This window comes from Monodelphis domestica, chromosome 1 (genome assembly GCF_027887165.1).
Source record: "Monodelphis domestica isolate mMonDom1 chromosome 1, mMonDom1.pri, whole genome shotgun sequence".
Lineage (NCBI taxonomy): Eukaryota > Metazoa > Chordata > Mammalia > Didelphimorphia > Didelphidae > Monodelphis > Monodelphis domestica.
Genome location: NC_077227.1, coordinates 636,424,827 through 636,569,005, shown reverse-complemented (window position 1 = coordinate 636,569,005; position 144,179 = coordinate 636,424,827). Strand labels below are relative to the sequence as shown.

General features: G+C 40.2%; 1 protein-coding gene and 1 long non-coding RNA gene across 3 annotated transcripts in view; one reads left to right on the top strand and one right to left on the bottom strand.

Annotated features, from left to right (window-relative positions):
- Positions 1-75,279: 75,279 nt before the first annotated feature.
- Positions 75,280-113,205, top strand: SLC1A4 (solute carrier family 1 member 4). Its single transcript, XM_007476745.3, has 8 exons — positions 75,280-76,852; positions 91,923-91,965; positions 93,608-93,670; positions 97,030-97,205; positions 100,001-100,234; positions 102,793-102,987; positions 104,722-104,856; positions 106,856-113,205. Exons 1-8 carry the CDS (start codon positions 76,329-76,331, stop codon positions 107,088-107,090), a joined length of 1,605 nt encoding a protein of 534 aa, XP_007476807.1. The 5' UTR covers positions 75,280-76,328; the 3' UTR covers positions 107,091-113,205.
- A 29,225-nt stretch (positions 113,206-142,430) lies between these two features.
- LOC130456565 (uncharacterized) overlaps positions 142,431-144,179 on the bottom strand; it is a 19,368-nt gene continuing 17,619 nt past the window's right edge. For both annotated transcript variants that reach the window (XR_008915622.1, XR_008915621.1), the window contains exon 2: positions 142,431-143,205. This is a non-coding gene — a long non-coding RNA (uncharacterized LOC130456565). The remainder of the gene's footprint in view (positions 143,206-144,179) is intronic.

The window sequence follows — 144,179 nt, the reverse complement described above, 5'->3', positions numbered from 1 at the left end:
ACTTAGAAAGGGCAATGGAATTTGGCTCTTATAGTAGTATAGCATTGTGGTAGTCTCTCAGTGACAAGAATGACAATTGTCTTTGTGCATTATCATCTATTGATGTAGTAATCATTTGAATGATGAGATTAGCATCTGCCTTCAAGGTTTTCTGTAATGAATAAGGCTAAACAAAGAGGAAACAAGAAGTGTAGACAGCTTTTTAGGGAATTTGACTTGGAAAAGGATATAGGATGATGTATAGCCTGGTCATCAAATGAGGTGTTTTTGCTTTTGTTTTCCCATTTTACAATGGAAAACTCAGACTTCTTTGGGCATGCCCAGTTCTTCTAACATGGGGATGCCCTCAGGAAGCCTTTTGAGTATACCCAGATGTGTTGAAGTAGTTTCCTTTGACTGGCTACCTTTGGTTTAAAACCAGCAGGATGGAACCATTTATTCTCTACATCACAAGTAAAATGCTGCATGTCCTTACATTACATATTTAGGTGCATGTTCCAGGTGCTTCCATATCTTTGTGTATATGTCACATACTTCAGGAGAATGAAAGCTGCTTGAGAGCAGGAACTGTTAAGATTTTTTTAACCTTTTTAACTCCACTCTCCAATACAAAGCTTTACAAATATCCAAGGTTTCATGAATGCTTATTAAATTGAATTGAGTTGAATTTAACTGAAAATCAAGCTGGCTTCTAATTATTTTCCCCCTAAGTAAAGTACTAGAATTTAGATTCATTCAAATTCATATCCATTCTCTGCTTCTCTGCCTCTTTTCTTAGAACAACGAATTAGAAATTAAATACTGCTTTTCCTACATTCCATACTTTTTCCTCTAACTCTTAGTCCCACAGGAACAATCATTCCTTAACCTAGTAGGCTCTTCTCATGCAGGGAGTTCATGTAAAACATTTGACCCAATTTTTATTAATCATCATCATGCTCCAGTGAAATAAATGGGTGCCTGGCATTTTACAGGGGAGGAGGAGGAGGGGGAAGCTGAGAAGTGAGGGAGGAGATATGAATGCTTCACCAAGATAAATCTTAGTTAAATTTGGCCCTGAGTTTTGCCACATTTTAGCCATTATGCTACAGAAACCCATTTTCTATTTTAATCTGCTCAATAAAAAACTGGATCCTCTTTCAAAATTGCATTGATTTTCCTTCATTGTTTTAAAGCAAACTCCCACCTATACTAAGGATGCTATGATTCTTCAGTAGGGAAGGGCTAGCCTAGTAGGCACTAGTCTGGTGGTCTGCCAGAGTAATAGGTTCTTGTTAAATTTCAGGGAGGATGATCAGGCAGAATCAATGGCCTGTCCGCCACTTCTGAAGGGAGAGTTTGTGTTATGAGAATTTGATTAGCCTGTTTTAAAGAAGTCATCCCACTGTGATTTGATTGGAGAGAAATGACAGAAAACTAACAGAATCTAACACTAGGCAGGTCAATTCGTATGGAAACCATCCAGCCTTAAAACTTGTCATAGTAAGAGAGGAATAATCTATTTCATAAGAAAGCCAACAGACTGTGTAAATAAGTTTGAGTCAAGCTGGGGCCAGTTATGACCCCATTTCCACTTGGGGAAAGATAATTAGAATGTCAATATATTCAAACAACTCTACCACAGGACCAGCCCTGGGACCTGGGTTTCTTACTTATGATGTTCCCACATGCAAGTCTCACTGTCTCCATGAAACCTTCCCTTACAGCTCTGGCCCTCGTTGATCTCTATCTCCTCTGAACTCTAATATCACTCACAGTTCAGTATCACAAAGTTCAGGACTTAATTTGTTATTTTTACCACTTGCTACTATTTTATTAGTATGGGTTGGCCTAACTAGAGTATAAAGAAATGCCTTTCGGGGCAGGGCAGGGATTCTATAATCTCCTCAGCTCACAGAAAGCATAAAGGAAGCACTTAATAAATATTTTAGTGGATCTGATAGCTCACTAATTCAAGAGTTCTTTCCAATGGGATTTAATCCTGACACATTCATGTCTACCCACCATGTGCAGCTCCTGTCCATGTTCTCCCAAGAATTCACCACTGAAGATACCACCAATGTGTTGGAGGCTTTCCTCAGTTTCTTCCAACATTGTTGAGACATCATTGATGACTATTATTAATAATAATTCTCATTTCTACAGTATTCTAATGTTTACAAAGTACATTTCACACAATGGTCCATTTTTATCTATCACTCGTTCAGTTGGCAAGCATTTATGAAACACCGACTATATGCAAGGCCCTGGGATACAAAAAAGAAAGAGTCCTTGCTCTTAAGCAGTTTGTTCTATTGAGAGAGAGAACATGTGCCCACATAGAAATATATGTATACATACATGTATATGTTTTTAATTTATGTGCATATGTATAAAATAGAAAATATATAATATATAGAAAATAAAATATTAAATATGTAGAACACATATAATATATGGAAAATATAATAAATATAATATATAGGAAATAAACTATAAATATATAGAAGTAATTTTGTTAGTTAGCAAGCATTTTATTCTGCTTCAACCATATTTTAGTGGATCTGATAGCTCACTAATTTAAGAGTTCCTTCCAATGGGATTTAAGCTTGACCCATTCATGTCTACCCACCATGTGCAACTCCTGTCCATGTTCTCCCAAGAATTCACCACAGAAGACTAACTGCTGAATGTACAAAGAAAGAAAAAAAGGCAGACAGTAACAATAACAAAAGCCTTAATTTCTTTGACAGTAAATTAGGGATAAAAAATAGCACTTCCCTTCCATTGTTATTGTGAGGATCAAATGATATTATGTTTGTAAAGCGCTTAGCACAGTGCCTGGCATGTAATAGGTGCTATCTAACTGGTTATTCCCTCTCTTTCCACCCTGTCCCCCATCAGCAAGTGACAACACACAGAAGCAAAACCTCATCTAGGGCATGCAAATGCCCTAAATGGGTCTATTACTAAGCCTATTCCATCTGTAAAAAAAAAAAAAGAGTTACACTGCAAAGGCAACATAATAGCATAGAAAAAGTACTAAATTTAGAGCCAGAGATCTTGGTTCAGTACTCAGCTGTGCCACTTGCTCTGTGTTGTCTTGGATAAGTCATTTAACTTCTCTGAGAAGCATTTTCCTTATCTATAAAATGAGAAGCTCAGTAATTTCTACAATCCCTTCCAACTCCAAATCTAGGACTGATAAAATCCTTTGAACGTCAGCATCCATGATTGGCCCTTTGCTAGAGTTGAAGGGGTCCTCCAGACCATTGTGAATAGTTAACTATCAAAACTTCCCTTGCAACTGTCCGGTATTTTGTCAAATGGGCATATTTTTCTCATAGTCCAAAGATGACGATGAAATATGGGTGGATTGACTAGGAGGGTGGGGCCTGAGTCTAAGAGCCTATTGGGGAGAGGAAGAAGAAATTTAGAGGACAAAAGAACAAGGGCCAATAATCATCCGTTGAGCAAGAGAAGCCTTTCTCCTTAGGCAAGCAGCCTCAAATATTGATTGGGAAGTTGGTCCTATGGGCCTGCTGTCAAAGTGAGAGAAGCAGGATTCACTAGGGGTGCTGGGCTTCTGGGAGAAGAAAGCGTGCACATCATCTGGCAGCTTCCCTTTTTAACTAATTATCTTACTAATGAGCAGTTAAGTGCTAAGGCTTTTTATGTTGCTGAAGGGTTCTACATTTTGGCACTCTGGGGCAAAACCCTGATTGCTCCATCCTAGTTATGGCTCCAGGGAGAAGTGAGGAGAAAGTGAAATAGAGCACCATTCCTACAATACCTGAAAAAAGAGAAATGTTAGCTGTGAGAACCAGAGAAAACATGAAAATGAAAGGGAGTCAGGGAAATTCAAATACAAAAGGGTTGGTTGCTATACAAACCAATAGTTGGAAACCATTTTATGAAGCCTTGCTTTCCCAGGTCTCCATCAGCAAATAGACACTGCCACCATGGCCACTGCTCCCCGTTTCCATTCTCATTTTTCCAACTTCCAGGAATTATGTGTCTGGTTTTTATTTTATATGAACAAAAACATAGCTTCCATTAATCACCTTTTTATACCACTTTGTATTTTCCTCTGAAGCTTCTCTCACTGATTGGCACAAGTCAGTTATATTCACATTGTAAACAAGAGAATAGATAAAACTTCCATGAATTTGATTGTCTTTCTCATGGACCCAGAAGGGAAAGGTTCTCCAAAGGATTCCTTTGTTTCTCAGGTCTCTGCATTTCTTATTGAAGCTCTGAAGTCCTTTATTCTAAGTTAACCTCTCTATGGGAGAAATCTCAACAGCCAGATGTGGCATCTCAGGTTGGGTAGGTTAAAGTTTCTGGTTCTGTTGAACTCAGAAGTTCGGAGTTGCAGGAGGGCTAAAGGTGCTCAGGTGTCCTAGCTAATTCCAGTACTAATATGGTGAGCCCCTGGGAATTGGGTGGGTAAGGGGAGAGCACCAGGCTGTCTAAGGAGGGGTGAATCTGGTCTGATTCAGAGCAGGTCAGAGCTTCCATGTAGTTCAAGAATGGGATGTGATTACCTGTGAGTGGCTGAGAAAGAAAGAAAGAAAGAAGAAAGAAAGAAAGAAAAGAAAGAAAGAAAGAAAGAAAGAAAGAAAGAAAGAAAGAAAGAAAGAAAGAAAGAAAGAAAGAAAGAAAGAAAGAAAGAAAGAAAGAAAGAAAGAAAGAAAGAAAGAAAGAAAGAAAGAAAGAAAGAAAGAAAGAAAGAAAGAAAGAAAGAAAGAAAGAAAGAAAGGAAGGAAGGAAGGAAGGAAGGAAGGAAGGAAGGAAGGAAGGAAGGAAGGAAGGAAGGAAGAAAGAAAGAAAGAAAGAAAGAAAGAAAGAAAGAAAGAAAGAAAGAAAGAAAGAAAGAAAGAAAGAAAGAAAGAAAGAAAGAAAGAAAGAAAGAAAGAAAGAAAGAAAGAAAGAAAGGAAGGAAGGAAGGAAGGAAGGAAGGAAGGAAGGAAGGAAGGAAGGAAGGAAGGAAGGAAGGAAGGAAGAAAGAAAGAAAGAAAGAAAGAAAGAAAGAAAGAAAGAAAGAAAGGGAGGAAGGGAGGGAGGGAGGGAGGGAGGGAGGGAGGGAGGAAGGAAGGAAGGAAGGAAGGAAGGAAGGAAGGAAGGAAGGAAGGAAGGAAGGAAGGAAGGAAGGAAGGAAGGAAGGAAGGGAGGGAGGGAGGAAGGAAGGGAGGGAGGAAGGAAGGAAGGGAGGGAGGGAGGGAGGGAGGGAGGGAGGGAGGGAGGAAGGAAGGAAGGAAGGGAGGAAGGAAGGAAGGAAGGAAGGAAGGAAGGAAGGAAGGAAGGAAGGAAGGAAGGAAGGAAGGAAGGAAGGAAGTTAGGAAGGAAGGAAGGAAGTTAGGAAGGAAGAGAAAGGAGAGAGAGAGAAAGAGAGAGAGAGAGAGAAAGAAAGAGAGATAGAAAGAGAGAGAAGAACGGAGAGAGGAAGGAAGGATTTAGATGTTTAAAGAAAGGTACATGAACTAGTTTGGGGGTTCTTAACCTAGACTTCATATGTCCTTTAAATGGTCCATAAATGGATTCCAAGGAGATCCATGCATTTGGATAGAAGAAAAAAAATTGCTCCCCTATCTTCACTAGCCTATAACTGAAATTTAACGTTCCCCCAATAGTGAATGAAGACCAAAAAATATTAACCTGAGAATTAGTCCATAGTTTCACCAGAATGTCACCAAAGGGGTTCCTAACTTAAAAAGAAAAAAAAGGAAAAGGAAAAGGCTTAAACCCCGCTAAACTAGATGAACTTTAAGATCCTGACTCTGGGAGCCTTGAACTCCTGGCTCTTTTCCCAACACATTCTACCCCTGGAGGAGAAAGCTGGGCCAAACCTCTCACAAAGGGGGAAAGCATTTCTCCTGGTAGAGAAACAGGCCCAAGGCACACACAGAATTGTAGCTGGGAGATGAACATAGCAAGCTGGGCAGGTTGCCAGACAAATCTGGGCACTACATGCCCTATATTATGGACTGGAGGTTAACCTAGTTTGCTGTTCATTTTGACTTTTTTTTACTCTATGAAAATGCAAGTCTGAACCTATACCCAAAGAACAGATCAGCTTTTATTCTGTTTTCTGCTCTCAGCAAATATAGTAAAATACTTTAGGGGAATGGAGTGAACACCATCCCGGAGGTCAGGAGAGAGAGACCTGTGAATGAATGCTTATCTCCTGGCTTTTGGGGACCCTACACAAGTCACTTAGCTTTTCTTAGCCTCAATTTCTTTCATCTGTAAAATAGTTTTAATAGTAGTGCAGGACCTATTTGATTTGTTGTGGATCTCAGCTAGTCTAATGGATGTTTGCAAACCTTAAAGATAGGCTCATAGAGGTGGAGCTGGAAGAGATCTTAGAGGCCATCTCATCCAATCTCCTTCATTTCACAGATGAAGGAATGGAAGCCAAGAGAGATTCAAATGTACAAATTGGGCTGCCAGTCTCAGTGCTCTTTCCTTTATACCATATTTTCTTTCTAGATATTTGCCAAAGCAACTAGGTAGCACAGAGGATAGAACACTGGGCAAGGAATCAGGAAGACTTCTCTTCATAAGTTCAAATCCAGCCTCAGATACTTACTAGCTGTGTGACCCTGGGCAAGTCACCTCACCCTGTTTATTTCAGTTTCCTCATCTGTAGAAATGAGCTGGAGAAGGAAATGGCAAACCACTTCAGTTTCTTTTCCAGGAAACCCAAACTGAGTCTCAGAGTTGGATGGAGTGAAAATAACTGAAGGACAGCAGACAAATACCAGTGAATTATCTATTCATCAAGATGCTTCTAAAGTAGCTGTTGCTGAGCAAGGACCACCCGGACTCCAAATTTTAGTCCAAAGGCATTGCATTAATCTATTAGCAAACTAAAACTAGAATTAGGACAGGATCCTCAACTGTCAAATGTATAAGTAAACCCAATTTAGGGAAAGGATTAGGGCTTTGATTTGTTTGTGTGCATTTAACCTTAAAAGGGAGACATATAACATATTACTTATTTGGCCAGAGAAGTTCTGGAAAAGATTTATTTAATAGAATTAGATGTCAGGGGAAAAAATCATTCACTTAATTATTTATTGGGTGATATTAATAAAAGAGGCCAAATGGTAGAGAGAAAAGCAGGCTAGATTTAGAGTCAAAGGTTCTGGTGCATTTTGATGCCAGAAACATTTATTAAGCACTTACTACTATATGCAGGGATCTCTGCTAAGTACTACAGATACAAAGACAAAACCAAAAAACTGTCCCTGCTTATAGGGATCATACAGGCTAAGCCCAGATCTTTACCATTTCATGATTAATGGAAAGATATAGAAATCACTATATAAATGGAGATTTTGAACCCCAGACTTCAATCCCCAGAAGTCCTTAGTGTTTCCCAGAATTCCCTATAATCTCACCTAAGTCCCCAGGTTGGTGAGATCACAATTGGTATTTAACTGACATTAACTCCTCCCTCTCTGTCTCCCATTCCATTGCAATGATGTAGTAAGCTAAGGGCGGAGATTCTGAATTGCCTAATCAACCACACGTGGTTTTTATTTGTATCTTCTTTATTCCTTTATTTCTAATAATCCTTAATAAACCTCAAAAATATAATATTTTTATTAGTAGAAATGTAATTTAATTTTTACATCACTTAACCTCTGTCTGCCTCAATTTCCTCATCTGTAAGATAGAGCTAATAATAGCACCTTCCTCCCAAGGCTTTTGTGAGGACCAAGTGAAAACATGTTTGCATGCCTTAAAGTGCTATGAAACTCTCTATTAATAATATAATTAATTTATAATAACATAAGTAATCAGAATTTTATTTATTGTTTGTTAATTCAAAAAAATTTGAGAGTTAAATAAAACAGCACTTATAGGCTCTCTTAATAATAATGATGACGATGCTGAAAGCTAACATATACAGATGCCAGTTACTCTACTAAGTATTTTACAAAGTACTGATCTGGGGACAGGTGGGTGGCTCAGTGGTCCAGAGATGAAGGTCCTAGGTTCACATATGGCCTCAGACATTTCCTGGCTGTGTCACTTAATCCCCCATTTCCTAGCCCTTATGACTTGTTGGTTCTAAGACAGAAGGTAAAGGGTTTAAAAAAATACTCATTTGTTCTCATTTGATGCTCAAAACAACCCTGGGAGGTAGGGGCTGTTATTATCCTCATTTTACAGATAAGGAAACTAAGTCAAACAGTAATTAAGTTACTTGCCCCAAGCCACACAGCAAGTGTCTGGCTGAATTTACAACAAAAAATAGCTCCTATCTATAAATATCAAGATCATCTAAGATTCCTTGGACAAGGCAATGGAAATAATTCTTCTCAATAATTCTCTGATAACAAACACCAGGCAAAGCCTAAAACTGGGAGCTCTGTGGCATTCCAGTGGAGGAGGTTCTGAGTGGAGCCCAGGTTGAAGGTGGATTCCCTGATGGATGCTGAGGTCCTCCACATGACCGTGCTTGTCCACATTGCTGATTTCATCAAGCCCAGAACACTGCACAACCGCCTGGAAGAAATCTGTAATCACTTAGGAGTTTAGGCTGCCTGTTCACACAGGAATGCAGAGCATCTACTGCCCTTATTTCAACATGCATTTGGAGGGACACCCTCCAGAGCTTGTCTGACAGGACGGACTGTGCAGAGAGACAAGGAGCTGGGTCAAGATTTGAGAAGGGAGGGATGGCATCGTCAGCCCTGTCGGGCTCTAAGAATGAGCAGCAGTGTAGTAGAGAGCTTGCCTCTGAGCCAAGGAGTCCCGCGTTCAAGTTCTGCTTCTAATACAGACCGGCACTGGGCAAGTTTCTTAACTTCTCAGCCAAGCGACTCTCTAAGACTAAAAAGAGACAGCTTTCCCTGGTAGAGGGCATTTCGTCATCAGGAAAATCCCAGGACCAACGAAATTAAAAGCTTAGTCCCTATCCCTTCTATCATGGAGAAAGCAATGGTGAGGGCCAGAGAGGGTGGGAGCAGCCTGCAACATATAATTGGTGAGAAACTCTGAAGAATAAGAATAAAGGACATCATGCGATGGATGCATGAAAGGATGAGAAGGTGGGCTAGTTGCATAGCAAGAACAAGGGGTTCAGTGCCATTCAACAATCATATTAGGTGCTGGGGCTATGAAGATTTAATAAAAGATAGCTGTTCCTGCCTTCAGTGAGCTTGCTCTAATACTAGGGGAAGATTCAACTCAATGCAATAAGCATTTATTAAGCACTTAGAATGTGCTTATGTTATACGAAAGGCTAGGAATAAAAAAAGAGGCAAAAAATGTAGTCCCTGCTCTCAAGGAGCTTATAGACTAATGGGGGAGACAATACACAAACATAAAAAAAAAAGCAAGCTCTATACAGAATAAATAAGAAATAACTTAAAGAAGGAAAGCCCTAGAATGAAGAGGAGTTAGGGGAGGCTTCCTAGAGAAGGTGGGATTTTATTTGGCACTTAAGGGAAGCCTCATAGGCTTCCAATCCATCCATGAGTTAGGGCAGTGTCCACCCCAAGCATAGGAAGACACCTCCCTGATGAATGGGAGGATTAGAATAATTTGTCCCAAGGGCCATGAAGCTGGCTATGGAGTCCTCAGGCGTTGGTCAGACACAGAATATACTAGGGTCATCCACTGCATCTTGGGCCATCACTAGTCATCCTGACTTTTGTCTTGCCATTGGACTTGGAAGACTCTGGAAGAGAGAGTAAGGCTGATGACTTGGTGCAACTCTGCCTCACTTAAATCCAATTCACCCCCTGACGCCACTGGTGCTCTTCCAAAGCAAAGGACAAACAACAAAGGAAGCCAGAGCTGTCAGAGTTCAGAGCAGAGAAGGAAGAAGAAATACAAATGTACACACACTGGTATTTGTAAAATATGGACAGAGTAAATAAAAAGTAAATTTCAGGAAAAGAGAGAAGAGGAGTAACAAGCAGTAATCTCCTGGGGAGATTAGGAGACATCTCAAGTGGGAGGGGGACAATGAATGACCCATGCCTTCAAGGAAGCAGGGAGAGGGACTACATGCTGACAGCCAGAATGCCCCACTGGCCCCTTCTCTTTGGCAGGAGAAAGCTAGAAGGCCCCATGGAATTTGAATAGGCCCCCAGTGGTGAACTTTTAGGAAGTGGTGGGCAAGAATCACAGAAGTCAGGCAAACTTGGAGAGTTTTTCATCGGCATGGTTGGTGGGCACTTCCTAATCAAATCAGATGCATTTGAGTAATTGAGTAATGAAGTGCTAATGGGGGCATTTCCAAACAACTTTCATAGGACATTGGTGGAGATAATTGGGAGCAGACCTTCTTAGTTTCTCTCCCACTCCCCAACTGGGTCAGATAAGCAGCCATCTATTCTGTGGCCCTTAGACTGGCTCTAACAAGACTCAGCACCAGCTCCCTTCTCCTTGCTATGGATCATTTGCTGGGCCTTTCTTTATTTTTTATAGGAACAACAATCTACTTCCTTTCCTTCGTCCTTTGTTCTCCAGATTCTGGGAACTTGAGACTTACTGGCTTTCTCTGTTTGACATATGCACTCATAAGGTTCAGAGAATGTTAGCCATGTTTCATGACTTAGTTCTCTGGTTGAAAGTCTGCCTGATGCCTTGGGGACATAGTTCCAGGTCATTAAATTTTCTTTGTCTTCCTTCTACTCCTTGGCGCCTCCCAGGTTTCCTTTAATTATTTCTTCCTTGAAGCTCTGCACAGCTTTTGTCAAGTTTCACACAATATGCCATTGATTCTTGAAGTGAGATTCCCAGGACCCTTCCTTATTTGTTTCTCTTCCCCTCTCCTCATCAGTGGGCTCTCAGTGAGTCTATCTGTGGGGTCCTCAGAATAGAATAATTGCCTTTTTACAAAAGAAAAAGACATAATTCCTCATTTGGGACTAGCTAAATCTATCCCATAAAATATAGAATCACAAAATTACTGAATCCAAGACTCAGAAGAAACCTCAGAAACCATCAAGTCCAACAAGCGTCTCACTTTCTACAGGAAGCTTTCCCTAACCCCTCTTAATTCCAGGTTTTCCTTTTGACTTATTTCTTATTTATCCTATATATAGCTTGTTTTGCACCTTTCTGTTTGCTTATTCTCACCCATTAGATTGTAATCTCCTTAAGGTCAGGGATGTCTTTTGCCTCTTTGTATCTGCAGGTCTTAGCACAAAGCCTAGCATATTAAGCAAATGATTAATAGATGTTTATTGAATTGCATTTCCCTTAATATAATGCAATAAGAATAAGAATCCTATCTACAACATAGCAGGAAACCTCCAGCAAGAGGGAACCCATTGTTTTCCCCAATAGCATTCTGCTTTTTGCTGAAATCAACCCTAAATCCGCCTCTCTGTATCTTCTGCCCATAACTCCTCATTCTATCCTCTTAGGCCAACCAGTACACGTCTAATCTCTCTTCTTGAGATATTATTGGCAGGAATGGACAATTAGTTCTATCCTCAGATACTTGAATACCCATATCAGTCCTCCTCCCCCATTTATTTAGTCATTTCAGTCATGTCTGACTCTTCATGATGCTATTTGAGATTTTCTTGGCAAAGATATTGGAGTGGTTTGCCATTTCCTTGTCTAGCTCATTTTACAGATGAGAAAACTGAGGCAAACAGTGACTTGCCTAGGGCCACCTAGCTAGTAAGTATCTGAGGCTGGATTTAAACTCCTTACTACAGACCCACTGTTCTATCCACTAATCAGCACTATTTGTTTATTATCATTCACGCTATTCTGAATCAATTGATAGGCTAGCATTTAATGGCTAACATGTATATGGTGTTTTACAAATATGATTTCATTTAATCCTCATAACAACCCTGCAAGGTAGGTGCTATCATTATCCCCATTTTACAGATGAGGAAACTGAGCCTTGCCCAGGGACTCATAGCTAGTTAGTGTTTGAGACAAAATTTAAACTCTTAAAGTACTCTATAAAGGCTAACTTTATTGATGATGGGGAAAACTAGGTAACTCAGTGGGGACACCTAGGTGGCACCTTGGATAGAATGCCAGACCTGAAGTCAGAAAGACTTGAATTCAAATCCAGTCTCAGACACTTACTAGCTGTGTGACCCTAAGCAAGTTGTTTAACCCTGTTTGCCTCAGTTTCCTCATCTGTAAAAGGTGCTAGAGAAGAAGATGGCAAACCATTCCAGTAGCTTCCCCTTGCCAAAAAAAAAAGGTGTCACAAGGAGTCAGACACCACTGAAAATGACTAAACAACAATAAAATGAGGTTGATGATGATGATGATGATATAGTATGCAAGGCTGCTCAGCCCCTCTTTGATTGTCCTTGTTGGAGTTCTCTTAGAGCTCCCAGCATTGGATGGTATTCAGATTTCCAACCCACAGGAAAGTGACAATGAACCATAGACACAGAATTTCAGAACTAATTTCATTGGAACATAATTCAGAAGCAAAAGGGATCTTTGAGGTAATTTAGTCCAAACTCCTCATGTAACAGGGTAGGAAATTAAGGTCTTTGGAGGTTAAATGAGTTACCCAAAGTCACACAGAGAATAAGTGCCAGAGATAGGATTTGCACCCAGGTTCTCTGAACTCGATTCTTTTGACTCTACCAAAAAACCTTAAAAATCACCCAGTCCAATCCTCTCATTTTACAGTAAAGAAACTGCTCATAGAGGTTGCATGTTCAATCCTCTCATTTTACAGCTAAAAGAACTGAGGTTCATAGAGGTTGAATGACTTGTCCACAGAAGCTGACTTTGAACCTGGTACTAATTAGTGGCAGAGCCAGAAGCCACTATTATTATTGGCAGGAATGGACAATTAGCTCTATCCTCAGGACTTAGGGAGGTCACAATGCCTTTGGGAGTCTGTTCCCTTATATCAATGACCTTTAGAGTAAAATCAGGTCCTGGGCTCTTTCTGGACATTCTTCATGCATTCAAGGGGCATTTGAATTTCTAGTCTAACTCTGCAGAAGGATATAGTGAATGCAGAGCAGTACTACCCAAGTTCAGCTGGTTCCCACAAACTGATTTTAAATTTTCTTTTTTTTTAGGTGCCAGAAAAAGCCATGGTTCAAATGAAGGGAACTCATCTAACAGTTGCCTAAATGGTTCAAGGGCTGACAGAGTCCAAAGATGGGTAGGTGGGATAAGATTAGCCAGGAAAGGCTAATTGCTATGCCATTGGATGGGTGAGAGAAGCAGGGAGGAAATAGGTTATACTTGTGCTTCCTTCCCTTTGGATCAGGCTCTTCCTCTTAGCTAACTCATTAAGACAATCAGGCAATAAGCACCTACTATGTGTCAGGCACTATGCCAAGCACTAAATATACAAAGGGAGGCAAAAAACAGTCCCTTCTCTTAAGGAACTCACAGGCTAATGTCTCATTTTCTGCAGCTGGAAATCATGAAGATTCAGAATCAAATGAGATCCCAAACACCTTTGTTTTCTCTGACCAACCACAAATGTTACTTCCAAGACATTTGCATCATGCTCTTTACTGAAACTACTTGGGAGAGGACAATACATACAAAGTCAATGACACTGAGTGCCATACTTTGATGTTTAGTTTAGTTGTTTAGTTGTATTCAGTCATGTCTGACTTTTCATGACCCCATTTGAGGTTTTCTTGGTAATGATTCTGGAATGGCTTGCCATTTCCTTCTCTGGTTCATTTTACAGATGAGGAAACTGAGGCAAACAGGGTTAAATGACTTCTCCACAACTAGGAAGTGCCTTAGGCTGGATTTGATCTCTTCCTGACTCCAGGTCTAGCACTCTATCCACTGCATAACCTAGCTTCCCTGCCATACTACAGTGAGCAAAGAGGAAAAGTCAGAGGAAAAGATCCAACTTCTTTTGTAAACTAAAACTTGACCAATTCCTTACAACCACACTGCATTACAAAATCTATTCTCTTGTGATTTGGAGAGTTAATTCCTCTACATTCTCCACCAGCCTGCTTCTTACGCCTTTACCTTAGCTGAAATATGGCTTCCAAGAACTGATGAACTCTGAATACAGACTGAAGCATACTTTTTCCACTTGCAACATAGCTAATATGGAAATATGTGTTGCATGACTTCACATGTATAATTGATATATTGTTTGACTTCTCAATGGGTGGGGAAGGTGATAAAGGAAGAGAGAGAATTTGGAACTCAAAAAAATTTAGATGAATTTTTAAATAAATCAACAAAGTATATATATATATACATATATATATTTAATGAAATATGACTTTTCCCTGGTTATATTTCCCTTCCAATCTGATCTTCTCCCAAAACTTTCCAACTCACAGTCAAGGAAAAGAGGTCAGCACATGCTTTGTTCTCCATAATCACTTCCAGGCCATAGTTTCAACAGTCTTATCTCTATTACCTCCAGGATCTTCTCTCATCTTCCCCAAAAACTTCAACACCTGACTCAAAGTTCTTCTCTGCACTCCATTCCTGCTATCATCTTCAATTACCTTAATATTTACCCTTAATAGTCCCTCTAATATCCTTTTCCTCGAGTTCCTTTACTTGATTTCAGTCAAAAAACCTAAGGCCACACCTTGTATCTCATTATTATATCTCCAAAATTTCAAGCTTTAAAATTCCTCTAACTACCCATAATCTCCTATCCTTCTGCCCTTCTCATTCCTTCATTCTCACTAAACTCTCTCTTGATTTGCATTAGGAGCTAAAGATTTTTGACTCCTTCAGTCTCCCAGCCAATCAATATTTTTCTGATTCTTTCCCTATCTCCATTCACAGTTTAGATCCTGAGGCATCCATCTCAATCATATGGTCATTACTATCCCTGATTCCTTCACTCCTTGACCTCCACCATATTGATGTGTCAATGCCAAACCCTGAGTTAACTTCACTTTTTTTTTCTCTCTATCCCTGTTCCCAGAGTAACAAATATAATTGGAGAAAGTCACAAAATCAAGCTGATTGGCTATAATACAAATTCACGTTATCTAATCTTTGCTGGGCTCACTCCTGCTAAATAATCCATTTATCTATTATTGACTTTCTTCTTGTTGTATTCCCCCGGTCACTAATTCAAACCCTTCTTACTCACATTAGGCCCCCATACTTCATCCCTCTGTATCTCCTCAGAGTCAATTCAATTCAACTTTAAAAAGAATTTTTGGTGTGCTTTTTTATGTGCAAAGAAAAAAATAATTAGCCCCATCCTTAAGGAGCTTTTAGTTATCTAGAAGGATATGCTGGAGAGATCCAGAGCCAGTAGGCAAAAAATGTAGTCCAGAAAAGGATCTATTTGTACAAAAAAATATTTATTACAGCTCTTTTTTTGTGGTAGCAAAGAATTGGAAATTGAGGAGTTGTCCATCAATTGAGGAATGGCTGAACAAGTTTGGTATATAATTATGATGGAATACTATTGTGCTATAAGAAATGACAAGCAAGATAATTTTGGAAAAAACTGAAAGATGTATATGAACTGATACAAAGTGAAGTGAGCAGAACCAGAAGAGCATTGTACAGAGAGGCAGCAATATTTTTTTGACAAATAACTTTGAATGGCATAGTTATTCTCAGCAATGCATTGATCTAAGACATAATGAAAAATGTCATCTGCCCTCTGAGAAAGAACTGATGAAATCTGAATGCAGACTGAAACATTCTAGATTTCACTTTCTTCTTTTTTTTTTTGTTTGAGATCTCTTCCACAAAATGATTACTATTAAAAAAGTTTTACATGATTGCACATGTAAAATCTATATCAGATTGCTTACCATCTTAGGGAGGGGGAGCAGAGGGAAGGTCTATGGGAAGGAAATAGGGAATTTAGAACTCAAAACTTTTAAAAAATGTAAAAAATATTTTTACATATAATTGGGAAAAATTATATATTATTTATTAAAAAGAATATCCTAGGCCTGGAGAGCCATTTGTACAAAACATGAAGGCAAGAGATATAAAGTCATGAATGGGGAAGAGTTTGACTGGAGTGGAAGCTGTAAATATAGAAAGTAGAGTAAGGAGCCAGTCGACAAAGAAAAAACTTCAAGATGATAGAAAGGAAGAATGACTGAAGGGACAAGTCCCTGGAAGCACTAGAAGGGAGTCACCAAAGGAGGGCAGGGAGCAGAGTCAACTTTTCAGTACAGACTAAAACAAAAGAGGAAGCAAATAAAAGATAATGAAAAGGAGTTTGGGGGTGAGAAGGGGAGAAAAGGGGACTCATAATAGATGGCTTCTATTTTTCAGTAAGGTATGGTGCCTTCTGCTGAGATAGAAGACAGAGGAGGTGATATAGGAGGTCTGAGAAGAGAAGAGGTTTGGAATAAGCACTCTGAAGAATGTAACAGAGAAACAGTCAGGATTCCCTAGAATTGTAAAGGTCCACGTAAAATTAGAAAACACAAAGATGATCAAGATTCCTAATTCAGTCATTAAATAAAGCCATCCACTGTGAACTTTCTCAATTTCTCTCCTTTCCACCACCACCCCATCCCACAATATCTCTATGCTTTCACTCATTCTCTCTTATTTCAGCCCTATTCCAGAAAGATATTTTCTCTCTCTTTTTGGTCAAGATTAACACTCTATTTGTGTTCTCCATCCCATCCCATCCCACTTCCTTCAGGACCTTGCTCCTGAAGGAATTTTTATTTTCTTTCTTATACCTTCAATATTCTACTCAATGTTGAACCCCTGCCTTTCTCTGTATAAGATGCTCTATGGTTTCCTCTATTCTAAAAAATATTTAGTCTAACTCTACTGCGTTCTCAAGCTACCATCTTATTTTTCTCTTACTTCCCTTCTCCGCCAAACATCTAGAAGGGATAGTCTCACTCTGGCTACCTCTAATTCCATACCAGTCACTCCTTCCCCTTTGCATTCTGAGGTCTAACTCTATAATGCTTCTGAAATTATTCCTTTACAAATCACCAATGATCTCATAGTCACTCAGACCAATAGCCTTTTTACAATCCTCATTTTTGTCTTCTCTCCAGCATTTGATATCATTGGCTACTCCTTCATTGAAATTCTTTCCTTTGGCTTCCCAAATCTTTCTACTTTCCAGTATTTGGTCTCTGGTATCTGGTATCTCTTCTTTCTCCTTTAATGGATCTTCTTCCTCCTTTTGTCCCTAAATGTAGCCATTCCCCAGGGCTTTGTCCTTAGATTCCAAAGTCTTATTCTATCTTCTCTGGACATTCACTGCCTTGGTTCCAAATATGAACTCTTCATAGGACTCCCCAAACTATTGTTTTTGACAGGTCTCTTAGCATCTTCAGACCTTTATTTCCAAATACCTGGCAGAAATCTCCACCTTGATATCCCATAGGTATCTCAAACCCAATATGTTCAAATCTTTCCCCACAAAACATTTTCTCTTCCTCATTTACTCTTCATCACCAGTCATTCTGACTTTTGTCTTGCTTCTGGACTTGTGCTTATGAAGACCTAGGCTCCAGTTCTACCTCTAACACATACTGACCTTAGGACCCAATTAAGTTGGTTAACCTCTAAAGATCCCACCCAACTCTCTAAGATTATGAGTTGCATAATAGTCACTGATGTACATTGATAGGGGAGCTTCTTTACCAGGTATATATAATAATACCACCTACCTCCTAGGTTTTTTGGGAGAATCAAATGATCCCTTCTCTTCTGGTCCTACTATTGTGGTATGACTCTAATCTGTCCTTTATTCTTTTCACGATCACCTCCATCAAACAGATTCTCTTAAATAAGTCACTTTTCCACTATAAAAACGAGAGGCCAGACCTAGAGCTAAGATCCTTTCCATCTTTAAATTTTTATGACAATCTATTTCAATAAGCCTCAGTATTGTTCTAACAACAAAGCGGAGTTGACTCTTAAGATCCAGAAAGCAGGTGACTCCCACTAACTAGTCCCCTTCCAATGAAATAGTGGGTCCAGGAGACCCCAATCAGGTATATAATCTGCCAGTATAAAGAGGGGAAGAGAATAAGCATTTATAGAGCACCTAGTATGTGTCAGGCACTGTGCTAAGTATTTACAAGTATTATCTTATTTGATCTTCACATCATCCTATTATTGTCTCCATTTTACAGTTGAGGAAAATAAGACAAACTAAGGTTAAATTATTTATCCAGTGTTACATAGCTAGTATCTGAGGCTGGATTTGAACTCAGGTCTTCATGACTCCAGGTCTGGTGCTCTATCCACTGAGCTGCCAAATGTCCCTAGAGGCACAGAATCCCCTCTGTTTCCTCTGATGCTAACAATACGTAGACCTCAAATGCACAATTCCTAGCTACTACAATTTAATGGAAGACACCATAGGGGAGAGTACACACAATAGCACATTCTCCCTGATTTTTCCTAGAAAAAGGTCCCTATCCAATAAATTACATGACACCTCCAGTGTGAGGGAGGTACCCAGGGATCCTGATCCACTACTGCCATATTGATTCTCTGAAAAGAATGTTGCTGGCTTCACTTCCTTTCCTTCTGCTGGAATATGCAAGGCAATCCATAAGGGGAAGGCTAGGCTCCACTCCTCCTCTCTAAATACTCTGGCTTCCCACCATCCCAGCATGAGTAAATAATCTGGTGCCTCTCATTCATGCAGATGGCCACCCTTTCTTCACACTAGCCCCTGATGTTCTTCACTGAGAGTGATAGGATGAAAAGGAAGGCTGAACATAGGTTCAGAGTTCTTGGGTCTTCATCTTGTCCCTGTCCCTTATCAGCTGTGTGACCCCAAGCAAATCTTTGAACCCCTCTGAGTCCTGGAATTTTCTTACCAGAAAAATATGGATAAAAAGACCTTCCCTCCTAACTTCACAGAGTTGTTGTGAGACTGAAATGAGAGGATGCATTCAAGGCTATGCAATCATAAATGTTAGCTCTTGTTAAGAGGCATATAGGGAGAACTAGACTTGCTCCTGAGCCCCTTGTTTTGTCCTATGAAATTGTGCAGATTCAAACTCCTGTCAGTCTGATTTTATACCAGTCAACAGATGATTTGGACCAAAAAAGGAGAAAACAGCTGGTGTTTCCCAACAGAAACATGAAATTGGGATGAAAATCAAGAACAGTGCATAGTTTTCCCTGCAAAGCTTTCATATTTTTTATTTTTTTTCAACATGAAATCAAATCAGACGTGCAGTACTTAGCTCCTCATGTACTAGGACTGTACTGGAATGTTGGTTTGGGTTTTGTTTTCCTTGCCAACTAAGTTGAATCAATAATCAGAGCTTCAGACTTTTTTGGGATGGTTTCCAAGATATGGCACTGCAGTATAAAAAACCAAATGTGAGTTTCAAATGAGTGCCCAGAGGGTCCTGCTTGAAAAACTGCCTGAACTCTGTGACTCTTTTGGATGCTTCTGTGTGAAAGAGAGCATGAAACCACCTGTGCACTCTTGGGCAAATCAATAGGCCACTCTGGGCTCTGTAAAAAGAGAAGGTTCAATGAGATGATTCCTACAGCTTTCTCTAGCCATTTTCATTCTAGAACCCTTCTCCTCTTACTTCTTTTTTCACTTTAGAACCCAGAGATTATGAGATTGAGAGTTAGGGATACAGAGGGCATGGTCTAAGGGGCAAGTTCCTGGAGGGAACAGAAAGATACTCTCTGGGACACACTCCTAGAGGAGACAGGAGAGAGTAGAACTAAAGGTTGGAATTTGTTATATAGCCTTAATTTTTTCAGTGAAATATTGGTGAGATCTTCTGCTGAGAGGGAAGTAAGGGCATAGGGGTGTTCCTATCCCAGACTCTGGGATAGATATTTAATCAGGGAAGAGTAAAAGGATTATTAGGATGAAGAATGAGAACCCCAATTGAGGTTATATGGTATAAGATTGGTTGAAACAATGGTTTGGATATTTACAAGTTTAAAAAAATCTTACCTTCTGTTTTCATATCAATTCTGTAAATTTGTGGTGTTTGGTATTGGTTATAGATTGAAATCTATTGTGTTGTGGATTACTAAAGACTCAGTCAAAGCAAATGGTTATAATTATGAAGGACAAGATTGAGGCAATGGAGACACACATGAAAGAAAGAATGATTGTAGCAAATGATTTTTGAAATGATTTAAAGAGTAATGATGGGAAATTAAGAATTTAACTAGATTACAATGGGAAGAGGCAGAATGCAATAAAAATCAGTCATCACTATTTCCATTAAGGGATATCCCTTTTGTAACTGATGATGAGATATACAAAGTAAAAACACCCAAATTATTTACACCAGAGAATTTAGAATTGATTAAACATAGAACTCCATCCTCTACTGAAGAACCAAACAAGATTGTAAGGGAATTTCAAAGGGCTATAGGTATCTTTGTCCCTGATTGTGTTGATTTTTATTTACTGGAGCCAGTAAGTCAGTTTTGCAAAAGTCTTCCTAAGAATTGTAGAGATGTTCTGGAGAAGTAAAAGGAGCTACTGGAAAACCACAGAGAGTAGCAAAATTACAACCAAAAATGATTACTTTAGGTCCCTTATCTGTGGAACATGCATTTCTTTGTATGCCAGAATGTCCAATTAATAACTTAGGTAGAGATTTATTATGCAAGTTAATAGCAACAATCCAATGAACTGATACTGGTGATATTTCATTATATCTACCAGAAGAATCTCTGAAAGTTTTTCCATTGCTGTTCTTAGATTCAGACAGTGCAGGGGGTGACTTAGATTCGATCTATCCTATACCTGAGGATATCTCTGAAGATATTTGGTCATAGTCTTCTATAGATGCAGGTCTATTGAAACCATCTACTCCTGAAAGGGTGAGGACTAAGAAAAGACCAGTTCCTTGTGTGCCTCAATATCCCTTAACTAAAGAAGCAATTGAGGTTATAAGACCAATCATTGAATCCCTAATCCAACAAGGGATCGTAATACCTTGCTTCTCAGAATTTAATACCCTATTCTTCCAATCAAAAAGCCAAAGTTAGATCAAAATAGCAAAGTGATATATCATTTTATACAGGATTTAAGAGCAGTCAATGATTATGTAATCAAAACACATCCTGTTGTACCAAGTCCAGCTGCTATAATTTCTTCCATACCAAGTCAGGCAAGATATTTCACTGTGGTATATTTATGCTCAGCTTTTTTCTCAATTCCAATTCATGAAGATTCTCAAAAGATCTTTACTTTTACCTGGGGGAAAATAGATTACCTGGACTTGTTTGCCCCAGGGATTCACTGATTTGCCAAGCCAATTTTCACAAATTCTAAATAGAGATCTAAAAACAATAACATTCAAAGAAAGTAAATTGGTGCATTTTGTAGATAATATTCTCCTTGCATCCCCAAATGCTAAAGTGTGTCTCAGAGCTAGGAAGATTCTTTTGTTAGAATTATATAAGCATTGACATAAAATCTCCAAGGCAAAATTACAGTGGATTTTGCCTCAAGTGCAATATCGTAGTTTGGGGTTATCAGAGGGTTCCAGAAATATCACGTAGAAAAGAATAGCAGATATCCAGAAACTGAGTGCTCCTAAGACCAAAAAGCAACTCAGAGCTGTTCTTGGAATAACTGTTTTCTATAGACAATGGATACCTGGATATAGTGAATTAACAAAATGTCTAACATATTTAACCAGGAATACAGAACCAGAACCTCTGATATTAAAGTCTGAATATCTTCAAGCCTTAAGTAAGCTTAAAGAAGCCATTTTATCTGCTCCAGCTTTGGGTATCCCAGACTATACAAAATCATTCCAACTGTTTGTCAATGAAACTAAAGGTATTGCTTCTGGTGTACTGACACAGACTTTAGGACAAAGTTATCGTCCAATTGGATATTATAGTTGTCAGCTTGATCCAATAGCTACTGGTACAGTTCCTTGTCTAAGGGATGTAGCAGCTGCAGCTATGTTAGTCCAGAAGTCAGCAGATTTAGTTTTGGGATATCCATTGATTGTGTATTGTTCACATCAAATAGAAGCACTAATGAGAAAATTTTGTACTAAAGCTTATTCAGATCAAAGAATTTCTAAGTATGAAATTATTCTCCTGGGTAGTGAGAACATACAGTTGAGGAGGTGCCATGTATTAAATCCAGCTACACTTCTTCCTGATTTGCCAAAGAATGGTGAACCATTACATGAGTGTGTGGAAGTAGTAGATCTAGTGGCCATGCCTAGGATGGATTTGAAAGACACTCATATTGAAAATCCAGACTTTGTATTATTCACAGATGGTTCTTCATATTTGTGAAATGGAATTAGATGTACAGGTGCTGCAGTGGTCACTGAATTTGAGACACATGGTATGATGGCTCATTACCTAGTAACCTTAGTGCTCAAGGGGAAGAGTTGGTGGCTTTGAAGCCAGCATGTCTTCTAGCTGAGGGTAAAAGTACAAATATTTTTACAGACTCGCGTTATGCATTTTCTGTATGTCATGCTACAGGGAAGATGTGTAATCAATGAGGTTTTATTACTGCATCAGGAAAACCAATTGTTCACGCAGAAATAATAATTGAGTTGCTGGATTCTATCCAAAAACCTAAACAGCTAGTGGTGATCCATTGTAGAAGTTATACTTGTGGCAGAGATTCAATTTTTAAAGGAAATCATACTGCCTATATAACTGCAAAATTTACTTCCATGAATGCTCCAGTGTATGTAATGAATTTGTCAACTATTGAATCTGATGATTTGGAGAAAACTTATGTAGACTCAGAAAGTCAAAAGCAGAAGGAGAAATTGGGAGCAAAGAAAGAACATTGAATTTGGGTTGCAGACACTGGAAAATCACTGTTACCAATTTGAATACCCATTTGTGTCAAGTCATTCACACAAAAGGTCATTTTGGTGCTCAAACTGTAGTAGACTCTGGTAAAAAGGCAATGGGTAGCACCAGGAATAAGTACTTTTGCAAAATAAGATCTATGCAAGTTGTTCTGTTTGCCAAAAATTCAACCAAGGTGCATTCAGAAAGAAAGGTTTGGGTGGCAGACCTTTAGCATATTGTCCATTTGAGAGTTTGCAAATTTATTACATCAGCATGCCAAAAGCTAGAAGATACAAGTTTTGTCTGGTAATTGTGGACAGGTTAACAAAATGGCCTGAAGCTTTTCCATCTAATAATAATACAGCTAGCTTTGTGGTGAAAGGTTTTAAGAAATTGTTCCTAGATTTTATGTACCACTTACCATAGATTCTGATAAAGGATCTCATTTCACACAAGATATCATTTCACACAAGAAAAGAGTCTATGAGAATCTAGGAATAACACCTAAATATCATGTTCCTCATTACCCACAAAGTTCAGGTCAAGTAGAGTGTGTGAATAGAGAACTCAAGGATACGGTGAGGAAAATTTGTGCTGAAACTCATCTAAAATGACTATATATTCTTCCCATAGCTTTGTTTTACCTACATAGAAGACCAAGAACAGAATTGTATATATCATCTTATGAAATGCTCTTTGGACATTCTCCATTAGAGGTAAAAACTTGTAAGACAGTCTATCCATCTCTTTAGGAAGAGATTGTCAACTTGATTCATTTTTTTTAAACCCTTACCTTCTGTCTTGAAACCAATACTATTGGTTCCTAGGCAGAAGAGTGGTAAGAGCTAGGCAATAGGGGTTAAGTGGCTTGTCCAGGGTCACACAGCTGGGAAGTGTCTGAGACCAGAATTGAACTGAGGACCTCCCATTTCTAGGCCTGGCTCTCAATCCACTGAGCTACCCAGCTGCCCCCTTGATTCATTTTTAAGTGCATTATAACAATGCTTAGATAAATGCATGGTATGGGAGTATTGATCCAATCTGGTCCACTGGATTATTCGTGTCATAATTTTCAATCAAAAAAAAATTTTGCAAAAATATCAGCAACTCGAGAGAATTGGGTAGGTCCTTATACAATTGTGTTAGTTTCACCATCTTCAATAAAAGTATTAGGAAGAGATTCATGGTTTCATTTCTCACATATTAAATTAGCTCATGGAATTGACAATGAAAGTGTATAAATCATTGAAGAAGAAAATGAAAAAGAATAAATCATGGAAAGCTGAGATTCATTAGTCAAATAGAGTCTGCAGTCAGAAAGATCAGTAAGGAGAGGACCATTCCAGTGGAAGAGGACTTTTGGATTGAAAAGGACATTGCAGAGGAAGAGGAGGATTCAGAAAATTGATGGACATTGTAAAAAGACTGAAAGGCTTATAAATAACAAGCAGATAAAGACTTTGAAGGAAATTTTCAATGAAGAGGATCAAGTGATTAATGGACTAATGGTTTTAAGGAATTTGGGTATTGTAAAGTAATGTAACATAACATAACATAACATAACATAAAACATATATTCACATAAGCATTCATAAATACATTTTACTACCATGAATTCTGGAGAGGAAGAATTCTTCAAAAAAGTTGAGAAGAGAAGAAATAATCTGAAGTTTTGGTAAGTATATTACATACAATGGTAACACAATACTAACATAACAGTAACACTGAAATAACTAACAAAACAACATAACAGCATAAATAACAACATAACAAACATATATACACAAAAACATAAACATTGTTAGGATGCATTGAATCACTAGTTGAATGAGTGAAGCAATGTATAGCTAGATTCTAACAATGTTATAGGTAGCTATAAAGTAGTTAGTCACTAACAAAAATAATTAGCTACTTTGTTTAGTATAGGAATCTAGGAAGATAGGAGATTTTATGAAGATAGGGCTACAGATTAATAGATTAGAATTTAAGATAGATAATATAAAGTAAGATACTGAACTACACTATAAAATACATTGCAACATACATAACAACATGTTACATAGTATATATGACATATAACATCACATATCACACAAAAATTATAAATATGTGTAAATAGTGTGTACAATAGTAACCTGTATAAATATGGCATGTATATATGTGCATATGAATAGCATATGTGTATATATTATATGTATGTGTTATATGTATATGTGTAAATTTTATGTAAATAGATCACTTATGTATGTTTAATTTTATCTATTGTTAAATGTATTTTGCATAAGTGAGTTTGATGGTTTGTTTTAATATTTTTGTAAAACTTATGCAATGTTGTGTTTATTGTGTTTTTCAAAAAAAATTTTGTCTGAGTTTGATGTTTATGTTTTGCAATAATAGATTTTCTGTATTAGTTGATAAGAGTAGTATTTTATTATTTTAATGTTTTGCATGTATTTCTGTTTATCTTTCGATTTTGGTGTTATTTTCTTGTTTTGCTTTTGCATATGTTGGATATGTATTTTGAACTTTATAATTGTTCATTGTATACTTTCCCCTTTTTACTTTCCTTGATTAAATCCCTAGAATAGGAGAGTATTTGATAGGATAAGATAGTTGAGTGTAGGTTGTTTATTATTTTGGGTAGATATTTTAGTTTAAGGAATATGTAAGTAAGTTAGTGGACAAATGCCAAAATAGTGTTTTCAACACAAGTTTGGCTTTGTGCAAAGTGGGGACTGTAGCAAGGGAATTTGAAAGGCTGACTGACAGCCTTCAAACCAAGATTCTACAGAGCTGGCTGGGTCAGCATGCTAAGACAGTTGGGAACTGGCAACTATCTCTCTCAAGTTGGGTGGCAGACAGAGAGGCTGTGTGTCAAAGTGTCTCCCTGAAGAAACCAACTGTGGAGCTGACAAGGACTTGGATCATCTTTTCAAAGGTTGAGTGAGTGTTCCCCTACACACTGGTGGATTGTGTGAACAGGTGTGAACCTCCTTCCTTCATGGACCTTGTGAGGACCCTACATCTTGATGCTGCAGTTTGACTCAACCAAGGACTCTGGAGTTGTAAGAATCTGGCCCTGTGGGCATTACTAATACCTTGTATCTTTTATTAGTTCATTTAGTTAGGTTAAGGTTTATTTAGAAAGTCTAAGATTTAATATCTCGGTGGGTTAATAGTAGTAAGTAATCTCCTATTCCCCTTTCATTCCCATACCCCTTTAGATAATAAACCTGTTTTTAAAAATTGATTAGGGTGATCCCGTTTGTTAAGCTTCCCTTCCCTAAAACCTCCCTATTACAATTCTAGGGAAAAAGAACAGCAAGAGCTAGGCAATTAGGGTTAAGTGACCTTGTCAGGGTTCAATATTGAGTGTCATTTCTATTTTTCATATGGTTTCTTTTCTTTTTCTTTTTAAATCCTTACCTTCCATCTTAGAATCAATACTATATATTGGTTCCAGGGCAGAAGAATAGTAATGGCTAGGCAATGGTGGTTAAATGACTTGCCCAGAGTCACACAGCTAGGAAGTGTCTGAGGCCAGATTTGAACCCTACTCTGGGCCTGGTGGTTTCTCCACTGTGTTACCTAGCTGGCCCAGTATTTACAATTCTTGCAGGGAATTTTAGTTTCCAAGCCTGATTCAAAAAAGGACAAGTGAAAACAACAAAAGAAAAACAAAGAAAAAAAGGATTCTTAACTTTTTATTTATGAAGATGATTCAAAATTGGTTCTATTTTTACAGCAGTCTGGTCCATAGTTGATATTCTAAGTCCAGAGGGTATTCAGCAACTTCCCTTACTGTGCTGCCTGGCATTCTGCTGAATTAGTCACCCACCTAGAGCTTCTAGAAAAAGTTAAGGATCTTCCCCAACTCCCCAGAGACCCACCAGCCCATTTGGCCTTTTGTGTCTCATGGAGACTATTACAATAGGTGACTTTGGGGCTCTTCCAAATGACCCCAGCCCCTTCTCGGGGAGAGAGGCCTTTCCAAGAGACTCGATAATTTTCACATTGCTTCAGTTTCCCAAGCTCCAGGCAGATGTCCAACATTCTTTTAACTGTTTTCCTTAGCAATGAAAGAGCTTTTTAGTGACCCAGTATAATAGCGGGACTTTCCCCCCACCCCCCCCATCTTCTTTTCTCTGCAGCCCTCTGAAATCTCTTTCAGTCTGCTCCAGCTGTTCTTCGCCCACCCATCAGTAAGTGGCAGGCTCCAAAGTTCAGGCCATGCTTAGCATCGAACCGACTCCTATGAGGGCATTCTCTTCTCTCACTTTAAGATGGGCCTTGGAAGTTGGGCTGGTGCTCCAAACCTCCCAGACCAGCCTCAAGATTGGAAGTGTTTGGAAGAGATTGTTTTTCTTTCTTTTCACAGACATCACTTGTTTGGGAAGAGGCTCCTTCTTCAATTCTGGAAATCTGAAAGGGGGTAGGATGTGATGAGGGCATTAGCTCGGTGCTCTGGGGAGCTGGCTGTGAATTGGTTACGGCTAACCCGTGTGGCCTATGGCACATCCTCACCTCTTTAGGCTTCTCTTTTCTCCTACGCAAAAGGAGGGAATTCAGCCAATGGATGACTCACACTGCTCTATAGAGAAAGGGGAAGAAGTACCTCCTAGGGGCTCCCTGAGGAGTCCTCCCCAAGGAGAGGCAAGTGAAAAGGCAAACTGAAAACTATGAGGGGTGATCTCATTTGCCTTGAAAGATGGTGGCAGGGGCAGCTAGGTAACTCAGTGGATTGAGAGTCAGGCCTAAAGATGGGAGGTCCTACGATCAAATCTGGCCTCAGACACTTCCCAGCTGTCCGGGCAAGTCACTTAACCCCCATTGCCTAGCCCTTACCACTCTTCTGCCTTGGAATCAATACACAGTACTGATTTCAAAATGGAAGGTAAGGGTTTAAAAAAAGAAGAAGAAAGATGATGGCAGCAAAAGTGGCATCTTGATGGCATTATGACCATGGACAGCGTGGAGGTAGAGCTCAATCCAAATCGTGGGCTACACGTATGGCCTAAGGCTGGGCTCTATAACTTAAAAGCACCCCCGGCCCCCACACCTAGAGCCTGGGAGATCTAACACTACAAGAACACATTTTTCTTACCAGTTACAACAGATGGTATCACAGAATTTGAGATTTGGAAAGATCCTCAATTGCTCTCTAGCCCAGCTCATACACAAAACCTCTCAAGGCAGCCCATTCCTTTTGTGGGTGGCTCTTTACTTACTAGTTGTATGACCCTGGGCAAGTCATTTAACCCTGTTTGCCTCAGTTTCCTCATTCATGAAATGATCTGGAGAAGGAAATGGCAAACCACTCCAGTATCTTTGCCAAGAAAATTCCAAAAAGGGTCATAAAGAGTTAGACACAACTGCAATGACTGAAAGACTACTAATTATTAGGAAGTGGAATGAAACTTTTCTAATTGGCAGAATAGGAGCCTTGAAATGATGGTGGCAGCAAAATGGCATCTTGTTGGAATTATGGCAAAAGACAGCATGGAGGTAGAGCTTAATCCAAGATCAGGGATTGGCAGAGAGCTGCCAGGGGAGCTATTTTGTTATTGTTATTATTATGAACTTCACACACACTTATTTGAATATTTCCATATACAAAAAAAACAGGAAAGGGTAGATTATATAGGAAACTGAATTTATTATGTAGTTTGGGTTTTTTAAATACATATAAACTCAACATGTTCATTTCAACTTGTCCAGCTTCTCTGTCTTTCTCTCTGAAATGCTTTCTCTTATCTTCTGCGTCATCATTTTTTTTTGGTTTTTAATTTTTTTTAAATATATTTTATTTGATCATTTCCAAGCATTATTCGTTAAAGACATAGATCATTTTCTTTTCCTCCCCCCACCCCCCATAGCCGACGCGTAAGTCCACTGGGCATTAGATGTTTTCTTGATTTGAACCCATTGCTTTGTTGATAGTATTTGCATTAGAGTGTTCATTTAGAGTCTATCCTCTGTCATGTCCCCTCAACCTCTGTATTCAGGCAGTTGCTTTTTCTCGGTGTTTCTACTCCCATAGTTTATCCTTTGCTTATGAATGGTGTTTTTTTTTTTCTCCTGGATCCCTGCAAGTTGTTCAGGGACATTACACCGCCACTAATGGAGAAGTCCATTACGTTCGATTATACCACAGTGTATTAGTCTCTGTGTACAATGTTCTCCTAGTTCTGCTCCTCTCGCTCTGCATCACTTCCTGGAGGTTGTTCCAGTCTCCATGGAACTTCTCCACTTTATTATTCCTTTTAGCACAATAGTACTCCATCACCAACATATACCACAGTTTGTTCAGCCATTCCCCAATTGATGGGCATCCCCTCATTTCCCAGTTTTGGGCCACCACAAAGAGCGCAGCTATGAATATTTTTGTATGAGTCTTTGTGTCCATTATCTCTTTGGGGTACAGACCCAGCAGTGCTATGGCTGGGTCAAAGGGTAGATATTCTTTTGTCGCCCTTTGGGCATAGTTCCAAATTGCCCTCCAGAATGGTTGGATCAATTCACAACTCCACCAGCAATGAATTAATGTCCCTACTTTGCCACATCCCCTCCAGCATTCATTACTTTCCTTTGCTGTTATGTTAGCCAATCTGCTAGGTGTGAGGTGATACCTCAGAGTTGTTTTGATTTGCATCTCTCTGATTATAAGAGATGTAGAACACTTCTTCATGTGCTTGTTAATAGTTTTGATTTCTTTATCTGAGAACTGCCTATCCATTTCCCTTGCCCATTTATCAATTGGAGACTGCGTCATCATTTTTAGCATCACTATCACTACCACCCTCCTCCATGCCAAATTCTTCCCCACTCCAAGAAGTTTTTAAACCTTTGGGACAGAGAAAGAGGAAAAAGGCTCATATGTACAAAATATTTATGGAAACTCTTTTTGTGGTATCAACAAAATAGCAATGAAGAAAGTTACCATCAACTGGGGAATGGCTTAACAAATTATTGTAGTATGTGAATATAATGAAATTTGATGATGCTTCAAGAAAGGTGAAAGGGTCAGTTTCAGAGAAAACTTGGAAGATTTGTATTATCTGATATAAACTGAAGTGAGCAGAACCAGAACAATTTATATAATAACAGCATCATTATAAAGGCCAAAAAAAAATGTTGAAAGACTCAGGAACTCTGTACAACATAATAACCAATCACTCATCATGAAGCATGCCAACTGCCTTCCAGCAAAGAGGTAATGGACTATAAGTACAGACTGAGACAAAAATGTTTTTGGACATGGCCAACATGGAAAAATAGTGCATATTTGTTCTATGCATATTTGTTTTAGGAGTTTTATTTTTCTTTTCTTTTTAAATGTAGAAAAGCAGGTAAGAGATAGAGGTAAACAGAATATTATTAATTGAAAAAATTGAAATTAATAATAATTATAACTAATATTTATATAGCACTTACTATGTGCCAGATACTATACTTACTCCTTTACTATTATCTCATTCAATCCTCATGACAACCTTGAAAAATAGATATTATTCTCGTCCCCATTTTACAGATAAAAAGGAACTGAGGCAAACAGGTTAAGTGACTTGTCCAAGAATAACCAATTAGTAAGTGTGTGAGGCTGAATTTAAACTCAGGTCTTCCTGATTCCAGGTCCAATGTTCTATCCTCTGGACCACTGTGCTGCCTCTAATTTTTTCAATTTAAATTTTTTAAATTATTTTTTTAAAAGAACTGTTGGGGGCACTATTGAAGCAGGAATACAATGTAGTATCTTCAGGAAGAAGAGTTTCTACCCAAGATCTCCAGCATGCACTGAAGTGTCCATATGTTTCTATGGAGTCAAGAAAGCTTTTGTGGCATGAGTTTTCCTACTTTTACATTTCACTAGTATTGTTTAATTAAATTGTTCCTCTTGGATATCCAGTTCTTTTTTTTTCTATTTGAATTAGTTTATTTAGTAAACTTAGAACATTATTCCTTGGTTACAATAATTACATTATTTCCCTCCCTCCCTTCCACCCACCCTTCCCATAGGGCAATTTCATTGGGTATTACTTGTGTCCTTGATCAGAACCTATTTCCATGTTGTTGTTTGCACTAGAATGTTCATTTAGTCTAAATCCCCAATCATATCCCTTCGATACATATATTCAAGGAATTGTTTTCCTTCAGTGTTTTTACTCCCACAGTGTTTCCTCTGAATATGGATAGTGGTTTTTCTCATAGATTCCTCCTAGTTGTTCAGGATCACTGCATTGCCACTAATGGAGAAGTCCATTACATTTGATTGTACCACAGTGTATCAGTCTCTGTGTATAATGTTTTCCTGGTTCTACTCCTCTCACTCTGCATCAATTCCTGGAGGTTGTTCCATTCCCCATGGAATTCCTCCACTTTATTATTCCTTTGAACACAATAGTATTCCATCACCAACATGTACCACAATTTGTTCAGTCATTCCCCAATTGAAGGGCATCCCCTCATTTTCCAATTCTTTGCCACCACAAAGAGCGCAGCTATGAATATTTTTGTACATGTCTTTTTCCTTATTATCTCTTTGGGGTATAAACGCAGCAGTGCTATGGCTGGATCAAAGAGCAGACAGTCTTTTAGTGCCCCTTGGGCATAGTTCTAAATTGCCCTCCAGAATGACTGGATCAATTCACAACTCCACCAGTAATTCATTAATGTCCCAACTTTGCCACATCCCCTCCAACATTCATTACTTTCCTTTGCTGTCATGTTAACCGATCTGCTAGGTGTGAGGTGATACCTCAGAGTTGTTTTGATTTGCATTTCTCTGATTATAAGAGGTTTAGAGGACTTTTTTCATGTGCTTTTTAATAGTTTTGTTTTCTTTAGCTAAAAATTGTCTATTCATGTCACTTGCCCATTTTTCAATTGGAGAATGGCTTGATTTTTTGTACAATTGGCTTAGCTCTTTATAAATTTGAGTAATTAGACCTTTGTCAGAAGTTTTTGTAATGAAGATTGTTTCCCAAATTGTTGCTTCCCTTGTAATTTTGGATGCATTAGTTTTGTTTGTACAAAAACTTTTTAATTTGATGTAATCAAAATTATTGATTTTATATTTTGTGATTTTTTCTAGCTCTTGCTTGGTTTTAAAGTCTTTCCTTTCTCAAAGATCTGACAAGTATACTATTCTGTGTTCACCTAATTTGCTTATAGTTTCCTTCTTTATATTCAGGTCATTCACCCATTCTGAGTTTATCTTGGTGTAGGGTGTGAGATGTTGATGCAAACCTAATCTCTCCCATACTGTCTTCTAATTTTCCTAGCAATTTTTATCAAATAGTGGGTTTTGGTCCCAAAAAGTGGGACCTTTGGGCTTATCATAGACTGTCTTGCTGAGGTCATTTACCCTAAGTCTATTCCACTGATCCTCCTTTCTGTCTCTTAGCCAGTACCAAATTGTTTTGATGACCACTGCTTTATAGTATAGTTTGAGATCTGGGACTGCAAGTCCTCCTTCCTTTGCATTTTTTTTCATGATTTCCCTAGATATCTTTGATCTTTTGTTCTTCCAAATGAACTTTGTTGTTTTTTTTCTAATTCAGTAAAAAAGTTTTTTGGAAGTTCAATGGGTATGGCACTAAATAAGTAAATTAATTTGGGTAGGATTGTCAATTTTATTATATTGGCTCAACCCACCCATGAGCAATCAATGTTTCTCCAATTGTCTAGATCTAATTTTAATTGTGTGGAGAGTGTTTTGTAGTTGTGTTCATATAGTTCCTGTGTTTGTCTTGGCAGATAGATTCCTAAGTATTTTATATTTTCTAGGGTAATTTTAAATGGAATTTCTCTTTCTAATTCTTGCTGCTGAAATGGGTTGGAGATATATAGAAATGCTGATGACTTATGCGGGTTTATTTTGTATCCTGCAACTTTGCTAAAGTTGTTGATTATTTCAATTAGCTTTTTGGTTGATTCCCTGGGATTCTTTAAGTAGACCATCATATCATCTGCAAAGAGTTATAGCTTGGTCTCCTCATTTCCAATTTTAATACCTTCAATTTCTTTTACTTCTCTAATTGCTACTGCTAGTGTTTCTAGTACAATGTCAATTAATAGAGGTGATAATGGGCATCCTTGTTTGACTCCTGATCTTATTGGGAATGCTTTGAGTTTTTCCCCATTGCAGATGATGTTTGCTGATGGTTTTAGGCATATACTGTTTATTATTTTTAGGAAAGGCCATTCTATTACTATACTTTCTAATGTTTTCAATAGGTATGGATTCATGGAGATTTTAATTAATATAAAATAAATAATTAATATAAATGAAGGGATATAAATGAAGGAAAGGAAAGAGAGAGAGAGAGAAAGAGAGAGAGAGAGAGAATAGCCAAACAGAAGAAAAGGGCCTAGGCCAAAATGGCCTAGGCCTGAGCCTAAGGGAGAGCGAGTCAGTCTTTATCACTCACCACAAGATCGTCTCCAAGCAAGCTCCAGTCATCCACTGAATCTCCTGATCTGAGTTCAGAGTCTAACTCCACACTGAATTCAATTGCGAACTCCATTCCAAATGTCTTCACTTCAACTCTGAATTCCAACCACCAAATTACCTTTTACCCCTTCCTTTTAAAGAAATTTTCTCTTATGTCACCTCCCCTAAATTTTCACGGCTACCAATCACAGTAGATGCTTTTTCCCAGGACTGCCCATTCTTGGTTCTCATCTTCTTTGGTTCTCACTTTCTCTGGTTAAATTAAAACCTCTGAGTACTTCACACTTCTTTTGTTAAGCTTGCCGTTTGTAAGTTGCTTGACCTTTTAGTGATTAATTTAAACTTTATAGGTACTTAGCAACTTTTTTGTATTAGATCTAAAAATAGACCTAGCTTAAGGTTCTAGCTTTACTATAAGGTATGAGTTGGGGACTTTTCGTTGTTTAATCAGGAGTTTTCAACTTTATCTTCCCCTAAGGCACTTTCTGAGTAGGGTGGAGTGATTTTAAAAGTTCCCAAAACATTCCTGATTAAGTATCTTCACTGTTAAAAATGGGGAATAGCTTAATCAAATCTTCTAAAGTAGAGTCTGAGTAGTTTTAAGATTCACAATGCCCAATAGATTTGGCTCCATCCTCTTACTTTCACCCTATGCATATCTACCTTCCTCATGTGTGTTTCTTATAGACAGCATATAGTAGGGTTTGGGATTCTAATCCACTCTGCTTGCGTTTTATGAGTGAGTTCATTCCATTCACATTCAGAGTTATGATTACCAGCTGTGTATTTCCCAGCATTTTGATTTCTACTCCTGGTCCTGCCTTTTCTTCTTTCACTATTTCCTTCTACACCAATGTTTGTTTTTAGTCAATCCCCCTAGTTCCCACCCTTATTTTACTTCCTTTTCTACCCCCTCCCTTCTTATTCCCTCCCTTATTTGCCTTGCAGTCTTTCTAAAGCTACCCCCCCACCCTCTCCCTCCCTTGTACTGCTTCCCTCCAAACCAGTCTGTTTGTTACCCTTCTACTCCCCTATAGAGCGCAAATCTATTCTCTGCCCCAATGGATTATATTGTTCTTCCCTCTTTGGGTCAGTTTCAGTGCACATAAGAGTTGAGTATTTCCTATCTCTAACCTCTTTACCCTTCCAGTGTATTGATGTTCTCCCCCCTCCCACCATGAGCTTGTGACATATAAATTTACCCCCTTTTTGTTTCTTTTCCCATTTCTTTTAGTATTAACCTCTTTTTTAGCTCTAGTATATATATATATATATATATACACACACGTGTGTATATGCATTTATGCATACATATATCTATATAGCTATTTATATCTTGTCATTTCATCCTATACAGTTTGTCACTGTTCACTCGAAGTGTAATTCTTCTAGCTGCCCAGTTGAAAATAATAATTTTTAAGAATTACCAATGACCTCTTTTCTTATAGGGATACATATCATTTTAACTTATTGAGTCTCTTTTTAAAAAAAAGGTTGTTTTGTTTTGTTTTGTTTTTCTTTTTTTCCCTCTTTTTAAATTAACTTTTGATTGGATTAAAGTCCAGCAGTCAATAAGGGAGGGGTGTTGGAGCTTGGGTTTCCCTGAGCTCTGAAGACTTTTGATGGGATTAAGCTCAGCTGGGTTGGGCTGGATATGCTCTGAGGCCAAAACCTCTTGTGGAAGGCTGGAGCAATATGGAGGGTCTCCGCCTTTCTGACCAGGCTGCCAGCTCTGTGCCCCCTCTCCAGCTCCTTCCCTGCCACCTGTGTTCGATGCTCTGGGTCTGGCACAGCTCTGCCCACAAGGTACACCCTCCAGACCAGCACCTTTGCCTGCCCAGAGGTTCCTGCTGCCGCTGGAGGCTTAGCACTCTAGGTGGGGGGGAGGGGTCCTGGGGCATTCCTTCTTCCTTCCCCTTAAACCTGAGTGTTCTTGGATTCCAGCTTTTGGGGGGGGCGTACCTTTTGAATTGAGTCCAGCAGGAGGGTTACTTGGCTCTGTATTGTTGTTCAGTTTGATTTTCAGTCCCCTAGGAGCATTTAGTTTGTGATTGGTAAGGAAGGGTTTTCAGAGGTTTAAACTATTGCTGCTTCTAAGCCACCATTTTTAATCCCTCCAGCTCTTCTTTTTGGAATAAAGATGACCCTAAATTCTTTAAGGCTATACCACTGGAGCATTACACCTGACCTGACTTGCCAACTGAAAAAACTTTGAGAACAGGCTTGGTGGATCAGTCTTCCCTGTAGGGATGAACCTTCCTAATTTCAGAGAGGCTCATTACCAGGTTGACCACAGGGTGATGAATTCTAAAGCCATAGCGCTTCCCAAACACTATCCACGAAGCAGAGGGGAGGCCCAACACTGGTAAAACAAAAGATCTTTGAAGTATTAAATTTTAAAAACATGGTACAATTATCCCTTCCACATCTCGACCTTCCCCATCAAGGTTTCAATATATCCTAGGTTATCTTGCAAAATGTTTTTCTATTCAAAGATTTTTTTTGTTACCAATTGCATGTAATAACAATTTTCAATATAGGTTTTCCAAAATTATAGGGTCCAAATTGTCTCCCTCCTCCTTCCCTAAGATGGTAAGCAATTTGATCTGGATTATATATGTATTATCATGTAAAATGTACTGTCATATTGGTCATTTTTGTAAGAGAATGCTCATATAAAACCAAAACCCCAAAATAAAACCATAAATAAACTACATATATATACATATAAATAAACTAAAGATAATATGCTCTGATCTGCATCTAACTCCAACAATCCTTTCTCTACAGGTGGATAGCATTTTTTATCATAAATCCTTCAGAATTATTCCAGATCATTGTATTGCTGAGAGTAGCAAAGTCTCTCACAGTTGATCACAATATTGCTGTTCCTGTATACAATGTTCTCCTATTTCTGCTTATTTCACTCTGCATCAGTTCCTGCAGATCTTTCCAACTTTTTCTGAAATCATCTTGTTTATCATTTCTTATAGCACAATAGTATTCCATCACCAACATATACTACAATTTGTTCAGCCATTCTCCAATTGATGGACATCCCTTCAGTTTCCAATTTTTTGCTACTCAAAAAAGAGCTGCTATAAATATTTTTGTACAAGTAGGTAGGTCCTTTCTCCTTTTTTATGATCTCCTTGGTATAGAGACTCAGTATTGGTATTACCAAAACAAAGGATATGCATTCTTTTATAGCCCTTTGAGTATAGTTCCAAATTGCCTTCCAGAATGGCTGGACCAGTTCACAACTCCACCAGTAATGCATTGGTGTCCCAGTTTTGCCACATTCCCTCCACCATTTATCACTTTTCTTTACTGTCATATTGGCCAATCTGATAGTTATGAGGAGGTATATCAGAGCTGTTTTGTTTGTTTGTTTGTTTGTTTGTTTGTTTTAAACCCTTACCTTCCGTCTTGGAGTCAGTACTGTGTATTGGCTCCAAGGCAGAAGAGTGGTAAGGGCTAGGCAATGGGGGTCAAGGGACTTGCCCGGGATCACACAGCTGGGAAGTGTTTGAGGCCAGATTTGAACCTAGGACCTATCAGAGCTGTTTTAATTTAATTTCTCTAATCAAGAGTGACAGAATGCTTTTTCATATTATTATTGATAGCCTTGATTTCTCTCATCTGAAAATTGCTTGTCTATATCCTTTGACCATTTGTCAATTGAGAAACATCAAATAGGAATTTTTTTCAGAGTTTTGTGGAAGCCACAGACAACACAGAAAAAAAAATTAGAAACTCAGAAATGCATATTTAATCTAAGATTTACAATAAGGTACTATTAACATCCCATACAAGAACAAGAAAAAATTCAGATTTCTTCTCTGGTACAAAGAAAGGGCCAAAAATTTTTATACAACCTCTGACCCCAGCAATATGGAAAGGATAACTGGATAATAAATTCTTTAGAAAGCATCCTACTAAAAGAAAATTAAGGGTAAATACTTCTGCCTTTGTAAGGTGAATTGTCATCCCTTAATCCATTCGTTTTGTAAATTCAGGCCTTCATAAACAACATTTTCTTAAAATGTGAAATAATAAAAACATTTGTATAGCATTTTTACACACATTACCATACATTATTCTATCTGATGAAAAAAGGGACTCTCCTCCTGGAGGTCAGGTGAATTCTCCATGGTTATATAGCTAGCAAGTGGTGGGGATATCATTTAAGTACAGGTCACCTGACCTTAGATCTTTAGGTCTTTCTAGCCCATCACTTTTGGAGAATAAGCCTTATCTTGTCTTAGAATTGCAGAGCCTTAGAACTAGAGGCCTCTTTAGATGTTCTAGGCCTGAGATGTTTAACCTTCTTTGAGCCATGGACTCCTTTAACATTTTGGTGGAGTTTATGGATAGCTTCTCAGAATAATATTTTTCTTTTCTTATTTTTTTAATTTTTTAAACTTTTAATAACAAATTTCCACATGAGTTTTCTGAAGTTATATAATCCAAATTGCCTCTGTCCCTTCTTCCCTCACCACTCCCACAATTGGCAAGGAATTCAATCTGGGTTATACATATATTATCATGCAAGACATGTTTCTATATTATTCATTTTTGTAAGTGAATAATTTTATGAAATCAAAATCTTAAAACACATACCCAAATAAAAAGTGATAAATCATATGCTTCTACCTGCATTCAGAATGTTTTTAAATGCATAAAATACATAGGATTAACAAAACTAATTGCATTGACATACAATTTTATGAATTTATTTTTTAAAAGTGTTAAAAACTCAGCTTAAAAGTCCTTGATCTAAGCCAATCCATTTTGCAGAGGAGGAAATTAGGAAGACCCAAAGATGTTAATTATATCAACAAGGTCAAACAACAAAGCTAGGACTAGAATCCCAGACTTCAGACTCCTACTCTCCTCTTTCCTCACACTTTCCTCAACCCTACGATTTGTTTTATGAAGTTAGTGCGTAAAATGTGATGAGATTTCATATGATGAAAGAACACAGGGAAGTTTCTGTTCGTCACTAAATGACATTCTGCACCCTAACCTACCTCCAGCCAACTTACTCCATAGGGATAAACTCTGGGCATACAATTAGATCAATTGTACCTCCTGTTCAGCTATGACAAACAGAAGGCAAGATGTGTAGCCTATTCAAAAGATAACGTGTGACCTTTGCAGTGGCATTGGCAAGCACTGGCAGCTGAGCTGGCCAAGTGATCTGCCTGTCCCTTCCTGCACCCCTTCTATCAGAAGGGAAAGAGAGGCTAGCTGCCAAGCCAGTCCTGTCTTCTTCGATGCTCCTACCCACTCCTGAAAGCCAATAGCTAAATTTTCCATGTATTTACACCTCAGAAATCAGCAAATGCAAGGATCCATATTTGAGTTAATGTTTTATCAATTATCTGGACTTAAGAAAGTGATGGAGAAAATGTTAATAACTTAAAAGTGGGTTGTATTCTATGTGCTTTTTCCCCTCAGAGAGCTGGTTATTACACATTTGCCAGCACACCACTGCCTGAATCCTTCAAAAGTGCCATTTCTGTATTTTTCCATGGCGCTCTCTCTCTCTCTCTCTGTCTCTCTCTCTCTGTCTCTCTCTCTCTCTCTCTCTCTCTCTGTCTCTCTCTCTGTCTCTCTCTGTCTCTCTCTCTCTCTGTCTCTCTGTCTCTCTGTCTCTCTCTCTCTCTGTCTCTCTCTGTCTCTCTCTGTCTCTCTCCCTCACTTTCTCCTACTCCCTCTCTCTGTCTCTCTTTCTCTGGTCTGTCTGTCTCTGTCTCTCTCTGCCTCTCTCTCTTTCTGACTATCTCTGTCTCTCCCTCCCTCCCTGCTTTCTCCCATTCCCTCTTTCTATCTCTCTTTCTCTGAGTCTTTCTGTCTCTGTTTCTCTCTCTCTCTTTGTGTCTGTTTCTGTCTCTCCCTCCCTCCCTTGCTTACTCCTTCTTTCTTTCTCTCCCTTGCTCCCTTTCTCTCTATCTCTCTCTAGTTCTCTCTGTGTGTCCCTCTCCCTTTCTCTGTCTCTCTTTCAATTTCAATTTTCCATTGAAAGTGACTCTTTTCTTAGGGCTATTCAGCTAGAGGCAACTTCAAACAAAACAACAGCTATATCAATATGTCAAGGAGCTGAAATGTTGTTAGTGGAGGACCTACATAGATCATAACCAGTCTCTACCTTAAAAGAGAAGACTTAGAGAAATGTTCAAGGTTTAATGACCTTGTCATGGTCACACAGTTAGGGAGAGGACTTACTTAAAGTGCCAAATTCAAGATAACTGTCAAGCTTTTACACTTCTTTACCTAACTAGTGGCTCATACTGTTGTGAGAGCTGCTTTTTGGGATCATTTTTCTCCTTTATTATTGTAAGACTGTTTGGATTCACATATCTTGGAAGGAAAGAATAACAATCAGAGTTTGCTTGTTTGTTTTTTCCCTGTGTGTTTGATCATTCTTGTTCACTGACTATTTTAGGCAGTTTTACTTTGCTATAAAGGAGGCAGCTAGATGGCTTAGTGGACAGAGTGCTGGGCCCAGACAAGAAGACCAGAGTTAAAATCTGGCCTCAGATACTCACTAGCAGTGTGACCCTGGGCCAGTCACTTAACCTCTGTTTATCTTAATCCATTGGAGAAGAAAATAGCAAACCATTCCAAGATCTTTGCCAAGATAATCCCATAAATCCCATAGTCCACAGGGCTATGAAGAGTTGGACACAACAGAACAACAATAACTTTGCTGTAAATGCTTACTGGAAAGCAGCATGATACAGTGAGAGCATGCTAATTCTGGAGTACAAAATATGAGTAAAAACTCAACTCCATAACTCTGCCAACCAAAAAGCATTTATTAAGCAGTTATTATGTGCCTCACTCACTACATGTGGAACTTTCAGCAGCTCAATTAACTTCTCAGGGTCTCAGTTTCCCCATCAGAAAAATGGGGAGATTGGACAAGCTGACATTTAAGGAAGCTTCCAGCTTTATACCTTAATCAATGGCACAGCAACCATCCCGGTCTTTATTCCTCTGCTGTCAAACTGATCTACCTAAAGTGGATTTCTCATATTGACACCTTCCCTGACCCCATTCAATCAATAGACTCCAGAAACTCTTTATTACATCCAGGATCAAATATAAAATCCTCTTTTAAAGCCCTTGATAAGGAGGTGCAGCTATATAGCTCCCTGGATAGAGCTCCAGTCCTAGAGATGGGAGGTCCTGGCTTCAAATCTGGTCTCAGACACTTCCAATTGGGTGACCCTGGAAAGGGTCTTATCCCCAGTTGCCCAGCCCTTACCTCTCTTCTGCCTTGAAACTGATGGTCTCAATTCTGAGACAGAACTGAAGGGTTAGGGGTTCTTTTTTTAAGCCTTTCATCTGCTTGATTTTCCTGCTTTTCCAGGCTTCCTACACTTTACTCCCCTCTACATATTCTAGAATTCATCAATATTGTCACTGCTGGGGGGCAGTTGGGTTGCTCAGTAGATTGAAAGCCAGGCCTAGAGACAGGGAGGTCCTAGGTTCAAATCAGGCCTCAGACACTTCCTAGCTGTATGACCCTGGGCAAGTCACTTAACCCCCATTGCCTAGCCCTTACCACTCTTCTGCCTTGGAGTCAATATACAGTACTGATTCCAAGATGGAAGGTAAGGGTTAAAAAAAAAAAATCATTGTCACTGCTGCTGCTAAACACAAGAACAACTTGTATCCCTACTCTGCATTTTCATTGTTTGTCCCCTAGAATGTTCTCCCTCTTGTTTCCACTTCTCAGCTTCCCTGGCTTCCTTCAACTCTCAGCTTAAATCTCACCTTCTGCAATAAGCTTTTTCTGATCCCTCTTAATGCTGGTGCCTTCCCTCTGAGACTATCTCTAATTTCTCTTATATAGTAAAGAAATGCCATTCTATTGGGTGCTCTGTCTCCAAGGTTGGCTTCTTCCCACTTGAGGTGGATCCTACTACCTACAGGAGACAGAGAGACTCTCCTCCATCCTGCTCCTTTTTCTGGCCTGGGCTACCTGTAGGGAAAAGAAAGAAATGTCATTCTGCCAGCCCTCTTCACGGGCTGAGCTGCCTAACACCCTGAGAGGATTCCCCCCTAATGCCAATCTTCCAAGGATATGAATAACTCACCTGAATTTATTCACCAGTGAGAAACAAACACCAGATAGTCATCTTTTTGTATATAGCAATTTACATGTTGTCTCCTTTAAAGTAGGTACCGTTTTTTGTCTTTTTTTGTTGTTGTTCCTATCCCCAGCCCTCAGCAGGCACTTAATAAATGCTTGTGGATGTAAATTGGCTTTTTTTAACCTACTTATTCCTTCAATTAGCTCTTGTGACAGAGGCTGGCACTAGGAAAAAGTGCCAGACTGAAGAGTATGTGAAATTGATCACCTCAACGGGGGAAGAGACCCCAGGAGTGAAATTCCTGAGGAGGAGAATACTCTGGCGGGGAGAACAGTGAGGGTCTCTCAGTCTTGAGAAGCCAAAAAGAGAAGTTGGGAAAAAGACTTTCTACTGAGGGTTACCCATTTTTCCTGATGGTGATTGGAAATCTTTCTCCCCAACACTTCCCAATTGAAGGGACTTCTGAAGAGAAACCTGACAGACTTTACCTCAGCTCCTGTTGCCCAGGGATGAGTCAACCTGACTTTTTCTCAGGGGACTCAGGCTGCCAAGGCCTGAATTCCCCCCAAACTTGAGGAGGGAGGAAAAGGGTTTAGATAGAGACAGGGACCCCCTTTTCTCACATTCGTTTTCCATTCTTTCCTGCCTGTTATTCTTTTTGTATTACCTGATTGAGTTAACATTAAAAATTATCTGTTCCCCAAGCTGAATGTGAGTGAATTTTGGTCTTGAGTAGTGGAGGGGGGACAAGAAGGACAAGAGAGAATTGGAGAGAGCAGCTTTAGCTAAGGAGGGAAGGTAGAAGGGGGAAAATCTTCAAACCCCCTCTCCTCTCTCTGAGCCAACCCATTACATCTGCTGACTCCCCTGAACCCCGCTTTGAGACAGGGGTTCTCCTCTCTTTCTCCCTCTCCGTACAGAAAGTTCAAGCTTCCTTCAGGGCACAAAACTTTCCCTCTTTTTATCTTTTTTTAAGACAGTTGGCACCCTGGATTTATAAGAACCCCATTTATTAAAAAAAAACAACAACCTTTAGTGACTGTCACCAACTGTCATCAACCATCAGTTGTGAAGTTGTTGTCAATTACAACTCCTGAGGCTAGCAGCCTTTGTCACTGACTCTACCTAGCAGTTTCCACACAGATCAAAAACATCTTGATTCCTGGGGGGGAGGGGGGAGAACAAGTCAGTTATGAACTGCCACTCTGGCCAGTTACAATACTAAGGGAGAGAGTCTATTGTAAAAGGGAGGCTGTAGTAGGGCTGTTAGCGATAGGATCGAGTCATCTTGGATCCTATCCAGCTAAAAGCAAAGCTTGTGGGGACAACAACCATTTTCTAACTGTTAACTCCTGGTAGTTAGAGCCTAGAAAAGATCTAATGGGAAACATGTTACAACTAATACTGTGGTCGACTGTGCTAGGAATAATTGCCATTTATTGGGGCTACTGTATCATTTATAATACAGTGGCAGGGATGATAGACAATGTTCTGGGTTCATTAACCAATATGACTATGGAATGGACACAGTTGCCAATGAATTATCTAGATGTAAATTACCTCTGGCAAATCATGCTCCAAGTCTATTTTGTGTTCATAGTAGTAACTAACATCTTAAAGAATATCAAAGCTGGTGCCAATGTGATTTTACAGAAGAAAACTGTACATGCTCTAGTCATTGATAATAGGTTGGAGACATTGTTTGATCAGATCCCTGTTATAACTGAGGTGTGGCAGGATTACATGCAGAGAAAACAAGGCATGTGGAAGGGAAACAATGAGGAGACTGGGGATGTGATGGGACAGACTAATAAGGATGATGTAATTACTAATACTAATACTGGGCCACTATTAGGTGCAGTAGGGGGAAATGACCTTGCCAATAACATAAAGGCACCAATTAATGCATCTGCTAATAATCTTGCAAATGCATCAAAGGCACAAAAGATTATACTTTTGCGTGATGTAGCTACTGTCACTGATAACTCTGGCATTTTACATGCAAAGGTTCATAAGTCATTTACCACTCATGACTTAGAGTCTTTGCATAAACATATGCCTAAATTTTTATTAGAGCCTCATCTCGCAATTAAAGAACTAATGAGAGCATTTTGCCTCTATGAACCAGATTTTGAGGATGTAGAAATTCTTTTATCTGAACTTTTTACACCCCAGGGGCATAAAAATTTTATTGAGAAAACTAGAAAAGATTCTTCGCCCACAAGCTGGCCAGAAGTTTTTGAGGAACTGGATTTTTCTAATCCAAGATCAATGGCTTATCTAAGAAAATGCTGTGAGGATCTATTGCAGGGAATGAAGCAATTGTCAGAAAGACCCAATGGATGGGGAAAATTTGACAGATTATCCCCCCCAAAAAATGAACACCCAAGCTCATTTATTGACTGTCTTATTGAAAAAACTGAGGTACTGTTGGGTTATAGCCCTGATTCAAAAGAATCAGAAGCACACGTGAGGAGACAATTTCTCAAGGGCTGTGATAACCACTTGAGGGATTTCTTCAGGAATTATTACCCTAAGTTTCACACCATCTCACTTAATGAACTTAGAGACACTGCCACCTATCTTCATGATAACAAAGTAGACCAAGAAAAAGAAAAGGACGATCTAAAGAAAAAGGTCCAAAAGACTTCTGAAATATCAAGGCAGAAAGAATTAGAGGAGGTTAAGAACCTGGCTACAATTAAGACATTTAACAGACAAACCTCAGAGTATAGACAGGCATGTCAAAGTCAACATAGGGTGCAAAGAGATACCAGGACTTGCTTTTTGTGTTCTTGTCAAGGACACATAGTAAGAAACTGCCCGACGAAACATTGCTATGAAAAGGGCCAAAATAAGAGAGATGGGAAAGGTCAAAATACATATAATCAGGGAAAAGTATATAATAACAAAAACTATGGGAGACAGGACTCTAATAGCAAGCAGCAATAGCTTCTGGAGCAAAACCCCATTATGCAGAAGTGGTAGCGAGGAATAATCATTATTACCTCATGATGCCAGGTTCGCATTATCTAGTAAAAAAAGAGACCAATGGGGGAGGCACCCCAGGGAGAAAACATGAGGGCATCAGCATAAAGAAAAAATGGAGATGGTAGAAAGGAAAATGAAAACTTTAAAATTTTAGTGGTGGAGAAACAGATAGTTGGGCAAGATGCCAAGGGAAGCAACTTAAGTACAAAACAAAAGTCTATAATTGAGGTAGAAAACGAAATTGCTCAGATAATAGCAGACATGAAACATGACATTAATAGTTCACAATACATGGGCACACAAAACTGCATGGATAAAAGCAAGGAACAGATTAAATCCTTTTTTGGAAAATTTTTTGGCTTGCAGAATGGATCTAGGCAGTGGAAAATCAAATGGTGTTAGCAAACCTTTCAAACAGCAACTTAAGTATCTAGACATTCTGACAAGATAGCTAAATGAGACATTATTACAAGAGACTTTTGAGCTGATACATTTAGACATCTAAGAGGGGAAAGAAAGGAAAATGAGGGGAGAAAAGCCAAACATTTTTACCCATGAAATCCTATAACACTCAAAGATACCAGCCCTGGGGATGGGTTTAGCACAGATCAATATCAAACTTCCAATGACTTTATATTCCCTGAACCAGAGACTGCAAAACAATTTAACGGAGTGGGAACAGAAGAGTCTTTGATAGTGAAACCTCATCCAAGCAGTTCTCAAACTGAAATTAATACAAACATAAACCTTTCTTCTGAGCAAGCTGTTAGCTCACAGACAGCAGTGGTCCAAAGTGATACAGAACTAGTTAATAATAGTGGATTGAATAAGGGTGGAATAACTGAAGAGGGGATGGTAAATTACACTAAAACATCTAAAAAAACCTGAAACATCTACTAGATATATAAGTGCATTACAAACCCTGGGTCAAGAAAGTAAAGATGATAATGGGAAACCTGTGCATGCAAACAACACAATAGCTAGTTTGCAATATGAGGCAGAGATACAAGAACCATGAGTATGGATCAAAGTGGGAGATCAAAATTATAAGACTCTCATTGATACAGGGGCAGCCAGATCCGTATTAAAATCATTCCCAGGGGTGATAGAGGGTATAGTTTCAGTGGCAGGTGCTATGGGACATATAGAACGAGTTCTGCAATTGAAATCTAAGGTCCATTGTCCATTGATCATACATTCCTTCTAATACCAGGGTGTCAAGACAACCTTCATGATTTTCTTTGTAAAATTGGGACAACTTTACAATGTGAGCAATCAGGGACCATTTACTTCCTTTTACCAAAACAATCCCTGAAGCATTATCCTCTATTATTTTTGAGGCAGCTTGATGAGACCACTGATCAGCAGTAGGCTATTACCTCTTTATGACATTCCTACAGACATTCCACAGGGTGTATGGGCAGCACATAAAAATGATGTGGGAATGATTAAATTGGTACAACCAGTAAAGATAGAAGTCAAAGACTGTATACCTCCCAAGATCCCTCAGTATAAGCTCAGCAAAGAAGCTGAAGAAGGCATAACACCTATTATCAACAGCTTGCTGGAGCAGGGCATATTGAGACACACAGTGTCAGAATATAATAGCCCAATGCTAGCTATTAAAAAGAGCAAGCCGACTTCCGGTCAAGATGGCGGCTTAGAAAAAGCTAAAGTCCAGATCTCCTGAAACCCTTCCTTACCGATCTCAAACCAAATGCTCCTAGGGCACTGAAATTCAAAATGATCAACAACATAGACCCCGGGAGTCCTCCTCCTGGACCTGGACCTGAATCAAAAGGTACGCCCCCCCCCCAAAAGCCAGAACCCAAGACCACTCAGACCTAAGGGGTAGGCAGAAGGAAGGTCCTAGGACCCATCCCCCCCAACCCAGAGAGCCGAGTCCAAGTCCAAGGCAGCAGAGGCCCACGGCCTGCTATTCTGAAGGCTGCTTCCTGAAAACAACTTTACCCAGTCGAGGGGGCACCCAGACAGCAGGGAAACAGAGAGAGACAGGGGAGCTCTTAACCCCCTGGGAGGAGCCCTTGGAGCTCCAGGAAGCCGCGGCCCCTCCCCCTCAGAGAGCAGGGTCATCTGGAACAACAGCAACACTCAGGGCTGGCAAAAGGGCCTCGGGAGCCAGCTAGTCTGAAGGCCACATCCTGAAAACAACCTGACCCAGTCCAGGGGTCACCCAGACAGCAGGGAAACAGAGAGAGAGGGGGGAGCTTGTAACCCCCTGGCTGGATCCTTCCATTGGAGTCTCACGAAAAAAGTCCCGGCCTCAAGGCATACTAAATTCAACCCAGGGAAAGCTAATCTCATTAGGAGCCCTCGGAGCTCTAGGAAGCCACGGCCCCTCCCCCCCGCAGAGTGCTGCAGCTGACCAGCTAAGGCACAGGAACAAGGGCCAAGCTAGGCTCAGAGCATGGAAGTAAGGCAACGGAGAAGCATCAGGAGGGTGCTGAGGAGAGAAGGGCAGTAACAGGGACACACCAGCAATTCCTGGCTCCCCGGGAAGACAAAATAACAACTGCATAGAACGTATAATCTGCCTAGGGCTAAAACCTCTGAACGCCAGACAGAGATAAGAAAAGCTAATCCTCCCCACTCAGATAGAGATGGCAAACTACACAGAAGCACAAAAGCCCCAAAATTCCAAAAGAAACAAGAAGAAGGGGGCGACTTTGGACACATTTTATGGAGCAAAAATACAAAACACAGAGGAGATAGAAGAGGAAACACAAGCAAATGCTCAGATACCTTCCAAAGGAAATGGAAACTCTCCACAAACCCATGAAGAATTTGAATCTGAAATGAGCAAAAAGATGGAAGCCTTCTGGGAGGAAAAGTGGGAAATAATGCAAAAGAAATACATGCATCTACAAAACCAGTTTGACCAAATTGTAAAAGAAAACCAGGCTTTAAAGAAAGAACTAATAAAGCAAAGCCAAAAGACCAAGAAATTAGAAGAGAACATGAAATATCTCACTGACAAAGTGACAGATTTGGAAAATAGAGGGAGAAGAGATAATTTAAGAATAATTGGGCTTCCAGAAAATCCAGAAATAAACATCAAACTTGACATCATAATACAAGAGATAATCAAAGAAAATTGCCCAGAGATTCTAGAACAAGGGGGCAATACAGCCACTGACAGAGCTCACAGAACACCCTCTACACTAAACCCCCAAAAGACAACTCCCAGGAATGTAATTGCCAAATTCCAAAACTCTCAAACAAAAGAAAAAATCCTGCAAGAAGCCAGAAAAAGACAATTTAGATATAAAGGAATGCCAATCAGGGTCACACAAGACCTTGCAAGTTCTACTCTGAATGATCGTAAGGCATGGAACATGATCTTCAGAAAGGCAAGAGAGCTGGGTCTTCAACAAAGAATCAGCTATCCATAAAAACTGACTATATACTTCCAAGGGAAAGTATGGGCATTCAACAAAATAGAAGATTTCCAACTTTTTGCAATGAAAAGACCAGAGCTCTGTGGAAAGTTCGATATCGAAAATCAAAGAGCATGGAACACCTGAAAAGGTAAATATGAAGGAAAGGGAAAAGGAAAAAATGTTATCTTCTTCTTTTACTCAAACTCTCTTCTATAAGGACTACATTTATATCAATCTATGTATACTAACACATGGGGAAAATGTAATGTGTAAATAGGGGGAAAAGAAAGACCAAATAAAATAATCTTTCTCACACAAAGATTCACATGGGAAAGGGAGGGGAAGAAAACTCCTATAAGAGGGAGAGGGAGAGAATTTTTACTTTAACCTTACTCTCAGGGAAATCAACTCTGAGAGGGAAAAACATCCAGATCCATTGGGATCTTGAATTCTATCTTACCCAACAAGGATAGGGAGAAGGGAAAACCAAGGGGGGTAGGGGGAGAGGGAAAACAAAAGGGGAGGAAAAGAGAAGGGGGGAAGGGGAGGTAACAAAAAGGGAGGGACTAAAAAGGGAAACATATCAAGGGAGGGGACAAGGGGGACCAATTTAAAGTAAATCACTGGACTAAAAGGTAGAGCCGAAGAAGAAAAGGTTAAAACTAGGGAAGCATATCAAAATGCCAGGGAGTCCACAAATGACAGTCATAACTTTGAACGTGAATGGGATGAACTCACCCATAAAACATAGACGAATAGCAGAATGGATTAGAATCCAAAACCCTACCATATGTTGTTTTCAAGAAACACACATGAGGCGGGTTGACACCCACAAGGTCAGAATTAAAGGATGGAGTAAGACCTTCTGGGCCTCAACTGACAGAAAGAAGGCAGGAGTGGTAATCATGATATCTGATAAAGCCAAAGCAAAAATAGACCTGATCAAAAGGGATAGGGAAGGTAATTATATTTTGTTAAAAGGGACTTTAGATAATGAGGAAATATCACTAATCAACATGTATGCACCAAATAATATAGCACCCAAATTTCTAATGGAGAAACTAGGAGAATTGAAGGGAGAAGTAGATAGTAAAACCATATTAGTGGGAGACTTAAACCAACCATTATCAAATTTAGATAAATCAAACCAAAAAATAAATAAGAAAGAGGTGAAAGAAGTGAATGAAATCTTAGAAAAATTAGAATTAATAGACATATGGAGAAAAATAAATAGGGATAAAAAGGAATACACCTTCTTCTCAGCACCACATGGCACATTCACAAAAATTGACCATACATTAGGTCACAGAAACATAGCACACAAATGCAGAAAAGCAGAAAAAATAAATGCACCCTTCTCAGATAACAAGGCAATAAAAATAATGATCAGTAAAGGTACATGGAAAACCAAATCAAAAACTAATTGGAAATTAAACAATATGATACTCCAAAATCGTTTAGTTAGAGAAGAAATCATAGAAATGATTAACAATTTTATCGAGGAAAATGACAATGGCGAGACATCCTTTCAAACCTTTTGGGATGCAGCCAAAGCGGTAATCAGAGGTAAATTCATATCCCTGAGTGCATATATCAACAAACTAGGGAGAGCAGAGATCAATCAATTGGAAATGCAAATAAAAAACTCGAAAGCAATCAAATTAAAAACCCCCAGCAGAAAACCAAACTAGAAATCCTAAAAATTAAGGGAGAAATTAATAAAATCAAAAGTGATAGAACTATTGATTTAATAAATAAGACAAGAAGCTGGTACTTTGAAAAAACAAACAAAATAGACAAAGTACTGGTCAATCTAATTTAAAAAAGGAAGGAAGAAAAGCAAATTAACAGCATCAAAGATGAAAAGGGGGACAGCACCTCCAATGAAGAAGAAATTAAGGCAATCATTAGAAATTACGTTGCCCAATTATATGGCAATAAATACACCAACTTAGGTGATATGGATGAATATATACAAAAATACAAACTGCCTAGACTAACAGAAGAGGAAATAGAATTCTTAAATAATCCCATATCAGAAAATGAAATCCAACAAGCCATCAAAGAATTTTCTAAGAAAAAATCCCCAGGGCCTGATGGATTCACCAGTGTATTCTATCAAACATTCAGAGAACAGTTAATCCCAATACTATACAAATTATTTGACATAATAAGCAAAGAGGGAGTTCTACCAAACTCCTTTTATGACACAAACATGGTACTGATTCCAAAACCAGGAAGGTCAAAAACAGAGAAAGAAAACTATAGACCAATCTCCCTAATGAATATAGATGCAAAAATCTTCAATAGGATACTAGCAAAAAGACTCCAGCAAGTGATCAGAAGGGTCATCCATCATGATCAAGTAGGATTTATACCAGGGATGCAGGGCTGGTTCAATATTAGGAAAACCATCCACATAATTGACCACATCAACAAACAAACCAACAAGAATCACATGATTATCTCAATAGACGCAGAAAAAGCCTTTGATAAAATACAACACCCATTCCTATTAAAAACACTAGAAAGCATAGGAATAGAAGGGCCTTTCCTAAAAATAATAAACAGTATATATCTAAAACCATCAGCTAATATCATCTGCAATGGGGATAAACTAGATGCATTCCCAATAAGATCAGGAGTGAAACAAGGATGCCCATTATCACCTCTACTATTTGACATTGTACTAGAAACACTAGCAGTAGCAATTAGAGAAGAAAAAGTAATTGAAGGCATCAAAATAGGCAAGGAGGAGACCAAGTTATCACTCTTTGCAGATGACATGATGGTCTACTTAAAGAATCCTAGAGATTCAACCAAAAAGCTAATTGAAAGAATCAACAACTTTAGCAAAGTTGCAGGATACAAAATAAACCCACATAAGTCATCAGCTTTTCTATATATCTCCAACACAGCTCAGCAGCAAAAACTAGAAAGAGAAATCCCATTCAAAATCACCTTAGACAAAATAAAATACCTAGGAATCTATCTGCCAAGACAAACACAGGAACTATATGAACACAACTACAAAACACTCTCCACACAACTAAAACTAGACTTGAACAATTGGAAAAACATTAACTGCTCATGGATAGGATGAGCCAATATAATAAAAATGACCATCCTACCCAAACTTATTTATCTATTTAGTGCCATACCCATTGAACTACCAAAATATTTCTTTACTGATTTAGAAAAAACCATAACAAAACATTTGGAATAACAAAAGATCAAGGATATCCAGGGAAATAATGAAGAAAAAACACATATGATGGGGGCCTTGCAGTCCCAGACCTTAAACTATATTACAAAGCAGCAGTCATCAAAACAATTTGGTACAGGCTAAGAAACAGAAAGGAAGATCAGTGGAATAGACTGGGGGAAAGCGACCTCAGCAAGACAGTATACGATAAACCCAAAGATCCCAGCTTTTGGGACAAAAATCCACTATTCGATAAAAACTTAAAATTGGAAGACAGTATGGGAGAGATTAGGAATAGATCAACACCTCACACCCTACACCAAGATAAATTCAAAATGGGTGAATGACTTAAACATAAAGAAGGAAACCATAAGTAAATTGGGTAAACACAGAATAGTATACATGTCAGACCTCTTTGGGAGGGGAAAGACTTTAAAACCAGGCAAGACATAGAAAGAATCACAAAATGTAAAATAAATAATTTTGACTACATCAAATTAAAAAGCTTTTGTACAAACAAAACCAATGTAACTAAAATCAGAAGGGAAACAACAAATTGGGAAGCAATCTTCATAAAAACCTCTGACAAAGGTTTAATTACTCAAATTTATAAAGAGCTAAATCAATTGTACAAAAAATCAAGCCATTCTCCAATTGATAAATGGGCAAGGGACATGGATAGGCAGTTCTCAGATAAAGAAATCAAAACTATTAATAAGCACATGAAGAAGTGTTCTAAATCTCTTATAATCAGAGAGATGCAAATCAAAACAACTCTGAGGTATCACCTTACACCAAGCAGACTGGCTAGCATGATAGCAAAGGAAAGTAATGAATGCTGGAGGGGATGTGGCAAAGTAGGGACATTAATTCATTGCTGGTGGAGTTGTGAACTGATCCAACCATTCAGGAGGGCAATTTGGAACTATGCCCAAAGGGCGACAAAAGAATATCTACCCTTTGACCCAGCCATAGCACTGCTGGGTCTGTACCCCAAAGAGATAATGGACAAAAAGACTTGTACAAAAATATTCATAGCTGCGCTCTTTGTGGTGGCCAAAAACTGGAAAATGAGGGGATGCCCATCAATTGGGGAATGGCTGAGCAAATTGTGGTATATGTTAGTGATGGAATACTATTGTGCTAAAAGGAATAATAAAGTGGAGGAATTCCATGGAGACTGGAACAACCTCCAAGAAGTGATGCAGAGCAAGAGGAGCAAAACCAGGAGAACATTGTACACAGAGACTAATACACTGTGGAATAATCAAACGTAATGGACTTCTCCATTAGTAGTGGTGTAATATCCCTGAACAATCTGCAGGGATCTAGGAGAAAAAACACTATGCATAAGCAAAGGATAAACTATGGGAATAGAAACACCGAGGAAAAGCAACTGCCTGACTACAGCAGTTGAGGGGACATGACAGAGGAGAGACTCTAAACGAAACTCTAATGCAAATATTAACAACATGGAAATGGGTTTGAATCAAGAACACATGTGACACCCAGTGGAATCACGCATCGGCTATGGGGGGTGGGGTGGGGAGGAAAAGAAAATGATCTTTGTCTTTAATGAATAATACTTGGAAATGATCAAATAAAATATTATTTAAAAAAAAAAAAGAGCAAGCCAAATTCTGATGGTACAATAAATTGGCGATTTGTGCAGGATCTCAGAGCAATCAATAATATAATCAAGAAAACCCATACCATCACACCATCTCCCAATGACATTATTTCTGAAATTCCTAGCAACACATTATGGTATACCGTAATTGACTTAAACAATGCATATTTTATGGTTCCTCTCCATCCCAAAAGTCAAAATATATTTGCATTCTCGTGGAAGAAAAATCAGCTTTGCTAAACTCATTTAGTGCAGGGCTGTTGTGAGAGTGGATCGATTTTCTGCCAGCTGATGAAAAGAGACCTAGAAAATATAAAATTCAAACACAGCAAGCTAGTGCATTATGTGGATGATCTGCTTCTGGCATCCTCTGATGCAAAAACATGCCTAGAAGACTCAAAAAGGCTATTAATTGAATTGTACTAAAGAGGACATAAGGTCTCAAAAACAAAGTTGCAATGGGTTCTCCCAAAAGTCGAGTACCTAGGTTTTATCCTGGAAAAGGGCACGAGGAAAATATCCAGTAAGAGAATAGCGGATATACAGAAACTAGGTATCCACGTACAAAAAGACAACTTATGGCATTCCTGGGCACTACTGGGTTCTCACGTCATTATATCTCATGATATTGACATATTTCCAAGTCTCTCACAGATCTGATGAAAGATGAGGTTGAGGAGCCATTGAAGCTCACAAAAGAACATCTACATGCTCTGTCAACTTTAAAACAAGCTATCCTAACAGCTCCAGCCCTTGGCATTCCAAATTATAACAAAGATCTTCATCTATATGTCCATGAGGCTAAGGGTATAGCTTCTGGAGTGCTAGCCCAATATCTAGGATTGACTTTGAGACCTATTTCATGTTACAGTGCAATTTTGGACTCAGTGGCAAAAGGCTTGGTGCATTGTCTGTGAAGCATTACTGCTGCTGCCCTCATGGTTAAAAAAGCTAATGAATTAGTGCTGGGATGCAAGCTCCATGTTTACTCTGCACACCAGCTAGAAAAATTGCTAAAATTCCAGAGTAGGCATGCATTTATACCTGTAAGGCTATTTCAGTACAAAATCATTTTGCTGGCAAATGACAATCTATTTTTTTTTTCTAAACCCTTACCTTCCATCTTGGAATCAATACTGTGTGTGGGTTCCAAGGCAGAAGAACAGTAAGGGCTAGGCAATGGGGGTTAAGTGACTTGCCCAGGGTCACACAGCTAGGAAGTGGCTGAGGCCATATTTGAACCTAGGACCTCCCGTCTCTAGGCCTGGTTCTCAATCCACTGAGCTACCCAACTTCCCCCGGACAATCTATTTTTACATAAATGTGCACCATTGAATCCAGACACATTAATCCCCAACCTACCATTGGGAGAAAAGCCCATATATGATTACACACAGACTGTAGAAACACTACATAGAACCAGAGAAGATCTGAAGGACACACCACTCAATGATCCAGACCTTCAGATATATTTGGATGGTTCTTCATATGTTTTCAAAGGCAAAAGAATCAAAGGGGCTGCAGTTGTGACGGGGACAGGACCCTCTGGCATGCATCATTACTGAGTGATGTCAGTGCTCAAGGAGCTGAGCTCAGAGCCCTCATAGAAGTGCTGGTGCAATCCAAAGGCAAAAGAGTGACTATATATATATATATATATATATATATATATATATATATATATATATATATATATATATATATATATATATATATATATATATATACATATATACATATATACATATATACAGATTCAGCTTGTGCCTTTGGAATTTTATTTGCCACAGGACAAACTTGGAAGAATAGGGGATTTGTCACAACATCTAGAAAAAGGATAGCATATGAGAACCTTATAAACCAACTCTTAGAAGCAGTGAACTTTCCAAAGGAAGTGGCAGTGATCCATTGCAAGGCTCACTCCTCTGGCAAGGATGAGGTATCCCTAGGAAATCACAGGGCAGATGTAACAGCAAGATTCGTGGCCAGATTTGGTCCTATCCATGTTCTGAATTTCTCTCTGGTAGATAAGCACTATTTCAAACAAGCATACTGCCAAGAGGAGATTCAGTCATGGCAAGAACATCTAGGAGCCAAATTATTCAAAGGAATCTGGTTATCCCAAGGAGAAAAGCCCATCTTGACCAAAAGGCTGTACCAACATCTATGCAATGTGATTCACTCCAGAGGTCATTATGGAGTGCAATCCATGCTGGATGAGGTCCACTGGTTTTGCGAAGCTCCAGGGATATCAACAAATTCCATAAGAGTGTGTCAGATATGCGACATCTGTAGAAAGTTTAATCAAGGTCATTTCAAATGCAAGGCATTGGGATGACGACCCCTAGATTATATGCCTTTTCAGTGTCTACAGATCAATTTTATTAACATGCCTGGGGACTGAAGATATAAATATGTTTTAGTCATAGTGGACAGACTCACTTGATGGGCAGAAGCATATGTTACATTTAAAATAGTTGGAGACATAAACTGTTATAATTAAAATGGTGAAGCCTTAAACTGTGGCAGTTAAAATGGTTGAGGTTGTAAACTGTAAGAGTTAAAATAGTGGAAGATATCAATTATAGTAGATATAAGAGTGGGTGAGTAAATTTGTGACCACAGAAAATGTTTCACTACAGTGTCTTGGTTTTAAATCAAATATAAGGTGACGGTCGCCAGGGAAATATTCCCAATTATGAATATACCCAAGTCAACTGGGTTTTATAGAGAATTTAATTAATAATACAATGAGGAATTAAAGAAAAGGGAGAAAGAGAGTAAGAAAGGAATAAGTATGAAGGGCCTCAAGCCAATATGGCCTAGACTTGAGTCTTAAGAGAGAGAAATCAGTCAGTCAGTCTTTTATCACTCACCACAAGGTCTGTCTAAGCAAGGATTCTAGTGACAGAGTCTCCTCAGAGAGAGTTCCAGCCAGAGTCCTCCTCAACCTGACTTTTTCTCAGAGGGCTCAGGCTGCCAAGGCCTGAATTCCCCCCAAACTTGAGGAGGGAGGAAAAGGGTTTAGATAGAGACAGGGACCCCCTTTTCTCACATTCATTTTCCATTCTTTCCTGCCCATTATTTTTTTTTGTATTACCTGATTGAGTTAACATTAAAAGTTATCTGTTCCCCAAGCTGAATGTGAGTGAATGGATCAAGGGAAGACCTTTTGGTCTTGAGTAGTGGAGGGGGGACAAGAAGGACAAGAGCAAATTGGAGAAAGCACCTTTAGCTAAGGAGGGAAGGCAGAAGGGAGGAAATCTTCAAAACCCCTCTCCTCTCTCTGAGCCAACCCATTACGTCTGCTGACTCCCCTGAACCCTGCTTTAAGAAGAAGGGGGTTCTCTCTTTTTCCCCTCTCCATACTGAAAGTTCAAGTTTCCTTTGAGGCACAAAACTTCCCCTCTTTTATCTTTTTTTAATACACTCTCCAGTCTTTCAGTTGTATCTTGTTATTTTTCAAACATCAAGTTAGTCTAGTCAAGATGGTCTAGATACCATCCGTTGACCTACCTTATACCCTTCCATCTTGGCACCTTAGCTCACCACTGTTTTATCCATTAAAGATACTTCCTCTTCCTTGAAGATCAACCTCTCCCTTTCCTTCAAGATCCATCTCAAAACCCACCTCCTCTATCAAGTCTTCCATAAACAATCAAACCTCCTAGAAATTTCTCCTTTGGCTAAATTCCTACGGTGCTTATACTGTTTATGTGGACTATTTCCTCCATATTTTTTATAGTGGAAGCAAAATCTGTTGTTTGTACTCTGTTTTTGAAGAGGACTGACGACATCACAAGAATGATGTCTTGACTTGCTCATGATTTGGATTTAAGTGAGGCACTTACTCAAAGTAGTCAGTTGGTCTTACTCTTTCTTCTATAGTCATCCAAGTCCAGTGGCAAGATAAAAGTTAGGAGGACTGGAGACGGTCTAGGATGCAGCAGATGGCTTGGAATGTTCATCTGGCCAAGCTCTAAGAGCTCCACAGAAAGAGGCTGCTTCAGTCACCTTTATGACCATTGGAAGAAATTGTTCCCATCTGCCCATTTCATCAAGGAAAATTCTTCACCCACTTGGGGTAGACAATTCTCTAATTTGCCAACTGGTTTGAGGTTGTCAGTTCTCCTCAACCTAGTTTAATCCATCTGTCACACCCTGGTAAAAGCTATCTTGGGGCCACAGGTAAGAGTTAGATGCAAGATGGACACCAAAGGTGGTGAGCATGCCTGAAGAAGGCTCTGCCAGCCCTCACACCAGAGGTACTAATTCCTCCCTGAACATCCTATATAGCCAACAACAACACCACCTTACGACCTTCTCTTCCTCAAATATAAAATGATGTGTATGAGGGGAAGGGGGTTAGACTAGATGACCTGTAAGTTTTCTTCCAGTTCTAAACCAATGCAGTAAGCTTTCAATAATCAGTTGATATTTGTAAGGTATTATAGTAGGGCTGGGGATACTAGGGTAAAATATGTGAACCTTAAAAATTCTCAGACCCTACTTCATAGGGTTAGGATTGTAAACCTTAAAATTTCCCCATTGGGACCATTCTCCATTTGGGCAGTGAAAGTAACTTAGATCAGGAATGTGAGAACTCTACTCCACCCCTACTTAAGTCTGCCCTAGGGGAAGATAAAGTTGTAAACTCTTTTCTGAACAATGAAAAGTACTTAAACCCATACTTATAGTGGGACAAAAAGTTCTTTAAGCCATGCCTATTTTAGGACTAATACAAAAGGGTGCTAAGTACCTATAAAGGTCAGGCAACTTGTGAACTTACAAGGAGCAAAGAGGTGAAAACTTACTCAGAGATTCTAGTCTACTCAGGTGTAAATTACTCAAAAGATTAGTCTACTCAGGTGTGAACTAAGAATGGCCTGTCTTTTGAAAAAATGTCTACTGTGATTGGTAGATGTGAGAACTTAGGGGAGGAGACATAGGAGAAAATTCCGTATATAAGGAGATGACAGTCTCCTAAGAGGAAGGAAGCTCTAAGGAGGCTCTGAAGAGAGGTCTCTTGAGACAGTCTGTTGAAAAACAGTCTCTTGAGGACAGCCAGAAGAATCCCTCTCCGGAGAAGGATGGCTGGCTGAACTGGTGTCTATATTCTTGCTTGGACAGATCTTGTGGTGAGTGATTAAGGGCTGACTGATCTCTCTATTAAGACTCAGGTCTAGGCCATGTTGGCTTAAGGCCCTTCATACTTATTCCTTTCTTATTCTCTCTCTCTTTCTTTAATTCTTTAATTCCTCATTTTGTATTAATTAAATTCTCTATAAAACCCAGTTGACTTGGGTATATTTCATAATTGGGAATATTTCCCTTATATTTGATTTTAAAACAAGACACTATAGTGAAAACATATTTTCTGCGGTCACAATTTACTCATCCACTCTTTTATCTACTACAATTTAAGTCTTCCACTATTTTAATCACTACAGTTTATGGCCTCAATAATTTTAATTATTACAAGTATAATAAATGTATATATTATACATGTGTGTGGATATTTATGTACATGCATGTGTGGATGTGTATTTACAGTGTCCCAAAGGCATTATTGCATTAAAATTTTTGGGACACTCTGTACAAGTCTTTTTCATCTCTACTGACTAAAGAGAAACATGGTTTTATGGATAAGGTATCCTCCCTCTGGAACGAGGGAGATAAGTCCTCTCTCCAGCACATATTGACTGTGTGACCTTGGGCAACTCACTGATCCTTTGAATGTCCTTAGGCATTCTTTCTAGGCAACTAGATTCCCAGTGGGTAGAGCATCAGGTTCCTGGTGTCAGTTCAAATCCAGCCTCAGACACTTCCTCATTGCATAACCATGGGCAAGTCACTTAATCCTGTTTGTCTTAATCTACTGGAGAAGGAAATGGCAAATCATTCCCGTATCCCTGCCAAGAAAACTCTTTGGACAGTATGGTCCTTGGAGTCACGGAGAGTCAGATATGATTGAACAACTAAACAAACAAACAAACAAAATTCAACTTTCTAAGACTACAAGTTTGTTTCTAATTTGATTTGTAGAGAAAAAGAGTGCTTCACTGGAAGCCCTCAGTGAAGTCATAAGTCTGGACTAAATAAAAATCTTCTTACCTAAAGTAGTTTCTTCAAGGGTAGTCTTGTGTTTTCATTGTATCCTCAACAGCACCCACCAAAGTGTCTTATAAGTAGGTGGAAGGTTCAGTAGGAGATTCAGTTACCTAGCAGATAGAGCATAGGACCTGCTGTTAGGAGAACCCAAGTTCAAATCCTGCCTCAGACATTTACCTGCTGAGCAACTCTAGTCTAATCAAAGGCAAGCCACTTAATCTGTCTGCCTCAGGCTTGTCATCTGTAAAATGCACTCTTTACAGAGTTGTTACCAGGATCAAATGAGATAACATATGTAAAGTGCTTTGCAAATCCTGAAGTGAGATACAAATACTAGCTGTTATCATGATTAATTATTTTTATCAATTTTCAGTTGGTAGTAAGATCCTTTGGGAACCATATTTTATCTTCCACCAGATCTCAAACAGTGCTGAGCATTCAATAAATCTTTGTGGAATAGTCTGACTGAATGAATGAAATCCAATATTCTCTTCTTCCAAAATAGAGCCCAGCTGTCCAAACTGACTCTTCTATTATTCTTCTACCTCCGCTGGTCTTCCTTGAGAAGAGAGTTTATACTGTTTGATTGGCTGGTCTTTAAAAGTATGAAAATCAATTTTCCATGCTCTGTGTTCCTCTCAGCCTCTTACTCCCACTCAGACCAAACTCCCTTCTAATATTGACTCATTCTGTTTACCTGTGTCTGACCTTCCTACTGGAGGGGCATCTTTATGTTACTTCATTTGGTGAGGAGGCTTTGAGGATGGGAGAGGAAGACACACTGGAAGGAAGAAAGAGGAGGAAGGGCTTGCCAATCTAGAGCAGACACTTCAATGGAAGGTCAAAACATGTGCAAGTAAGCTTAACATTATAATAGAGATTTACCGTTTCATGTACAAAGCACTCTTGTTCTACAGTATAGAAGATGGAAATGCTCATTTTATTTGGGATGTGGTAAGTTCAGAATAATAATTTTGTTTTATTACAAAACAAGTACAGCTGCTTGCCAAATTCAGTGATGCTCGAGAAAGGGCTGTTTTATCGCTCTGGGATTATTACCCTGTGTGCACTATTTGTTTAAATAACCTGGTCTTTCTAGAAAAGTAAATGTTCTTTTCCATGTACTTTCTACCAGGCTGTATTTAGCTGACATAGAAAGAAGCAAATGGAAGTTTAACCCTTTTTATAGAATCATTAGCTAAGTTGGCTGTGTCTCTGAGTGATGAAGGATACATAAGAGTTCTAAATTTACCTGTAATTAATAATGCATTTGAAATTCATTTTTCTTCACAATACACAAAGAGCAGAAAAAAATGACTGGTGCACCCCTCAGGATTTAAGATAGACAATAAGCAATTAATCACAGTTAATTAAGAAACTAACGTCAATTGTATTTGTTAAAATTAAGAGTAAGATCGTATTCATTCATTCACATGCATCACTTACATCTACATGAGAGCACTAGAGAAACATATATATATGTGTGTGTTTGTGTGTGTATGTGTGCATATACACATACTTCATATACAAACATAGACATAGACATAGATAAAAACATAGACACGTGCGTTTATTGGCGATGTCACTTAAATCCTACACTGGTGCCTTCCCTCATAAGAAGACAACTAACCATGGTTTCTCAAAGACTGTATTGGTATAATACCATATTTAGCAGATTTCATTCAATTAGAAAGGCTTCAAGTAGACCCAATGATATTACCCATAGTCTTTTATCTCTCCTATCCTTCCCAGCTAAACTCCGTGAGAAAATTGTCTACACTACAATTGTCTACCTCCAGATCCCAACTCTCTGAAATCTGGCTTCTGACCTCATCATTCAGTTGGTACTTCCTTATTCAAAATCACTGATGACTTTTTAATTGCTAGACCTAATGGCCTTTTCTCAATTCTTACTCTTTCGGACTTTTCTACAGCTTTTGACACTGTTGATAATTCTCTTCTCCTGTATATTTTCCCCTCACTAGGCTTTTGAGACTTTGTTATCTCTAGCATCTTCTCCTAACTATCTCATTGCTCTTCAGTCTCCTTGGTTGAATTCTCATCCAGGTCACATCCACTCATCATAGGAGTGTCCCCCAAGGTTCAGTTGTGGACCCTCTTATCTTTTCACTCTCTACTATTTCATTTGGTGGTCTTATTAGCTCTGGTGGATTTAATTATCCTCTCTATACAAATGATTCCCATATTTCTAAAGCTCTAGTTCTAAAGCACAAACTGGCTTATGAACAAAACAGAATGTAATGTCTTTCTTCTAAGAAACCCTCTTGTCTTCCAAATTTCCCTGTTTTTGTCAAGGACACTGTCACTTTTCTATAACATTGGTGTCATCCTCAACTCTTCTCTCACACTAATTCCAAATATCTAAACAATTACTAAGTCTTGCCATCCTTACTTTCATGGCACCTCTTTTATAGGTTACCTTCTCTCCACTCAAACAACCGCCACCCAAATAGAGGTTCTCCCACCTCACATATAGACTATATATAATAGTCTTCTGATTGGTCTTTGTACTTCAAAGCATTCCTCACTCTCTTCTATATTCCTTTCAGCTGCAAAAGACATTTTCCTAAAGCATAGATCTGACCATATGTGCCCCCTATTCAATTAATTCTAATTCACCATGTTACTATCGCACTCCCCAAGATCAAATATAAAGTTCTCTCTTTGGCATTCAAGGCTCTTCACAACCTGGTGCTTTCTTACTATTCCCGTCTTTGTACACTACACCCCCTCAAAGTACTGCGTGATCCAGTGACACTGGTCTTCTTGATATTCCTTGCATGGAATGCTCCATCTCTTGACTCTTTATTCTGAATAAACTCCTAACTCCATACCTTTTCATTGACTGTTCCCTATACCTGGCACCAATGCCAAACATTACTTGCCTGGGATGTTCTCCACCTTTATTTCTACTACCCACCTGTCCTGGTTTCCAGTCAGGCAGTTCAAATCCTTGCTTCTTCAAGAGCTCTCTTCCAGTCCTCCATACTGCTAGTGTATTCCCTCTGAGATCATCTTCCATTCATTTTATATATAATACACACATATGTAAACATACATATGTATCTTCCCACTCAGATCCATGTTCCACTCAGCCACTGGTTTTCCTAAAACACAGATCCAATCGTATTGTTCCCCTACTCAATAAACTCCATTGGCTTCCTATTACCTCCAGGAACAAATAAAAAATACTCTGGTATTCAATACCCTTCATAATCTGTCCTCCTCCCACCTTTCCAGTCTTCTTATACTTTAATACCCAATAGGTACTCTTCAATCCAGTGACACTGGCCTCCTGACTACCCCACGAACAAGATGCCTCATCTCCCAACTCCAGATGCTATCTCTGGCCATTCCCCATGTGTGTAATCCTCTCCCTCCTCCATCCCAACTAGGGGCCTCCCTGGCTTCCTTTAAGTTTCAACTAGACTCCCACACTCTTCATTTGCCCTCTACTTTTTATGGAGTAAAAGCTGCCTTCCTAGAGAATCTCTGAGAAAGAGATGCAACAGAGTATGGATCAATTCTCTGCCACTTGTGCTCATTTTGTCCTGACAATTAACACCAAGAAAACAGGTTCTCCATCAGTCAGCACCACTCCAACCATATGTGAAACAAATGGAGAAATGTTGAAGGCAATGGATAAGTTCACTTACCTGGACAGTATCCATTCCAGGGACGTACCTATAGATGACAAAGTTGATGCACAAAGTGCCAGAGCTAGCTCAGTGTTTAGGAAGCTTCCAAGTAAAGAGGAGAGAAGAAGGATTAGGCTGCCTACCAAACTGAAGGTCTACAGAACCATTGTGGGGACCTCATTGTTGTACACCTGTGAAAACTAAACACCATTCCAGGAAATCGAATCACTTCCATTTGAATTGTCTTTGGAAGATTCTGAAGCTCTCTTGGCAAGATAAGGTAGGTACTCCTGCATACTGAGGTCTATTCTCAAGTCGAACTGCTAAGCCTTCAGACTACTGCAGAGAGCACAACTCTGATGGGCTGGTCATGTTGTTCAAATGTCTGCCTAAAGGCCAATTTTATGGAGAATACACAAACTCTCACATGAAGGTCAGAAGAAGAACAAGGATGCTCTTATGATCTCCCTGATGAACTTGAGTATCAATTGTGAGACACGGAAGACACTAGCACAGTAGCATGGAGGGCCCACATCAAAGAAGATGCTGGGCTCTATGAGCAAAGCAGAATTGCAATAACTCAGAAGAAACACGAGAGATGCAAATTTAGAGACACCTCCGTCCCAAATGGTCACACAGGCTATTTATGCCTGACCTAGGGTAGAGCCTTTCAAGCTCTGATTGGGCTGATTAGCCCATCAGACGCACTGTATGTTAACCTCAGTATAGTGATGTCAATTTGGTCCTCTTCCAGTATGAAGGATGACAACCAAAATGCCAACTTCTGCAATTCCATTCCATCTTAATTCCAGTACAATAAGGGAAATTATGTTATTATATATTTCAGGAACAATTATTATACAATTTATTCCATCTTAATTCTAGTACAGTAAGGGAAATTACGTTATTATATATTTCAGGAACAATTATTATACTATTTATTACATCTTAATTCTAGTACAGTAAGGGAAATTATGTTATTATATATTTTAGGAACAATTATTATACTATTTATTCCATCTTAATTCTAGTACAGTAAGGGAAATTACGTTATTATATATTTCAGGAACAATTATTATACTATTTATTACATCTTAATTCTAGTACAGTAAGGGAAATTTATTATTATATATTTCAGGAACAATTATTATACAATTTATTCCATCTTAATTCTAGTACAGTAAGGGAAATTATGTTATTATATATTTTAGGAACAATTATTATACTATTTATTCCATCTTAATTCTAGTACAGTAAGGGAAATTACGTTATTATATATTTTAGGAACAATTATTACACTATTTAAATCCAGCCTTGTGTGATTAAAAGTTGTTCATACCCAAAATGTCACCTGTCCTGGATAACTCTCTAGGAATCCTGAAGATGGCGACAAGGCACTTTGAGGTTTCCCACTTACTTATATCGATCTCTATCGCCCGCGCTTTCAAGTTGCCCTCTCAGCCACTTTGCTTCACTCTGTGGGGGCATCCTTGTTTAAATCCTATATAATGTAAAATTTTCAAAACATGACTAAATGGAGTCACACCTCCTTTCCAGCTCATTCTCTACCAAATGACCTAGTAAATTTCTTTCTAAAACGACTTCAGATTTTGGGTTTTGTTCTCACAACTCTTTAGAATGTTTTCTTATTTATCCTGTATGTGGCTCACTTTGTATATATTTGTTTGCACGTCGTCTCCCTCACTAGATTGTAAGCTCTTTGAGGTCAGGGGCTGTCTTTTGCTTCTTTTCGTACCCCTACTGTTTCTACAGTGCCTAGCACAGAGTAGTTCTTAATCAATGTGTACTGATTGATGTATGTATATATCGATACATATCTTGTATGTTCTGTTTTGTTTATAATCATCCCTCCATTAGAACATGAGCCATGGTTGCCTTTCTTTGTATTTCCAGCACTATGCCTGCTACATGGTAAGCCTTTAAGAAATGCTTGTTGTCAACTATTACACAAGATCCAACATAGCCTAGAAAATTTATCTCCAGAAGACAGGCTGTCAAGCAATGGATTTTTTTTTTGGCCTCAATGACTTATAAAACTGTGTAACAACATATAAAAGAATTCTATGCCCTGCTTATGTAGAGATAGTTCTTATATCAGTGAAATCCAGTATCTTTTAAAAGAGGAAATGGTGTGAAGGGCAGCCAACATGGGAGAGCAGGAGGAAGTAGTATAGCTGAGCTCTTCTCCCCCCACTTCCTCTACCAAGATCTGGAAAACAGGGAAGACTGAACTTTGATGGGAAAATCCAAGAAAAAAAGTCACAACGAGTTATTTCTCCAGCCTTGATTAGCATAGGAAGATAGATGGAAAGGTCGGAAGACACTAGGGGCCAGGTCTAGCCAGGAATGTGTCCCAAGGACTGAAAGGGAGTCTGCTGGCAGCAAGAAGACTTGCTGACTGAGGCAAGAAGAGTTCCAGGTCTGGCACAGGGAATCCTGACCTTGTGCAATCAGTAGCATGGATGCCAGCTGGCAGTTTTGTGGCTCACTGCCCACTGCTAGGTAGTCAGTCTAGATAGTCACAGAGGGGAAGCGTTTATGATCCCTAGTCTGTGTACTGAGTGAGATGCAAGTTCAGAAGCAAGCAGCAAATGTGTAGTCTTGCCCCTCCAAATAGAGTCAGCTCTCCCATCCAGCCTAAAGTCCAGTCTGAAGAAGTCTGCATTGTAATGGCCAAGGCAGGGAGCCCAAATGAAAGGGGAGCCAGTAGTTCTGGCCCTCTGAACCTGAAGACCTTTCCAGGTGGCTGACAATGGCTGAGTCCAGAGGCGGTCTGCTGGAGCTCCAACCAAGGGCGAGGTCGTGGTTTTAGTGCTCAGACCAAACTCATGTACCAGTCTCGTAGGCTGGCCTCTTCCTGCATGCTTTCCTCCACTAACCAGTTCCTGAGCAGGGGATCAGGGAGACACCATTCTTATGATTGGGGATGTTGACTTTAAATGATCATTCTATTGCAAATATTAATAATACGGAAATAGGTTTTGAACAATGATCCATGCAAAACTCAGTGGAATTGCTCATCAGCTCCAGGAGGAGGGAGGGAAGGGGGAAGGGAAAGAACATGAATCATGTAACCATAGAAAAATATTCTTAATTAATTAATTAAATTAAAAATGGAAAAAATGAAAAAAAGAGAGACACATTCTATCCTGCTCCCTCTTCTGACCTAATGTACTGTAAGACAAAGAAGAGAAATGCCACCAGCCTCACACCCAACCTGCCTATCCCCTGAGAGGACTCCATCCTAAGGCTAAACTCCTAGGGACATTAATGACCCAAATGAACTCATTCATCAATATGGTTCTAATCCTTCCCATCCTAGGGATTCTGAATTTGCCTTTGATAGTATTCAAATCCTATTCTCAATCTCCCACTGCTTGCTTCCTTATTGCCATCCTATTCCCCCAATCCTCCCTCAGTGTCCACTTTAAAAGCTACCAAAGGGGGCAGCTGGGTAGCTCAGTGGATTGAGGGCCAGGCCTAGAGACGGGAGGTCCTAGGTTCAAATTTGGCCTCAGCCACTTCCTAGCTGTGTGACCCTGGGCAAGTCCCTTGACCCCCATTGCCTAGTCCTTACCACTCTTCTGCCTTGGAGCCAATACACAGTATTAACTCCAAGATGGAAGGTAAGGGTTTTAATTTAAAAAAAAAAGCTACCTAATCTTTCCACTGTGCTTTCTGGAATGCTCTTACTTTTATCTTAAATGTTTAACTTTCCCACTTATTTTACCATCTGGCTTCCACTGAAACTTAGTGTTCTTTCCTGATCACCCTTGTCAGCATTGGTTCCTTTGCAAATCTTAAAGTATAAAATTATTATTTTTTTTTTTTTAAAAAAACCCTTACCTTCCGTCTTGGAGTCAATACTGTGTATTGGCTCCAAGGCAGAAGAGTGGTGGTAAGGGCTAGGCAATGGGGGTCAAGTGATTTGCCCAGGGTCACACAGCTGGGAAGTGGCTGAGGCCAGATTTGAACCTAGGACCTCCCGTCTCTAGGCCTGGCTCTCAATCCACTGAGCTACCCAGCTGCCCCCAAAGTATAAAATTATTAATATCCTATAAGAAAGGCAAGAAGATGAAAAAGAAGACAAGAACCCTTTGCAAATCTTAAAATATATTATTATTAATATCCTATAAGAAAGGCAAAAAGATGAAAAAAAAGACAATAAGAAAATCTACAGGGCAGCTAGGTAGCACAGTGGATAGAATGCCAGGCCTGGAATCAGGGAGACTCGCGTTCAAATCTGGCCTGAGAGACTTACTAGATATGTAGCCCTGGACAAATCACTTGACCCTCTTTGCCTCAGTTTCCCTATCTATAAAAAGAACTGGAGAAATGACAAACCACTTCAATATTATGCAGGATCATGAAAAGTCAGACACAATTGAAAACTAAATAACAACAATATGGTAGATGTAGACACCATCAAATAGTCTTTCTAATCCAAGAATTCTTAACTTGAGGTCCATGAACCTATAAAAAATCCAGGATCTCTGGAGTTGGGTGGGAACAAAATTATAGCTTTAGTTCAATAAAATTGATTTCCTTTGAAATTCTAAGTATTTGATTTTATGCAGTTAAAATGTTATCTTGAGGAAGGGTCCATAAGTTTCTGCCAATGACTGCTAAAGTGTTGCATAACACACACACACAAATAAGAACTTCTATTCTACAACAGTGAATGGATTAGTTCTTCTCAGCAATACAATGATCCAACATGAGCCCAAAGGACTCCCAATGAAAAATGCTATCCACCTCTGGAGAAAGAACAGATGGAGTCTGAATACAGATGGAAGCATTCCACTTTTCACTTGATTTTCTTCATGATTTATGTGTGTTTGTCGTCTTCTGCAACATGAGAAATATAAAAATGTTTTCTATGATAGCTCATGTATAACCAACATCAAATTGTTTACTGCTTCAGGGATGGGGAGAAAGGAGGGATGAAAGGAGAGAATTTGGACCTCGAAATGTCAGACAATAAACACCAAGGCAAAAAATTGGAAAATGAGGGGGTGTCCCTCCATTAGGGAATGGCTGAACAAATTGTGGTAACTGATGGTGATGATTTGAATATTATTGTGCTGGAAAAAATGATGAACTGGAGGATTTCTATGTGAACTGGAAAGACCTCCAGGAATTGATGCAGACTGAAAGGAGCAGAACCAGGAGAACGTAGTACACAGACACTGGAATCTTGTGTGAGATCACATGCAATTGACTTTGCTACTGATAACAATGCAATGATCCAGGACAATTCTGAGGGACTTATGACAAAGAAAGCTCTAAAGAACTCTAAAATATTCTGTAGGCAAATTAGTCTAGGAAATGCTGACCTAGAACATTCTTAAGATAGAGAACATTCCTTTCTTAGATCGGTCACTGTATAAGCTTTCCTAAGAGGCTGGGTTGCATAGGGGATAGCATGGTAGCCCAGGAGTGACAAGATGTGAGTTCAAATTCTAACAATAAAAACTAATGTGAGATGTGTGGCAAATTGTTTAATCTACTTGCTTCTGTCCACTCTAAAACTCCCTAGAATTTATTTTCCAACCACAGACTGGTGAAGGGAGTTTCCTCAGCTATGGAAATCTCAAATCCTGAGCTTTGAGTATTTGTGTATTTTTCCAAAAACATTTTTTTGAAGCCAGTGTAGGTGGTCAGGGTGCTCTCAGTATAAATCAAAGGAATTATAAATACTAATGGCATGCAGCCTTTCCAATGAGGTGGAAATCTAATACTAAAGTAATATGTTATACAGATTCAAGTGTTAAGGAGGGAAAGTGAGAGTAAATGTGCACCCTGACCTATATTTTGTTTTAAATATGTTTTCCTGATGAAATTCTACACAGAACAATGTTGCTTTTCTTCATTTTAGTGAGGGTTTGAGTTTTCAGATGTGTCCTCTGAAAAACATATTTAGTATGAATTGATCTCAAAAAAACATTTTCCCTCCCAGATACAAGCAGCTTTAGAGTGAGACATGCACTTTTAGATTTTGTCACTGTGGGAATTCATTTTGCCTGATTATCCATACTTTTTAACAGGGTTTCTTGTTTCTTTTTTGTTTGTTTTTGTTTTTCTTCAAGTTTTTGGAAGAGGTGGGAGTAAGAGTGAGTCACCCACACCACCGCCACCCCCCCCAAAAAAAGAGAAAAGAAAGGAAAAAACGAACATTGAAGTACTTTTAAATGCATAGAAAAGAACAGAAGGAAGGTCAATAGGAAACAGACAAATAGGATGGTTTTAAAAGTTACATTTAAAATTTATTACATACTTAAAAAGAAAAGCAAGTTGTATGTATTAGATATTTACAATCTGATAAACATCTTTTTTCTGTTCTACTTTGAATAGAGAAATGCTCATTTTAATTTTATATTCAGAATTTAAAAAAAAACAAAATACAAGAAGCTTTCAGGACACAGAATCAAATGAAAAGTTAATTATCACTACTAGGAAGAGGAGCTTCCTAAAAATCTTTCAGCAAGAAAGAAAAAAAAAACATATTTTCATAGAAGAGATAAAAATTTACACTCATTAATAACTTTCTTTAGTTAAAGTGTCACCCTTGGCAAAAGCTACTCTGAATAAATCTTAACAGTCAGTAGAAGTATTTTTTTTAAAAAGTCAAACCTCAAAGAAGGAAATAAGTCACAAACTTTGTCACAAACTACAGACTAGAATTCCTTGGTCTTGGGCACATACTGATACAGAGGAAATAGTCCTAGGTTTAGAGTTGGAAGATCCTGACTCTTGTCACAGACACGTTTGTGACCTTGGAAAAGTCTTTTAACTTCTCTGTGAACAGTTTCTTCCACTCCAATAGGAGGAAGTTGGCCTAAACGGCCTCTAAATTGTCTCTTTCAACTATAAAACTACAAATCACTATTCTAATGGCTCTTGGTACTTTTAAACTACATTAACTAAATACGGTTGGGGAAACCAGAAAGTATTCTGGCAGAAACTAGTCATAGGCCAACATTTTGTACCTTATGCCAACAAAAGTTCCAAATGGGTATGAGTTTTAAGCAAACAGCTAAAATCATAAGCAAATCAAAAGAACATGGAAGAAATTACCTGTTAAACTATGGATAGGGAAGAGTTCATGACCAAATAAGAGATAAAGAAGTTCATAGGAGATGAAATTGACCATTTTGTTTCTATAAAATTGCCAACAAAACTAATAAAGCTAAAGTTAAAAGAGAAGCAAGAAATCGAGAGAAAAAAATAATTACAGGTTTCTACAGTAAGTTCTTATTTCTAAGATATGTGGGAAATTGAGTCAAATTTATGAGACTAAGACGTTCACCAGTGGATAAATGATTAAAGAATATGGATAGGTAATTTTCAGAGGAAGAAATCTAAGCTATCAATAGTGATATGAAAAAATACTTTAAATCATTAATAGAAAAATACAAATTAAAATAGCTCTGGGGTACCACCTCAAATCTAGCTGGCAAAATAGACTAAAAGGGGAAATTACAAATGCTGGAGGGGCTGTGGAAAAACAGGTACTTTAATTCACTGTTGATTTAGCTTCTGAAAAACAATTTGGAACTATGCCCAAAGAGCTATTAAAACTGTGCATAACTTCTGACCCAGCAAAACCACTATTAGGTCTACCCCCTCAGAGGTCAAAGAAAGAAAAAAAGGACCTATATGTACAAAAATACTTATGCCAGTTCTTTTTGTGGTGGCCCAAAATTGGAAATGGGGGTGGGACGAGATAAGGGGTAGCAGTGTTCAATTTAATCAGTCCAAAATATTTATGTCATATTTAGCTTACATTCTTTTGGAATGATTAATAAGGAAACATAAATAAATATGCACAAAAATAGAGTGGCTCTTTTTGTGGTGGCCAAAAACTGGAAACTGGAGTGATACCCATCAACTGGGGATGGCTGACTAAGTCATCACATATAAATGTGATGGAATACTTTCCTGCCCTAAGAAATGATATAAGGGATGGTTTCAGAAAAACCTGGGAAGACTTCTACACTGGTACAAAGTAAAGTGGACAGAAGCAAAAGAACAATGTATACAATAACCCCAATATTATAAAGATAAACAATTCTGAAAGATAACTCTGACCAAGACAATGACCCATCACAGTTCCAAAGGTGTTTGCTTTTCATGTCCAGTTAGAAAACTAATAGACTCAGAATGTAGGGTGAAGTACATTTTCTTTTCTTTCTTTCTTTCTTTCTTCTTCTTCTTCTTCTTCTTCTTCTTCTTCTTTTTTTGGTTTGGCTATGGCTACTATGGGAATTTGTTGTACTTACTATACATATTTGTACCCAGTTTTGATTTTCTTGCCTTCTCAATGGAGGGGGTCAGGAAGGGGGGCATAGAAATGAGAGAAATCAGAAATAAAAAATAAAATTGTATTTTAAAAATCTATATTAACTACTGACTTTAATTTCTATATAAGGGTAGATTCCACTCCTAAATTAATCACCAAAGGCTCATATATTTTAATTGAATCAATCAATTAATCAAAAGTCAAGTTAAAAAGGATCTACTAAGTGCCAATGTATTGGACGCTATGATAAACTCTGAGGGTACAAAAAAAAACCCAAAACAGAAAATAGTCCTCTTCAAGAAGCTCACAGTCTAATAAAGGAAAAAACATGCAAACAACTATAGAAAAAAACTATATACAAAAATCAGGACCATCCATGTTCTCAAGGCATTAGAAGGTAAACTCCTTGAGAACAGGAACAGTCCTGATTTGTTTATTTTGCATTAGTATTTTTACATACTAAGTAGTTAATAAATGTTATTGATTTATTTATTCATCCTTTCAAAGCACAATGTTTAGCTTTAAAAAATTAAGAACACTGCTAAATTGGGGCAGCTAGATAGCTCTGTGGATAGAGAACCAGGCCTGAAAACTGAAGGGTCTGGGTTCAAATCGGACTTCAAATACTTCCTGACCCTGGGCAAGTCACTAACCTCCATTGCTTAACCCTTACTGTTCTTCTGCCTTGGAAGTAATATTTAGAATTGATTTCAAGACAGAAGGTAGAGATTAAAAAAAAACAACACTGATCTACCAACATGATAATCCACTATGATTCCAGAGGACCAGCATTAAAATCCACCTCCTAAAAGAGAAGTGATAGATTTAAGCACAAGGAGACATGCCTTTCTGAACATGGCTAAAGTAAGAATGTGTTTTGCTTGGCTAGGTATATTTATTACAAGCTCCTTTTTTCTCCCCAAATTCCTTCCTCCCCCACCCTACCCCCCATGCCCAGGGAAGGGAGGGAAGGGTTTGAAGGTGGGATGGAGAGAAAATAAAGACTTGTTAATTGAAAACATAAAAATAAATAAAAATAAAAACATCATGTTCCTTATGAGTTAGGCACTCAGCAAATATTTGTGGATTGATTGAGCAATGTGATAATCTTTTGTGAGTCTAAGGAAATATGAAAACTATTTTTGAGACTGGTCTAAGTAAGTTAAAATCAAAAATCCTGTGGTTTTGTTTTCTATGAGAAAATAGAAGCATGACACTTTCTAGCTGTGTGATGTTGGGCAAATCACTTAACCTATGATTGCCTGACAAGAAAAATCCACTGAAGAAGGAAACAAACCACTCCAGTGACCTTGCTAAGAAAATCCCATGGATAGCAATGGTCCATGGGGTCACAAAGAATCAGATACAACTGAAAACTAGATATTATCTATTTATTTCACTTGTCCAAATAGTATATATTGATGGATTAAATCTGCAGGCTGTCCATGTTAGTTGCATGTTAAAATCTGGGCAATATGGATTTGTGCTGTCTTGTTTTCCTTGTATGGATGGGTAGACTAACCTGTCTTTTGTATTACTATAACTATACTAAGGATACTTTGCAAGGTTACAAGACTCAGTGTAATCAATTTTTTTGTACTATATTTTTGTACTATTTTTTTTGTATGTTCATGGTGAATTCCAAAGCGATGGGATGTTAGACCCAAAAGTAGCCTTGGAGAGCTAACCTTTATTTACAGTAGAAGGAACTGAGGCCCAGAAAGATTAAAAAAAAAAACTCACCAGTGAGATTGTCAGGCAAGCTTGTATATTGAATAAGGTTCATTTATCTTTTGCAGTTATTTCAGAATCTCAAATTTCCTTTTTTTTTTTTTAAATATATTTTATTTGATCATTTCCAAGCATTATTCGTTAAAGATCATTTTCATCCCCCCCACCCCCCATAGCCGACGCGTAAGTCCACTGGGCATTAGATGTTTTCTTGATTTGAACCCATTGCTTTGTTGATAGTATTTGCACTAGAGTGTTCATTCAGAGTCTGTCCTCTGTCATGTCCCCTCAACCTCTGTATTCAGGCAGTTGCTTTTCCTCGGTGTTTCCACTCCCATAGTTTATCCTTTGCTTATGAATGGTGTTTTTTTCTCCTGGATCCCTGCAAGTTGTTCAGGGACATTACACCGCCACTAATAGAGAAGTCCATCACCTTCGATCGTACCACAATGTATTAGTCTCTGTGTACAATGTTCTCCTGGTTCTGCTCCTCTCGCTCTGCATCACTTCCTGGAGGTTGTTCCAGTCTCCATGGAACTTCTCCACTTTATTATTCCTTTTAGCACAATAGTATTCCATCACCGACATATACCACAGTTTGTTCAGCCATTCCCCAATTGATGGGCATCCCCTCGTTTTCCAGTTTTGGGCCACCACAAAGAGCGCAGCTATGAATATTTTTGTACAAGTCTTTTTGTCCATTATCTCTTTGGGGTACAGACCCAGCAGTGCTATGGCTGGGTCAAAGGGTAGATATTCTTTTGTCGCCCTTTGGGCATAGTTCCAAATTGCCCTCCAGATCAAATTTCCAAGTTGAGAAGAACTGAGAAAACTGAGTAGAGCTGATTGGTGGCAAGGAAGAATTTCTTCCCTTCCCTTCCCACTAGTAAAAGGATGAGTCGGACCTCTGCCCAGGAAGGGCAAGAATAGCAGAAGACCTCCTTTTTGAGTATTAGAGTATAGAACCAAAGTGAATTAGAACAATGCCTATCCAGCCAATCCTGCAGGGTAGAATTTATGACTCTACCTCCCAGTAGATGGTAACAATAACTATTATAGATTACCAATTGTTTATGTCTTATCAATGTGCAAGTTTGTGGATTTTTTAGCATTTCTTTTGTATATTAAGCAATACCCATCCAATATCTGAAATAAAAAATTTTAGAGTTGAAAGGAACTTCATTGGCCATCTGGTTCATAACTGAAAGTGAGTGCGTACTGTATACTAGCCAAATGGTCACTCAGCCATTCCTTGGAGATCTCCAGTGAAAGGAAACCGACTACCCCCAGAAGTAGCCCCATTTGCTTCTGGATAGTTTTAATTGTGTTAGGGGCAGTTTTTCCTAAAAGCAAGTCTAAATTTGTCCCTTTGCAACTTCCCTTCCTAGTTCTGCCCTCTGGCTAAACAGAACATGTCTAATATTTCTTCCACATGTTTGAAGATTTACCATGTCCTGACTAAATAATCCTACTTCCTTCAACCAGTCCTTATGTGGCATGCAATCTACAGCAAACTAGATTGCCCTACATCAATCCAGAATATCTCCATTTAACCAAAATTTCTTAGTGAGGGCATAATTGCTATGGAATAAAAGCAATGGCAAACTTTTCCTTCATCAATCTAGAATATCTCCATTTAACCAAAATTTCTTATTAGGGGCATATTTGCTTTAAGAAAGAAATTTAATGGGACATTAATACATTGCTGGTAGAGTTGTGAATTGATCCAACCATTCTGGAGGACAATTTGGAACTATGCCCAAAGGGCACTAAAAGACTGTCTGCCCTTTGATCCAGCCATAGCACTGCTGGGTTTGTACCCCAAAGAGATCATAAGGGAAAAGACTTGTACAAGAATATTCATAGCTGTGCTCTTTGTAGTGGCAAAAAATTGGAAAATGAGGGGATTCTTCATTTGGGGAATGGCTGAACAAATTGTGGTATCTGTTGGTGATGGAATACTATTGTGCTCAAAGGAATAATAAAGTGGAGGAATTCCACGTGAACTGGGACGACCTCCAGGAATTGATGCAGAGTGAAAGGAGAAGAACCAGGAGAACATTGTACACAGAGACGGATACACTGTGACACAATCGAATGTAATAGACTTGTCTACTAGCAGCAATGCAATGAATGACTCAGAACAATTCTGAAGGACTTACAAGAAAGAACATTATCCACATTCAGAAGAACTGTGGAAGTATAAACAGAAGGAAAGCAACTGCTTGATCACATGGTTCGATGGGGCTATGATTGGGGATGCAGACTCTAAACAATCACCCTAATGCAAATATCAATAATATGGAAACAGGTCTTGATCAATGACACATGTAAAACCCAGTGGAATTGCATGTGGGCTACATGGGGAAGGGGAGGGAAAGAACATGAATCTTGTAACCATGGAAAAATATTCTAAATTAATTAATCAAATAAAATTTTCCAAATTAAAAAACAAAGAAAGCCATTTAAAATTCCTTTTTTAAACCACAAATAGAAAATGTGAGCAGTTTTATAAAGGTAACAGAGAAATACCAGGTGGCAATATTTTTCCAAGGCCCAACTCAATGAAAAACATTGTTCGGGTGGCCTTCACAGCTCCTATTGGGTGTCATGGATTGTTGGGATTTGGGAGAGTATTTAAAGTTATCCAAAGCCATTTGCCAGTGAACCTGCACAGTGAGCTTTCAAGCATATTCTGAGGTTCCACAATTTCAAAATTCATGTGTAAATAAAGAAATCTAAATTGAGAAAAAGAGGAAAAGACTGAACACATGAACAGCTAAAGTTCTATGGCTCTACCAACTGTATAAAAGGCTTTGGCCTCTTCCGCTTCTATTCAACCAGACAAAGCCTGTTAGTCTGGGGGGATGCTTAATGACCCATCTGCTCAGCGGAGCTTCAGTCTTAATTCCCTGTTTAAACCTCGCCCGCCTGCCCTCACCACTGCAAACCGATTTTGTTCAGCAGTTTATAGTTTGTTTGTTTTTTCCACTTGGTATTTGCTTTGTAAATATCCTTAGTTCACGTGTGTTGGATTTTGTCCCCCAAGGCTACCTGCTAAAGCGCAGAAGTCCCTGCCAACGCGTCTTTCCCTACGACACAGTTATTCGTTTATCCTTCCTCCGAGCAGGCACGGGACCCGCTGTCCTCCCCAGGGCCCCAATCCCGAGAGGCCCAGGCTTGCCCTGAAGAGACGGAGGCACCGCCGGAGCTGGTTTACAGAGGTTCCACTCAAAGACGCCTCCATGGGAAAATCCTTGCCTCACCGCAATCTCCTAATCTCACTTTAAAGAGAAAACCCGAGGGCTCATTTGCCTTGCTTTCTGCAAACCGGGAGGAAACTGTGTACTCTGGGGCTGCGCGCGGAGGGAGTGTGCTCCGAGCATCAGCTCTCCCAAGACCCGGACCCCAAATAAAGGGACTCGAACAGGTGCAGAGACTACAATTCCCTCCTCTCCAGCGCAGGGGTGCTCAACTCCATCCCAGAGTCCGAGGAGAAGAGAAGAGGCTGGTAGAGGGCGATCGGCCAAAGGGACCCGCCCCCACAAGGGCTCAGATGGCCTCCAGGGTCCGATCCCGCCCCTACTCGGAGTAGAACCCGGCGGGGGCGCGTCTGGCTCAGGAGCCGGGTGGGGAGGGGGGGGGGAAGGAGGGTCACCTCTCTGGCCCTGATTGGCGGAGACCGCGCCGAGGGGCGGAGCGTCCGAGCGAGAGGGGTGTGAAGGGGGCCGGATCCTCTTGTGGTTGCATCATCCTCTGCCATCCGCGGTGGCTTTGAGAAGCCCGGGTGCGGCGCACACCACTCCTCCGGTGCTCCAACCCTCGCCCGGGGCCTCCTCGCCGGCCCAGCCTTGCCCCGCACGTTCCTGCTCGGACGCGCCAGCTGGGAAGGAGGTGGACGAGGCTGCGTGCGCTCTCTGCTTCGCCCACCTCTTCCGACCCAGTCCTCAGGTGAAGCATCCCAGAAGATATCCAGTCCCTCTTCCTAGCCGTGCTTCGGGACCAACCCCGGGAAAGCCAGCCGGCCACTATGGAGAAGAGCAATGAGACCAATGGCTATATCGAAGGCAAGGGGCCGGCCTCGGAGCCCGGGGCCTCCGAGGCCGGCGCGCTGGGACGGGCGCGGCGTTGCGGGGGCTTCCTGCGTCGCAACGCGCTGGTACTGCTGACCGTGTCTGGGGTGCTGGCGGGCGCCGGGCTGGGCGCGGCGCTGCGGGGACTAGAACTGAGCCCCGCTCAGGCCACCTACCTGGCATTCCCTGGGGAGATGCTTCTCCGCATGCTGCGCATGGTGATCCTGCCCCTCGTAGTCTGCAGCCTGGTATCGGGCGCCGCCAGCCTGGACGCCAGTTCTCTGGGCCGCCTGGGGGGCATCGCGGTCGCTTATTTCCTCCTGACTACACTGGGCGCTTCGGCGCTGGCTGTAGCCTTGGCTTTCATCATCCGGCCAGGAGCCGGCGCGGGGGCCCTCCTGTCCAGCGACCTGGGATTGGAGAATTCAGAAACACTCCCAGTCACCAAGGACACCATAGATTCCTTTCTTGACTTGATCAGGTAATCTGACTTCTTTTGGCCTCCTGTCCCCATCCTCCATCACACCCCCTCAACCCTCCTCCCCCATTGGAAGACCCCGACCCTCTAAGGCAGGCAAATTCCAATTACCATTATTAGAAAGTCTCCTCTTTTCTTGACCCAGCCTCCACTTTAACCCCCATCCTAATTCTGCAGAGATTTTTCAAAGATTCAAATGAAAAGTTACGAATCTATACTTATCCTTTGTAAGTATAATCCCTGGCAGGGCCTTTATCACCTTCCACAAAAGAGAGATTGTGGTACCCTTCCATAAACCCAGGCATAACTGCTCTGTCTTTCCAGAAGAGGTTGACAAAGCTTCCCTGTCACGCTGATGAGCAGAAGGCTGAGGGTTGCCTTGTCTAAGATGAAATGCATGCGTGCTTTCCAGAGCCTAGAGGTTAGAGGGCGCAGGATTTGGGAACTGCTTTTGGATTGCAATACCCTTTTGCCTTCCCAGGGGCTAAAATAGCCTTCAGATACTCTGCAATTGCACAACCATCCCGTGAAGAGTCATTTTCCTTGCCCCTCTTTGGAAGGGCCTTGTGATTTAAGTCATAGAAACATTCCCCAGCAATTAAAGCTGGAGGCAGTGAAGGACTGCTTTGCTACACTGAGGCAGGGTGACTGGCAATCTGGCACCCCCATTTCTTCATCTAAAAAGTGAAATGAGCTGTGTGTTTGCTACCCACCCAGTTCCTGGGAAGCTGAGAGAAGGAATCTGTGACTAGGATGAAGCCACAATAAATGGACATGAAACTTCGAGGGATTGACAGCCTCGTGTAATCCTTTAACAGTGTAGAAAAAATTGAGTTTAGCATCAATAGTTAAAATAGGAAGCCAGCAGGATTAACAAAAAGGATTCATTGAACATCTACTAGGTGCTCACTAAGTAACTGCTTTCGGTGGGAAGAAGGGACTAATAACTGGTTGGAGGGGAGAGAAGACGAAGCAAAACCTGGTAGAGAAGGTGGCATTTGATCAGTTCTTTGAAAGGAAGCCAAGGGATGCTAGAATATGAAGGGGGTTTTTTTCTAGACACAGGAGACCACTCACTCACTTGCATAAAGTCATAGAAAAGGCAGGAAATGGAATGTGAGTGCCAGACACTGTTGATGGCTCAGTTTGATAAGAACAGAAAAGGTGTTTGAGAAGTCATAAGAAATGATGAAAGGCAGACAGCAGCCAGTTATGGAGGGTTCAGTTGCCAGGCTAAGGATTATTTTAGAGATACTAGGAGCCATTGAAGATTTTTTTTTTCCAGTGGAGGTAGGGTTTATTTACATGGTTAAGTTTGTCTTTAAAGAATATCACTTTGACAACTGTGTAAGGCAGGAATTAGAGAGGGTAAAACTGGAGACCAATTCAGAGGCTATCAAGATAGTTCATGAACTAAATAACCCTGAACTAGGGTTCTCTTTCCTCCTGTTTTGCATGAGATCCCCCAGCAGGTGTCAGGGAAGGGGGTGTTCCTATCCATCCCTGTAAAGAGATGTCCCTTTCCTAGTGCCACAGATGAAAATGTCTTGAAAATTTTAGCTGAGGACATTTTTCAAAGTCTCTTTCCTGGGCACATTTTGTCCTGAGTGGGGAACCAGTTACTTTGGGTTTGATGGGATGATGTTCATCAAAGTCCAGTTCTTCCTGACCCCATTTAGGGTTTTCTTAACAAAGATACTGAAGTGGTTTACCATTTCCTTCTCTGGCTCATTTTACAGATGAGGAAACAGTTGCATGACTTGCCCAGAGTCACACAACTAATAAGTGTCTGATGCCAGATATGAACTCAGGCCTGGTACTCTAGCTACTGGGTTTGAGACACCTATGAAGGCCTTGAGCATTAGGAAAGGGAGGGGGGAAAGGAAAGGTAGCCAAGCTCACTCATTCCTGCACATCAACCAGATTTTAGGAATGCTCTGAGATCCTTAGGTATACAGCGAAACAAATAGGGATTTATAGGCAACATAAAACGATTCATGTTCGTGTAGTGCTTTGATGAAGAATACAGGAGGACCTTTGTAGAAAGTTTTGCAACTGTTTGGCTGTCATGGATCTTGGGGAACGATGGCAAGATTTTCTTCCTCTACAATGTGGCCAGCTAAGCACACTGCAGTTAGGAGTGCCTCATTGTGGCAGTGTGGAACACTGGGGAAGGGGTGTCCAAATCCCCTCTGTTGTAACAACACCAGCTGTGGGGCAAAGTGCTTATTATTTATGCCACTTGTGGTTGAAAGGCTTTAAATGTTAGCATTTTAAGCTTTAACCAGTTTATGTTCAGGTGCAGAATTTAAAATAATTGGGTGTTCAAATCTACTTAGCAACGGTCCTATGAATTCTTGTCTTAGTATGTCACTTGTAAAATGATCTTGACTTATGCAAGGGATCATGGTTTCAAACTGAAGAGACCTCCACTGCCATCTGGTTGTACCCCCTTATTTTACAGAAGAGAAAACTAAGAGGGGAGGGGAGTAGAGGATTAAGTCACTTTAACTTGCCCCAGGACCCACACATCAGAGTTGCAATTTGATCCCAGATGCTTTGATTCTCACGCTCTTCCCACTGTAGCCCAGTGCTACTTTCTCTTTTTATAGCTTTGCTTTAAAAAAAAAAAGTTTATAGGGAAAGAGCAATTTAGGGTTTAGTCTAAATGCATTTGCTGACTTAAGACCAAATGGGAGAGTAGCCTATGAAGTTTGCAGCATCAATTTCTTTCCCCCAGGTTTGTTGAGTTAATGAATGCCTTTCTTCTTTTTCAAAACCACTTTCACATACGTTACCTCCTTTAATCTAACAGCCAGGTTAGCACAGGTAGGACAGGTGGCGGTGTCCTGTTTTATTGCTGAACAAATGGAGCCAGGGAGATTAAGGGATTTGGCTGTGGTCACGCAGCTCTTGGAACAGCCAAGACTAAAAACCGGGTTTCTGACTCCTTAGTCTAGTGTTCTCTCTACTAAACTGTGCTGCCTTGGTTGGTCATTTGGTCATGGAGGCGACAGTCCGCTAGATCCCCCGTCCTGGTCATCGCAATAAATGTAAACTTGCCATTGCAAAGATCAGTGGAGGAAATAATTGCAGATTCATTTGTCTTACAGGGGGAAAAAAGGATTAAATAACATGTCTGGCTTCTTTGGGGTTTATAGCAGCCACTTCTTGCATGTGAATGTACGTGTGTATGTTATATGGATTCATGCCTCATCCATGTGCGTAACTCATTTGTGTCGTGGTGTCCAGCATTTCATCAGTGCTTGGCATGTATGAGAATAAAGCAGCCCACCCCCTCCAAGAGCTGGCATTCTATTGGGAAGGTGTCAGAGACCCAGATGAGTGAGTACAAAATATATACAAAGTAAATGCTGAGTGATTTAAGGAGGAGACCCTTCAATGGATGTAGAGACTTCAGGAGGTGGAAGTGAGAAGGAGAGAGGGAGGAGGCAGAATGTTGTAGAAGGGAATACTTATTCTAGCATGAGCTTTGGCTGAAGGACTTTGGGAAGGGGAAATTATCTACTGGTGGTTCTGAGCTTTTTTCACTGGCAATCTGTTGCTTCTGTCTAGGAGGAGTGTGAGAGTGTGTGTGTGTGTGTGTGTGTGTGTGTGTGTGTGTGTGTGTGTGTGTGTGTGTGTGTGATTAATTGATGGAACAATGAACATATCTCTCCATGTGTTAGGGTCAACTAGGTAGGGTAATGGATCGAGCCCTGAAGTCAGGAAGACCCAAGTTCAAATTCAGCCTGAGACACTTACTGGCTGTGTTACCCTGAGCAAGTCACTTAACCTTCTTGCCCTGGTTTCATCATCTATAAAATGAGCTGCAGAAAGAAGTGGGAAACCAGCCCAGTGTTTTTGTCAAGAAAATTCCAAATGGGGTCACAAAGAATTGGACACAACTGAAACAACTTGACAACCATAACAACCATATGTATATGGTATATTTGTGCAGATACTATATTTGATAGTAATAGAGGCTAGATATAGACAGGGAACTCCTGGAAGAGGAAGCTCCTTCCAGTATAAGTCAGCCCCTTCTCTTTGATTTATCATCTTAAAAACTTGCTGGAACACTGAAAAAATAAATGACTTGTCCAGAACTTCAGAGTTTTCAGTATGTGTCAAAGGCAAGACTTGAACCCATGTTCCTGGCTTTGAGACCAGCTCTCAATCCAAGATCCTGCTTCCTTTATCTACTGAAATAGTTCTGTTAGGCTAAAGCAAAGTTATTGAAAAAGAGAAAAAGTACTGAGTTCAGAACCACGTGGAAATATTTTCCTGTAGCTCGGTATTGCACAAGCACTGCTTCATTAATCACTTTAAAAGAAATGTTGCAGTGCATGGCTGGTTTTTAATGTGACTTTAAGACATGTCCTTGGACAATTTAGGATTCCTCGTCTTCCTTGACAAACTGTGATCGGATGAAATAGAAGGTTAGATGGATCAAGATACATCTAACTATTCTTTTTTAAAGAAACTTTTAAAACACTTACCTTGTCTTACTACTAATTCTAAGACAGAAGAGCTAGACAATCAGGATTAAGTGACTTTCCCAGGGTCACACAGCCAGGAAGTATCTGAAGTCATATTTGAACCCAGGTCCTCCTGACTCCAAACCTGGTACTCTATCCACTGTGTTTACCTAGATGCCCTCTTTTTTTTTTCTTCAACCATTCTTTCATTTATTTATTTATTTTTTAATTCTGACCCTCTCTTTAGAATCAATACTAAGTATTGGTTCCAAGGCAGAAGAGCAGTAAGAGCTAAACAATTGGGGTTAATTGACTTGCCCAAGGTCACACAACTAGGAAGTGTCTGAGGCCAAATTCAACTATTCTTTTAGGAAATAAATCTAAAGAACAAAACCTCACTTATCGATCTCATGTTAAAACTCACCTGGAAACAGTAACAATGAGAATAATTGCTTATACCTATATAGTGCTTTATAGTTTGCTTTCCTTTCGAATGGCTGGCAGCTAGATGGCATAATGGGCAGAGCACTGGGCTTGGAATCAGAGGTGCTCATCTTCGTGAGTTCAAATCCAACCTGAGACACTTACTTAGTTAGCTGTGTGACTTGGGGCAAGGCATTTAACCCTGTTTGCCTTGGTTTCCCCATCTGTAAAATGAGCTGCAAAAGAAAATGGCAAACCACTCCGCTGCCTCTGCCAAGAAAATCCCAAATGGAGTTACAAAGAGTCAGACACGTCTGAACAACTCCCTTTGAACAAGGCAGTGCAAGTATCATTTATCTTACTTTTACAGAGCAGCCGCAGTAAATGTCATTAAATTGCATACACAAAAGCATATGTAGTTTTCCTTGTAGGAAAGTGCCCCAGTCTCACTCCGATTCTAATTAGCTTTTATTTGCCACTCAATTCTAACGTGTTCTCCGGCTTTGCAGCCCAGAGGCCGCCGGGGTGGGGTTTGGTCGTGGTTACCAAAAGCTGGCATGGTGAAAGTAAAAGCAAGTTATAGTTAGCAGCGAGGGAGGAATTGGGGGGAAACGATTAGTTACAAGAAGCAAAGTTCTGATAGCACACAGGGCAAATAGCTACCAAGGGGCATTGCTTTAGTTAGGTACAATGCAGGCCAAGAATTACTTTCCACAGTGATGACCCTGAGTCATCAAGAAAAACCCCATTCAGAATGCCCAGTTTAAGGCAGACAGGGAAGCATATCATCCAGTTTTGAGAGGTTTTTGTTTTTTTTTAATCATTTTAAAATATTGAAATTGTACAGATAAACTTTAGTTACCTGAAGAATTTGTGCACATAGAACCCTTGAATCCTCAGAAATTATGATAGGGAAATACTTGTTTTCATTGTTCAAATAGGGTTAAAAAAATAAGGGTAAATGAAATTGAAAAAAGAAGGAACTCTGGTCCCAGGGAAATGGTGGTTGGGGTTGGGAGGCCTCTGGGACTGGCAAAACTGCAGTTCAAACTGATGAAGCCCATGTGTGAGTCATTAACCCTGAGGTTGGGGTAGGGATGGGTTTGTTTGGAAAACAAGAATGAAGTTTTAACAAATTGTTGCAAAGGGAGAAAGTGAAGAAATCTTCATGATCTCTTCCTTGGCATCCAAGTGTTTTCTCAAGCTTAAAAGTTTGCAGGCACCAACATGGGTAAAGCTGGTCCAATCACAGTGTCTTTCTGGGCTTAACTTTTACCCGTTTGTAAGATGGGGAGGCTGGCCCACGACCTTTAGGTCCCTTCCAGCCCCGAGATACTATTGATGGAAGATCATTCCTCCTTCCCAGCGTTGCCCATCTGAGCAGGAGCTGTGTCCACTGTGTGAACCTGCAAGGAAAAGGAAGCGTTCTTTATTTCCATGCAGAAGCCACCCTTTACTAGTGTGCCAAGTGGGGATCGGAGGAGGGTTCTCCTCCCTTTGAGTAAATAGCACAGTCTTGTAGTCTGTCAGGATTGGCCTTTTGTCTGCTATGACCCTTATCCTCCAACGTTGACCTCTTCATAAAGTTTATGACACCAAGGGCCGCCCTGCCAAATCACAAGAGGAAGTGCCATTGACTTCCCAGCCCCTCAGTTTACCATGTTCAAGATTCTAGCCTGCGGGGTGACTTTTTGGGGATCACAAGCCATGTACAAGGAATTCATTTGTTTTTGGAGGGGAGTAAAGCCTGAAGGAATATATCTGAGACTTCCTAAGCAAAATGTAATAATGTGTGCTCACAAAGATAACACCTGGAATAAGGCCTTTATGAAGTATTGACCTTCCTGTATTTTTGTCTTTTATTTCTGGAGGTATAATAATAAGTATCATTTTTAAAACCTATACTTTGCATCTTAAGTATTGATTCTAAGGCAGAAAAGTGGCAAGGGCTAGGCAGCTTGGCTTGTGACTTGCCTAGAGTCACACAGCTAAGAAATGTCTATGTTCAGATTTGAACTCCAGGCCTTGGTGCTCTCTCCACTGTGTTCCCTGGCTGCCCTCAACATATAATTATTAAGTCTCAGTGATTGATTGTAACTTAAGATGCTTCAGGCTTTCTTGTCCCTAAAGGAATTTGAGAATATTGCTTGTTATCATTGTAATTATTGACTGTTTTACAACATCACTCTCCTCCTAGGGGAAAAAAAATATCCTAAAGATTTCAGGGAAGTGAGAAACACAATCTTCTCTCAGGAAAGAAATGGCATTATTATGATTTAACTGAAAGAGCAATCAATGAACTACAGAATAAACAACTGAACAAAAAATAAAGAGCCCTGGATTTTAGAATCAGAAGCTCCCAGATTCCTCTGCTAACTCTACAATGTGCTGATTATGTGACCTGGAACAAGTCCCTTCATTTGTCTAGGCCTCACTTGCTTCACCTATAAAATGAGAATAATATTTGTACCACCTCCCTCAAAAGATGTCTGTAAGGAAAATGCACTCCTAGGTTTGTGTTTTGTTCATCCGTGAATCAGCAAAGATGTATTAAGTATATACTATGTTCTAGGCGCTCTGCTAAGAGCTAGGGACACGAAATAGAAGCCCTCAGGAGGAAAGATGCATACTTGCACAGACACAGATATATATGTCTCTCTATATAAATATGTCTATATACACATCTCTCTGTATGTATAGACTTATGTGTGTATTTACATAGGCCTACGTACAAAACAGATACCAAGGGAGTTTGAGGAGGCAAGGTAATAGGGACTGGGGATGTCTCAGTGGACTGCCTATAAAGAGTGTTGCCTGAATTGGGTTTGGAAGGAGACCTCTGGTTCTAAGAGGCAGGTGTGAGAAAGGAGGGCATTCTAGGCTTGGGGGACATTAAGGGCCAAGGCCAGGAGATGAGAGATGGCACCTTAGGTGTGTGGAATGAAGGCTAAATCGTCATAGAGTAAGTCCGTGAAAGGAAAGAATCACATGTAGATTCTCATCCTAACATTTCCCCACGAGTGCCTCCTGAAAGGTTGCTTGTTGCCTTGGTACACGGATGCCTCCTTTCTGGTCTACGATTCAGAGCATACGCTGAATACTTGAAGCACAGCATAGTATTCTTGCACCCTTTGCTGGAGAGGAAAGGGGTATCCAGTGGCGGAAGGCATCGCACCAACGCAATCATCAATAGAGCAGAGAAAAAGATTCCTACAAATACTCTTGTTGCCTTCCCCACAGCCAGGAACATTCATTCCCCTGTCTAAGGCCACTCCCAGTCCTTCTTCCACTCCAAAGTATGCAGAGATGACGAGATTTTAGTTTTTTAACAATAGCCCTGAGGATCATAAATATTTTTACATATTTCATACAGTGCCGTATCCTGTCCCAGGTCACCTTTGAAATTTTCAGTTAATTTAGTTAAAAGATCTTTTGAACATTAAAAAAAGATTTCATTTTTGGCAAAGGTAAGCAGCCCTTGAACATATAAATATACCTTAGGAAATGTTAAATAATTGTACATTCCTGGCCTATATAACAAGGAAATGGTAGTAACATTACAGGAGGCCCCAGACAATGAGACTTGGCTTAAAACACCAAACAGCCACCAGACATAAAAGCTAAAAGTTTCAGGAGCCTTGAAACTGCTCTGTGGGCAGTTTGAATGAAGTGTGGCCTGAATGAGTTTTTTTAAAAATTAAACATTTTAGGCAGCATGTTTGCTTTTCTTTTTTTTTTTAACCCATTGAACCCCTGGGCTTCCCAGGGACTCCTGGCTTTGCTAAATTTCAACTAATCCAGGTTGCTTGGGTTTTGTTAGTGTGGGTCAATGGAAATGGGCTGAATCTTTTTTTGGGGGGGTGGGAGGGGGTAGTAGCAAAAAAGCCTATCCTTCCAGGCCTAAAGGATCTTTATAGATCCTCTAATTTAGTTCCTGAGTTCTTTTTGAGGGAGGGGGCAGTAGCAAAGAAGCTTTCATTTCATCTCGTTTCTCCTATAATCAGCTTTATGAAGAGAGTATGTAGAGAGAAGAAGTTGTGATTCTTTTAATGCTCCTCCCATCTCACCCCCAATTTCTCTGACTGCCAGAAATTTAGGGATTGATTTGATTTGAGCAATAAGCATCCTTATAGCAAGACTGAGGAGCTTTTAGCCTTTCAGTCATATCCAAAGCATGAATTAGACTAATCAGATTTTCTATATCCAGGTGAAGAGATTAAAAAACTGGAATTTGGGGGGCTGGGATAATAAGAAACAGCTAGGGGGGCAAAGGAGAAAGTAATTTGGGGGTAGCATAGGGTTTTCTTAGAATGCACCAAGTACTTCTGTGATCAGCTATGGAAATATGGGTCAAAAGGATATGGGTTCAAATCCTAATGATCTCATTTACCATGTCCCTTGAGCAAATCACCCTTAGTTTCTTCATCTATTAAGTGAAGAAGTAGTCCCTTCTAGCTCTAAATTCTATAATGTTATGATGGAGTAGCTGCAGAAGTATTTGAGGCAACAAGAAGACAGAATTAAGGGGAAGGGGGACTTAGAACCAAGGAAAGAGGCATGCAGAAAGGGAGTTGAAAGTGACTTGCCAAAATGACTCTAACAAAACTTGTAGGCTCAGAGTTATATAGTGAAAATAGAAGTACAGAGTGGTATTTTGTATACCTTAGAGGGAAGTGTAAGTACATATCTTAGATCAGACATTTACTATGCGTTTCTTGGTTGGTTGGTTGATTTGGCTCCTAAGAACTCTCCCAGTGAGCAGAGCTACCAGATTTACTTCAAAGTAACCAGAAGTCCAGGTGGCCCAAGATGAAACCAGAATGTTTTGTTTTGTTTCTATTTCCCTTATTTCCCCTCACTGGCATTCTTTCTATTTGTGTGGAATCAGGAAGACTCATCTTCCTGACTTCAAAATTGACCTGAGACACTTACTAGTTTTGTGACCCTGAACAAGGCACTTAACCCTGTTTGCCTCAGTTTCCTTGTCTTTAAACTACAGAAGGAGATGGCAAACCACTTCAGTATCTGTGCCAAGAAAACCCCAAATGGGGTCATGAAGAGTCAAGATGTAACTTAAATGACTGAACACCATGTATCAGACATAGTGCTAAGAGCTAGAGATGCAAAAAGAAGCAAGGCTGCCCCTGCCCTCAAGGAGTTTATAATCTAAAGAGAAAGGGACAGCTGGATGGCTCGGTGCAGAGAGAGCCAGGCTAGAGATGGGAAGTCGTAGGCTCAAATCTGGCCTCAAACACTTCCCAGCTGTGTGACCCTGGGCAAGTCACTTAACCTCCACTGCCTAGCCCTTACCACTCTTCTGCCATGGAACCAATACACAGTATAGATTCTAAGTTGGTTAAAAAAAATTAATAGTGTAGATAATATGCAATCACACATATATGAAATATATGACATTTGTATATAGATATAACATATGTATATATATATATAAACAAGCTATATATAGGACATATAGGAGATAATTAAAAGAGTTGGGGCAATGGAATTAGGAAGAATTAGGGAGGGCTTCCAAAGAAGGTTTAGTTGGGACTTAAAGGAAGCCAAGGAGGTCAGTAGTCAGGAGCAGAGGAAGAAAAGTGTCTTAGACACGGAGATAACCAAGAGAAGGCCTGGAACTCAAGAGAGAGAATGTCTTGTTTGTGGAACAGCCAGGAGGTCAATGTCACTGAACGGAAGAGTCCATGGCTGGGAGTAAGGTGTGAGAAGACAGAAAAGATAGGAGGGGGCTACTTTATGAACAGCTTTGAATGCCAAACAGAACATTTTGTTTCTGATCCTCCAGGCAATCGGAAACCCCTAGAAATCACTGAGTAGAGGGAGTAATTTGATCAGACCTGTGTCTTAGGAAGGGAGAACTATAAAAGAGTGAAGATTCTATAAGCCAAGTACAACAATTAGTCCCACTGTTTTATGGACCCATATCAAGGTGGCATTGAGAGAGGCAAACTGTAGTCATTGAAAGGAAGGTTCTACAGAAATGGCTGTGGTCATCTATAATAAATCTGCCTTACGAGATACATCCATCATCGTTAATTTCTGCAAGCAAGAGGGGCTCCCCATGATCCTCTTGTTGTAGGGAGTCAGAACTACTCAGAAATGTAAAACATCATTCAGTCTTACATTTTCCAAAGAAACAGATGATTTCTCAGAGATGAAGTGAGTTGCCAGTGAACCAAAACAAATATCGACTTACTTGGAATAAACTTAATTGGGCAAATATTTGCCCTTTTTGCCTCTTATCCTGTTTGCTGTTCTTTGCTGTCAGTGGTTGGCACTCACTGGCTGTTTATGATTCTTCAATTTGGTTTAATGTGCTTTAACATTTGGCTTAAAACAAAGCTCTTACCTTTTTTTTTTGTGGCACAGACCCTGTGGGCAGTCCAGTAAAGTCTAGAGACCCTTTATCAGAATCATATTCTTAAATGCATAAATAAAATACATAGGATTGCAAAAGAAAACAATTGTGTTGAAAGTTTTAAAACAGGCCCCATGTTAAGAATCCCTGGCTAGAAGTTGTCAGTTGCCTGAACTTGGGATGATGTCGTATTTCTCAGACAAATTATAATGTCACCCATAACCAAAAAGTGATAAACAATAAAAGAATCTTGGAAGAGGGTTGAAGTTTGGCCATTGCATGGCAATGGAAAAGTTCTAAACATGAGCCCAATTAAGGAAAGAAAATACTACTTTCAGAAAGTAACATAACATTTTGAGGCTTAAAGGTATTCATTGCTCATGTGGAACAGGCCCAATTTTTACTGAACAGGGATATCTTTAACTTCCAGTTCTTGGGAAGACATTGTCCCTACTTCTGCTCTGGTCTTTTCTGGTTCTCACCCTGCCGTGAACAAATTGGATGACCTCAGTTAAACAAGTCATTTAGCCCTTTCTGGACCACAGTTTCTTCCTCTGCAATATGAAGGGGATTTGACTTGCCCTAAGTTTCTGTGAGTCTCAATAAGAGAGGACACTGGCCACTAGGGGCTAGGGGCTACCTCACAGGTAAGACTCACTTGGGTCATTTTGATGCCTGAATTCAGTTAACTAAGCATTCTTGGCCAGGGTCCAAGATGGGCCAGTCTCCAGTGGAATTCCAGTCTGTGGTGAATGAGAACACAGTGATCCACCCCCACCAAAGTCTCAGTGCAATTTTAAGCTTTAATTAGCTTAAAACATAATAAAATAATAATAGCTTAAGAGCTATTAAGGCTTAAACTGTACTGAGATTTTTTATTTTTTGGAATACCTCATATGGATGTTCTAGTTGTATTTAAAGAATATTGATTGTCAGGGCTCATGACCACCCCTCCTTTGAGGGAAGATGAATCTGTTCCTATAGGGACTCTTTTCAGAGACCCTCAGTCAGAAGGGACTTTAGAGGCTCCTTACCTAGTCCAACTATGCTTAAATAGAAATCCTTCTACTAGTCTAGTCAGCAAATATTTATTAATATGATGGGTACTGGGGATACAGAAACAGACTGAATGTCTGTGCCCTACAGAAGCTTATGTTGTAACTGGGCAGACCTGTGCAGCGTCTGTGTGTGTGCGCGTGCATGCCAAATAAATACAAAGTAGTTTGGGGAGGGAGGACACTAGCAGCTGAGAGGGTCAAGAAGGACTCCATGTAGAAGGCAGTGTTCAAGCTAAACGTTTGCTTTGAAACTTATAGAGAAGTCAACTCATTCTATTTTTAGATTGCTGTGATTTGTTAGGAAGTTTTTCCTTAAGTAATTACTAGTTCCTTGTTCCCATTTCTGCCTTCTGGGGCCAGATAGATTAAGACTAATCCTGCTTCCAAATGCCTGACCTTCCATACTTGAAGATAGCCACAAGCACGTACATACCCCCAGGACTTCTTTAGGCTAACTTGTCTACCAGCAGCCCCAAAGGATTGTTTCCCGGAGAGTAAAGGGATGGAGATGATGTCTTCCAGGCCCAAGAAGGCTGGTGCACACAGCCATTCGATATCCCCACGTGACAGGCTGGGTTGTCATAATAACCGTCTGTCCTGCAGGGTCCTGTGTCTGTCCCTACTGCCCCAGGACAGTTATCCTGGCCCGTCTCTGCTCTTTGTCCTGACCAGCTTTGGACTCTGCCCGCCTCCATCTCTATTTGTTCTTCAGTTCTCTTTTTCTTTTCCTGTTTACATTAGGACTGTCCTGGAATAGCCGACCCAGCCTGCCTTTGAACCCCATTCTTGTCTACTCCCAGGGGTACTGTTCCCTCTCCTTCTTTATCTGACCCTGAGCAACTGTGGTCAGCTTTTGTCTACTGATGCAAAAGAACTGGCCTCTGCTGTTGTCTACACACCTGTGTTGGGGTTGTCCCCAAGTGTACAGAGTGGAACAACATTCGGCCTCACCCGCCTTTGAAGCCACCCTGTCCATTTAAGGCCTGTTCTAGGCAATGGGCCAAACCGCAAACAAATGTGAGAATTAGTGGTCAAGCCATGTCCCAACCAACTGTAGGAGACTGTCTAAGGTCCCTGGTTACACCAGAATCTTGTACCAGACATTGCCTGAAGTAAACGGATGTGTTGCAAAGGGACAAGCTCCAGATCTCGGGTCCTGGACTGAGCAGGAGATAATCGTGCACACTGCCATCAGAATACTCTGGGGACCTGTTGGGGGAGGGGGGAGAAGGGGGGAGAAGGGGGCGGGCCCCTAATCCTGAATGCTACCAGGGACCCTGCCAGCCCTGTAGCTGCTCTGAGCTCTTTGGTCAGACAGAGGACATTTCTCTTCAGCCCCCTCCCCCCCAGCCTGGACCGTTCTACCAAGAGGTAGCCGGGATATAGCATTAATGAATCAGCTCCACCAGCCTGGAACACTTTATCATGACATGGTTTCCTGCATCAGCCCAGGACATTCCACCAAGAGTCGGCCGGAACCTACTAACCTCTATGAAATGCTGATTCCACCTCCCTCCCTAGACACGGGCAAAAGCCCGGACCGTCCTACTCTGAGACCTTCCTCTCCTTCCGGGACATTCCAACAAGAGTAACCAGGGCCCACCAGCCTCTCCAGGAAGGTGTCCTTCCCTGATCCAGCAAGCCTGCAGAATTCCCCCAAGGGGCTCCAGCCACTCGCCCAGGACATGGCATCCGCTCCTCAGCCTCCACCATGAGGTAGCCGCCCCTATTCTGCCAGCAAAGGACATTATAGGACAATCCACCAAGAAGAGGCCAGGGCCTCCCCTGCAGAATGACTGGAGAGATGCTGCTCCTAGGAACCAAGTGGGGAAAGCTGGACCAGGCCCAACGTGTACTGTGAGTGGAGACTGTAGGCTCCCTCGCCGCCCCCCTCCAGCCAGCTGAGTCCCAAAGATCAGTGCTGCTGGCCAGCCGCTCACCACCAGACCCTTGACTCCCTGGCCTGAGCCGAGAACTCCTCAGGAGAAATGGAGTCAGCAGGTCCTGGACTGAGTCTAAGCTCGTGAGCCAGAGCTCGGCCCCTCTGGGCCAGCGAGGGACGAGCCTTCTTCATCCCAGCCTGGTGACAGCCGGGCACCTGGACTTCTCAGAGGCCGGCCCCTGTTAGCAGGCCAAAGCCAAATCAGCCTCCAGGACCAGCCTTGTACAACTAGGGTTGCTTGTGGGGCAGGGTGTGATCACCTGCTAGCTTACGCTCATCTCTAAGTGAAGGCTGCCCAAAGGCAAGCCCCCTGTGCTTCCGGCTTCCTTCTAACCTGCCTTTATTTTCTCTGTCCTTCTCCCTCCCATCGTGCCCTCTGGAAACCCTGCTCCGTGGTGCATTCTTTGTGCTCTTCCAGTCCTAGAAACCCCACTTTCCCCAGATGACACTGTACTCTGGGCCACTCTCTCTGGTGCTGGATGGGAAGAACAGGCGTGTTCCTTAGTCCTCACTGCCCCTCTCCTTTCGAGGTTTAATGTTAACAATCATACCATATTAGCAACACAAGTAACGCAGCATGATTATAGATCATATTTATTGGTGTGAATACATATTTGTTCTGTGTTACACATTCAATACAAATATATTGACATAATGAGGAACCTTTGAAGAGACTGGTTTCAATGTTTGTTGAAGATGCCTTTTTAGGAGAGTCTCCACTAACTATATTTCGAGTTCTTTAAAGTTTTGTAAAATATTCATCAAACCAATATGCTTTTTTCTTTTCCAACAGAAACCTGTTTCCATCTAACCTTGTGGCCGCTGCTTTCCGCACAGTAAGAATACTTTCTTTCCTAAACCCTTATCTTTCTGTCTTCAAATCAATTCTAAGTATTGGTTCCAAGGCAGAAGAGTGGCAAGAGCTAGGTAATTGGGGTTAAGTGACCTGCCCGGGCCTTATCCCAGGGCCTCCCCTTCTCTAGGCCTGGCTTACCATCCACTGGACCACCTAGCTGCCTAGTAAGAAGAGTTTTTTTAAAAGAACATGAAACTTTGAAGAAATAAAATATTGCTTTGCTATTAGCTTAAGATGGGACTCCACAAAAATTGGATCAATAGCATTGGGATGAGTTGTTATTTTGTTTTCTAAAGATCTAAGCCACTCAATCTAAAATATGCCATTTAGTGGTAAATGCTTCTCTACTTGTCCCTAAGTGTTCAGCTTTACCTTAAGGTAAAATTACATATGCTTGTAGTGACTTATAATTTATAATTATATACTTGGAATCATTTGTATTTAATCCATATGCTTATAATTATCACCATATATGCTTACAATTATTTGTATTTAAACTATAGTTTAATGGACAGGTGAAATGCAGTAAATTACAGTAAAATAATTTTCAAAATGTCATCAATTCACTCACCCCATTCTTTCAGTATTAAATACTTTGTTTACAAAACTGGCAAGTTGTATGTAAAGGATATGATGCTGAGCCCACAGGTGGCTTAAATGAAGCATGCAAATAGAAAAATGGAAGGTTTGTGGAACCTTTCTGTGCCTCTCATGGGGGGAGAAGGCAAGTTTCTTTTATGTTGATCACAAAATCTGACAGAATATTTTAGAATATTTAATCTGTCAAAACTCAGGGGGCTAAAATTGATGTAAATAAGTAGTGTTATAATAGCAGCTGGCCCTAAAGGCACCCTCAAGATTCTTTTGCTATTTCAGTATCCAAATCCTCATGGAAGGTCCCCAGATTTTTACCTTTCTCTAAATCCTTATCTAAAGTGAGACTCTAAGGGACACATTCCTAAGCCACTGACAGGACAGAAATTAAGGAATTATTACATTTCAAATAAATATGGACTATTTTCAGAAGGAATATGCCACTGCTTATTTACCTACCCAGTGTGGAAAGCAAAGACAAATATTAAATCAGCACATTAAAATATAAAATAATTTTATAATAAAAAATCCATGGACTTTAAGACAGACTTGAAATGAATGTTGAAAATGCAGTCAGGAGTCCTGTCTCTGATTTAAGCCAGAGCACCTTAATAAGGGAACTTTGTTATGCTATGGAATTAGTCATAGCTAAGTCCTACTAATATATTTTAATGAAAAATATAATGAGCAACTGTTGGCATAAAATTTTGCAACTGCTTCCTCCTTGAACCCATATGCTCCACAAATATAAGAAGTTTTTAACCCTATGTTTTGCCCCAGTCCACTCCCCACTCCCATGGACTGCTTGGGGATGGGATCATGTCTTATTCTTTTTGCAGCTTTTGGATAATTTTCAAAAGCAAGACTTGAATAAGCACACCTGGGTACATAATTCCTCACTCACTCTGACTCAGCTCGAAGATCACAAGGAAATTGTTAGGCTGTTACAGCAGCTACACATTTATGTTCTTCATTCTTTCATGAAGGTTGTAACCATGTGAACTGAGATTTCTTTTTTTCTCTCACAGTACGCAACCAATTATACAAGAGTCATCCGTAACACAACCGTTGGAAATATCACTTTGGAAAAGGTAGGAACAGCCACGGTCACTTACACCCTTTGAAAAATATTTGTCATTTTGCAGAAGCTTCTTCTTTCCACATTCTCCCTGCAGCCTTGTTTAACAATCTAGGATTTTCAAAGGTTGTGTTTAGCTGAAGGATTGTCCCTTTGGGCTGTTGTTTAGCCACCAGTGCAGGTGGCAAATGGAGGACCACAAAGTCAAAACTGGCTGGAGAACTGGGGAGTGGGCTGGGACTGAGGACATTTACATTCTTAAGCAAAACTGAAAATTTTCCAGGCATTCAATTGTAATTGTTCTTTTACCTCCACTGCCCAAATTCACACATTGGAGCATTGTGGGTTCTCAAGATAAAGGGATTTTTTTAAATTCACCAAACCATACAAATAATTCTGCAGTTTGAAAGTTATTTCAGCTTTGTCTCCCAAGTTCATTACTTTTGTTCCCAAAATTTACTCTCATGTCCTACAGATTAAGCTTGATGAATCCTCATGAATATGTCTCTTCACAGAGTAGAAGTAATAATAATAGTAAAAACAAACACTTCCATGACAATTTAAGGTTTGCAAATACTTTACATATACTATTTTATTTGATCCTCATAACAACTCTGAGGTAATTGCTATTATTATCCCCATTTTGACAGACGAGGAAACTGAGGCAAAAGAGGTTAAATGACTTAGTCAGCATTACACAGGAAGTATCTGAGGCAGATTTGAATCCAGGAAGATGAATCTTCCTAACTCCAGACCTGGCATTATATCTACCACACTATCTGGCTGCCCTTTCATTTTTTTTTTAATTAAGTAGATGATGACCATCGCCCAGCCTAAGAATGGTCCATAGCTTAGGACCTATTTATACCTGTAACTCTTATTTGTGCCTTGGTGAAGATGGGTTGTATTGATTGTTAGAGAGCTGACCATGGAAAGGCTTCCTCTGTGACCTGAAGGGGCCGCTCAGTGGGTAGAGCTCTAGGTCTAGAATCAGGAAGACTCATCTTCCCAAGCTCAAATCCAGCTTTAGATACTGTGGGACCCCGGGCCAATCACTTCAGTTTCCTTATCTGTAAAATGAGCTGGAGAAGGAAATGACAAACCATTCCAGCCTCTTTGCTAAGAAAATCCAAAATGAGGCCATGAAGAGTCAGATGTGACTGGGCAACAGTGAAAAAACAAATTCTATTTAAGTCAGCACTAGGCAACTCTGAGACCCGAAGTTGCTCAGATACCGCTGCCCAGCAAGGGTAAAGGAAGTTATCCAATGGGAATTCCCCATCTGCGTGAGATCCCCACTCCTGTCCCTCTCACTAGCCCAGGTTTATTACTTCATCATCCCGCAAATACATTTTCTCCTAGCATTGTTTGCAGAGGGACAGTTGCTATATGAGGGGAATTATTTATATTGTTCTTTTCTCCTATGTCCGTGTCTCTCTTCATAGCCATAGTCTTTATCATTAGCAGAGTGAATCAGAAAGAAATTCAGAACCCTGTTGGATAGAACATTGGTTTATGGCCATCACATTTTACAGTAGCAATATAACCAATTGGCTAATTTCATTGATTCTTGTCTGCTAATTTACAGTAAGACTCTGGGTGAGAAAAGGACAGGGATGGTCATTATTAATACCACATCTAAGCATGTAACCATGGAAAAAATTTTTAATAAAATAAAATGTGAGCTTCTTGGGGGGAAAAAAATGCCAAATCTATCCCAGGAACTTGGAGCTCCAGCTCAGAGAAGGAGGGAATTTTTGTTAGGATCTTAAACATCATTAAGTCCAACCCCTACCTCTTAAGGTCACACACCTAATTGGCCCAGAAGCTAGAATTAGGACCCAGGTCTCCTGACTGAAGTGCTTCTTCTGCTATGACTCTCTTTAGCCAAATTCCTGGTAAGCAATGCCCAGGTGAAGAGAGCAAGGTCCATTGATGATCCTAGAATCAGTGTTATCTCCCCAAGAGAATGGAAGCTTTATAAGAGCAGAGATCATATTTCCATGATTCTGTACACAGTAAGCACTTAATCAATACTCTTCATTCAGTTTTCAATTCAATAAGCATTTTTTGGTACCAACTGTGTACCAGGGGAACTGTGCTAAGTGCTATTCAGTTTCAGTCATGCCTGACTTTTTTTGTGACCCCCATTTGGGGTTTTCTTAACGAAGATCCTGGCGTGGTCTCTCATTTCTTTCTCCAGCTTGTTTTTACTGATGAGGAAATAGAGACAAACAGTATTAAATGACTCACCCAGGGTCATGCAGTGAGAAAGTGTCTCAGGCCAGATTTGAATTCGGGAAGATGAGTCTTCCTGACTCCAAGCCCAGCACTCTATCCACTGGGCCACCTAGCTGACCTGCTGGGTGCTGAGTGTGACAGAAGAATTAAAATAATGCCTGGCCTCAAGAAGCTTCCATTCTAATGGGGAAGTGGGATACAGCCGGTACTACATAAATGCACAGGAGATAAAAATGCTTGTTATGGAGCAGTTTAGGTAGCACAGTGGATAGAGCACCAGGCCTGGAATTGGGAAGATCTGGGTTTAAATTTGGCCTTAGATACTTCCTAGCTGTGTGACCCTGGGCAAGTCACTTAATCCCATTTGCCCAGCCTTGCCTTTCTATCTTAGAGTTGTTACTAAGACAAGAAAGTAGGAGGGTTTGGGTTTTTTTTTTTTTTAATACTTGTTGAATGGAATGTTGAAGAGTTACCCTAAAGGTGAACAAAAAGCATGTTTTTCACTTTCATTATTCATCTATTTTTACACTGCATTCATGTTCTCAGTGGGTCTCGTGCATTCTGTGTGGTAAGGGATTAGCACAAAGCATAGCACCCAGAAGAAGAAGAAAAGCTTGGTATGTCTGTGCTAATTGTGTTGTGTTGATTAGTGACAATGCAGATTGTTGTGTTGTATTCTGTAGTAACCACTGCCCATCTTCTGCTCTGTGAGCAGATTTCAAGGAATGCCATTAAATTAATTATGAATTAATATTTCCTGCTTTCCTTCCTTCCTTCTTATCTTCTTCCTCTCTCCTCCCCTGCTTTATTCGTTGAGGCCACCAAAACTTTTAGAGAACTCGGTTTTTTTAAAAGGCTTCTCTGAAGAAAGGTTCTGTCTTTATCCTGTCTCTGCCCTTTTTATGCCCACAGCCATCTTTTTTATTTTGCCCTACAAAAGCCTGCTTTCCCATCTGTCCCCTTGTGGTGCCTCCCTCCCTCCCTCCTGCCCAGGATCGCCTCTTGCTTTTCACAGGTGTCTTTAAAGAGGAAGAGGAAATGAAACTGATTCTTTCTGTCTTGGGGCAGATTTAAATATCTCATGTGTTCTCCCACGGTGAGAAGGGAAGCCTGACTGCTGTGTCTCCTCAGTCCATGCAGGTCCCCTATGGCATAGAGATCGAAGGGATGAATATTTTGGGTTTGGTCCTCTTTGCCCTGGTCTTGGGAGTGGCTTTGAAGAAGCTAGGCTCAGAAGGAGAAGAACTGATCCGTTTCTTCAATGCCTTCAATGAGGCAACCATGGTGCTAGTGTCTTGGATTATGTGGTAAGTGGAACGTCCTCCTCATATCCCCAAGTGCATCCTGCCCTACATCCCAAATAAGAATGTAGAACTGGACCCTGGAGCAGACCCTCAGTCCCCTTAGCCCTGGGTTCCATCAGTGACCAAAGCACTAAGGAATGGTCCATAAGAGGGCACTGTAGGATACTGGGGAGAGGAGCACCATCCCCAAAATCTGGGTTCAAATCCCAACTGTGATGCTTATTGCCTGCCTCTGTGTAACCTTGGGCAAATGACTTACCTCGTTGGACCTATTTCCTTATCTATTAAATGAGGGAGTTGGACCAGGTGGCTTACTCTCTGACATCAACCTCAAAAGTACCCCATGTACCAAAACCAAACTGCTTCCTCATTTCCTATTTGTCCCATCAATAGTCCCACTATTGATAACAGGTATGGCTCTTTCATTGCTAACTATAACTGAACCTAACTTGAATCTGTTAATATTTTCAACCTGTATCATCTCTTGAAAGTATTGACTTTAATGAGTTTGTAATTTACTATATAAAACAGTTTTGTCCTAAAACTACCTGTTTCAAGGTCCCTTACTTACTCTGTTCTCTAGGAGTTAAGGGAATCAATCAGTGTTACCCTATTTGTACTCTTTATAATTTTAAAGGTTTTGATTATATCCTGTCATAGTGTTTCAATACTAAAGGATCCTGAATTTTTTTTTAATTTCCTAAAATAATTAACAACCATCTCCTGCTTGGGGAAGTTCAAAAATCAGAGTTTTCCAATTTGATTTTAACTTGACTCTCAATTTTTTTTAATTCTGAATTTAACAAACTAAAAACAATGGGAACTTTTCAGTAGGACAGAAAAAAATTGTATGTGAAATTTATAATTTATTACATACAGATTACTTTTTCTGAGCATATAATTAAATATGCTACTTTGACTTGACTCAAACTGACTGCCCAAAAATAACCACTATTTTTTATTACTGTCATTAAGATTGTGACCCTTTGAAACACACACACTGATTTTTGACCCCCCAAACCAGGACAATTTGCTTATCAGAACCCAATTTCTTTGTGTGTTGTTCCACCTACCACCAGTCATAACATCTGGGGCTTATCCTCATGTATACCTTTCATCCACAAAGCACTTTCTTCTATATAACCTTATAAGTTCCCAACCCTTCCCTTTTCAGAGAGATTCCTGGAAAGGAAATGTTTTAGTTACTATTTTATAGATGAAGAAGGAAAGATTCTTAGAAGCTGGTGGAAATTCTAAGAATGGGTGGGAAGACAAGTAGAGCCCCCTGCATCCCGTATTTATCTTTCCCAACTTGAGACATCCTGTGTTGGTTTTGATTTTACCCTTGTAAACATTTCAGCTTTGTATCACTGATATTGTTTGGGGAAAGATCTGACACTTTCAGAAGGAAAAAGCTATTGGGGTTTTCAAATCACACCCTACCAGTTTGCAATTTTTGGCCTGGTGGCTTCCTAAGGGTGGTGTCCTAGGGCAGCCCTTTGTCAAGCATTGCATTATTAAGCCCCTTTTATCTATAACCAACAGTGACATAGTCATTCATTCTTTCAAGTAGATGAGTTGTCCATGCTCTGTAAGGCAAGTCCCCAGATAGTCCAGGACTAGCTTGATATTTTTTACCCAAAAAACAGACTTTACATAAAAATGCAATTTAAAATATCCTGGTCAATGGATCCTTCAAGGGCCTTGACCATATCTAAGAGAGATCTTAATCATTTTTGCTCTCAATTCCTCTTTCCATTCCACCTATCTTCTTCCCAAACCAAAGCCCCCTGTTCATTTCTTCTAATGAATAAAACAATTGAAGTTATGTTCTTTCTAGCCTAGGTTTCAAGATTAGCTGACTTTCTCTAACCATAACCTTCTCTGTGCCCTAGGGATATGCCTGTTATTGTTTTAAATATATCTGCATACCAAAATCAGTAGCCCTTTCACATAAAATCAGTTTAGGTCAGAATAGGACCAGAAAACCTTCCTAAAAGATGTAGTTGTGTCAATTCAGCAATTCCACAAGTAGTCATTAATCAATCCTTTGTGTTTATCAATAGGGAAATAGGCAACAGAAATTAAATATAATCAAGGTTACAAAACAGGCAGAAGTTATATGTAAGCTCCCAGAATTTGATCTCATCCTTCATCCCACTTTTAAGAAGGCATTCTTATTGAGTTCCACTCTTTAGGAAGAGAAAACTCATATAGCCCAAGGAAGAGGCCAAGATTTTGGTCATGGGTCTACTGCCAATTAATTGTGGCTTTAAGTCAGTTTTCTGACCTCTGAATCTTCTCTACTTTAACATGGATATTACTATTTACTCATGCTTTTATCAATTGGGAGATAGTCAATAGAGATTAGATAATCTAACACAAGTCAGAAAGCAAGCAGTGGCAGTACAAGTAAAATTTAAGCTCAGAAACCCAAGTCTTGCCTCACATTGCATCCCATTAAAAGAAGGTCTTTGTACTGGGTTCCATTCTTCAGTAAGATGACAGGCAGATAATCTAACAATAATAATAAGCTAAAATTCTAGTCAGTCATCTATTACCAGTTAATCATGACTTTGGACCAGTAAGTCAATCAAACTCTTCTTCAGTTTCCTAGGCCCAGAAAATGGGAGAAATACCACCAATCTTCTCCTGCCTTCACATGGGTACTGCAGACAGGAGAAAAACAAAAGACCAAAGCCCTGTGACTCCTGTCAGAGAGACATTCCCTGTGTGGATACTTTTAAACAAAAATGTCAAATACCTTTTCCAAAGAGTCTTTTATATTTATCCTATAGGTATGTTCCTCTAGGAATCATGTTCCTTGTTGGAAGTAAGATCGTAGAAATGAAAGACATCGTCACCTTGGTGACCAGCCTGGGGAAATACATCTTTGCATCAATTCTGGGTCACATCATCCATGGAGGAATTGTTCTGCCACTCATTTATTTTGTCTTCACTCGGAAAAACCCATTTCAATTCCTTCTTGGACTCCTCACACCATTTGCAACAGCCTTTGCCACTTGCTCCAGGTGAGTAGCCTCCAGGTGCCATTCTTAATTAGTGCCTCTCAAAAACCAAATGGGTTTCTCTGTCCCTACCTTTTCTCTAAAAGAGCCCAGTTCTCCCAACATCCACATCAGTGCAGAAGAAAAGAGATGAGGACAGTTCATAAACAAGTTCTGGAATCATAAAGCAGTTAGATTGGTCATCACACTTTTAGCTATTGATTACCTAAATCTTTACTCGTTGCCTTGGGGGCAGGGGATGTTTTTAGATTTGTCCATTTAATCCATTAAATATCTGTTTAGTCTCTTGTGCCAAGGACTGGCCCAAAATGCTCTGAAGATGCAAAGACAGAAACAAAACAGCCTCCGCCTTCAAGTTTGTGCTCTACTCCTGGGATGTGACATATATACATGCACACAAATAAATAAAAAGTCTGTATCTGTGTATCGATAGATATTTAGGTAGACTAAAAGACAGACTAGATAGATGATTGGTATATGGATGATACATGGATAGAGAGATGATTGAAAGGGTTAGACAGACAGATAGGTAGATAGACACTAAGATAGATTGGATGGATAGATAGAATTATAGATAGGAGTGCAAGCTAATTGAGAGAGGGAGAAAGAGAATCCCTAATGACTGCAGGAAAGGTAGGACAGGTTTCAGGACAGACCTCCAGGCCTTCTTCCTGGCTTCCTCCAGGACTGGAGCTCACCATCTCCCAGAGGCCATGCCCAGTGCCCCTTCCTGCCACTGCCAGTGCCTATTCTTTATTAATTAGGCCCAGTTTGGCCTGTGTCTCCCCACACGCACACAGATGTGCTCAGGCTCTCTCCCATTCCGTTGTGAGCTCTTTGAGGAGGTGGGGAGAAGAAATGCTGTTCAGACTTTCAGCTTCAAATGCCCTTCTTACCATGCCCATCTCAAGGGAGCAGACAGAAGTCTTGGGGAGTAGCCTCGTGGTGTTGCCCTAGAACAGCAGCCCGCCTTCCCCACCGACAGCCAATGAAAATCCGGCCTGTGGTAAAGCAAGTAGATTAGCTCAGTGAGGAAGCATGTTCTGGGCTAGTGCCTGGGCTGTTGAGCTCTCCCTCCTGGAGACTTGGTCAAGAGGTATGCTGTTGGCCCCAGAGGGCAGAACTAAGCTGGGAAGCTATTGCAGAGAAACAGATTTCGCCCCGAGTCAAGTCAGCAAACGTTTCCGAAAATGCTCATGTTGTCCTGAGCCCTGAGGATGCCAAGAAAGGCAAAAAGATGGCCCCTGTGGTGTTAAATTACACCCTGTTTAATGGGGGACAACCTGCAAAGGACCGTGTCCAAATAAGATGGATACAGGATAATGTGGAGGTAATGGCAGAGGGAAGGCACTAGCGTTACGGAGGATCAGGAATGGCTTCTTGTAGAAGATGAGATACTGCTGGGACTTCAAAGAATCCTAGGAAGCCTGCAGGCAGAGAGGAGAAGGGAAAGAGTTCCAGGTATGGCAGACAACCAGTGAAAATGTCCAGAGTTGGAAGCTGTAGGGTGCTCCTTGGGGAATGTTCTTCCTTTCCTCCATGGAAGGAAGTTTGTCCTAACAATTAAAAGGGTTTGGAAGTAAAATGGATTGTTCTAGAAAGCAGGAGCTTTCTTCTCAAGGAACAATGCTACTGGGTTAGAGAACCACAAAAGGCTCGTTCAGGTATGGGTGAGAGGAAATGATCACTGAGCTCCCAAACAACTTTAATTTTCTTAAGTGCAAATTTAGAAAATAAAACAAAAAGATTACAGTTGGATATTTACTACCTCTCCAGAACAATAGTATTAAGTAATACCAAAGGGTCACTTGGTTAATATTAAAGTAGGGGCTGGGCTTCATTAGCTTTTTTTTATATTTTGTTGTTTTCACTTAACAAAAATCCATTTTCTCTTCCTTTCTGCAACTTCCCATTGAAAAAAAGAAAAGGAAAGGAAAAAGTAAGTCGTAACAAATATGCATACAAAACAGTTCCATACAAAACAGCCCCTCCCCCTGTCCAATAAGCACATCTCAGTCCACTCTCAATCCATCCCCTCTGGTAGGAGGTGTAAAGCCAGCTTGCTCATCAGTCCTCTGGAATTATATCTTGTTAATCAGAGTTCTTAAGTCTTTCAGAGTTGTTTGTCTTTAATATTGTTATGCAAGTCATTTTCCTGGTTCTGCTCAGTTCACTGCATTATTTTATATACTGTTCTTCCCAGGTTTCACTGAAACCTTTTAAAAAACATGAATACATTTATTTTTAAAGAAAAGAGGGGAGCCAAAAGAGCCAGGCCTAGAAAAGGGAGGTCTTGGATTCAAATATGGCCTCAGACACTTCCCAGCTGGGTGACCCTGGGCAAGTCACTTAACCCCCATTGCCTAGCCCTTTCCACTCTTCTGCCTTAGAACCAACCCACAGTAGTAATTCTAAGACAGAAGGTGAGGGTTTAAAAGGGGAGAAGAAAGAGGTAAAAAATAAATCTGTTATATGAATCATTTTAAGACCCATAAAGAGGTTCTGAATTGGAATTGACTGGGCAGGCTGTTGCCATCTTAATTTCTCTTTGTTCCCTCTAGCTCAGCAACTCTGCCATCCATGATCAAGTGCATTGAAGAAAATAACGGGGTAGATAAGAGGATCAGCAGGTTCATTCTTCCCATCGGGGCCACGGTGAACATGGACGGGGCGGCCATCTTCCAGTGTGTGGCCACTGTGTTCATTGCCCAGCTGAATAACGTGGAGCTGAATGCAGGACAGATATTCACCATTCTGTAAGTTCCCCTCTCTGAGGCTGGGGCACAATTTTGGGGGGGGATTTTCTGGTATCCAAAACATTCCAAAGCAGAAAGAACGTGGGGCCAGAAAAGACTTTCCCCAATCTCCATACGCCCCCAGCAGGCTTAAGGCTCAGTTGTACCAGAGGTATAAAAACAGTAAGTCTCCTCTCGGAAAACAGCGGTTCCCCCCCACTGGGGGTAAGGTAACGGCGGCTCCCCGGGCTGTAAAGGATGCCGCCTCTGGTTCAGCAGCTGCAACCAGGTCGTTTTTAATTGGACAATGAGCAAGGTGTAATGGGGAAGGGGGCGGGGCGCTTATGGCTACCGGAAGGGCGGTGGGGGCGGGGCAGCCAGTGTGGACACCTCCAGAGGAGGCTCTAAAAACTAGGTAACGCTAGAGCTCCCCTCTTCTGGGAATGCGGGTCACTTTTAGGGTCATAGTGCATAAGGGACTCCGTTTTAACACAAACTCACACAATGATCCCGAAACAAAAGGGATTGCGTGAGCCGAGCTCCACAGGGCTCTTCCCTCTTGAAGGTGGATGATTTCGATGGCGGAGAGGGAGGCCAGCGTTCTATAGTCAGTCGGCGGAGAAAGGGTTCACACCATCGTGCAGCATGAGTCAAGAAGGCCTGAGATCTGATCCAGGCCCAGATCCCGGTCCGGGAACTGCCTCTTGACTCAGTTTCCTCCTCTGTAAAATGGGGGTGATCATGGCGCCTACATCCCAGGGATGTGTTAAGGCCGAAGTGAGAGTGATTGCAGCACCCGGGCTTACGCTCTGTTTAGAGATACTCGTTACTGTTATGACTGAGAGTAGAAGCTACTGTGAACCAGGAGGCTACGGGGGAGTCGTTCCTAGAGCGCCCTCTCTCGGCGGCCAGTCGTTCTGCACTCTGTCTACGGGACTCGCAAGGCAGGAGGAATGGCTCCACCAAGGGACAGGCCTCATTAGACTTGGGCTGAGCCCAGCTTAGCCGGCTTATCTGGGAGCCTGGTGTGTTTCCAGGCGCTTGAAGCCTTTCCAGTAGGGTAAAACCTGCCAGTTTTCCCTCTTCTCGGAAACCCTTCCAGGACGCCAGTCCCCCCACCCCCTCCCAGCGAGGAGGCCTGGAAGGCGTGGCCCATACAGGGTTAATAATTCTGTGGGCTCTCAAAGGTGGAGCCAGGGGCACCAGTGGGGGCATCTCTTACCAGGCTGGAAAGGCCTCAGACACAGATCACTGACAGACTATGAACTTCTTTCACAAGGGGAAGACCCGGGTTCAGAGATGCCATGAAATAAGTCATAGTAGTCGGCACTTCAAGGCTGGCTGGGCCGCTGGGTAGCTCAGGGAAACATGGTGGGACACCTTTTTATTACAACTATCTTGGTACTATTATTGCACCCATTTTACAGATGAGGAAACTGAGGTAAATAGCCATTAAGTGACTTGCCCAGGACCACCCAACTAGTTCCTGAGGCAGAATTTGAACTTAGGTCTTCTTGGGTGTTCCCGACTCCAAACTTATGTACCAGTTAGACAGTACATCACCCACTAGGCCCTGGGGGGCACCTCCTCCAGCCACAGTGGCTCTCCTAGGAATGCCAGGGGTGGGAGAGTGGGCGGAGACTCTCCAGTCTGAGATCTTGGGTGACAGCTAAGCCTCCCCACACCCAGCCCATGTTTGCTTAGTGCTGTGACCATGGCGGCCACACTGACCACCTAGGCCTTTCACCCTTGCAGAGTGACCGCCACGGCTGCCAGCGTGGGAGCAGCCGGTGTGCCGGCAGGAGGAGTTCTCACCATCGCTATCATCCTGGAAGCCATCGGACTGCCCACGCACGACCTCTCCCTGATCCTCGCTGTGGACTGGATCGTGTGGGTACCCCCATCCCGTGGGCAGATGGGAGGCAGCGCCTCTGTGGTCCTTTGAATCCTAACTTAGCCACCCCTAAAGCCACACAATTGGGCCCTGAGACACCCCGGAAAGGGGCGCCCCAGACCCTTTCATCGGCTTCCGGGCCCTTTCTTTGTCACATGCAGGGCCCAACCTCGGGGAGCGGTGCCCATTTTATAGTAGGCCCAAGCCAAAGCAGTGTCCGTCAGGCCCCAACCGAAGTTCCCAAACTGGGTAGAGAACATCAACCTACTGACAAATGGGGCTCACGGCAAAGAGGCTCCCGCCCTTAAGGACCACAGAAGGGAGGCGGCGTCCCAGTCTGTGCAGAGCAAGCAGCATACAGGATAAAACGGGAATCGTTAGCAGAAAGAATGAGGACCTTTTGGAGAAGGCGTCCTGTAGAAGATAGGCTTTTAGTTGTTTCTAAAGGAAGCCAGAATGGACAGCAGCCAGGCCCTCAGACGGGAAGTCCTGGGTTCAGATGTGACCTCAGACTTCCCAGTGGTGTAATCTCGGCGAGACCCCGTGGCCTAACCCTTACTACAGCCTGGGGACCGCTGCACAGTAAGGAGGCTTAATGGGATATAAGTTTAAAATAAATACATCCCTAGAATAAAGGCAACCAGAGCAGCCAGGAGGTGGCGCTCAGGAGGAAGAGTATGTCCTTTCTGTGGGGGGTCCTCAGGCCGAGTGAGCCCTTCTAAAAGCTAGATTTTCCTAGACACAAGGCTCAGGGCTTTCCATTTCAGAAAGAGTCCGGTCCTTTTCCTCGGCAGGGCTCCTGGGGCGAAGGAGAGCCCGGATTCCGGGAGGGACAGACTCCTTGCTAGGACTCTGGGGCTCTTGGGGGATGTAGGAGGGGACAACAGAGGTCCGGGCCTTCCCCTTCTTCCTGTACTAAGAGGCCGCTGCCCAGGACCCAACTGGCTGTAAAACTGCTGAGGCACTCTGCAGCTGGGAGGCAAGAAACAGACAGTGGGCTGGAGATCGGACCCTGAGGGGCTCGGCTCTGGGCCGCCTCCAACCTCCCTTCCCTGTCTCTGCCTCTCCTGGGCCACCTTCCCCCCTTCTGAGTTGGGACCACCATTCTCTGTTCCACGATACTGCAGATGGCCTTCCTGTCTGTAAAATGGGCTGAAGAGAAAGCCCGTCCCTCTCTGGGAGGATCTTGGCTGTAAGAGGCTTTAGGACAGTGATGGCCGACCTATGGCATGCAGAAGGCTCTCTGTGGGCACAGGGCCACCTTCCCCCAGTTTGTTACCAGAAAGGCAAAGGGACTTGGCTGGAGCCGCACCCCTCCTCTCCCCAGCCTTGTTTCACATCCCCCGCCCCTCTGCCCAGCAGCCCAATGGGAGCGCTTTCTCCTCCTGTTGGGGGTGGGGAGGCACCCCTAGCACTGGGTGTGGGGGAGGGGCCGGCACACCTCCCTAAAAGGTTCACCTTCACTGCTCTAGAAGCCTGGGAGCTGTTTGAACAGCCAGGAACACCCGAGGGCACTAGCAGGAGCCCCTCTAGAATGCCCCAGAGCCCCGAGGACACTCCTAGTTTATGTTTCTCTGACCTCCAGGATCCTGGCCTAAGACCTGAAAGGGGCCTTAAAGGGATCCAGTCGGGCCCTCATTTTAGTGTAGTGTGTTTTATTCTTTAAACCCTCACCTTCTGTCTTAGCATCAGGGCCGCGTATTGGTTCCAAGGCAGAGGAGTGGGAAGGGCCAGGCACTGGGGGGAGGGGCACCCAGCCAGGCCATGTGTCCCCACTGAGCCCTTCAGCTCCCTTATTTGAAGACGAGGAACAGAGAGCCAAGGCCAGCGTTGGGGGCCGCTCCCTGCCCTGGCTGTGTCCAGAGCCAGACTTGGCAGACAGCCACCCTGCCCCCCCCCCCCCCCCCCCCCCCCGCGATGGCTGTGGGGCGGAGAGGGGCTGGCCCCGCCTGGCGAGGCCCTAACGGCTCCTTGTTTCCTCTATGCACTTCACAGGGACCGGACCACCACGGTGGTGAACGTGGAGGGGGACGCCCTGGGGGCCGGCATCCTCCATTACCTCAACGAGAAGGCCACCCAGAAGGTGGACCACGAGCTCAGCGAGGTGAAAGTCGAGGCGGTCCCCAACTGCAAATCGGAGGAGGAGACATCCCCCCTGGTGACCCACCAAAACCCGGCTCCCGCTCCGGCCGGGGGCCCCGAGCTAGAGTCCAAGGAGTCGGTCCTGTGAGCCACAGGTCCCTGCCACAGCTGGACCCAGCGCCTCCCGGACTTGATCCTCGTGCGGGAGGCCGCTTGTCCTATGGCTGCACCCTGAGGCTTCCCCGCGGGACCCTTTCTCCTGAAGCGGAACAAACACTTCCATGTATCTCTCTATCCGTGTACAGATACCGCTGTGTGTGCGTGTGTGTGCGGGCATACGTGTGACTCTGTGGCTAAGCCTCTTCCGGGAACCCCGTCACCAGCACGGGTGGGTTAACACCTGGCAAAAAGCAAGTCTGTTCTCCACAAAAGCCTGCTTAGCGCCGGGAGAAGCCCGCCTTGGTGGCTTGGAGAGGGCAGGGACTCCCCCACCTAGCCAAGGAGCAGTAGGAAACAAAAATACACGTAGAGATTGGCTTTCTCCCCCTGCTCTCCTCCCCCTACCTGGCCGCCCTCCCTAGCACATGGAATAATAAAGCGAGAACATTCCAGCGGCCTTCGGAGCCGCGCATGGGCCCCCCCCCTCCCCCGGATCCACGAGCCCGCCTCCTCGCCTCCCATCGGCCCCTCCCCACCTCCACCCAGACGCCGGCCATCCAGAATGGCTGCCCCGCGGCCGTGCTGCGTCTGGGTCACCACATCCCGCTTCCTGTGGTGCTGTCTCATTTGTGTGTGTGTGTGTGTGCGCGTGAGAGAGGGAGAGGCAGACAGAGAATTCTGTAGTTCATCCAAGTATTTCATTCTGCCGCTCCATCCCTCAGGTGACCCACCCCGTCCTCCCGGGTCCCCTGGGCTGTCTGGGGCGGAACTTCGTGTACTTTAAAAGGAAGGGATTGGGGCGCGTGCCCGGCACCCTTCCATCGGCACGCTGGCTCCCTCTCAATCCTACTCCGAGAGGTTCGGGTGCACGGTGCCAAGAAGACGAGGTATGGCTATTAGAGAGAGGAAGACCCTCGTGGGGGGAGACCGCAGAACGACTTCGGACCTTGGTGCGGGATCCTTGTGCCTCCCTCTTCCCCTCCTCTGTCCAATGGGGTTCCTGTACCTGTCTTCTACCTACCTCACTGGGGTTGGTGAGGCCCGCTAAGAGAAGACCCCAAGCTCCTCCAAAGGAAGCCTCTGGAGGTCCTTTTATTTAATGACCAAGTAAATAACGTCGTCCAAACAGGCAATCATCAGAGTCGTTCAGACCGATGTTTATAAGCAGAGCCTTGTTCCGTGTGCGCGAGTGTAGAAACACAAACCTCCGTTGTGTGCGTTTATAATGACTTCAATCAGTTCTTCGCTGGATTTTCTTAGGACGCGAGGTTTCAGCCCCTTCAGTCTCTGCCCTTCTCCCTCCTCCCTTGGTTTTCTTCATTGGGGTGGATGAAAGGGAAGTCCTGGAAGAGGAACTTAGCTAGAGCTCGCCGCCACGGGCATTCAGGACCACAGCAAGATCCGACAGGGGCGCCGGGACCCAACCCAAACGGAGGCAAATCCAGCCCGGTTCCCTCCCTGCCCGTCCCATTTACCCCACAACCAAAGGGGGAGGGCAGGCTCTCAAAGAGATCCACCGTCCTGAGCGCTTAGCACGGTGCCTGGCACATAGTAGGCGCTTAATCCATGTTTTATCGATTGATTGGTGGCATGAAAGGGGCAGAAGGGAGACTGATGGGGCTCCGCCTCCTCCCCACGTCCCCGGTCTCGGTGTGTGTGTACTCTGGGCCCGCGCCCAGGCGGGAGGCAGGAGGAGGTGACCAGACTTGGTTCTCCTGTGCCCCAGGCCGGAGCCCTGGGCGCGCTCGCTCTAAGCCAGTGTAGCTGGACAGGCCTCTCCCTGAAGCACGTGACAGCCAAGGCCGTGGCTTAAACAGCCTCAAGAAAGGGCAAGCAAGGTGCAGGCACACTCCTCTCTCTTAGGCACAGGGGAGCTCATGGCTAGTGACCCAGACGTAAAGGGGCCCCTAACGGGGTTTCTTCCCTTCCTCCTCTAGAGGTTTTTATACAATTGAATCTTCTATTTCCCACGCCTCCGCCCCCCCCCAAAAGCATATTGGGTGTACCCTGGTGTTTTGCTTTTTGTTTGAGTTAACCATTGAAGAGCAGTTTATTAAGCTCTTCCTTGCTCAGACTTTGAGCCCCAGCTGCAACAGAAATGAACGACCAGATGTCCTGGTTTGGTCCCCAATTTCCCCCTTTCTTCTCTCATTCAGACAGAGGTGATTATTTTGTAGGAAGGGAAAAAGGAGAACTGGGTACATCAAACCCAATAATACAAAATGGGAAGAGAGGACATTTAAATGAATATATTCAGCTGAGAAGTCCTCTTTGAGATATTTAAAGGAATAGGAATTTTCAGCTTTTTTTCTTTTAATTGATCCAAGCTTTGTTTTTGTTTTGTTTTGTTTTGTTTTAGAAGACATACAACTAGGGTTAAGACATTGCTTTCTTGGTGCCCATGACAAAGCCTTCCTGGTTACTCTTTTTTAATATTTGTTGTAAATGGTGGTCCTCTACTGGCTCTTTCCTGTGTGTGTGTGTGCATGTCTGTCACTTGCCTTAAAACAGAGCACAGTCTTTGCCAACAAATACATGATTTCTACTGGTTTCTGCTGCCTCTTTAGCCTTCTCTGTTCCCCTCATTCTATCAGGCCGTGTTTTAAGATGTGATTTAAGGAGGTCGTCACCAAAAGGAAGCACCAATGAGCATCTTCTTGTCGGGCGCCTTTGGTGAGCCTATATTGGGATTTTGTTATGCTCTCCTATGCCAATGAAGAACATGGAACAATGTGTGGGACTGGCCTTGGAGTCAAGAAATGATAGCTTCAAGTTTTGTCCCTGATACACACTAGCTGAGTGACCAGGAGGTAAGTCCCATAACCTCTCAGCGTCTCAGACAATAAGTGGCAGAAGATTGTGGCCACGTGCAGTGGGGGAGGAACTGATCATGTTGGAAGTTCTTCACACCAATACCTTGTGTTTTTGACTGTCCAAAACAATCCTCCAGTCCTATCCCCAAATACCAAATGAGAACCTGGGGCCTTGTAAGCAAGTTAAGGCAGGGATAGCTCTTGATTCAAACAAATTCCACATGTAATAGCTGACTTGCTACCAGGGAAATTTGGATTTCCTGCTTTTAAAAAATAAGGAAACAGATCATTAAACAATTTTGGGTTGCCATTGGCACGAACATGAATCTCCAGGTCAACTTTCTGTGTTGACTGGTAGACGAAGTCATATGACAACTTCAAATTACTGCTAAAGATTTGGATGGAAAAAAATAACCAACCCCCAACCAGTGTCATACACATTCCTTTCACTTTTCTATGCATAAAATTGCAGTACAACTAAAAAATCTATATGATATGATAAAGTAACCTTTAGATAATAAAATTAGCCTACAAATTCACCTGGGAAGATTGAAGGACTGGATTTCAAGTGATGAAACCGTGAAAGAAGTAGATCTAGACTAACTCGACATCACTTGATCGAGATTTTGATCTCTTCACTCGACACAGGAATTGGCCTTGTTTTCAGTCAAGATGTAGAATTGAAAAGAGAGAAGCCCACATTTGAAAGGGGTCAAATGTGGCCCATCAGCTTGTGGCATTCTGAGAAGTGACTTTTTACTCTATCACTTTATTGGTGGTGAATATTTCAAAGTTGAGTCTTTAGAGAGCAAAAAGCACCAAAAGATTCAGACTTCTGAGGATGGCTCAAATAAGAGGACCAAGCTTTCCTTGCTGGCTTCTTCTGTAACAAGGGCAAAGGACATTGGTAATAATTGGTTTACAATGTGGCAACCCTGAATTAATTTGACCATAGTGGGGTCTTCTATGCCCAGGAAGGTAAAAATACCTTAAATGAATAAATTAAGCCTATAAAGTCCTCTGAAATGTTAAGAAAAAATTAACAATTTTAATTTCCTTTTCCACTCTTATTTTTTGTGAGTATGTCAGGAGGTTTGGGTACAGCTAGAACTGGGATGTGCTTCTTTCTGTTTTTCTCAAAATGTTTCCTTGTTATCCTCTTTCTATTTGAAAAGGCTTTTCAAACACCTATTGAAAGCCTTCTCTCTGCCTCTCAAAAACTCCATCTTAGCCCCGGCTTTGGCCATTTTGAAATGTCAGAGCCTTCTAGCTTGTACTAATTTCAACCAGATGTTTAAAGATGGCCCATGAGGCCCTCTATTTAATGGAGACCATCTCATGTAACATTTGGTCTTTACCCTTTTGCTAACTCAGCCAGTGCATAGTAGAAAATGGCAGAGGGGAAGTATCTCAAGGGCATGTTTTATCTTTTGGCTGATTGTCGAACCCCGTCCGTGTGTGGTTCACTGGTCGCAAATTACTAAATCCAAACATCTATGGTAACCTCTGCCCTTATGTAACTGAGTTCAGCGAAGGCCGCAGATAAAAGCAAGCTCAACGGCCCAAGCCTTTGGCAGAGAGATGGATACCACGCGTGGCAGAAAGTGTATGAAGTCTATAAGGGGACAGCCAGTCTGTCTGTAGCATTTCTGGGACTCTTGGCTTCATCCTACTCCAGAGCCCTCACCTTCAAATCAAAGTTGTGCAATGAGAAAGCCCAGGAAACCTCCAGAAATATGCACAAGTCCAGCTGGCTGTCATGAGGAATTCTCTTAATTAGATTGTAAAACCTCTGGAGCAAGGGCTGTATTCATTCATGCATGACGAATGTTTAAAACCACTCTAGTAACACCAAAAATAAATTATAACAGATAGCTCATTTGGAACTTGTGTTTAATAGGTTATGTGCTGTCTCTAATAAGGAAGGAACTAATTAATCTGTCAAATAGTGGGTAAGTAACCCATCAAAGCCGCCAGCAGTGGTACCTGAGATAGCCTTAGTTCTACTCCGTGCCAGGATAGGCATGGAGAATCATCTTTTGAAAAGACAGAGCAAGCAGTAGCTCAGGGAAACTTGTTGAGAGGTTTCCTGCCCTATGAAGCTGGCATTCAAGTCTTCTAGCAGGGGACAGCCCACACCTCCATCAGGTCTGAGAAGCCACCTACTATCTAACCAGGTTCACAAAGCATCCTCTGGGAATCCCCCCTTCTCGGGGAAGCATACACTGTTGGGTACCACCACTGGCTACCTGGGAGCCCATCAGCCCACCAGTGTGCATTGCAATGTCTAACTTCATCCTCCCAAAGCCTGCCATATCTGCCATGCCTATTTTTCCTCCTTTTTTAAATAATGGAGAGACTAAGTGAGCTCGTTCTTCAAATTTTTGAGCAATTTGCTAAAGAGGCACCCTTTCAAAATGAACTAGGTTACATCAAAGTATGGAGAGAATGACTTGGCATAACAGCTAACAAGCTTAAAGAATTCACCATGGTACTGGTGAAAATGCATGTGGATTCCCAAAGGATTTAGACATCTAATATGACAGAACCATAAAGGGCCACTAAGAACTTGGATATATATCCTTGCTCTTTAAAGCTGAAATTAGGAAGGATAGGGGTTGCTCCTAGAAAGGACACTGACTGGACAATGAGTTGAGCCCAGCAGGACAATTCCTTTGATGTTTGTTATTTTCTTTGGTTGTTGTTGTTCATTTAAATTCTTTCTTTCTCTCTCCCTTTATCACTTTGTACCCTGGTCAGTTTCTTCTTTCTTTCCCTTCTCTACTGATGCTTTAGGCCAGCTAGTGACTCCTGTGGTCACCTGATGAAAAGAACGCCCAATTTGTAGTTAAGAAACCTGGATTCACATCCTCCTTTCTACACTTCCTAAGACATTTTTGTCCAAATCAATTAACTTTCCAAGGCCACCTCAGTTTCCTCATCTACAAAACAAGGACAATAAGAATGAAATGAAAGAATGCTTTCAAAACTCTTTAAAATATGAAAGCCCTTCATAAATATTGGTCCCCTAGAAACCTTAGCTCCCTCCAAAGCTCAGCTCAAGGCATTGACCCCTTTCTGCCTCTTGAAATTACTTATCTGTGCACATATTTTACGTCTCTAATAGAGTGCAAACTGCTTGAGGGTAGATAGATCAAGTCCAGATGTTTTTTTGGTTTGTTTTTGTCTGTGTTCAGTGCCTATGAAGCAGTGCCTAGTGGCTTACTGGCACTCAACTAATGTTTTTAACAACTGCATTAAATTGAATGTATGACTCTTTGGGCTTAAAAAGATTTCTGATTGTGTTGAAAATGCTATCTTTTATCGTCTCCTCCTGGGCCTCCAGAACTTGTTAAAATTGAGGTTAAAACATACACACATGTACTAAATTGGATGCATTTTTTAAAAATAGCCAACATTTGAAGTTTAGGCACCATCATAGCGCTCCCGAATCAGTGCTAAAAGAAAGATATCCCTGCTGTGCTCCTGGCCTTGTGACTTTAAAATGTCAGAATCAGCCAACTTCAATAATCAGCTTACAAATGAATCACAATGTGGTCCCAAAGTTTCCCAAACAGTCCCGAATCGGTTTGCATCCTGTTGAAGTCATTAATGTTTCTCTACTTGTCAATGTTTGTATCTTTTTTCACTTGGGGAGCCCAAAAGAGGAAGACACATCCCGACAATCTGGCCTGTTCAGCCACAACAATCTGGCCTGTACAGCCAGTCCGTGCCTCCACAATATGGGAGCGAGTCCAAAATGTAGCCCTGATAATATGTTGTCAGTTGCTTAGAAGGAATCGGGCTTTCCAGCAGAATTGTTGCTCATACAAGACGCAGTTCATGCCTTCCTCCACCCTTGAGCCCTATCGCTTCCCATCCCACCTCCTCCCTCTGCCTCTCCACTCTCAGCAGCAGAACAACTATTGGCCGACGGTCCAGGCTAGGTACCAGAATGATCTCCCTCGGCTCCTGCATCTGCCTCTCAGCCAGGGAAGGGACCTGTGTCTCCCCCCTCCCCCGAGGGCCCCCCTCCCCCAAGAGAGGACAATATCCTTCAGTTCTGGTCCACAAAGAGAATCAGTGATAACTCCGAGGGCAGACGTGACCCTGAGAAATCGGAGGGAGAAAGCCTCTTCCCAGGCAGACTCTGGGCCACAGATACAGTCAAAGGGGACATGAAGGCTCTTGTTTGGTTTGGGAGTTGTTTGGTTGTTTTTTTTAGTTGTTATTGCCATTTTTACTGTATATATTTCTTTGATAGAGGAAAGTTCATTTGCCAATGAAGATAAGAACCTTCAACTGAGAATCTAAAAGCTGACTACGTTACTGAAAAATGATTTGCCTAAGAGCATAGAGTTGAGACAAATCATAAAGCACTTGACTGTGCTTATTATGTATGTGTGTGTGCGTATATATAGCGAATGTATCACATATATAGGTACATGTATGTGTGTGTACATATGCACACACATACAAACTTACTATATCCCAGGCACTGTGCTAATAACTAAATGCAAACCAACAAAAAAGGAATCCCTGTCCTCAAGGAGTTTACATTCTAAAGGGGAAGCCATTAAGGAGTCCATGTAAAGGGGCCATGATGACAAAGTTCAGAGAAGGAAGAATGGCTAATGGGGAAATTTTCTCAAAATGGGAATTCTAAGAGGAACTCACCAATGGGAGAAAGGATCCACCATGATGGAGGTATAAGGCAGCTAAAGCATGGTGGCCAAGTTGAGAAAGTGAAGCATGGTGGCTCTGTGCTCTTCCTCACAATTGAGGTTCTAGGAGGAACAGGCCAATGAAAAAGGCATGTGTGGTACCTGCAAAACTTGAATTCAAATCTTCCTGATTCCCAAGCCACCTCTTTATTCCACTTTTCCTGCTATCTTTAATTTTCTATGGAATATAGCCCAAAGCTAAAACAAAAAGAGCCTGCCTGAGCCATGTCCTCAGGCCTTCTGATTTTCTAAGTGTAGACATGCTAAACATGGTAGGGTTTGAGACCAGGCCATACCGATTTCTGAATTTTATTGGTATACTTGAATTGAAGTGGACAAATTGGGTCTGGATTTCTTAGGCTGGCTTGTCTCCAGAATGAATTTGCATTGCTTTCTGGACCAGAAGGTCAACCTGCAGATTCGTTGGAATAAGAATTCTTTTCACCAACTCTGACTATATTGGTCAAAGATCACAATGCCATGAAATTTGATTAATTAGAACTCAGTTAATCAGAACCTTCCACTGGAATTTTTCCATATATCATGTAGACTAAACCTAGCAATGATGTATCCTAGAAACAATAATTAGCTTTCATAGTTAGTGATTATCTGTCTTTTTTTGGGGGGGGGAGAAAAACTCACAAAACTTTTTTATCCAATTTTTCAGGGAATATCCTCGTCAATATAGATACTCTCCAATTTTCTATCCCTTATTCAGGGATGGTCCTATAGAATGAAAACTGAATATTTAGAAAGATGACATCCTCCCCTCCCTGCTTCCCAAGAGAGTTTCATTCAGTAAACATCTCTTAGATAACATATAGCATGTGTTAGGCCTCTGGGAAGCCGTGAGGATATAAATGAAAGGAAGCAAGGAAGAAGAATCAAGAAAGCTCCCACAATGAGGCTTCCATTCTAACAGGGAAAGACAAAATAATAAATACAGAAAGAGAAGGTAGTAGAGTTGGAATTGCTGTAGCTGGAGAGACATGGTTTGGAGATGATGGAAGGAAAATAAATGAAGGCCTGGCTCCAGGCAAGAGAAGGTGAAAACTCCCCTATCAGAGCCCAGGGTGGTTCTGTGAGCAGCATTTTTGTCCCAATGGGGAAGATGTAGATATGATGGTCAGAGGGAACATGCTCTGGTTCAGAGCACCTTGTTATATTCAGGTTCCTCCTGAATTCTCTGTTGTCCAAGAAAGATTTCAATTTAGCTTGATTTTCATTTTAGATTCTTCAACAAAGGTTTCAACCTTATAGGATTTACAGTTTATGAATTAACCAGAAAATTCAATTAACCATGACTCTCTCCCCACTATCCCTCCACCATTTCCTGGGCATTTACTGTATTTTATAGCCACACCAGAAGTTTAAATTCCACATTATAGTGAGAGTTACTACATCTCCTGACCCTAAGGATAAGCTTTAGTTAAGTAACTTGACTTAAACTTAAAGCACCCATGATATCAGAGTAAGATCTTGGAGTTAGAATCAGCAATAATTAGGCTCATCTCCCATCTATGCCATGAACAGTCTGGGTGACCCTGAGCAAGTCATTTAATCTGTCGTTTGTTCATCTGTATTTTATAGGGTAAGGGAATAAGCATTTATATAGTGCTTACTGTGTACCAGGCATTGTGCTAAGCAATTTACAAATATCCTCACGACAGCCACTCAAGGAAGGTGTTTTTATTATCCCCATTTTACGCTTAAGGTAACAGACAGACAAAGGTTAAGTAACTTACCCAAGATGAGCATCGGAGGCCAGTTTTGAACTTGGATCTTCTGACTCCAGACTTCCTCCATGCCACCTAGTTACCCCTAAAAGGATTGAATTAGATCAGAACTTATATAGCCCACAGCACTCTCAAAGCCTGACCCAAAATGAAATGTAATTTCTATCTGATTTTAATGTTAGTGCATTAATCTTTTTTTAAAAAAGAAATATATAAATCTGTGCTTTTCTAAGTCAATATGGGGTCCGCAGGGATCCTTATAGTTTCCCCTATTTCTATTTGAATTTGACCATTGAATTAGATGACCTCTAAGGGACCTCCCATCCATCTTTGCCATTGATCCTATGATATACCCAGTCAATATGGTCTTGTACATTGCCTTACATATAGTAGATGCTTTGGTTGAATTGGATTTAAATCCCGATAATGGGAGATCTAAAAAATGCCAGGAAGCAAGGTGGTTGACATCAATAATGGCATCTTCAGCCCACCATTAATCTTTCATGAAATCCAGCTTTGAGCACAGTATTAGAAACATTTTCAAAAAAATATAAGATGCAAAAAAGATCCAGCCATACATTTTCAAGAACATAGAACTACTCAGGACTCTCTCCAGGATTTCAAAATTCAGGAGGAACTTGAATCTGTTGCCTTCCCTCTTCTTTGCTATCTTTTATATAACCTGATGAATATGCTATGGTGGGTTTTTGGGGGGGTTTTTTTGTAGTTTGGGTTGGATTTGATGACAACTTGGGTCCCTTCCAACTTGAAAATCTTGTGATTCTGTGTTGTATAAAGGAAAATCAGCTCCAAGTTCAATTAAATTAGGTGTAATTCTTACACTGACACTATGTTTGGGGGGGGGGGGGGAGGAGGACCATAAGATAATAATTTATGGCTTAAAGCTTAAAAAGTGAATACCTCCCACCCCCAAATTAAAGCCTAGTTTCCATGAAACAGGGTGATAAATGATCAGTAGCTACACTTGAAAACCTGAAGGCAAGAAGACAATTGCCCTGGGTTAAGAATTTGAAGGCACCATACCCATTGAACTACCAAAAAACTTCTTTACAAAATTAGAAAAAAAAATAACAAAGTTTATTTGGAAGAACAAAAGATCAAGGATATCCAGGGAAATCATGAAAAAAAAATGCAAAGGAAGGAGGACTTGCAGTCCCAGATCTCAAACTATACTATAAAGCAGTTGTTATCAAAACAATTTGGTACTGGCTAAGAGACAGAAAGGAGGATCAGTGGAATAGACTTGAGGTAAATGACTTCAGTGGGGAGGGGGGGGAGGGCAGCTGGGTAGTTCAGTGGATTGAGAGCCAGTCCTAGAGATGGGAGGTCCTAGGTTCAAATCTGACCTCAGACACTTCCCAGCTGTGTGACCCTGGGGAGTCACTTGACCCCTATTGCCTAGCCCTTACCGTTCTTCTGCCTTGGAGCCAATACACAGGATTGATTCCAGGATGGAAGGTAAGGGTTTAAAAAGAAAAATTACTTCAACAGAACAGTCTATGATAAACCCAAAGATCCCAATTTTGGGGACCAAAACCCACTTTTTGATAAAAACTGCTGGGAAAATTGGAAGACAGTGTGGGAGAGATTAGGTTTGGATCAACATCTCACACCCTACACCAAGATAAACTCAGAATGGGTGAATGACCTGAATATAAAAAAGGAAACTATAAGCAAATTAGGAGAACACAGAATAGTATACTTGTCAGATCTTTGAGAAAGGAAAGACTTTAAAACCAAGCAAGAGCTAGAAAAAATCACAAAATATAAAATCAATAATTTTGATTACATCAAATTAAAAAGTTTTTGTACAAATAAATTTGAAACCCTGACTCCCCCCACCTGTCTATAGAGATGCAGCTCCAGAGTGGGCTAAGTGAATACATCTTGTCATTCCTACAGGTTTAAGGACCCTGATTTAGGCAACCTTGGATTTTTCAGGCTCTAGAGTTACCAAGTCAGAAAGAAGGAACCTTGGATCCAAGGAGTTAAAGCCAAATTAGAAGACAGATCCCCCACAAACTAGGAAATTCCTCTTCTTAAAAGATACTCTAGGTTCACATCAACTTGGATTTCTCTTGGGGGCCAAAGAAAGGGACCAAGTGTCTTCTTCTGTTTGGCTTTTCCTCCACTCTTGAGTAAAAAAGTCTTGAGGAAATCTCTAAAAACAAAGCTTAGGTGTGCCTACCATCTAGGATTTCTTCCAACGTGGGTCACAGTAAAAGGCATGCCTATCAGGAGTGCTGTAGTAACATAAAAAGAAATGATACCGAATGGATCAGAGGGAGAGGGGGAGAAATAGTTTCATTGAAGTTGTCATGTAAAAACCTGGCTTCCAGAACTTTCAGTAAAACTAGATGTGTTCATAAGGGCAAAGCCTAGTTTCCAGTGGAGAGAACATCACAGTATATAGAATGGACAATTCATAAAGGAGACACAAGAAATAAATCAATACTTAATAATAATAGCTAGCATTTATATAGCATTTTCAGGTTTACAAAGCTATATATTGTCACTCTTGAGCCTTACAACAATCCTTAAGTCTATGCTATTAATACACTAATTTTACAGAAGAAGAAACTGAGGCTGGGCATCATTAAGTGACTTGTCCAGGTTCACATAGCTAATTATTTTCTAAGGTAGGATTCAAATTCAGGAATGTTTATCCCCAACTTCAGTGCTCTTTCCATTAGGCCACTTGGCTGACACTTTAAAAAATGTTCAGCATCATTAATAAATAATTAAGGAAAGTCAATCTGAAATAATTATGAGTGCCACCATCACATCTCTTAAACTGACAAAAAGAAACAAAAAGAATAATACTCATCATCCACTCCATCCAGCAACAGTCGTACCCAGAAGCTGTCAATATAAATTGGTGTAATCTTCCTGGTAATACCACCATTAAAAATATATTTCAAGGAAAGAAGTGAAATTAAAAAAAAAAACTCTACTCCAGCTTGTCAATATCTTTCCCAAAAATCAGTGTCACAAACTAGACACAGAACTCCAGATTTGGCAAAGAAATTTGCTTTTATCTCCTCTCTGCCTGTCCAACTGTATGGCATTTTTCTAGACATATCTGTAAAGAAATCCCCGGGTTTCAATAAAGATAATTACAAATCAACAGAAGATAATTTTTATCACTCAACCTAAATCAAAGGGCTCCAACCTTTTGTTTTGCCCAGGAATTCATAAATTCTTTAGAACAGCTGTTGAGAAGGTAATTACACTTCTCTCATTGCATGCACTGAAAAAATAGGAAACTAAGTTACTTTGTCTCATCTAAGATAGCATATATGGGAAATAAGGGTCCAAATGAAAGAAAAAGAATGAATTGAAGAGAATAAGAATGTCCTAAGACACTCTGAAAACTTTAGAGCTTTAATCAGACAGTCAATACGCATTTACTTAAGTTCCTACTGTGTGTCAGGCAATGTGCTAAGTTCCAGAGATAAAAAGAGAGGCAAGCAACAGTCTCTTTCTTCAAGGAATATATAATCTAATGGGGAAGGTGATAAGCAAATATGTATAAACAAATTAAAATCAGGATAAACAGGAAATAATTTTTTAAAAAAGGAAAGGTACTAGAACTGAGACGTTGGAAAGGACTTCATGTAGAAGGTGAAATTTTAGATGAGACTAAAAAGAGCCATAGAAACTAGGCATAGACCAATACCTCATTCCATTTGCCAAGGTAAAGTTAAATTGGATCTAAGATTTAGGAGAGGATACAAATTAGGAGGGGATGGAATAGTTCCCTTGTCAGATCTATGGAAAAGGGAAGAATTTATGTCCAAACAAAACAGAGAACTTTACAAGTTATAAAATAGGTAACTTTGGCTACATTAAATTAAAAAGTTTTGCACAAACAAAACCAATACAAGCAAGATTAGAAGAGTAACATCAAACTAGGGAAGAAATTTTATAGCAAGTGTCTCCAGCAAAGGCCTCATTTCCCAAATATATACTCCCTCCTCCCTCCCCCTCCTTAATTTTCCTTTCTTTCTTACCCTGTTGGATAAGATAGAATTCAAGATCCCACTGGATCTAGATGTTCTTCTCTCTCAGATTTGATTTCACTGAGAGTAAGGTTTAAGTAATTCTACTTCACACTCTCTTCCTCTCCTTCTCATATTAGAGTTCTTCCCCTCCCCTTCCCATGTGTATCTTTGTATGGGGAAGATTATTCTATTTAGTCCCCCCCTATTTCTTGAAGTAAATGTTAGTATTATCAATGCTTCCCCCCTCCCTTTTTCTTTCTTTGCCCCCCCTTTCACCAAATCTTCTTGATGCCCCAATCTTTCCCTATGTATGATTCTTCTAACTACTCTTATGATGCATACAATTTTTGAGAGTTACCCAATACATTTTCCCCACATATTAATATATAAAATTTTATATAAATGTTGTCCTTATAGAAAAGAGTTTGACCTAAAGAAAAATATAAGATTTATCTCCTTATCCCTTTCTTTCATATTTACCTTTTCATGTTTCTCTTGCTTTCTGTGATTGGATGTCAAATTTTCCACTAAGTTCTGGTCTTTTCTTAGCAAATACTTGGAAATCTTCTATTTTGTTGAATGCCCATACTTTCCCCCTGGAAGTATATAGTCAGTTTTGCTGGGTAGTTGATTCTTGGTTGGAGACCCAGCTCTCTTGCCTTTCTAAATATCGTGTTCCATGCTTTGCGGTCTCTTAGTGTGTTAGCCGCTAAGTCCTGTGTGATCCTTATGGGAGCCCCCCTATATCTGAAGCTCTTCTTCTTGGCTTCTTATAGGATTTTCTCCTTTTCTTGGAAGCTCTTGAATTTGGCAATTACATTCCTGGGGGTTGTCTTTTGGGGATTTAGTATAGAGGGTGTCCTATGAACCCTTTCTATTTCTATTTTGCCCCCTTGCTCCAGAACATGTGGGCAATTTTCTTCTATAATCTCCTGTAGAATAGCATCGAGGTTTTTGTTTATCTCTGATTTTTCAGGGAGACCAATAATTCTGAGGTTGTCTCTTCTTCCTCTGTTTTCCAAGTCTGTGACCTTTTCAGTGAGATATTTCATGATTTCTTCTAATTCATCAATTTTTTGGCTTTGCTTTATTGATTCTTGCTGTTTTGTAATCTCACTGTCTTCCAGCTGCTTGATTCTGGTCGTTAGGGACTGGTTTTGCTTTTCAGCTTTGTCTGCCCTTCTATTAGATGCTTCCAGCTCTTTCTCCAATTGTGAAGTCTTGTCTATCAGACTGCTGATCTCTTTCTCCCATTTTTCTTTCCAAAAGGTTTCCATCTTTTGGGCATGCTCGCTGTCTTCCAGCTGCTTGATTCTGGTCGTTAGGGACTGGTTTTGCTTTTCAGCTTTGTCTGCCCTTCTATTAGATGCTTCCAGCTCCTTCTCCAATTGTGAAGTCTTGTCTATCAGACTGCTGATCTCTTTCTCCCATTTTTTTTCCAAAAGGTTTCCATATTTTGGGTAAGCTCCAGTTTGAGATCTTCCAGAGCTTATGGATAGTTTCCATTTTGGGAGGCATGTTCTGATTTTGTTTGGATTTCATCCTCATTCTCTTCTTTTCCTTGGGTACTCCCTCCATAAAAGTTTTCAATAGTCACTTTTCCCCCCCTTTCTTCTTGGAGGCTTGATTTTGGGACATGTGAGCCATCCCTTTAGTGGTTTTATAACACTTTCTTTTTTTGGTCTGGGTGATATGGGCAGGTTTTCTGTGAATTTAGGTTGCCTCAGACTAGTTCTTCCCAGCTTCTGAGGTTTCTTAGAGCACGGGTCCCTTTGTTCAGCCCAACTGACCAGGCAATCAGCGCAGCCCGCCCAAATGTTTAGCTCCGATCAGATGTTCAGCGCAACCGCCCCGAGTTCAGCTCCACATTCCCCTGTACTCAGCGCAGGATTCTCCCATGAAACCGCCCTGAGAGGTCATTTCCTTGCAATCTTTAGATCCCAAGGACCCTGGTGTGCCCCCCCCCAGACAAAGACGCTACTCACTCACTCGCTGTCCCAGTGAGCGCTCTGATAGCTTACTCTGGTTTGGGGGGGGGAGAGAGGAGCAGCTCAGTTCACGTTTTTGTGTGAGCTTTTCCTCCTCCTTATAGTGTGGGAATGTTCAAACCCCATGTACCTTCATTTCTGTGGGATACTGGAGAGTCCCTCCGTTCATTCAAAGGTGATTTTTATGCTCTTTTGGGGTAGTCTATTTCGTTCGGTGCCGGGGAGGGAAAGCGAGTCGCGTCTAGATTGCAGCCATGTTTACCCTGAATTATTTCCCAAATATATAAAGAACTGAGTCAAATTTGTAAGAATGCAAATCATTCTCCAGTTGACAAATGGTGAAAGGATATGAACAGGCAATTAAAGCTATCTTTAGTCATATGAAAAAAATGTTCCAAATCACTATTAGGAGAAATGCACATTAAAACAACTCTTGAAGTACTGCCTCACACCTATCAGTGGCTAATATGACAAAAAAAAAAGAAAGGAAAATTATAAATGTTAGAGGACAGATGAAAAAAATTGGGACACGAATACCGTGTTGGTGGAACTATGAACTGATACAACCATTCTGGAGAGCAATTAGGAGCCATGGCCAAAGGGCCATAAAACTCTGCAGCCTTTGACCCAGCAATTCTACTGCTAAGTCTATATCCAGAGAGGTCAAGGAAAGGGGAAAAGGACCTACAAGTACAAAAATATTTAAAGTAGGTCTTTTTTTTGTGTGCCAAATAATTGGAAAGTGAGGGGATGTCTATCAATTGGGGAATGGCTGAACAAGTTGTGGTATGTGATTATAATGGAATACTACTGTGCCATAAAAAATAACAAGGCAATCACACACACACACACACACACACACACACACACACACAAGGCCTGGAAAGATTTCTAGGAAGTGCTGCAAAGTGAAGTAAGCAGAACTAGGGCAATGCTGTACCCAGTAATGGCAATAAAATACAATGATCAACTGTGAATGACTTCACTATTTTCAGGACAACTCCAAGGGCCTCGTAGGCTATCCACTACCAAAGAAGGTTTCTCTGATGTAAGCAATATATATGTTCTTTCACAACATGACAAACATAGAAATCTGTATCATACGATAACACATGTACAACCTGTATCTTATTACATGGAGTCTTGGGGAGGGTGAAAGAGTGGAAGGAAGGGAGAAAACATGAATTGAAAAATGTCAGAAAACAATAATTAAAAATTATATCAAGGGGGCAGCTGGGTGGCTCAGTGGATTGAGAGCCAGGCCTAGAGATGGGAGGTCCTAGGTTCAAATCTGGCCTCAGACACTTCCCAGCTGTGTGACCCTGGGCAAGTCACTTGACCCCCATTGCCTATCCCTTACCACTCTTCTGCCTTGGAGCCAATACACAGTATTGACTTCAAGACGGAAGGTAAGGATTTAACAAAAAATTATATCAACTTATAATCTAGGGAAAAAAATTTTAACAGAAAATATAAGGGGGATTCAGGAAGGTTAACAGCCAAAGGGCAGAAGGGAGATCAGACCAGCCTGACTCAGAGAGATGGAGTATTTTGTTCATGGAACAGCCAAGCCAATGTCACTGGATCCAAGTGGATGTGGTAGGGAGTCACAAAGGAAGGAAGGGAAAAGCTTTAAGGGAAAGCTCTGAACACTGGGTAGGATTCTGAATTTGAATCTGTAGGTGATAGAGAGTCACTCGAGTTGATTTAGCAAGAGATGGCATGGTAGGACAATGCACTTTAGGAAAATCACTTTGGTGGCTGAACTGAGGATGGGTTGGAGTAGAGACTCATGGCGGGCAACCCACCAACCTCCAGGTGGGAGGAGATGAGAGCCTGCACTGGAGTACTGGCAGTGGCAGAGGAGAGAAAGGAGCATATTAGAAAGATGGAAAGGTGAAGGTGACAAACTTGGAAACAGCTTGAATATGGGGTAAGAGATGGTGAGGAATCCAGGAGAGCCCCTAAATTGGGAGATTGCGGAGCTGGGAGGATGGGGCTGCCCTCTACTGTGAGAGAGAAGGTAAGAAGCAGGGATGGGTTAGAGAGAGAGATCATGAGTTTCTTTTTGGATATATTGAATTTAAAATGTCTAGTGGACATCTAATTTGAAATATCTGAATGGCATTTGGAGATAGTCTAGAGGCCAGCAGAGAGGTCAGGCCAGGATAAGTAGATTTGAGATTCATCCACATAGAGATGGTAATTAAATGCATGGGAGCTGAGAAGATCACCTAGCGAAGTGATATAGAGGGAGAAGAGAAAAGGGTCCAGGACAGAACCCGAGGGGACACCCAAGGTTAGAGGACATGACCTGAATGAGGATCCAACAAAGGAGACTGAGGAGCAATCAGATAGGTAGGAAAAGAACCAGAAAAGAATGATGTCTCAACAACTTAGAGAAAAGGGAGAAAGGATGACAACAGTGTCAAAGGCTGTTATTATTATTTAGTTGTATTCCACAATACCAGGAGGGATGAAACTTCCCATAGATTTTTTCCTATTATCCAGTTCTCATATTTACTTGAACAACTGACCCTCTTCCCCCCCCCCCCCCCCCCCGCCATTCTCCTGATATTTTCTTTTTAAAAGCAGAGAGGAGCCTGAAGGAAAATCAGGGGAGAATAACTTGGTGTTATAGAGAGAGTGTTCAATTTGGAATCAATGGACCTGGTCCAACTACCTGTATAACCTCAGACAAGTCACTTAATCTTTATGGTCTCCAGTTTTTCTTCTGTAAAAGAAAGGGGTTAAACTTGATGACCTTCTAGGTACCATTCAGCTCTAAACCTATGATCTTTTGTGAGCATCTCCTCCTGAAGGACCTAGCCATCCTGTAACCTCCTCTCTTTTCCTTCTCTTTTTCTCAAACTCACAGAATTCCAGAGTTGGAAGGGATATCAAATTCCATTTTATCCAAAATGTACCTGAGTAAGATTCCCTCTCATATAGAAGAAGTGTTCATCTGCCCTTTGCTTGAAGACCTCCAGAGAGGAGGAACTTTCCAAGGCAGCCATTCCCACTTTGGACAGTTCTAATTGTAAGAAAGTTTTCATTAAATCCAAACTAAATCTGCCTCTGCAACTTTCACTCATTAGAAAGGGGCCACTTTGTCTGTCTTGACTGATTCCACTTGGAAGTAGTATTTTGAGTAAGGACATATTTTTTATTCATTCATTCAACAAATATTTATTGGCTGTCTACCATGTTTCATGTTTATATTCTCAGTTCCTTACACATAGTAAGTACTTAATTAATGTTTGTAGAATCAAACCCATGGGGCCCTATGCTAGATCAGAAATCCAGAGCTAAAAGGGACCTCTGAGGCAATCTAGTCTAATCCCCCTTATTTTACATATGAGGAAACTGAGGGCAAAGGGCAGATGAACACTTCTTCTATATGAGAGGGAATCTTACTCAGATTAAACGACTTGCCTTCAGTCATATAGGCAGTAAATATCAGAGGCAAGGTTTGAACCTAAGTTTTTTCTCTGGAGTAAATGCTCTTTCTACTATGCTATGGTCAGGCCCCAATACCAGGAGAAAAACAAAGAGAAATCATTTCTGTTGCTTATCCCAGGGATGTCAAATACAAGGTAAAAGTCTTATATAAATATACCAAAATATTCAGAGCACTTAATTTTGTGGTAGCAAAAAATTTAAAAACAAAGTGAAGGTCCACTAGTTATAGAATGGCTTAAAAAGTAGCAGGATATTAATGTATGTTACTAATATACATTATTATGACCTCATAAAAATGGACACTAACTATGAGTGTGACCTTAGGCAAATCACTTTATTTCCCTAGCCCCAGTTTCCTCATCTATAAAATGAGGGGATTGGACCAGATGAGGGAAAATCTCTCCCAGCAGTCGTGTCAAACTCAAATAGAAATGGATCCTGGTGGTATTATCAACTTGGAAAACAACAGATTAATATTATCTATGTTGTATTTATTCAATTAAACATTCCCCAATGATATTTTTAATATGGTTCAGACAATTCTGGGAGCCCTTGGTAGGGAGTTTGATACCTCTGCCTTATAAATTTAAGATCTTATGACAGCTATGAGGAATGAAGAAAAACATTATGAAAACTTGTTTGAACTGCTACAAAGTAACATAAATAAATATAACATAAATAATATATAATGGACATAAACATATGTAACCTAAAATAAAAGAAAGAGTGCTCCATCCACTGTATCTTGTTTGTTGCTTTTGTTGTTGTTTGAGAATTCAAAATGACAACAATTAAGTGGAGAAAACAGCAGTAACAGACCTCGGAATCCAGATCAAGGCTATGATGCCAGAGAACCGATGATGAAGCATCCTTTTGATGGAGAGATATCGTGGGCTACAGGTTCATAATGAGACGTAGGTTGTCCAACTCGGTCAACGTGTTTGTTTCTTCAGCATGATTGTAATTCTCTGTTACAAGGAGGGGTCTGTTGGGGGGGGGGGATTTGGGGTCATTTTTTTAAAGGCAAAAAGCTCAAGTAAAACCAATGAGTACTTATAATTTGTCTTGTGCTTTACTTCTGTTGAATGTGTCTAATCACATCCCTGAGATTCCTCTTTTTCCTCTTCTAACAGATTATCTTCTCAGATGAAAAAAACATGGACTTTTCCCTGGATCAGACTTTTTAGCATGTGTGAGCAGGGACAATTCACGCAGTTCTCCGGGCCATCCCCAGCCTGATGGCAGACCTGGCTGGGTATCCCACCGTGTCATTTTGGCTGCTAAATTCATAAGTCTCACAGGAGAAGCACTTTGCTAGCCAGAGGACCAGCAGCTCAGTCTCTCCTGCCAAAAGGAGCTCTTTTAATTGGAAGTCAGTGAAGCAATTAATGGAGCAAAGACGCCACCCCGTGGTCTGGCGGGAGAAATATGATTTGCCTTCTCTAATTTCCCCCCTTTCTTTAAAGGAGAACGCAAGACTTAGAACAAGGAGGGATCTTAGAGATCATTTACGGCTTTTTTTGTATCATGTACTCCTTGAGCAGTCTGGTGAAGCCCATGGACCCCTTCTCAGAACAATGTTCTTAAATGCATAAAACACACACACACACAAAAGAAGTCAATTACTTTAAATTGGAATTTTATGTCTATGGCTTGTGTAAATACAAAATTCTCAAATAGGTCAAATCAATGAGAAACCTGAAGCTACAGTCATAAAACCAGTAAAGAGCGGAGCCAGGAATCAAACCCAAAAGCAGCCACTTTTTCCTTTCTCTTTTTCGGGATGATGTCAGAATTTGTCTATAGCTAGATCAAGGAATGAACTAAAATGTTCAGAACCCCTTGATCAGAACAGCATTTTCAGTAACAATAAGTACTGAATTCCTGAAAAAATCCAATATGATATTTATTCATTCATTCATTCTCTTCTTACTTCTCAGATGCCTTCTATATACAAGACACTACAATAGGTGCCAAGGGAAATTTAGAGACATAAGTGGTGTGACTATAAATTTGGGGTCATATTGTTTTTTCAGACTCATTATTTTACAATAATTTTGTAATAATATTTTACAATACAAAAATCTGAGATTTACAAAGTGATATCTATATACATTTATGCATATATGTACATATATATAATTTCATTTCATTAAAGGACAACCATAAGATAGATTTTATTATTTTCCCCACTTTACATATTAAGAATTAAGGTTTAGAAAGGTTACACATATACCTGTAAATGTATAAAATAGGACTTGAATCCAGACCTTCCTGACTCCAAGTTCTTGTGCTTCAGTCACATCTGACTCTGAGGCACTGCAGATCATTTTAGCCATGAGATTTTTCTTGGCAGACACTGGAGTGGTTGGCCATTTCCTTCTCCAGTGAACTATATATGCACTGTGTCTTCCTAGCTCTACAAGCTGTGGTCCCTCCTCCTCCTCAGAGATTCAAACGAGAGGAGAAAACAAGAACAAGCAAATGGCTATAATCAGAGACAATATGAGATAAAGGCAGCATGATCAAGGCCAGAAAATAATGTAAGAGTTCAGAAGGAGAAAACACAAACCTGTCATTGCAAGCGGGTACCTATTTCTAGGTTTTCCTGAGCATCCAATGAGGCAGTGCACATAAAACACTTTGAATAACTTAAAGCACTACAAAACTATGACATATAATTGCAAAATAATGAATGAGGGAAAAAGATTCTTTCATAACATTACAAATGAATGAAACAGATTTCCACTGGTCTTAATGAAAGCAACCTCCTTTGCAAATGGATAAAGGGAATTCAAACCATATAGAGTTCCATCGAAAAATTCATTCATTCGTTCATTTGTTCATTCAACATACAAGGCACAATCCTAGGTTCTGAGGAAATCAAGAGAACAAGTCAGTGCCTGCCCTTAACAAGTTTAATAATATAGTAGCTTGCAGACCTCAAGTGATATTATAAAGTAGCAGGCATCAAAATTGAGTTTGAATTAAAATTAGAGAGGTAAATTAATGGAAATGAACAAGAGAGAATCTAAAATAATGAAACTTGATAAGTCTATGTTTGATAAACTGGAAAGCATAAATTATTTAGGAAATAAGTCCTGGTCTAAGAAGAACTGTTGGGAAAACTGGAAAGCAGCCTAGAAGAAATTAGGCTTAAATCAATACATTATACCATATTCCAAAATACATGCTACCCTGAAACATGACATTAATATCAAAATATAAATATAATGTTCATAGTTTCATTATTATAACATATTTTAATGTTATAGGTATGTATTTATAAAAATAAAATATTAAAAACTTCAGACAGAAACAAATCATATCCTTCTCACAGAAGAGATTTATTCTTTTTTTTTTAACCTTCACTTTCCATCTTAAAATCAATACTGTACATTGCTTCCAAGGCAGAAGAGTGGTAAGGGTTAGGTAATGGGGGTCAAGTGACTTGCCCAGAGTCACACAGCTGGGAAGTGTCTGAGGCCAAATTTTAACCCAGGACCTTCTTTCTCTAGACCTTGCTCTCTATACACTGAGCCATCCAGCTGCCCCCTAGGAGACATACTCTTAACCAAACTAGATATAGAAGCAATGACAGAAGATAAATTAGATTATTTTGAGTAAATGAAACTGAAAAGCCTCTGCACAAACAAAATTAATGCATGTGGGATAAGAAGGAAAGTGGATGGATAGGAAAAAATGTGTATCAAATTTCAGGATTTGATATCTATAATATATAAATAACTAAGTCATTTTATATTAACTCATTATCATATAATCTATAGGATACATTCTTATATATAGTTTTGGTTTTATATATGTATATCTATGTGTACATATATACACACGCATGTCCTTACATGTACATGTACAAAAGGTTTATGGTTTTGTGTATGTGTAGATGTGTACATATGTTTTTATATATGTATATATACGTATGTGTACTGTTTTGTTGGAAATTGATCTAGTATTTATAGATGTCAATAAATATTGATAGAATATAGCTAATATGGAGATTCAGTTATTGGCAGTTGAGGGAATCAGCTGGAGACTGGTTATAAAAATATTTTAAAATTCCTATTTATTAAACTATAAAAGATGCAGGGAAATGAAAATGAAGGAGAGATATTGGTAGGAGATATATTCCCTATAACTAATCAATTCTAACTAAATCCCAGATCCCAAATCTGTCTCTCACAAGTCTTCTTCTTACCTGAAAAATTCAAGGCTAACTTAACTATTTTATCTATCCATCTATCTATCCATTCATCTATCTATCCATCCATCCATCCATCCTATTTATCCATTTATCTATTCATCTATCCATCTATCTATCTATCCATCTATCTGTCTATCTATCTGTCTATCCATCTATCTATTGATCTGTCTATCCATCCATCTATCTATCCACCTATCTCTCTATTCATCTATCTGTCTATCCATCCATCCATCTATCTATCCATTTATCTATCCATCTATCTATCTGTCTGTCTGTCTATCCATCTCTCTATCCATCTATCTCTCTATTCATTTATCTACCTATATGTCTATCCATCTATCTATCGATCTATCTATCTATATATCCATCTATCCCTCTATCTATCCCTCTATCTATCTGTCTGTCCATCTATCTATTATTTATCCATCCATCTATCTATCCATCTATCTATTATCTATCTATCTACATATATGTATATATATATATATATCTTACTAGATCTATTCTTATTTATAAATCTTATCTCCATATATATATAAATTTACAGATTCTCTAGTCTCAAAACCAAACTTGCCTGTCAGGATTTTTCACTGGCAAGCTGTCTGTGTGTCTCCTGCACTCTGCTTCCCCCTGGAGAGTTCCAGAGAAAACAGCTTCAGTAACTCACTCTAAGCCAGTTCTTCTGAGATATAAATAGGAGTTTTCCAGTTATCCGCCACCAAAATCTTCCCAAGATTCAGAGCCCACTCTCTGAAAACCCATCTTCACAAGAAGGATTCAAAGAGTGTTTGTTTTTCTCCATCGCCTCTCTCTAGGGGGTGCTGGGAATTCCTTACCTCTGACCTCCTGAAAATTCCTCTACTGGTTAAAGAAGCCAAGATGACATTTCCTATCCATGCATCATAGAGATAAGAAATTAATCTTTTCTCAAGTATTTATTTCTCTATGTTCTAATTTTGCTCTATACCTAATCAATCACAAATTAATCTTTACAGTACATGTGTGTACTGTACTGTACAGTATACATGTGTGTATACATGTGTATGTGTATATGTACATGCATCTATATCTACACACATATCTAAATATACACATATATATAAAACCAAAAGCCTTTTTGCAATAAATAGTCATAGAGATGAACAATTAATTCCCTAAAGAATTGCAGACTACTAATGACCTTAGGAAAGAATGCTCTCAATCACCAACAAGAGAAATGCAAATCAAAACAACTCTGAAATTTCACATCACACATAGAAAATTGGCAAAGATGGGAATAGTCGATATTAGAAGAATCATGGCAGACTAGTACATTGTTGGTGAAGCTGAATGTACCACCACTTTGGAAAATATCTCTTGGTTCCAGGCATTTTCTATTATTAACTGCTATTATTGGCTCTAGTTTATAGTTGAGAAAGTGGAGGCAGACGGAGGTTAAGTGACCTGCCCAGAGCCAGAGAGCTAGTACATGTTGTTAAGGGTAAAATTTAGGGTTGAGATTGAATATATGATTTAGTGGTTGCCAGGGATTTAAATTTTAAATCCCAATTAAATACTCAAGTCAGAATGCGATTTTATAGTGGTTTATTTACAATAGAAGGAAGAAATAAAGGAGAAAGAGGGAAAAGGGTAAAGATCTACTCCGGCCTGGCCTGAGCCAAGGGGAGTTCAGAGGCCTCTCAGTCAAGGGGCCTTCCCAGAAGATTAAATCTAACTTGGCTTCCAGCTAGGAGGCCTCCTCCAGGATGAAAGGTCTCCTTCGAGGCTGGAACCTTCAGAAGGGTCAAGGGAAATGGAAGTCAGCCTTATTACTCACCATGTGGCCATTCAGAGAAGCTGTCTCACCTAGACCATGCTTCAGAACTCCTCCAAGTCAAATTCCACCACCCAAAGTTTCAAAAGCCACAAAACCCCCCTCACAGGAAGTGATGTGAAATATAAAGACAGTTCTTTACATCACTTCCTGTGTCTCACATATATCGATGGTGGCTTAAATTTGGTTTAGGACAGCCCAGGGGGGTCAGTCAGTTGTTTCTGATTTGTCACTTGCTAGCACACGCAGGTCACAGACCATCCTCCCCTACAGTTAATCCTTAAGTGGGGGTGTATACATTCCTGGTTGCTAGAATTCTAAAGACTAAGCAGGGTGGATTAAATCTCAAATTCACAATGTCTAGAGACAAATTTGAATTCATGTTTTTCCTGATGTGATTACTTAGCTTCCTTTAACCTATATTATCTCATTTCATCCTCCCAGTGGCTCTTTAGGATTAGTGCCTTAGTGGTTGGGCACTAGACATTGTCATACAACCAATATATGTCAGAGGAGGGATTTGATCTAAGGTTTCTCTTAATTCTAAATTTTGTCTGAACACACTAAATATAACAACATAAATGGAAAGAATGGCATACACACATCAATAATTAATATCACAGGGGCAGCTGGGTTGCTCAGTTGTTAAAGATCTAAGCTTAGAGAGGGAAGATCCTGGGTTCAAATCTGGCCTCAGACACTTCCTAAATGTCTCTGTCCCTGGGCAAGTTACTTAATCCCATTTGCCTAGTCCTTGCTTTTTTGTCTTAGAATTCTTATTAAGATAGAAAATAAGGGGGTTTTTTTTAAGTGAATAAAGCAAAATAACAAAGTTCAAGTGAAACAAATAAAGAGACATGAGAAGATACCCCCAACTCATCCCTTTGTGGAGGTGGAAGGTTCATGGGTGTTATACATTGCATAGATTTTCAGACTTTTTCAATGTAGTGATCAGTTATGCTGTTTTTTTCTCCTCTCAAAAAAATACTATTTTGTCATATGGGATGACACTCTGAGAGGGGAAGAAGGAGGGATGCTTAAGATAACTATGATGACGTAAGAAACAGAAGACATTAATAAAAATGTATTTTAAAAAAATAAATCTAGGGGGCAGCTGGGTAGCTCAGTGGATTGAGAGCTAGGTCTAGAGACAGGAGGTCCTAGGTTCAAATCTGGCCTCAGACACTTTCTAGCTGTGTGACCCTGGGCAAGTCACTTGACCCCCATTGCCTATCCCTTACCACTCTTCTGCCTTGGAGCCAATACACAGTATTGTGCCAATACACAGTATTGACTCCAAGACAGAAGGTAAGGGTTTCTAAATAAATAAATCTAGCCAGAATAATTATACATACAAAATAGTGAATAGACCCAGGCATAAAACCTTAAACTTGTGGAATACTGTTGTGCTAAAAGGAATAATAAAGTGGAGGAATTCCATGGAGACTGGAACAACCTCCAGGAAGTGATGTAGAGTGAGAGGAGCAGAACCAGGAGAACATTGTACACAGAGACTGATACATTGTGGTACAAGAGAACGTAATGGACTTCTCCAGTAATGACTTTACAATGTCCCTGAACAACCTGCAGCGATCTAGGAGGAAAAAAAACAACAAAAAACTATCCTCAAGCAGAGGACAAACTGAGGGAGTAAAAACACCGAGGAAAAGCAACTGTTTGACTACAGGGGTGGAGGGGACATGATCGAGGAGAGACGCTAAATGAGCGCCCTAATGCAAATACCAACAACAAGGAAATGGGTTCAGAGCAAGGACACATGTGATACCCAGAAGAATCGCCCTTCGGCTAGGGAAGGGGTGGCGGGGGTTGGGGCGAGGAAAAGAAAATGATCTGTTTCCAATGAACAATGTATGAAAATGACCAAATAAAATAATGTTTAAAAAAAACCTTAAATTTGCCATATATTTTAATAAAGTAGAACCAAACACATTTTTAAAAAGCATAAAACTTATGCCTCAGATATTTGTACACAAATTTTAAAAATATAAACATGGCTGCAAGAAGGGTTAGAAAATGATACTCCTTTTAAAATAACCACAGATAGTACAAAATACCTGGGAGTATACCAGCCAAGACAAACCCAGGGACTACATGAACATAAACTAAAGTCAGATCTAAATAATTGGAGACATATTAATTGCCCATGGATGGGGAGAGCCAATATAATTAAAATGACAATTCTACTTCCTCTACCTATTCAATGCCATCCCAATAAAATTACCCAAAAGATTATCTTATTGAGCTGAAAAAAACTAACAAAATTCATTTGGAAGAACAAAAGATCAAAAATATCAAGAGAATTAATGAAAAAATGTGAAGGAAGGAGGTCTTATAGTAGTAAATTTTAAACTATTATGAAACAGAAATTATCAAAATTCTCTGGTATTGGTTAAGAAATAGAAAGGTAGATCAATGAAATAAAACAGACATACCACAAACAGTAATAAAAGATAACAGTAACCTTGTATTTGACCAAAATGTAGATCTAGGCTATTGGGATGAGAAATCACTTGGTAAAAATTGCTGGGATAACTGGAAAGTAGGTTGGCAGAAATGAAGCATAGGCTAATATCTTACACCATTCACTAAGATAAGATCAAAATGGATACATGATCTAGATATAAAAAGAGATCTCATAAGCAAATTAAAAGAAGAGGGAACATATTACCTGTCAGCTGTAATGATAGGAGAGGAATTTTTAAGTCAACAAGAGATAGAGAACATTGTGAGAGGTAAAAATGAATAATTTTGAGTATCTTAAATTGAAAAGGTTTTGTGCAGATAAAACAAATATTGCCAAGACTAGAAGGAAATCAAATCAGAAAATGGGGGAAAATTTTCAGACAGTCTCTTGAAATAGAGGTCTCATATTTAAAATATATAAATCACTTTGTCGGGTTTATGGGAATAAGAACTATCCCCCAATTGGTAAATGGTCAAAAGGCATGAACAGTTTTTGGATGAAGAAACCAAAACCATATATAGGTATATAATTTTTAAATGCTCTAAGTCACTACTGATTAGGAAATGTAAACCAAAATGATCCTGAGGTATCATCTGATACCCATCTAATTGGATAAAAATGATAAAAGAACAAAATGATATATGCCGGAGGGAATGTGAAAAAGTGGAGACACTAATACACTTTTTAAATAATAATAAAAACCTTACCTTCTGCCTTAGAATCAATAGTACGCTTTGGTTCCAAGGCAGAAGAGTGGTAAGGGCTAAACAATGAGGGTTAAGTGACTTGTTCATGTTCACACAGCTAGGAAGTGTCTGAGGCTAGATTTGAACCCAGGACATCCCGTCTCTAGGTCTGGTTCTCAATCCACTGAGCCATACAGCTGCCACCACTAACACACTTTTGATGGAACTGTGAACTGATTCAATCATTTTGAAGAGTAATTTGGAATTACACCTAGGGGATTATAAAATTGTGACTACCTTAGACCCTGCAATATCAGTTCTGGATCTATTTCACAAGGAAATTGAGTATGTTCCAAAATATTTATAGCAACTCTCTTTGTGGTAGCAAAGAACTAGAATTCTAGGAAATGACCATCAGTTGGGGAATGGCTAAACAAAATATGGAATAAGATTGCAATGGAATACTAATATACAATAAGAAATGATGAGCAGATTAATTTTTTAAAAAAACTTGGAAGGGACCACATGAGATAATGAAGAGTAAAATGAAGTAGAACCAAGAGAACATTATATACAGCTTCCCATTTACTATTTGAAGAATAATGTTCACTTCCAGAGAATGAACTGAAAAGTAGAAATGCAAAAGACATAATCTTTATGTATGTAACTGTTTGCCAGAATGATGCCTTCTATGCTATGAGGAAGGGAGAGAGGGGACAAGTTACTTAGAAACAACAACAAAACAAAGACAAAGAAAAGAAAAGAAAGGAAAAGAAAAGAAAAGAAAAGAAAAGAAAAGAAAAGAAAAGAAAAGAAAAGAAAAGAAAAGAAAAGAAAAGAAAAGAAAAAAGGGAAAGAAAAGAAAGGAAAAGAAAGGAAAAGAAAAGAAAAGAAAAGAAAGGAAAAGAAAAAGAATTTGATTTATTTAAAAAAAATATGAATAGCAAAAAGATGAACCAGAAATCCTATATGAGGAGGCACACTTTCCACTTATCTTCGATATTTGGGGAGATGAGACTCATGATTGGAGAACAGCTGTCAAAGGATATGTTTTATTCTGAAGGAATGGATTCAGGCAAAGAGGACACAGAGTCGTCTTGTATGTTAAGTTATGATAGCCATCGAGAAATTGTTTTGCATAACCCTAAATGTTTGTAATAGGTTTTGTTTTTTCTGCCTTCTCATTGGGTGAGGGAAAATTTGAAATGGGGGAAAAAAGGAATAAAAGTCTCCGTGCTTTAAAAAAAATTAAGCTTTTTAAGGAAGCTATCCTTATTTTTTGAGGAAATTCAGGAGCCAAACAGGGTTGCAGGGTGGGGAACACATGTATGAAGATCAAAGGAGAGAGACACAGAAATAAGGCTGCTGGCAGAATGTACCACAGACCAAATGCTCAGAAAGAGGAAATGGATGAAAAAAGAAGGAAACGGCTCATAAGCCTTGCATTAAAGCATGGTATGCTAGTAATGGGGTATTTTGTGCAGCCAGATGGCAGCAAAAACTCTTACAATATCAAAACGAGGGCCACTCACAGGTTCTCAACTTATCTATATTGAAATTGAGTTTACAGAGGGCTTCCATGCCCAATGCAATGGACTACTCAAAGCCTGAGGGTTTAAATAAACAAATTTGCTAAAAGCATACTTGTGGGGCAGGTAGGTAGCTCAGTAAATAGTTAGCCAGACCTAGAGATGGGAGATCCTGGGTTAAAAAAAGCAACCCCCAAATATGATTTTATTTTATTTTGTTTTTTAAACCCTTACCTTCTGCTTTAGAATCAATATTAAGCATTAGTTTTAGGGCAGAAGAACTGTAAGGACTAGACATTTGGGGTTAAGTGACTTGCCTGGGTCACACAGGTAGGAAGTATCTGAGGTCACATTTGAACCCAGGTCTTCCTGACTCCATCCCAGCCCTCTATTCCCTGAGCCACCAGCTGCCCCTTAAAATATACTTGTTCACCCCCAAGAAAAAGCCCAACAGGAGGTCTGTGTGGGTATCTTACAAACTTCTGATTCAGATAGAGTTCATATGTGTCCAGCTCTTCGTGACTCCATTTGGGGTTTTCTGGCAAAAATACTCAAGTGGTTTGCCATTTCCTTCTCCAGCTCATTTCACAAATGAGGAACTGAGACTTCTGCAAGAAGCCTTTCCTGATCTCTTCTCCCTCCTCTGCTAATTTCTTTCTTCTGAGATCATCTTTTATCTCTGCAGCAAGTTCTCTTGAAGGTTATCAAGTTCTTTACATTTTCACTGTTAATAGAATATCAATCCGCTCTTTGGGAAGAGGGACAGAACTTTTACCTTTCTTTGTACATCCAACACTAAGGACAATGTCTGGAACACAGGAGAAATTAAGTGACTTGCCCAGAGTCACAGCCAGTAAGTGTCTGAGGCTGGATTTGAACTCAAGAAGATGAGTCTCCCTCATTCCCAGCCTCATGCTCTATGGACTCTGCCACCTCGTTGCTTAAAGCATAAAGTCACCCTTTATACATTGCTTGGCCAAAGGGTCCACAACTGGTCTCCAGTGTTCCAAGTCAAACTTCCCTGGGGTCTGTATCATAGCATCCTGCCCCCAACCCAGTTGGCAATAAAGAAAAGCTTCCTAATGATTATAGTTATTTAAAGCTGGGCTGCATTGCCTAGGAATATAGCAAGCTTCCCCTGCCTAGATGTCTTCTGAACAAAGCCTCTTGTTTAGTGTGGGATTCTTGTTCAGGGATGGGGAGGAAAAAGGGGTATCTGAGACACTTTGCAAGCCTGAGATTCTAGGAGCATCCAATCTTGTGAATATACCATGATACCACACTGCTTGGGTCCCCTCTGTTCCCTTTGGATAAAAAAACTTATGCTAGTCACAGTTCCCTTATGAGTTTCCATGATTCCTATGAAATAAAATTTGTTTCTGCATTAGGATCTTTAGCTGATCTTGCTTGACACCTTTGCTTTGTACATTTGTCTCAGGATAAGAGGACTTGGGTTTTATCGGGAGTTCCTTTATTAGATGTTGCCTCCTATGGATTTCTGGGCATCTCTGCTGCTTTGAGAAGCTACTTGGAGAGTGCTGGACCTGAGGTCAGGAACACTTGGGTGCAAATCTTGCCTCAGTCATTTACTAGCTGGTCAAATCACTTACGATCTCTGGAACTCAGTTGCCTCATCTGAAAAATGAGCAGGTTGGATTTGATGGTCTCCAAGATCCTTCCAGCTCTAATTCTACTTTTCTTCTTATAGTAAAGCTATCATCTACATTATCTAGCTTAGGAGATGGGTATCTTCCACTACTTTTTTCAGTTTAAAGTTCTTTTGATTAGATTTGCAAGACTACAAGGAAATAGTTCTTTTTGTGGTGGCAAAGAATTCAAAATGAAAGGGATGTCCATCAATTGGGGAATGAATGAACAACCGTGATATAGAATGATGGAATACTGTTGTGCTATAAGAAATGATGAACAGGATGATTTCAAAAAGAGCTGGAAAGAACGACATGAACTGATGCAAAATAAAATAAGCAGAACTGGGAGAACATTATACATAGTAACAGTAATATTGTTTGAGGATCAACTGTGATAGTCTTAGCTACTCAACAATTCTTAAGGGACTTTTGACAAAGAATGCTATTGACCTCCAGAGAAAAAACTGTTGGAGATGAAATGCAGATCAAAGCATGCCATTTTTTACTTTATTTGGATTTTTATTGTGGGTTTTTGTTTTATATGATTATTCTCTTACAAAAATAAACAATATGGAAATATATTTACATATATACACAAATATAACTCAGATTGAATTGCTTGCCAGCTCCAGGAGGGGAGAGGGAAGGGAAGAAGGGAGATCATTTGAATAATATAACTTCAGAAAACTTATGTAGAAATTTGTTATTACATGTAATTGGTAAAATAAAATATCTTCATTTTTAAAATGGTGATCTTCTTGAGAGCAGGCAATGCCTTGCTTTTATTTTGTATTCCCAGCACTTAGCACAATGCCTTGCACATTGTCAGCACTTAATACTTCATTCATTCATTCATCAGCAAAGGACTTTGTTCTGCTACTGTCCCCTGGAGTTAATCCTCAGCCATTACACTTCCAGCTCATGATTAAAGTCCAGCTAAATCCACTTACATTTCTCTTCTGCTATAATTTAGACTCATTTCCTCTTATTGGGTCCACAGTGCAGAGGGAAAGCAGCTGGTTGCCCTGCTTGCTGTAATAATCCTTCATTTATATGGCAACTATTATTAATGCTCTCCAAAGTCATAATGTTGTTTGGCTTGAGGAAACCAAAGCTGTACTTCTAATGGACTGAAATAGAAATTCCTTATATAACCAGTCCCAGTTTTCCTCTTGTTCTTGAAGGGTACATTAAAAGAATTCATCATTTCAGACTAATAATGACTGAGATACCTGTTTTCAGGAAATGAATTTACTATCCACATATAGGAAAAATAGAATCACTTGAATTATTACCTATGATGCAATATTTCAAATATATATCTGTTCCTCAAAAAAAGTTAACTCAAACAGCCAGAAAATTGCTAATTTGAGAATAAAGTTTGTTGAACCAATTGTGATTCATCTCACTAGCAGTTTTATTCATTGTAAAGAAGAAATATATGTGAACTAAGAGTTCTCCATAGAAATGAAAACCTGTGCCTTCATTTCTCTCTTTTACCTTTACCTTTTTACCCTTACCTTCTTAGAAGCAATACTAATGATGAGTTCCAATGGCCAAAGGACTCTAAAACTGTGCATAATCTTTGATCCAGCAGTACTACTATTAGGTCTATATCCCAAAGAGATTCCAAAAACAGGGAAAGAACTTATTTGTACAAATATATTTATTGCAGCTCCTTTTGTAGTAGCAAAGAATGGAAAATTGAGGAGTTGTCTATCAACTGGGGAATAACTGATCAAGTTGTGGTGAATGCTTTTGTTGGAATACTATTATGCTATAACTTTGCAGGATGGTTTCAGAAAAAAAATCTAGAAAGATTTACATGAACTGATGCAAAAATGAAGCAGAACCAGAAGAACACTATACATAGCAATAGCATTATTTTTTGATGAACAACTGTCAATGACTCAGTTATCCTCAACAATGCAATGACCAAGATAATCCCAGAGACTCCTGATGAAAAATGTCATCTGCCCTCTAAGAAAGGACTGATAGAATCTGAATCCAGACAGAAACACACACTATTTCTACTTTTTCTCCTTTTTTTCTTGAGATCTCTTCCACAAAATGATTAATATGGGAAAATGTTTATATGATTGCGCTTGTAAAATCTTTATCAGATTGCTTACTGTCTCGGAGGGGAAAGGATAGCAGGAGTGAGGAAGGGAGGGTGGGAAGAAGGGAGAGAATTTTGGAACTCAACATTTTTTTCAATTAATGTTGAAAAATTGTTTTTACACATAACTGGGGGGAAATATCTTTTTTTTTTAACTTAGTACAGTTTCCAAGACAGAAGGCTAGAAAACTCTAGGCAATTGGGTTTAAGTGACTTGCTGATGCCAGATTTGAGCCCAGGACATCCCATCTCCAGACCTGGCTCTATCTACTGAGCCCCCCAGCTGCCCCCTATGTCTTCATTTCTAAAGTAATAAAATTTACCTTTTTAAAAGGCATCATCTTTTTTTAAGGTTTTATCACAATCATGCCTTGATAAATGCCAATCTCCATTGAGTCCTCCTTTGTAAGAAAAATAATTAAGCAAAACCAACCAATACAGTACCACATAGTCAACATTCAGTTCCCTACTATTCTGCCAAAAAGAGGAATGTGCATTTCATTACAGGTTCTCTTGGACCAAGATTTACCTTATTTTACTTGTATTTCATGTCATCTTGGTTCTGCTTACTCCACTCTACATTGGTCCATACAAATCTTTCCATGTTTGTCTAAATTCTTTAGAGTCATCATTTCTTATCAAATAGTAATATCCTATTACAGCATGTAACATAATTTGCATGACCATTTCCAAGTCAATGGGCATCTACTTTGTTGCTAATTCTTTTGCTACCACTAAATAATAATATTTATAAATATATGTTTAATAATAATCTTTCTATATAGCACCTACTACATTCCAGGTATGCCAATTATTATTATCTCATTTGATATTCCCAATAATCCTGGAAGGTAAGTGCTAATATTATCCCCATTTTGCAGATGAAGGCACTGAAGCACACAAAAGTTAAATAACTTGCCCAGATTCACATACCCATGTTGGAGGCTAGATTTGAACTCAGGTCTTCCTAACTCCAGGCTCAATACTCTATCCACTGTACCACCTAGCACTAAAAATATTGTTAAAATACTTTAGCGTTGTGGGATCTGTCTCTCTGTCTTTAACCTTTGGTATATGGCTAAAAGAGACTGATAGACCAAAGTTTATAAAGGGTTTAGTGAGTTTTCTCAAAGAATTTCTAAAAAGTTTTCCATATCACTTGGAACAGTTCTGACCTCTACCAACAGTTTATTGGTGTTCTTCCTTCCCATAGTCCCATCAATAATCCTTTCTATCATTTTTGTCACATAAAATAGATTGGTGCTGAAATAGCAGAATTGTTTTAACCTTCATAACTCTTATTATTAGCAATTTGAAGCATTTTTTCTTATGGCTTCAATTCATTTGAAAATTGTTCATATAGTTTACTCATTTATTGTAAAAAATTTTAATTATATGGCTGTGTCAATTCTATGCATATTTATTTTTTCAAGTAACTTCAAGTTTTTCAACTTTCAAATTTTTCAAGTAACAAAAAACAAGTAACTTTTCAAGTAATTTCAAGATGTATTATTATTATATTACACATATAATTTTGTCCCTCTTACTATCCTTTCCTGAATGAACAATTTTTAGAAAAATCTTTATTACATTTTCCAGTAAAACAAATCCACACATTAGCCATGTCCAAAAATGTATGTCTCTTTCTGAATTTTACATTCATTGTCTCTTCATCAAAGGTTAATGATGTTTTAGTATCGAGCTTTTATTAGAGATATTTGATGAAAAGATGTTTTTCTCTACACAAGATTTTGTTGCCTCATTTTAGTTGCATTGACTTTTTCTCTTTCAAAAGCTTTAAATTTTTTTAAATTAGAATTGCCTATTTTATCTTTCATGATCTCTCCTATACTTTATTTAGTAAAGTTAGTTATAGATCTACAAAATATCTTTTTTCCATAGTTTTAAATCCTTAGCTATAGATCTAAAAGATACCTCTTTCCATTCACTCTAATTTTTTTCATTTAATATATAAATATTTTATTTTCTAAGTTACATATTAATGAAGAAATCTATAGAAATGGAATACCTTGTGTAAAAAAATCGAGAGTTGAAAGAAAATTAGTAGTTGTACTGTGTTTCCAATTGTGAATCCAAAAGAATATTTTATTCAAAAACACTCAGGGAAGATGGCACAAATGCAGTTTTTAGCATCAGAGTTCAAAGGCTCACACTCATTACTTCAGTTGAATTCCTTTTTCTCCTTTTTTAGATACTCCCAAAGAAGTCATAAGGATGAAAAGTAATGTGTTTTATTTTGAATTCCTGCTTTGTTTTTAAAGTCATTCTGTAACATTCTTCCTCATCCAGCTATAGGGAAAGGTTAAAGTCTTGCTGTCACTGGTTTTCCTGTGGATATCTTAGAACTAAGCATTTTTTCTAACTTTATAGTGGCTTCATCATTTGCTTTTGAGCATACTCATCAGTTCCTTTGCACTTTGGTACTGCATCCAGTCAAACAAGAGCTCAAGTGTGTTTTATGCAGGTTGGAAGAAAGCAATTCATAATACTGACCGTCTCCTGATTCAAGAAGATAGTAAGCAGTCCAGCCCTTGTGCTGCTTCTCAGTGAGGCTCTCATTTTCTTCTTGCAGGAGATACTGGCAACCCTTCTGATAACCTTCCACAAAAGGCTTAAAGAGCAGTGCTGAAAATGATACCTCAGTATCTCTTTTGTCTGTAACTAAAATGTTTTGTGAAGGCACTTGAATGGCTTCATTTTTAGAAAGCAGGCTTCAGCTTTCTTCAAAGGTCTTTAGTGAATTTCCTGGAAAGAAGATTAATTCTTCTGAAAACACAGCATATAGGAAGTTAAAGCAGCTATAGATGTCCTCTTCCTGAAACCAGATGTCATCTGCAATGACATAGGCAAAAAGGAAGGATGAACAAAAATGTTAAGCAGCAGATTCCTGTAGCCCAAAGATATTAGGATAATGATATGCTGGACATCAAGTTCCTCATCATTTCTTGGTTCTCCATTTTCCTCTTTCAAAACCATCTGACCCTTGTTAAGATTGATGATGTTAGAACAAAGAAAAAGGCAAGAATATGTAACTTCACCAACAGCTATATTATCAGGCCAAATTAGAAATCCTCCAAAGGCCTAAGTTTTACCTTTCAGCCAGTAAGTCTCTCTTTTTATTAATTGTCATGCAATGCACTCTTCCATATTGGTCATTGTGGTAAAAGCAAGCTCATATACAACCAAAACTTCCAAATAAAACCATAAATACACTGACATGAAAGTGACCCCAACAGTTCTTTCTCTGGAATCAGCCAGTCAGCCTTTACAGCCTAAGCCCATTCCTGGTATGTTCTGAAGCCACAGAGTGGCCACTAGAATCCTTGGGTTTGGAGCCATATTTTTTAATTTGTAGAAACTCTAGTTTGTATGGAACATCACTGACAAAGGCATGACTATCCACAGATGGTTCCTTGAGGATGTGTCTGGGAACTAAGTTATATGGACCCCGACTCATTCTCCCAGTTGCCATGGATGGAAGCAATAAAGGATCTCCAAAACACACATGAATGCTTCCATAATTTTTAGTGAGTACCTTCCTTGCTTTCAATTGGCCAGTTGTTAGGAACTCCTAAAAGTTCTTCACATATAAAGTTTCTTCTAATGTTCTATCATAACTGATGCTAATTGGAAAAAGGGAGGTGCCAAAAACTTCTCTCTTAAAAATGGTTCCATCATACTACTGAGAAGGCCAAATTTAGGAATTAAGGTTTTAGCTAGCAATTTCTTGCCCCTTCAAGAAAAAAATTCAACTGGAGTATAATCATTCCCTAACATAGTTTTTATATATTCAGAAACAAAGTCCA

What these genes read in the sequence shown, in the direction of transcription:
- SLC1A4 (XM_007476745.3), top strand. Translation starts at nt 76,329, where the DNA reads ATGGAGAAGAGCAATGAGACCAATGGCTATATCGAAGGCAAGGGGCCG. An exon ending in GCCTTTGCCACTTGCTCCAG is followed by an intron (nt 100,235 to 102,792) that starts GTGAGTAGCCTC and finishes TGTTCCCTCTAG; the next exon opens with CTCAGCAACTCTGCCATCCA. An exon ending in GGACAGATATTCACCATTCT is followed by an intron (nt 102,988 to 104,721) that starts GTAAGTTCCCCT and finishes TCACCCTTGCAG; the next exon opens with AGTGACCGCCACGGCTGCCA.